Source organism: Narcine bancroftii, chromosome 9 (genome assembly GCF_036971445.1).
Source record: "Narcine bancroftii isolate sNarBan1 chromosome 9, sNarBan1.hap1, whole genome shotgun sequence".
Taxonomy (NCBI): Eukaryota; Metazoa; Chordata; class Chondrichthyes; order Torpediniformes; family Narcinidae; genus Narcine; species Narcine bancroftii.
In genome coordinates this window covers 120,157,148-120,264,254 of record NC_091477.1, presented here as the reverse complement: position 1 = coordinate 120,264,254, position 107,107 = coordinate 120,157,148, and the positions used below count along the sequence as shown (strand labels likewise).

General features: G+C 41.8%; 1 protein-coding gene across 3 annotated transcripts; it reads left to right on the top strand.

Moving 5' to 3' along the window:
• The first annotated feature begins 14,468 nt into the window (after positions 1–14,468).
• prkci (protein kinase C, iota) lies at positions 14,469–91,739 on the top strand. Of its 3 annotated transcripts, XM_069897521.1 has the most exons (19): positions 14,469–14,786; positions 33,188–33,309; positions 37,658–37,747; positions 37,952–38,002; positions 42,157–42,242; positions 44,034–44,165; positions 45,270–45,314; positions 45,417–45,462; positions 52,171–52,229; positions 55,630–55,806; positions 59,326–59,423; positions 62,151–62,237; positions 63,014–63,149; positions 65,140–65,227; positions 71,340–71,465; positions 76,109–76,188; positions 76,499–76,588; positions 79,832–79,947; positions 82,983–91,739. In XM_069897521.1, the coding sequence occupies exons 1-19, from the start codon at positions 14,707–14,709 to the stop codon at positions 83,068–83,070; spliced, it is 1,797 nt and encodes a 598-aa protein (XP_069753622.1). In that variant the 5' UTR covers positions 14,469–14,706; the 3' UTR covers positions 83,071–91,739. The 3 variants fall into 3 exon arrangements, with proteins under 3 accessions (XP_069753622.1, XP_069753623.1, XP_069753624.1); XM_069897522.1 differs by lacking the exon at positions 14,469–14,786 and having other exon boundaries at positions 33,216–33,309; positions 37,684–37,747; XM_069897523.1 differs by lacking the exons at positions 14,469–14,786; positions 33,188–33,309; positions 37,658–37,747; positions 37,952–38,002 and adding an exon at positions 38,532–38,711.
• Positions 91,740–107,107: the final 15,368 nt, after the last annotated feature.

Genomic DNA, 107,107 nt, shown 5'->3' with positions numbered 1-107,107 from the left:
TGTACCTTTTCTTTGGTGCACCTCTGTCATGGTGGCCAGTGGAGAGCTCGCCATATAACACGATCTTGGGAAGGCGATGGTCCTCCATTCTGGAGACGTGACCCATCCAGCGCAGCTGGATCTTCAGCAGCGTGGACTCGATGCTGTCGATCTCGAGTACTTCGACGTTAGGGATGAAAGCGCTCCAATGGATGTTGAGGATGGAGCGGAGACAACGCTGGTGGAAGCGTTCTAGGAGCCGTAGGTGATGCCAGTAGAGGACCCATGATTCGGAGCCGAACAGGAGTGTGGGTATGACAACGGCTCTGTATACGCTTATCTTTGTGAGGTACTCTGACAATAAATGTGTAATCTTTCCTATCACTTACATCTAACGTACAGTTTAAAAACTGTAATTGTGCCTGCCTCTGGCAGGTCCTTCCATATGCTCACCATCCTCTATGTGGAGAAAATTGCCACTCAGGCCTCCTTTAAATCCTTCCCCTCTGACATTAAATCTAGTATTAGAATCAGAATCCGATTTATTGTCATGGAATTCATTGCTTTGCAGCAGTTACACATTAAAATATTGCTATAAATTATACTTAAAAAAAATAAATTGGTGCAAAGGAAGAGAAAAAGTGAGGTAGAGTCTCACTCCTTAATTAATCTTGATTCTAAGATTTTGCCAATGGGGCTAATGAATAACCTTAATCTTCAGGGATGAAGGTCAAGGCACTATCTCAGAAGATCTTTCCTGGAACCAACACACCAATGGCATCATGAAGAAAGCCTCTACTTCCTCAGGAGTTTGCGGAGGAGCTAGTGGAGTTGTTCAAGGGAACCGATACGGACTTGAAGGGCTAACATGGCCTGTTTCCGTGCTGTAAACGGTTATATGGTTATATCACTCATGTTTGACATGTAGGTTGCTATCTTATAAATATTATGCAACTACTGAACTATTATTGTCAGAGTACCTCTAAAACCTCACATTCAACCCTGAGATTCGTTTTCCTGTAGGCCACTTATTGGCAGTGCAAAAAAAAACTGACTCAATGAATACATGTAAACAAATAAAGAAATTTAAAAAAATACTGTGCAACACAGACAAAAGATTTTAGATTTATTGTCAGAGTACATACATGACATCGCATACAACCCTGAGATTCTTTTTCCTGCTGGCCAGGTAGAATAGCCACATATTGGTAGTACAAAAAAACTGTACATACTGTATACATGTAAACAAATAAAGAACTGTTCTTTCTTTGGCTTGGCTTCGCGGACGAAGATTTATGGAGGGGTATGTCCACGTCTGCTGTAGGCTCGTTGGTGACTGACAAGTCCGATGCGGGACAGGCTCGCATGGTTGCAGCGGTTGCAAGGGAAAATTGGTGGGTTAGGGTTTGGTGTTGGGTTTTTCCTCCTTTGTCGTTTGTCAGTGAGGTGGGCTCTGCATCTTCTTCAAAGGAGGTTGCTGCCCGCCGAACTGTGAGGCGCCACGATGCACAGTTGGAGGCGACATCAGCCCACTGGCAGTGGTCAATGTGGCAGGCACCAAGAGATTTCTTTAAGCAGTCCTTGTACCTCTCCTTTGGTGCACCTCTGTCTCGGTGGCCAGTGGAGAGCTCGCCATAGAACACGATCTTGGGAAGGCGATGGTCCTCCATTCTGGTGACATGACACACCCAGTGCAGTTAGGTCTTCAGCAGCATGGATTCAATGCTTGCGGACTCTGCCAGCTCGAGAACTTCGATGTTGGTGATGAAGTCATTCCAATGAATGTTGAGGACGGAGCGGAAACAGCGCTGATGGAAGCGTTCTAGGAGCCGTAGGTGATGCCGATAGAAGACCCATGATTCGGAGCCGAACAGGAGCGTGGGTATGGCAACGGCTCTGTACACGCTGATCTTTGTGTGTTTCTTCAGGTGGTTGTTTTTCCAGACTCTTTTGTGTAATCTTCCAAAGGCACTATTTGCCTTGGCGAGTCTGTTGTCTATCTCTTTGTCGATCCTTGCATCAGATGAAATGGTGCAGAGATAATAAATGTAAACAGACGGACTATGCAATACAGTGAGAAGTTGTTAAAAAATCAATAAAGTGCACAAGAGGGAGTTACAAAAGGTACCCTAAACATTGCCTGCCACACAACAGCATCTGGCTAGCTAACTGCGGCTGGCAGATCACCTCTTTAGCGGTCTACGTGCAAGAAAAATAAATCAAAGAAAACTCATTTTTGGAGCCTGGAACGTCTGCACCTTGCTGGATAGAGACAAGGTGGCAAGGCCTGAAAGGCAAGCAGCATTCATAGAAGCTGGTTATTGCATTGACATCGCTGCACTCAGTGACACCAGGCTTTACATGACAGGAAGCAGTGAGTGTTTATAAGTTCTTTTGGAAAGGAAAACCACAGACTGACAACGCGATCCATGGAGTAGGTTTTGCGATCAAAACTGCTCTGCTGAAGAACGTCCCTCCCCGACCCACTGGGATCAATGAACGTATCATGAAGTTCCGCTTCCCTCTTATTAAGTCCAGGCATAAAGGAATTAAAGGATAGTGAGGAAGTAGGTTATTGTTTTTTTGTGGTGTAGTTACAGGAAAATTCTGATCAGATTCTATTTATTTTCAGGTAATAAAAGAGAAATATAATATTACATGAAATTTCCTTCCATCTGCCATAAGGTATTGCTGAAAAAGTTGCCACAAGCAACAAGTACAATAATGAGCAGATAATCTATTTGAACAATAAATATTGCTTTTGTTGCTCTACATCAGAACTTGTATGTACAGTTGCAAAATGTAGCATGTTATTTTTGTGCCAGGAGTGATTTTAAACTCTTGCCAATAAATGCTTCTATTTTTATGCTGCATGTAATTTAAAATGTTTGGGATGTTTTGCATGAAGTCAGATACTATATTTCATACACCCTGATTAAAGGAAGGTAATTTGCTCAAATCAAATTTAATATCTTTTAAAATTTAGATATTTGATTAATATTCTAGGTAATATAAATTGTTTCCTGTTGAGTTAAATGTGGCATCACACAAACCTAGGATGTAATCAGCATGAATATTTACGCACAAAGATTAAATGGCGAACTTTTACAAGGACTATACTGTTGGAGTGACATTTTTAGGAAATTAAGTATTAACTAAGATATTAGTTAATATTTAACTGTCTTAAAATGTCTTCTCAATTATTTTCTGATGTCAAAGTCTCTTCACTAAAAATATTAGTTTTAAGACATCTGATCAAATCAATGATGCACTTTTATTCTTTGTTAAGCGAAGTCAGTCCAAATTTAATCTTATTTAAGTGATTTGATGATACTTCACCAGATAGATTTTTTTTTGTGTTTGGTATACCAGACTGGAGCAGCCAGCAACTCCCAGATTAACTTTGAGAGGTCAGGATAGGGATTGGGGGATGGTAAATGGCAGATTAGACGGTGAGTTTTGAAAACTTCGCTCCCATGATGAGCTCCTTGCTCAAGTGTCTATATCTGCTTCATGTCTGAAGCTTTAGATTCACTCTCCTCAGTCCTTTTTCCATTGTAAATCTAATTTCAAAAACATGACAAATAAAATTAATTGTATTGCAGCAAGGGTTTTTAAGAGGAGCTGGCCAGATGCCTTCTTGGAACAGGAGTTAAGCAGGAGTCTGAAAAAAGTTTATCCTTTAAACAATTCCATACCTTCCCACTGAAAAGTAAATACCTTGCATTCTTGCCATCTTATGTATTAACATTTTTTTGTTTTGGGACATGTTACTGAGTCAAACTATGAGCAATCGCATATCTTCAATTAAATTGAAATCAATGGAAACAAAAGAATGTCTGGCTGATTGCCAGAGCTAAAATAACACAGAGCTAATGAAAGACTGGCCGAAAGATCGTACATCAAAATAAATGTGGACTGATTTTAGATTCGTAGTACTATTTAAAACTGTGGCAACTAACATACTAAATCTGCTCATTGGAAGTATCTCTCAATATAACATTTTTACAAGTTGTAATTGTCTTTTATCTAATGGATATTCAATCGTCTTTCTGGTCACCTCATTAAAAGAAGAATGTGGAAGCTATGGAGAGGGGGGTCAGAGAAGATTTACCAGGATGTTGCCTGGATTGGAAGCTAAATCTTATGAGGCAAGATTAGTAGAAATGGGAATTTTATTTTCATAGAGCAGAAGGATGAGAGGAGAGTTAATAGCAGTCCACAAGATTCTGAGAAGTATAGATAAGGTGGACAGCCTATGCCTTTTTCCCAGGGCAGGAATAGCAAACATCAGGGCACATCTCTACAAACTAATGGGAGGAAAGTTTAGGGGAGACATCAGGGGTCAGTTGTTTTACACAAAGAGAAGTGGGTACCTGCAAACCCTTGAGGCTGAAACATTAGGGGCATTTGACAGGCACATGGATGAATGAAAAATTGAGCTACTAGGTAGGAAGGGTTTAGCACTTGTTTTTGGTAGGAACATAAAGGTCATCACAACATCGAGAGCCAAAGGGCCTGTGCTGTGCTGTAATGTTCTATTTTCACTTGATTTTTGGACATGCATACTATCTTGCCAATTGTACAAATGGATCAATTCTGATATTTTATGTAATATACTCAAATAAATTTACAATGTATTGCTTTCTTTTACCTTTGCAAGAGTACCTGAACAATTTGATATTTATTTGGCAATAAATTTGTTGAATTTCTTCATTTATCCAATGGAAAAAAAACTTTGTGATAACAACAGTGTTGGACTTTGTTTGGCTTCATTGAGTATTGAAGCAGGGAAGTCATATTGGAGCCATATTACCAAGCCCCCATCTGGTATTGAGTACAATACTATTGAAATCTCCAGAAGGTTGTCAACTTGGCCTGCGACATCACAGGCACCAGACATCAATCCATCGTGGACAAGAGGCGGTGTCTTAAGAAAGCTGCCTCTGTCCTCAGGGACCCTCTTCACTCTGCTACCATTGGGAAAAAGGTATAGGACCTGAAAGATAAGCACTCAGTGGCACGTTCAGCTTTTCTCTTGCCCTATATCATTCCAAGATATTTGACATCCTTGAATTCTGCTCCTTTTTTTCTCCCACAAATGTAGCCCTCCCACCACTGAAGGCCAGGCCATGCCTTTTGCTGCCAAATCCCTAACCTCTGCAGTTCGCTGCCCACAACTCTATTTGCTTCTCTAAGGACCTGCCTAAAATCTACTTTTACCAACTAGTAATTTGCCCTTATATCTTGTAAGGCAGCTCAGTGTAATTTGAAGATTTTGCTAATAATTTGTGTAAACTGCTTTTTGCTCATTTCCATTTCCTCCCTCTGCTTCTCCTGCTTATCATTTTGGAGCCTATTTCTTCAGCTGAGGACAAAAATTGATACCAGATGCAAGCACACGCTTCCCATCAACTGGTTCATGACCTTTTGTGAAAAGCAATTTCGAAGCTACTGTGCTCCGGATGAAGATTAAATCACCTGTGCTACTGCTAAATTCTTTGACGATGGATTAACAAGCTCCAAACTTTTTCTTCAAAAGAGGGAAAAGTTTTTTTTTAAAAAAGGACATGACTTGTAGCACATACTTCAGTCTGGTGATATGCCAGGATTGTAGAGCTGATGGCACATTCTTGAAGGATAATTGTTGTTTTGCATAGATATAAGGAAACCAGTTTTGACTACAGCAAAAACACTCAATCAAAATAATGTGGCTGTTTGGATAATTTTATTTGGTTTTAGTAACACCAGGTTGAGGATAGAATTTGTAAAAACACAACGCTGGAGAAACTCAGCTGGTCAATCAGTGTTCTTTATACAGCAAAGATAAAGATACATAAGTAACGTTTCGGGCCTTCATCAGGCCTGAAATATTTGTTATATCCTTATCTTTGATACATAAAGTATACTGTTTGACAGCTGAGTTTCTCCAGAATTGTGTCTTTACTTCAACCACAGCATCTGCAGACTTTCGTGTTTTACTTGTGGAGAGATTTTGCCTAGGACAGTCACAAAGACATAACTATGGACGTACTTTTTTCCTACCTGCAGAGCTGCGCCAGCAGGATAAATTTCATTGCATTTGTATGTTGTACTCGTGGATATGACAATAAACTCTGGTATGGTATGGGGGCACGAATAGCTCTCAGCAGAAAGCCCTGCAGAAGATAGTGGACTCACCCCAGTAGGTAAAAGCCCTTCCCACCACTGAGAAAATATACATGGATTGCTGCTGCCAGAGAGCAGCAGTAATCATCAAGGATCCACACACCTCAGGACATGCTCTGTTTTCACTGTTGCCATCAGGAAAGAGGTATAGATGCCACAAGACACATGCCACCAGGTTCAGGAACAGTGGTGTCTCTCCACTATCAGACTCCTCAACAACAAACTCAATCAGAGACTCATTTAAGGACTTTTACTTTGCATATTATTTATTTTGGAGTATTTATTTTTCTATATGGCAGTTTATTTACATTTCTTTCTTTGTCTACATTTCTCTCTTTTGTACATCTTTTCTTCAGGATATTTTGTTTCGCACTACCAATAAGTAGAAATTCTGCCTGGCCCGCAGAAGAAAGGATCTCAGGGTTGTATGTGATGTCATGTATGTACTCTGACAATATATCTGAACTTTGATCCCATCATCTCTGCTGGTTAAAGGGCTGAGTGTCATAGACGCATAGTATAACATATAAAGAGCCCTTTAGTCCATTGTCCCTCTACTGGCTATCGTGCCTGCATCCCTCTTGCTCATTGATAAGTCTTGATGATCAGCATAGATGTGGTGGGCTAAAGGCCCATGTTCTGTGCTGTATGACTCCATCCAATGGGTGCCAATTGTATTTAACAGCACCTCCTGAATTTATGACTACTAAATGGGTAACCTATGCATGATAACCGGCAAATCCACTTCCAACTTGCTACATTGGAAATGGTATTGGATTAATATCCCTTTTTTGAAAATGTATTGCCAGTTGCGACATGACTTCCAGATGAGTTTAGTTTGCAGGATAGAATGAGGCAGGTCTGCCATAAAAGCATCAAAATAAACATGAGGCTAAAAAAGACATCCAGCATAATTTCATCTGCAGATGAGATGAGGCAGGAAAGAATAAGCAACCATGCAGAGTGAAGTAGCAGCCTCAGTGATAATACAGATGTTTGCTTGGAAATTTTTACATGATTAGCCGGACATAATTGCAACAGGGAGTGATTACTTTGTCTGAGAAGCACTTTGAAGACAGTGTGAGGCATTGAAAGATGAAATACAAATGCAACTCCTATTTTGTACGAATGATTCGTCACAAGTGCCCTCAATGTGCCTCCACTGAACTGTCACTATGACAAAGGAAATTACGAACCTGGGAAGGGGGTCCAGTTTATATCTTCATCATGTAGCTCTAGTACAGGCCTACCAATCAACAACAGCTCAAGATTATGATAATGAGAACCAAGCGTCTGTTGCCACACACTCCTGCACACACTCCTGCACACACAAAGGCTGAGTATTCTCAAACTGTTTTAATGCAGGAAGGTAATCACATTTTTTAAAAAAAACTATATGAGAAGTTAGGGAGAGCAGAGATATTATCAAAACAGTTAGTTTGTAGTTCCTTCACGGATTTTTCAAGTAAACTATAATATTGACATGAATATAGAAACTAGAAAGCTTCCCTGTGCTGCATCTGGTCCACAACCATAGGCATCGTTTCCTTGAATAGAATAGTAGTCAAAAAACCCTCCCCACCATCGAGAACATTGACAGAGAATCCTAGTGTTGGAGAGCAGCGACCAATCATCAAGGTTCCAAATCACCCAGCAGGAAAAAGATATAGTGCAGGCGCCACAAGACTCACACCAACCATGTTCAGGAACAGCTGCTCCCTCTCCACCATCAGACTCCTCAACGACAGACTCAATCAGAGACTCATTTAAGGACTCTTACTTGTGTACTTAACTGATTTTTTTCCTCTGTCTTGCTCAGTCAGTTTGTTTACATTTCTTTACTTGTTGACATGTATTCGTAGAGTACAGTTTTTTTGCACTACCAATTAATTCTGCCTCACCTGCAGGGGAAAAAAAATCTCAGGGTGTATGTGATGTGATCTATGTACTCTGACAATAAATCTGAAATCAAAGGAGAAAATCCATTCAAGATTTGACTGTGTGGAAGAATGAAACAGGAAGGTTTTCATTTCCCGGTTCCCTACACGATCTTGGGATGTCCCCAAATAGGCAGCCAATAAAATTCACTTGAAATACAGTGATGCAAGAAACCCAACTGCTAATTTCATCAATCAAGTTCTGGTCAAGGGTCACAGAGCCAAAAAGCTGAAAGTTTCTCCTTCCACAGATTCTGCCTGAACTGTTGAATTTTTCCGGCATTTTCTGTTTTCATTTCAGATATTCAGCATCTGCAGTTATTTTTAAACAGATTAATTGAAGTAACAAAGCAATCACCTCAACTCCAAAGTAAATAGGTCCATAATGCTCAATGTCTCTCCGTGGAGGATCTAGCCATCTCAGGACTCAATCTGTAAAACCTTTGTTGCATTTGCTTTAAAGCCAATTTTATTTTCTTAACTGAGATCCAAACTATTCACAGCACTTCAAGTGTATTCTTACCAAAGCCTACTACAGTTGTGTCAAGACCTTTATTCCTGTTTCAACCGTTTCTCTTTGGACCCAGATGTTGAACTACTCCCATTATAGAACAGCACAGCACTGTCCTTACCCTTCAGCTTACAATGTTGTGCCAACCCACATATTCTTACGCCACATCAATCTAACCCATTTTCTCCCTTGCAGACCATAACACTCAATGTTTCTTTTCCATGTGCCTGCAAAGCATCTTTTGAATGTTCCTGTTGTACCAGCCTCCACTGACATCCATGGCAATGCATTCCAGGTATGTGTAAAAAAACACATTACCACTGACATTTTCTTGAAACTTTCCGGCACCCACTTTAACCAGGTCCTCTTGGGTATTGCCATTGCTGGCCCGGGCAAAGGTGCTGGCTGTCTACCCTATCTTTGCCATTCATAATCTTATACATCCCTATTAAGTTTCCTCTCATTCTGACGCTCCAAAGAGAAAAGCCGTGTTTGAATCCGGCAGTGTCTGTAAGGTTTTTGTGCATTCTCCCCGTGACCGGTGTGGGTGTTCTCTGGGGACTCAGTTTCCATCCACCCTCTAAAACCTTAGGTTGTTAGGTTAATTGGGTTTAATTGAGCAGTGGGCTGGAAGGGCCTTAAACTGTGCTGTATCATTAAAAGTTTAAAGTTAAATCTTGCTCAGCCTTTCTTCATAACACATGATCTCAAACCCACATATGCATAAATCAACCTATACCAGTCAAGGCAGTAGCCAAATTAAAGTGATCAGAACAACAGAGCACGGTTTAGACACAGTGCTCCTGAAACATTTAAGGATAACAGTAGGTATTATTTTTACAGCAAACAGGAACAAGAACTAAGCATCTTATCTTGGCTTATACTGGAATAAGAAATCAATTTTACAAGAAATATTTAAACATTTCCATACTTTGATGATAGCCTGTCCTACAAGAACACAAAATAGATTACCTGTCCCACCATTTAATATGATCATGGTTGATCTACCCCAGGCCCCAGCTCTTTCTCCCCACCACCCAAAGCTCTCAAATTCTGATTTTTCACTTTAAATACTTCTCGTGATCTGGTCTCCACGACTCTCTGAGTTGCAGTATTCACTAGTCACCACAAGAAGTTTCAACCTTGGTTTTACATGCCCAACCCCTTAATCTGGATACTGCCCAATGAAAACTTCTCAACGTTATTCCCCCCTAAGGCTCTTATGTGTTTCATTAAGCCTATCACTTTAAGGCTCAGTATTATATAAGGCTATGGAGAAAATTATAGTATTATGATCCTGCTACCACCTGGACCCCACATAAATCAGAAAAAGCCCTGCTATCTGGCACCTATGGGGTCTGGTAGATGCTGGATGAGTCCATTTTCCGGTTGCTTAAGACTTACTTTTACAAAGCCTAATACACCTGCATTAAGAAATAACAGTTTAAAAGACAAAAATTACTATATTGTACGTACACTGAACAAACTTCACTTGCATGAATATATAAACCTTCAGTCACACTCTTTAAAAAATATTTAACCATTGCTGCATCTGCACGTTCGTCCCCTTCCACAAAGATAATGAACACTCCCCTCCCCCAAGTTTACAGATAAAGCCTCTGACAGGGCCAAAGGAGACACTTTAAGAGAGTAATCCCATCAGAGAGAGGCATCAACCACCTGGGCAACACCATTGATGCTTCTCACTTTACTATTTACTATGAGCAAAGCATGACCAAGGCCCCCTGCTGGCTGAATATTTGCTCCCAGCTTCACTAAAGGCTTATGTGTTACTTCAGAGAACATTTAATTTTACAATTTTAAATGTATGTATTCTTACCTATTATTTTATTTTTATTTATTTTAATTTTTAAAAGTTATTTTCCTCGATTTTTTTTTTTTAATCGGTTGCTTGAGGCTTGAATTCTGTATATCAGGGGTTTACTCTACCCTTTAAAATGGGGGCTTTGTTATCAGAGAAAACATTACCCAACTGAATGTTGAACGGGTTCGATAGAGTGGACATGAATATTTTTCCAGTCAGAGGAGAGTTCAGTCGAGAGGAAAAATACAGCAGCCATGATTTGAATGGACTTGATGGGCTGAATGGCTGCTCCTACCTCTAATGAGTAACACTGAGAATGTTTTGAATTGACAGTGTAATGAATAACTGCAATACACAAACATGCTGGAGAACCGAAGCAGGTCACACGGCATCCAAAGGGAGTAATGTGAACCCAATGTTTCTGGCCTGGGCCCTTCAACTGGATACTGATTGTGTTTACTGCGTAAAGAATGAATAAAGTATATTTTTGAAACAAATAAATGGAGCTTCTTCCACGACAATCATGTAAGCAAACTGATGTCAAAACTCAGAGCTTCAGTGTACAGTAAAGAAAGACTTGAATTACTGACCTCTCTCTGCGATGAAGGTGGCCACTTAATTCAGGGGAGCAAACAGCTGGTGAATTTCCAGGAAACCTGGTGAAGGTACTCATAGAAAGTTGAGGGCTGTTAAGTTAAACCAATCAAGGTTACTAGATAAAATGATGTGTGAGGCAGTTTGAGCAAACAGTATCTCAAGCAAAGGAGAGCCTTGAAAAAATGCTGATAAAAGGAACACTGGGGGCATGAAAGTTGTGAAAAATACTTTTATTCATTTTCTCCTTTCTCTTTATGCAAAATGGGGCTGAAGCACTATGTCTCTTTGCAATCTTTTGAATGGCACACTGAAGAAAATGTTTCACTGTATCGTGGTACACACAATAATAAATCTAAATCCAAATATATAAATCTAAATAGAGCTCTACGTTCAAGAAGTACCAGGGGTTGTAGGTCAATTGGGTGTAATTGGGCAGCTCAGGCTCGTGGGCTGAAAGGGCCTGTTACTGTGCTGTATGTCTAAATATAGAAATTAATATAGAATTAATATAGAAATTTAATATAGAAATCAGAACTTCTTCCTACACAAATCATCTGACACCACAAAAGGATGATTTGCATGATTGCAAGTCACTTTTTATTACAGCAAGATATTTATTTTCCAGCTATCTTTTTTTAATTTAATGTCTCTTTTGAATTGAATTAAATATACAATGTAGTTGATTTTCACAAAGTACCTATTTGGCTGCAGCAATAATTTGGCAAGCATGTACATTGTGCATGTGCATGACATAAACTCTTTGTGATATTATCATAATCCAGATGCTGTTGAGAAATTTGCCTTTAATTAAAACAGGTCCATAAAAGTGACGTGTTCTTGTTTCTTTATTCATCAACCACATCTTCTGGGATTGAAGATGACCCAGTAATACTCGAAAGTCTGCAGACACTGAGATTGCAGTAAAAACACACAGAAATGCTGAAGGTAATCAACCGTTCTCGCAGACGTTTTGGACCTGAGCACTTCTTCGAGGTACAAGCAAAAAGCAGGAAGGCATCTTAATTAAAGACTAGAGAGAGGTGGGGGGGGGGGGGGGGGAGGGGGAATGGGAGGGGAAGTAGTCCAGACCAACAGGCAAAAGGTATTAATTTTATATGATGAGGAAAGGTGAGAATTGATTTTGGCTCTGTGAAAGGAGAGAGAGAGAAAAAGGAAGAGAGACAGAACTAGAGGGAAGAAGACAGGGAATAAAGATGGGGGGGTGGGGTTTCCTCTGTGAAAGAAGACAAAGGGAAAAGGAAAGAGAAGAGAGAAAGAGAAGAGAGAAAGAGAGAGAGACAGATCTGGGAGCAAGGCAACAGAAGAAGGCAGGGGGGTGGTTTTAATAGAAACCAGATAAGTCACTCTGTTAATGCCACCCGGTGGGAGGGTACCCTCCAATTTTGCGGGTGGTCTCAGTATGGCAGTGCATGATACCATTGACAGACATGTAAGTAAGGAAATGGTGCGGGGAATTGAAATGGTGCGGGGAATTGAAATGGGTGGCCGCTGAGAGATTCATGCTATTGTGGAGGACAGATGACCCAGTTCTGTGCATTGTGAGGTTGTGGAGCCACAGATATTGCCACTCGTGGGGAAAGAAGGGCTTGCTGACACACTCCTTCTGTTGGGCTGTCAGGACCTGATGTGTGTAATTTTAATTTAATTTTGACATACAGCACAGTAACAGGCCCTTTCAGCCCATGAGCCCATGCAGCCTAATTACACCCAATTGACCTACAGTTCTCGGTACATTTTAAATGGTGGAAGGAAACCAGAACCTCCGGGGAAACCCCATGCAGACATGGGAAGAACAAACAAACTCCTTACAGACAGCGTGGGATTCAAACCCCAGTCCCGATCAGTGGTGATGCAATGGCATTGCGCGAACCACTACGTCAACTGAGCCACCCTTAACGGGAGCTCTCATACCATCCGAAATGTGCCTTCTGCATTTTGAGGATAGGATTCCCAGGAGGAAATGGAGATACTGCGATTTTTCAAGGACACTTTACAACCATCCTTAATCATTATCCTCAATACTACCGGTAATCTTTATGATCTTTAAGATGGAGGTGGAAACAAAGTATGTGTTTTGAAAGTAAAACACAAAAGTCTGCAGACACTGTCCTGGAGAAACACAGCAGGTCACTCTCTAGAGCAAAGATAAAGACACAAACATAACCACTATTTCAGGGTTGAGCCCGTCATCAGGGTAAGAGCAAAATGTAGGCAGGTGCCTTTATGTAGCAAGGATAAAAATACATAACCAACGTTATTGGCTTGAGTCCTTCAACAAGGTGGGAGCAAAATGTAGGCAGGTGCCTGAGTTGGTAATGCTTAAAAAAAACTGCATACAATGTACACATGTAAACAGATAATGAAATAGAAACAAACTGACTGTGCGAAACAGAGAGAATAAAAATAATCAATAAAGTGCAAAAGTATGAGTCGTTAAATGAGTCCCTGATGGAATTTGTCGTTGAGAGGTCTGATGGTGGAGGGGTAGCAGCTGTTCCTCAATCGAGAGCAGAGCATGTGCTGGGTGGTGTGGATCCTTGATGCTCCCTAACAGCAGTTAGATTCCCTGTAGACATTCTTGGGGATGGTTCTGCCTGTGATGTTCTGAGCTGTGTCTACTACCTTTTGGAGGGCTTTCTGCTCAGGCGCATTGGTGTCCATGATGCACTCTTTCCACCACATATCAAAAGGGGGGCATGGATCAAGTGAATGCTCACACTCTTAATTCCCAGGGTACAAACTTACAGAACGGAGGCTAGTGGGTGGGGAATGGGAGTTGGGTGGGGTATGGGAGTTGGGTGGGGTATGGGAGTTGGGTGGGGTATGGGAGTTGGGTGGGGAATGGGAGATGGGTGGGGTATGGGAGTTGCGTGAGATATAGATTTAAGGATAAAAAGTTAAGAGGCGTCGGGGAGCATCATTTTTTCACTCAGATCCCTAGATGGGATGAGCTACCAGAGCAAACTATTATAAATCAGTGCAGGTTTGATGTTCTGGAGGCATTTGGATAGAAAAGACAAATGAATATGTAGTCAATGGGGCACGCCCAGGAGGTCCATTTGGTTGGGCATGAATGAGATGGGCTGAAGGGCCTACTGGGTGCTGCATGGAGCCATGCAACAATGGAACCAATTCCCCAGTAATTCCATCCTGCTGAGTGTGCAGTTTGATCTTTGTTGTGGAGATAATGTGAGGGAAAGCTGTGGAAGGTAAACTCGCCGCGAATACAGAGGCCACATCAAGCCGATGGGCGAGGAGACACCATACCTGTCCACACACCTGGACGCGGCCGCCTCGGGAGCGGACACCATGTCCCAGAAGCCCCCTCGCTTCGCGCACGCGCTGTCGTTCGGCAGGCCTGTGACGTCAGGCCCGGAACGCGACGGGTCCAAATGGTGACGACGAGGGGTGTTCACTTTCCATTCGTCCACAATTTGAGCAGGGTCTGACAAACATGAATTCGGTCGCGGTTCAATACAACGGGTGTTTAGACGTTAATATCCCACGTGTTACCAGCAAGGCTGCGAGTGGGGAAATGGTTTGAGGACAGAGTGAGGGGCTGCTGATCCCCCCCCCTCCTCACTTTGAGGAGCCGGTGCGGAGGCGGGTGCGCGCGCAGCGTTTTGTCCGCGGGCCGGGTCGGGTCGGGTCGGGCAGCGGCCGGAGAGATGCCCACCAGTCGGGACCCCATGATGTCGTGCCCGGCCGACCACCAGCACCAGGTCCGCATGAAAGCCTACTACAAAGGGTAAGGACTCGGGACGCCGCGGGGGGGCATCGGGCCCCGGGGGGGGGGGTGGGGGGGGGGTGGGTTGTAGTCTGAGAACCCGGCGGATCCCGAGCCCCCCCCCCCCCACTGTTCCCCTGGGGTGGGGGGGGGGTTTCCCGGTCTATGAGGGGCGGGTTTCCCGGTCTATGAGGGGCGGGTTGGGGGGTGTTCCTGGTCTCTGGGGGAAGGTGGGGGGGCCCCGTCCCCCAGCAGGGTGGGGGGGAGGTCCCCGGTCCCCAGCAGGGTGGGGGTGGGAGGTCCCCGGTCCCCAGCAGGGTGGGGGTGGGGGGTCCCCGGTCCCCGGTCCCCAGCAGGGTGGGGGTGGGGGGTCCCCGGTCCCCAGCAGGGTGTGGGTGGGAGGTCCTCGGTCCCCAGCAGGGTGGGGGGTGGGAGGTCCCCGGTCCCCAGCAGGGTGGGGGTGGGAGGTCCCCGGCCCCCAGCAGAGTGGGGGTGGGAGGTCCCCGGTCCCCAGCAGGGTAGGGGGTGGGAGGTCCCCGGTCCCCAGCAGGGTGGGGGTGGGAGGTCCCCGGCCCCCAGCAGAGTGGGGGTGGGAGGTCCCCGGCCCCCAGCAGGGTGGGGGGTGGGAGGTCCCCGGTCCCCAGCAGGGTGGGGGTGGGAGGTCCCCGGCCCCCAGCAGAGTGGGGGTGGGAGGTCCCCGGCCCCCAGCAGGGTGGGGGTGGGAGGTCCCCGGCCCCCAGCAGAGTGGGGGTGGGAGGTCCCCGGCCCCCAGCAGAGTGGGGGTGGGAGGTCCCCGGCCCCCAGCAGGGTGGGGGGGGTCCCCGGTCCCCAGAGCGGGGGTGCTCTGGCCCCTGATGGTTGTCAGGGAGCGTTTTGATTGAATCCCTTTGCTGTGGTTGGTGGTGCCAGTTTGAACACCCCCCCCCCCCCCCCCCATCCCTTGGTTTTGGTGGCATGGGAAATCTGCTGTGCTGGAGATTCCAGCTGCTCTTTTTGATCCTGGAGTGGGTTCAACAAGCTCCAGGTGGGAGGAAAATGTATTGGCTTATGGTTAAACTATGTCAGGATGCCCCGAAACATTTTACTCTCAATGAAATACTTTCTTGTCAACGTTGACCTGTTGATAAGATGTTCCTACAAATGACAGTTAAATGAGCAGATCAGAGATGAGCGATTGCAGGTGCTGAAATCTATTCTCAGTCCTAATAATGCCACTGACTTTCCCTCCTTGGGAATGAGCACTACTAAATGTAGGCATTGCCTATCTGTCGACATGCAAGTCGTTCTGGATTGAGTGGGTGAGGTTGGATTTCTAGTCGTGATTGAATAATTTACTAAATTCTTTGAAGTTGTTATTAGGCGAATGGTTAAGGGGAAACCATGGTTGGGGTGTATCTGGATTCCCAGATGGCTTTTGAGAACGTCCTGCACAGAGATTAAGAAGACAAGATGAATGGACACAATCTTGTGGATTGAGAGACAGAAAGCAAAGAGGGGGAATGAACAGATGTTGTTTTCATTCATAATTTTTCAACAAAAGTCAACCTCTTTTCCTTCATTTATCCTCTGATTTGTGGCAACTTAAACCAACTACATAGTGGCCATTTTAAATAGTTGCTCTATGTCCACTTCAACCCTGGAAAACTGCTTGAATGTAGCCTTTTTTGGTCAGGAAAGCATGCTTGTGTGGGTGTAACAGTGAGTGTGCTGTGGGGAGCAAGTCGTGTACCATGTTTTTGGTATTCTACCAATAAAATACAAGGGATTCATGCATATTATTCTCCTCTGAACATTTTGGTGACCATTTCTCATTTATCTGAGCACTAAGGCCAGCCTTTTGTCTGTGCTTCAGCATTGTAATAAATTGTTATGACCTGCTATTTGTTGCAAATGGAAACAGAACCATGGAACACAACAGCACAAACAAGCCATTTGGCCCATCTCGTCTGTGGTAACCCATTTATTCTGCCCAGTCTCATTGACATGCAACCAGACCATACTCATCCTATCCATGTACCTCTTCTCTTAAGTGTTGAAATGGATCCTGCATCCACTAGCTCTGCTGGCAGCTTCATCTACACTCACCACTGTCTTAGTGATGATGTTCCCATTAAACATTGAATCTTTCACCAATAACCCATGTCCTCTTGTTCTTGACTCATCCAACCTCGGTAGAAAAAGCCTAGATTTCAGATTTATTGTCAGAATACATACATACAAGCTTGAGATTCCTTTTTTCTGCAGGTGTGGCAGAATAGCCACTAATTGGTAGTGCAAAAAACTGTACAGTATAAACAAAGAACTAAACAAACTGCAATATAGAAAGAACAAATATGAAGTGTCCTTAAATGAGTCTCTGATTGAGGAGTCTAATGGTGGAGTCGTGCAAGTCTTGTGGCACCAACACCTCTTTCCTGATGGCAGCAGTGAGAACAGAGCATGTGCTGGGTGGTGAGGCTCTTTTATGATTGCTGTTGCCCTCTTAACGGCTGCACTCCCCGTTGATGTACTCAATAGTGGGGAGGGATTTGCCTTTGATGACCTGGGCTGGGTCTACTACCTTTTGGAGGGCTTTATGCTCAAGGTATTGGTGTTCCCATACCAGACCTTGATGCAGCCAGTCAGCTCACTTTCCTCCACATATCTGTAGAAATTTCTAGGGTTCCTGGTGTCATACCAACCTCTGCAAACTCCTGAGGAAATCGAGGCACTGTGCTCTTTCTTCATGATGCCATTGGTGTGTTGGGTCCAGGAAAGATCCTCCGAGATAGTGACTCCCAATTTGTTCACCCTCTCCATCTCTGATCCCTCAATCATCACTGGATTGAATACCTACTTGCATTTACCATATCTATGCCCCTCATAATTTCCAGATGCTGTGATTGTAGTATAAACTCAGGAACGGTAGAGGAACTCCGCACGTCTTGCAGCATCCATAGCAGATAACGATATATAACTGATGTTTCATGCTTGAGAAAAGGGTTCAGGCCTAAAACATCAGTTATTTATCTCCCATGGACGCTGCTTGGCCTGCTGAGTTTCTCCAGCACTTCTGTGGTTTTTTTCCTGAATGAAGATGGGTAGCTCAAATGACCCAGTGGTTAACTGCATATTATTCCTATTCCAGTGGATTGAACTAAATCTTTGAGCTTTTGTAAATCTCTCTTGCCCAGGATATGGCGAGCAAACAGCATTCCTGGAGATTTGGTTGATATGTTTCCAAGAGTTCACAGGTCGACAGCTCTTGATCAACTCACGAGAATCCAGGAAAGGAAAAACAGAATGTAATTTTAAAGAATGTATGAGCTCAACCCAAAAATTTTCTGAATTCTTTAAGGGCCACTTAACTGTGGCAGCAGAAAACTCCAATAGAAACCTCTAAAGAGACAATGAATTTTTAAGGAACTATATCTTCAGTGGAATATTGCCAGTAAATATGATACAATCACTAAAACCTGGACCACAGGTACAAAGATTATTTAATAAAAGGCTAAATGAAAGCCACCTCAAGGAATGCTATTTAAACGTGAGAAAATGATACACTGGACACTTTCTGGAATGTTGTGTTCACTAAATATTAGACAAGATGGACCTACTGAAGTTGAAAGAATAATGCCACAAGCATTTTAATTAACCTTTGGTTAATTTGATTCCATTGCTTATTTGGAATAAAAGGATTGTCTTCTGACAATTGCCTTGTGTTCCCATCCAGCTAAACTATAAAAGATGATCCAATCAATATTTAAAATAAAGAGATTCATTTGAGAAGAAACCGATAAACTTCCTTTTGGTAAGTGAAAGAGTCAGTTTCAAAATTGTAATTAGGATGAAACCAAAAATCAGTTTCTCATCAGAGTAGTTGAAATCTGGAGCTTTGTGCGCAAACGTTTCCAATAAATTGAATGTTATAACGGGATTGTGGTTCAGATTAATTAAAATCCACCTAACAAGTGCAAAAGGCTTTAGGGGCTGAATACCTTTTCTTTATCTTTCAATAGTCAGATCAGTGGTCTTGTGGGGGGAAAAAATCAGTTGTCCTTACCTCTTCTGTTGTATACGTGACCTCAGACCAACAGTAGTGCTGTTGACAACAGCTTGTTTGACTAATTTACAGGGCAGTTGTGGAATAAACTTTTTGGTGACACCTTTTAGTCTAAAATAATAAATGAAAACATTTATTAATTAATATTTGACAATTTTGTTTTGGAATCTTGGTTATTGATTTAGTTGTCATTTATTAGAAATCCTCCTTTAAAAACTTGAAAATGTGAAGCAAGTGTTAGGAATATAGATCAAGTGTTTTGTGTCGAAGTAAGCTTTCAAAGAATTTCTTGTTCTCTACCACCAGAAACAATATTAGAAGTCATTCACAGACCTATAGTTTGAAATGAAAGTTGGCTAATTTTTGTTAAATATTATTACAGCTTATGTTTTTGTTTGATATTAAAATCTATATCAAAAAATAAAGCAGCTGATTGATGTGTGCACGATTGTCGACTTGAGAAAGGTCATAATGATTGCATTCAATGCAATGTTCTTGGTTATTGAGGTTCTGTGAAAACCTTGTATCAACAATACAACAATAAGCTGGAACATGCTTTACCACATCTAATTTAAGAGGATCTGTTGTCTAGTTGGCCAGTATCTTGCTGATTGTCTACCTTGCTTTAAATTACAGACTTTAGTTACAATTTTTAAAATGAAAAGTTGCCAAGAAGCTCAAAATGATGTGATGTTACTCTCCATCAACTTTTGAGTGTTAGACTCAAAATATCAAATGTTTTCCATTTATTAGTTTAAATTAATTTAAAATTGTATCTTCTAGTTTTACATGTCTGAAAAAGAATTTTTAAAAAACATCAACTTCTCCAATTTCTGTTTACCCCCTCCCATATTTCTCTATCCTTCTGCCTCATTCCCTCCAGCTCCTGACCCCCTTCCTTTTCTTCTTTCAGAGAGCTACCCTCTGCGCATGTGCGCTGACACCCCCCCACCCCCCAACCAACCACATGTGCTGTATGCGTAGCAATCTAAATAAATGTATTCAAAAATAATTTATGCATGTCTAGAATTATTCAAGAGTCTCATCGTCTGTACCTTAGATTTGGTGCTCCTGTACCCCTCTCTTAAAAGTAGTGTCTCAAAGATACTGTGGGCTGGTATGGTAAGGGTCCTCGATCATTCTCTGAGCCCTCTTTAAGCACCACTCCCGGTAGATGTTATTGATAGAGAGAAGGAAACCGCCGTGGGCTTTGTTTAGGAGCCTTATGGCTGCGGGAATAAAATTGTCTTCAAGTCTCTTGGTGCATTCTTTCACACTCCAGTCTTTTCCACAATGGGAGAAGAAAGAAGAGACTGTATCTGGGGTGTGATGGGTCATTCCCTATGTTGGCTGCCTTCCCTTGGCAATGGGAGATGTGAGTGGAGTGGGATGTTTGTGTGATGTTCTGATCCACATTCACTTGCCTTCTCAGGCCTTGAGCCACTGGTGGTGAGTGCTAACTGTGGTGAATGTTAACATTTTTCAGAAATAGATTTTCTTCTCTTTGGCTTGGCTTCGCGGACGAAGATTTATGGAGGGGGTAAAAAGTCCACGTCAGCTGCAGGCTCGTTTGTGGCTGACAAGTCCGATGCGGGACAGGCAGACACGATTGCAGCGGTTGCAAGGGAAAATTGGTTGGTTGGGGTTGGGTGTTGGGTTTTTCCTCCTTTGCCTTTTGTCAGTGAGGTGGGCTCTGCGGTCTTCTTCAAAGGAGGTTGCTGCCCGCCAAACTGTGAGGCGCCAAGATGCACGGTTTGAGGCGTTATCAGCCCACTGGCGGTGGTCAATGTGGCAGGCACCAAGAGATTTCTTTAGGCAGTCCTTGTACCTTTTCTTTGGTGCACCTCTGTCACGGTGGCCAGTGGAGAGCTCGCCATATAACACGATCTTGGGAAGGCGATGGTCCTCCATTCTGGAGACGTGACCCATCCAGCGCAGCTGGATCTTCAGCAGCGTGGACTCGATGCTGTCGACCTCTGCCATCTCGAGTACTTCGACGTTAGGGGTGTAAGCGCTCCAATGGATGTTGAGGATGGAGCGGAGACAACGCTGGTGGAAGCGTTCTAGGAGCCGTAGGTGGTGCCGGTAGAGGACCCATGATTCGGAGCCGAACAGGAGTGTGGGTATGACAACGGCTCTGTATACGCTTATCTTTGTGAGGTTTTTCAGTTGGTTGTTTTTCCAGACTCTTTTGTGTAGTCTTCCAAAGGCGCTATTTGCCTTGGCGAGTCTGTTGTCTATCTCATTGTCGATCCTTGCATCTGATGAAATGGTGCAGCCGAGATAGGTAAACTGGTTGACCGTTTTGAGTTTTGTGTGCCCGATGGAGATGTGGGGGGGCTGGTAGTCATGGTGGGGAGCTGGCTGATGGAGGACCTCAGTTTTCTTCAGGCTGACTTTTACAATAAAAAAACAAATAAAAATAGTGTCATATTGCCATATATTTCATTACTGTACATTGCAGTGTTGGCCATCAGTGATAACTATTTACTCAGAGGTTGGGTGACATTGGTCTCTGGTGACTAATACTTTTATCTCTCTTGATTTGTAGATATAGTTAATCTTAAACTTCATTGTTCATCTGAACAAAAGGCTGGTACCTTGCTTCTTCTGAAAGATTTTCGCTAAAATGCAAGAGTGGTGTTGCAGTAATAGTACATTACTGTCTTTGGCTTGGCTTCGCGGACGAAGATTTATGGAGGGGGTAAATGACCACGTCAGCTGCAGGCTCGTTTGTGGCTGACAAGTCCGATGCGGGACAGGCAGACACGGTTGCAGCCATAAAGATTTTCCTCATAATGGGAAAATTTAATTCAGTTTCAATTGCCTAAAGCAGGGATTAATTTTGAAAGGTATTGATCTGAAATATTATCTGTCTACCGATGCTGCCTGACCTGAATATTTTTATTAAAATACACAAAAGTGCTGGATGAACTCAGCAGGTCATGCAACATCCATAGGAAGTAAAGGGTCTGGGTCCTTTATCGAGAATCTAGTGCTTTCTATTGCTATTTCATATTTTAGCATTTACAGTATCTTGTTCTTTGGACTCAGCACCCTTTTCTCTCAAAGGATTATTTTTTCTTTAAACAGTTCAACAAAATCATTGTTGCATTTCCTTTGTTATAATAGCCATTGCACTTCAGAAGTAATTAAGCAGAAAGTTTCAGAATTGTAGTGTGATACATTTCCAGTCATCCGAAACGTTGGGGACTGGAGTGTATCAGTTAACTATATTTTCCAGATATCTGAGAAATTCCTTTAAGCAGCAGAATACTTGTATCGGCCATTGCCAAACCTACCCAGGTACGCAAGGTCCCCACTCTGATCCCTGACACCTCCCCACTGCTGACACAGAACCTGCCCAGGTGCCCAAGGTTCCAAATTGGATCCCGAAAGCACCCCACCGCTGTTGCGGAACCTGCCCAGATGCTTGAGGTCCATGCTCCGATCCCTAACACCTCCCCACCGCCATCGTGGAACCTGTCCTGGCGCCTGACGTCCCCGCTTGGATCCCCAACACCTCCCCACCGCCGTAGTGGAATCTGCCCTGGAGTCCGAGGTCCCCGCTTGGATCCCCATCACCTCCCTACCGCCATTGCAGAACCTGCCCAGGCACCTGAACTCCCCACTCGGATCCCTGACACTGCAGTCACCGTTTCTGCCTGGGAGCCCAAAGTCCCCACACTGATACCAGCCAGGTGGCATCCACATATACAACTACAAAGAACAAGGGAAGGCTTTTCACGCATGAAATAAAGTTTAATTTTTACCTTGAGTGCATGAGAGCTCTTGAATTAAAAATTGTGCTAACAGCATTTCAGAGTCCCACTTGAGCACGGCAGGTTTTAAAAAAAAAAAAATCCTACTTCTTTTCTACTTGTGACGTCACGTGGTTGATGAAAATTTTCACGGATAACTGAAGATTTCAGTTAACTAGGAAGGTGCTGTACCATAAATGCAGGTCTACAACTGTCTGTAACACTTGTCTGGTCATGTCATGGATTTTGCCCATTTTACACTGTTGATTGGACAATACAACAAGAGCAAGTTTGTACATGGCAGTTGTTTATATGCCATCACCTGCACTTTTTTTCTGGGATACTTTACCTTCGCTGCAGGAGGGAAAAAAAGTGCAGGTGATGGTATATAAACAACTGCCATGTACAGACTTGCTCTTGTGCAACTATGTGTTTGTTAACTTAATATGTTAAAAGTGATTTTAAAGAGGACACGTTCTTTTACTTGTTCTGCTTTGATGCCACGGAACTGAAACTCCAAGAATGTTTGATGTTCCTTGAACTTGAAATGCAGAGAGAACAATTTAAAAGGCCTCGCATCTATCCCATTGACTTTGAGAATTGTAAAGAGTAATATAAAATTTGTGAGTTGAGAGTTACCAGCTTCAACTGATCTTCACTAAATAAGTGTCACTGCAAAAGTAAAATGGTTTGCTTCTGGGCAGTTAATTAAGTTTTTTCAGTTTGTGAAAGTTGACTGGAATTTAGTGCTTCAAGTGTACTCTAACCTTTTCATAAAGCATGGTTACTTTGTTTGAAAGCTTCAGGGATTACATGGGGTTGAATCTTCCTGACACTGGCTAGAAGATACAGAGACAAGGGAATTGATCTAGCCCTACTGCAGACAGTGCGGCTTTCGCGCTAACAGAGGAACCACTGACATGGTCTTTGCCCTCAGACAGCTCCAAGAAAAGTGCAGAGAACAAAACAAAGGACTCTACATCACCTTTGTTGACCTCACCAAAGCCTTCGACACCGTGAGCAGGAAAGGGCTTTGGCAAATACTAGAGCGCATCGGATGTCCCCCAAAGTTCCTCAACATGATTATCCAACTGCACGAAAACCAACAAGGTCGGGTCAGATACAGCAATGAGCTCTCTGAACCCTTCTCCATTAACAATGGCGTGAAGCAAGGCTGTGTTCTCGCACCAACCCTCTTTTCAATCTTCTTCAGCATGATGCTGAACCAAGCCATGAAAGACCCCAACAATGAAGACGCTGTTTACATCCGGTACCGCACGGATGGCAGTCTCTTCAATCTGAGGCGCCTGCAAGCTCACACCAAGACACAAGAGAAACTTGTCCGTGAACTACTCTTTGCAGATGATGCCGCTTTAGTTGCCCATTCAGAGCCAGCTCTTCAGCGCTTGACGTCCTGCTTTGCGGAAACTGCCAAAATGTTTGGCCTGGAAGTCAGCCTGAAGAAAACTGAGGTCCTCCATCAGCCAGCTCCCCACCATGACTACCAGCCCCCCCACATCTCCATCGGGCACACAAAACTCAAAACGGTCAACCAGTTTACCTATCTCGGCTGCACCATTTCATCAGATGCAAGGATCGACAATGAGATAGACAACAGACTCGCCAAGGCAAATAGCGCCTTTGGAAGACTACACAAAAGAGTCTGGAAAAACAACCAACTGAAAAACCTCACAAAGATAAGCGTATACAGAGCCGTTGTCATACCCACACTCCTGTTCGGCTCCGAATCATGGGTCCTCTACCGGCACCACCTACGGCTCCTAGAACGCTTCCACCAGCGTTGTCTCCGCTCCATCCTCAACATCCATTGGAGCGCTCACACCCCTAACGTCGAGGTACTCGAGATGGCAGAGGTCGACAGCATCGAGTCCACGCTGCTGAAGATCCAGCTGCGCTGGATGGGTCACGTCTCCAGAATGGAGGACCATCGCCTTCCCAAGATCGTATTATATGGCGAGCTCTCCACTGGCCACCGTGACAGAGGTGCACCAAAGAAAAGGTACAAGGACTGCCTAAAGAAATCTCTTGGTGCCTGCCACATTGACCACCGCCAGTGGGCTGATAACGCCTCAAACCGTGCATCTTGGCGCCTCACAGTTTGGCGGGCAGCAGCCTCCTTTGAAGAAGACCGCAGAGCCCACCTCACTGACAAAAGGCAAAGGAGGAAAAACCCAACACCCAACCCCAACCAACCAATTTTCCCTTGCAACCGCTGCAATCGTGTCTGCCTGTCCCGCATCGGACTGGTCAGCCACAAACGAGCCTGCAGCTGACGTGGACTTTTTACCCCCTCCATAAATCTTCGTCCGCGAAGCCAAGCCAAAGAAAGACTGCAGACCTTGAGTTTGAAAGAAGGAATTTGTTGTGATTTAGGTAGCTTGTGTATACAGGACATTTCTGCGGTAATGAGAGCTCATTGCAGATTTCTCACTTGCTAAGGTTGATTATAAAAGATGGTTAACAAAGGCAACACCAGTGGAGGCTCTGATTTAACATTTCAACAGGTTATTTGCCAAAGAAATGGACTTGTAGAACTCCTCCCAATAGGAATGAGGTAAATGTTTAAATTGGTTGCTATCAATCCAAATTAAGCACCAGGGGAGTCCAACCTTTTACAGTAAATTTGGACTGCTCGGGTTTGGGTTGGTCTAGATTTTTGGGCAGTACTTTTAAAATTCAACTTTAAGGAGAATTTCTTTTCTTTGGCTTGGCTTCGCGGACGAAGATTTATGGAGGGGGTAAAAAGTCCACGTCAGCTGCAGGCTCGTTTGTGGCTGACCAGTCCGATGCGGGACAGGCAGACACGATTGCAGCGGTTGCAAGGGAAAATTGGTTGGTTGGGGTTGGGTGTTGGGTTTTTCCTCCTTTGCCTTTTGTCAGTGAGGTGGGCTCTGCGGTCTTCTTCAAAGGAGGCTGCTGCCCGCCAAACTGTGAGGCGCCAAGATGCACGGTTTGAGGCGTTATCAGCCCACTGGCGGTGGTCAATGTGGCAGGCACCAAGAGATTTCTTTAGGCAGTCCTTGTACCTTTGGTGCACCTCTGTCACGGTGGCCAGTGGAGAGCTCGCCATATAATACGATCTTGGGAAGGCGATGGTCCTCCATTCTGGAGACGTGACCCATCCAGCGCAGCTGGATCTTCAGCAGCGTGGACTCGATGCTGTCGACCTCTGCCATCTCGAGTACCTCGACGTTAGGGGTGTGAGCGCTCCAATGGATGTTGAGGATGGAGCGGAGACAACGCTGGTGGAAGCGTTCTAGGAGCCGTAGGTGGTGCCGGTAGAGGACCCATGATTCGGAGCCGAACAGGAGTGTGGGTATGACAACGGCTCTGTATACGCTTATCTTTGTGAGGTTTTTCAGTTGGTTGTTTTTCCAGACTCTTTTGTGTAGTCTTCCAAAGGCGCTATTTGCCTTGGCGAGTCTGTTGGAGAATAAAGAAGAGATGAATGGGTAAATTTTGATAGTTTATGAAACAATTTTTTTCATATAAAATACAAAAAACATTTGTTCATTTCCACAACTTCTGTGCATCTTTGGTGATTGTACGTGTACTCAAAAGCCTACTAAATTTTAAATTTGAGAGTTTTTGAGATGTTTGGATTCTTGGGGGGGGGGGGTCCATATTTCTGGCATCTGGATTTTTTGACTTTTACTGTACAAGTTTTATTTTGTATCTGTGAACTCTCCATACTTTTGGCAATTCGGAACAGTGTTTGGTAATCTATGACCTTCACTGTGGTTCCAAGAGCTTTAATGTGAACATCAGGCAAGCAGACCCATGTATACATATGCATGTCTATATTTTTTTTATGGCTGGGCCCTGCTTCAAAGCCGACTCCATCGGTAGAGAAAAATTAGAATTTATAGAGAAGGCCTAAAAGGCTGCTGCAGCTTTGCCTTTATGAAGAGCAGCACCTTGTTGTGTCCTCCAGAGCCGATGGAGGTGGGGCAACTGGTGCTATTACACCATCTATCAACATGACGGCATACAAATGCAGTGAGCAATGCAATCTTCGTTACCCATAATTCCCCATGAAGTTGGAACCGCTCTGGGAAACAAAGTGGTTCCAGCTGCATGTGGGATTATGGGTAATGAAGATGGCCTTTAATTCTTCTGCCCAGCACTGCACTTCTGGAACGCTGCGGTATTCTAACCTCCAGCCCTTACACGGTGTTACTGCTGCAAGATGCTGAGGAATGGCCACGGAGAAACAGAACTGGGGAGTCTGATGGATGAAGGAGGGGAGTGAAGAGCCAGGCTCTGCATGCTGGAGGGGCAGCGCCAGGCAGAAGAGCTAGAGGAGCCTCAGGTTTTATATCAGGAACCTCCTTTTTGTTTTAATGTGGGATTAATGACTGGGTCCAGGGTTGAGGACTGACTGCGTCATTGCGACATCATCAGTTCTTCCCCCCCCCAGTCAGCGGCAGCACATTTATGGACCAAGATGGAGTTCCACCTCTGTGACCAGCATGAAGAGAGATTAGAGTCGGCATCTTGGAATTGAGCATTTGTGGAGGTAGGTTCAGCAATGTGATGGCAGAGAATATCTGCCCTTACAGTTGAATTTTTATCCACCACAAAAGGGCCTTGTATATCTGCTCCTCTACTTTCAAACCTGTAACAGTAATGGTCTGCAATCAGTATGGTCACCCATGAATGTGTGCTGTTGAGTGTCCTGTAACTCCAGAGTTACAGAGTAAGTTTTACAAAGCTGCCTGGAGCTCCTCATGTAATTGAATTGACTATTGTATATTGTATGCAAATATTTACAATTCATATGAGAAAAGCTGTTGCATAATTGTGTGGTTCTGGCCGAAGATAAAAGTGTGAGTCATGAGGAAAGGTGGGTGACTATGAAGAGAACATTGACTTGGGGGGGGGGGGGGGGGCGCGGAGTGGAAATTTAAAGTGCAGTATTTACTGCCGTAGATTCCAGATTTCTGTCCTCTCTCCAGGAAGTGGTCCCAGTCTCTGAGGACTATATGCAAACAAGAAAAGTTCACCATCTCTACATGCATAAGTTGCTTCAAGAGTACCATCACTTTTTAAAATACCGTATTTTTAAAATGCTAGCTTACAATTTTAATGTCAACGAGAAAAAGATGCCCACTCATTTGATAGGTAATGCATTTCTTCTGGTTTCCCGAACTTTCTTTGGCGCCCCCCTCCCCTCCCTTTCCCACCCCCAATCAACTCCTCACCTCTGCTTGTTATCACTCCACTGATTTTTCAAAGAATTTTGTCTGCCTTCATTGATTTTCCAAGTTGTGTACGTCTCAGAATTTGGTTGTTTTGTTAATCACTGATGTTGAAATACTGCGTTGGTTTCAGATTGTGACAAAATTTAATCAGTTGATATACAGTGTAATCACAGAGAGCTCGCATTGCCAAAACAGTCCAGTTGGTCCAACATGTGAGCCTACATCCATTTCTCTTCCTATCCTGTCAACTTATCTTTCTTATTCCCTCATCCCCTTATCCAGCTTCCTTTTTAATGCATTATTAACTACCAAGGTGGCTGTGAGTTCCACATTCCAATCACTTTTGCAAAGAGAAACTTCACCTGAATTTCTTCATGTATTTATTAGGGATTATTTTACCATTTTGCCCACAGTAATAACTGCTGTCACAAGTATTACCCAATGTTCTTAAAGCCAATCTAAATTAATCTTTTAGACCTCCATAAAAATGTGTTCTCACTAGGTCCCTGAGGACTGGAGATTAGCTTCATTTGTACCTTTCTTCAAGCAGGAAGAAAGGATATTCCAGTAAATTATAGAAAAGTAGGCCCATCAGTGGCTGAGAAACTATTGAAAAGGATACAGTGATAGGATTTATGCTTATTTGGAAAGTCATGGTCAGAATAGGAACAGTCAACATGGCTTTGCGAGACGCAGGTCATATCTTGCCAATTTGATTGAATTTTTTAAGTGACAAGAATGGTTAAGAGGGTAGGGTAGTAAGGTTGATCAAGGTGTAGGTGCCAAGAAGTGAGTGGATTGTCTCTATGAATTGGCTGGCCAATAGACAGTATTGGTGGGAGGCTATTAATCAGGCTGGAGGGATTGGTGTTGGGACCTCTGTCATGTACATTAAATATAGATAAAAATCTAGGAGGATTGGCAGATGATAAGGCACTAGTGAGAGCTCACTTGGAGTACTGTGAGCAGTTTTAGGCTCCTCATTTAAGAAAGGATGTGCTGACATTGGAGAGGGATAAAGGAAGATGATTCCAGGATTGAAAGGGATATCATGAGGTGTGTTTGGCAGCTGTTGAATTTAGGAGAATGAGTGGGGATCTCATTGAAATGTTTTGTATGTTGAAAAGCATGGGCAAAGTAGATGTAGGAAGGTTGATTCCCATGCTGGGAGAGCCTAGAACAAGAGGGCACAACTTCAGGATTGAAGGGTGTCTGGTTCAGCCAAGAGAGTGGTAAATCTGTGAGATTTGTGCCACAGGCAGTTGTGGAGGCTAGGCCATTGGGAGTATTTAAGGGAGAGATTGATGGATGTAAATTAGCCAGGACATCAAAAGTTATGGGGAGAAAGCCAGGCAGTGGGAAAATGAATCAGCTCATGATTAAATGGCGGGGCAGGCTAGATGAGCTGAATCGCCTATATCTGCTCCTATATCTTATGGAACAAAGATTGGTGAAGTTGTGGATAATGTAGAGGATTATCAAAGAATATAGATTGGTTACTGATATTGGGAGAGAAATGTCAGACATCTATTAATGCAGACAGGTGTGAAGTGCACTTTGGGAAGTCAAATGGAAGAGGAAAGTGTACAGTTAATGACATAATACATTGAGGAATCTTGGGGGTTCAGGTCCATATTTCATTGAAAGTTGTATGCTTGGCTTTATTGAGTGGGTCATTGAGTCTAAAAGTAGAGGTCATGTTACAACTAGATGAAACTTTGGTAACCCCACACTTGGAATTCTATGTACAGTTCTAGTCATCTCAGGACAAGAAAAATATGCAGAAGAGATTTACCGGACGTTGCTTAGTTAGGAGCATACGAGTTATAGGGAGAAATTGGACAAACTTGGGTTGTTTATACTGGAGTGTAGGAGGTTAAGTGGAGACATAATAGAGTTTATAAAGTCATGAGAGGCATCCGATCCTGGGACACTGCATGGCTAATTAACTGGGATGCCTGTGGTAAAAGGGCTATAGATAGGATGGGCAGACAAAATCTTTTTGCCAGAAGAAAAACATCCCCCATTTGAGGACATGTGAGGGGGAAGGAGATTAAGGGGAAATACATGAAGCAAAAATATTTTGCTCACATCGTGATGAGTGCCTGGAATGGGCTGCCAAGGGTTGTGCTTGAAGCAGATATAATAGAGGCTTCTGCATAGATAGCTAGGAGCTTAGTATGTGATCTGTGAAATTGTTAGAAAACTAGTTCATATTACATGAAATAATCTAGATCAGTGGTTCTCAACTTTTTTCTTTCCACTCACATCCCACTTTCAGTCATCCCTATGGCATCGGTGCTCTGTGATTAGTAAGGGATTGCTTAAAGTGGTCTGTGAGTGGGAAGGGAAGATTGAGAATCACTGCTCTAGACCCAATTGTTACTGAAATATTTTGCTTGAGAAAAATTGTCATTGGCCCATTTCCTTTGGAATTATGAGACCGTGCACATAACGAGTCAACAAGGGACAATTAAAACAGTGGTTTTCAAACTTTTTCTTTCCACCCACATATCACCTTAAGCAATCCCTTACTAATCACAGAGCACCTATGGCATAGGGATTACTTAAAGTGGGATGTGAGTGGAAAGAATAAGGTTGAGAACCACTGAACTAGGCATTTATTGTGACTAAATCAGCCAAGTTTAATTTTTAAAAAGCATTTTTGGTATTCCAATTATGTTCATTTCAAGCTGGAAATTTATGAAAGAAGTAGTGTCAGTTGTTTAAAAAAAGTATATTTTCACGTAAATTATTGAAATTTATCAATTTATGTCTTCATGGTGATTCAGAAATTTTTTAATGTGACTAGTGTCTTTCTGCTGTTGATTTAATTGTTTTCTGTTTTCTTAATTGTCCATTTTTTCAGTTTCTTTTTGCTTTTTTGATGCATCGATATAATTTTCAGTTGGCGATAGTAGTTCCATCCCTTTTGTGGCGGAATTGTTATTAATCTTTAAGTATTTAAACTTTTTTATATATATTTTAGTCAAGTTATTTTGTGGGTTTGGACACAACGACAAACATTACTCTCAGAGAGAAGCTACTTTCAGAGTTGCAAAGTCTGGCAAGAACCTCAATAAAGCTAGAAGTGTTTGTTCATTGAAATATTTCGGACAGTAGGGTTTCTCAAGGAGGACATCTAATTAAACAAAAGACTCCGCTTGTTTACCTATATTGTTAGAATGGAGCCTCAGATGCCATCTGTTTAAACAAAAAACAGGCTTTTGCTGGTTGGTGAGCAGACGGAGTGGAGTCATTGGGTTATAAAACTTTTGTAAGAGATAAATTTGTATGCCTTTTAGCATGTAGATGTGAAGTAACTTTGAAGTAATTTCAAAGACAGCAGTGATGTTGTGTCACACGATTAAAGACACTTTCAGATAACCTATTTTTGAAAGCAGACATTTTGAATTGAGAAGAAGGTGCCGAACCATCCCGTAAGTCACAATAGATTGAAGTGTTTAAACATTCTGTGAGTAACACAGACTGACAGTGGCTCCAGAAGGGATGACCCACTTTGCTGCTTCTCTTGGTCAAGAGAGAGAGAGCAATGCTGCAGTGGCATTTTAAGTAGCCACTTATGACCCAATTCTGGGCAAAAGAAAGCAAGATCATTCTTGTTTCTCTATTATAACTATTGTAATAGTTACTTCATCAGACTCGTACCTGAGTTTGTGAAATCATCGTGGAAGAAAACATAATCTCCATGCAAGAGAGGGAAAAATCATTCAAATGAAGAAGCGATTCTCTGAAAACTACTCCACAAGAAATTCACGGGTTTTGAAAAGTGTGATGCCTCACACCTACTCCATAAAATTGCTTTTGAGCAACAATTTAAAGAATCAAGAGTTTCTAACAAAACTGACTGAACTTTAAAATCATCCATGCAGAATTGAGCCAAAACCATAATGGTTTTGATTCACGCACACGTGCTCACACATGCAGAGTGTTGTTTTTGAAAATATCATTCTCGGTGAATTTCTACTGCTGCTGGTCTAGTACGTAAAACTTTTTACTGTGAAACAATCCTAATGTCACATGACTGGCCATGCTTTTGAATATTTTGATTGTGAAATAGTTGCTTTGTTCAGTAGTCAATTAAAATTTCATGAGCTTAAATATTTTACTCCTTTCATAAAACTTTAATTAAAGTTTGAGAAATTTTCCTTTCATTAAAATCAAAACTGGAAAAGTTGGGAAAGTCCTGATGTCATAATTGAGGAATCACAATCGTAAAATCACTAATGATTTAATTGAGAGGCTTGATCTGAGTTTCAAAGGGACCTTGTGTTTTGTAACATTTCAAAATTGTTCATCAACCAGGACCATAAAACTACATTGCCATAAAAATCTGATAAATTTACTAATGATCTTTAGGGATGGAAATCTGTAATCTTAGAACAAAGTAGTTGGGTATAATCAAAGAATCCATGCAATTAACATTCACATCCAGTAAAAGAATGAATAAAAAGAATGAAAATTGACAGGTGCTGTCAGGATCTAGATGGGAGTCTGTGGGGAAAGATATAAAACACTGGCCTGTGTTGCTGTTCTCACCTTATTGAGTGATATCTGTGTCCACCTATCACCTCCAGCCTTTGCGACCACACCTTCCCCCCACCAACTCTTTTGTTCGGACGCCTGCTCCATACTTGATGAAGGGCTCAAGTCAGAAATGTTGGTTATGTATTTTGATCTTTGCTATATAAAGGACATTGCTTGACCTGCTGAGTTTCTCCAGCTTTGTGTTTTTTTTTTACATATTTTGATGTTCTTTGAGGGTACTCTTGGATTTGGTGTTGATTAGGGATAATTGTTGATTTTGCTTGAGCTTGAAAATGATATTATTTTGAAAATGTTGAGTGGCACAGTTAGTGTAGTTGTGAGCTCAATACTGTTACAGCACCAGTAATCCAGGTTTAAATCTGGCACTGTCTGGAAGGAATTCTTCCCGTGTCTGTGCGGCTTTCATACGGGCGTTCCGGTTTCCTTCTGCATTCTAAAGACATACGGGCTTAATAGATTAATTAGTCATATGGGTGTATTTGGGTGGCGTGGGTTTGTGGGCCTGAAGGATCTATTACTGCGTTGTATCTCTTTTTATATATATAGATATATATAGTTTATATATATATATATATATATAGTTTTATATATTTATATATATATATATATATAGTTTATAACTAATGCATTAGTTTATATATATATATATATATATATATATATATATATATTTATATTTACTGCTATTGAAATAGATCCCAGACAAGATCTTGTATCCTTGTTTTACTCAGGACTCAATTTGACGTCAATCAAGAAGTTACACAATGACTTCTAAGTATTTCTGTTGTTATTTCTCAATGGTCTTTTATTTGTATCTTCATATAGGGACATCATGATCACCCACTTTGATCCTGCCATCACATATGAAAATCTTTGCACTGAAGTTCGTGACATGTGCTGCTTTGACAATGAACAGCTCTTTACAATGAAGTGGATCGATGAAGAAGGTAGAGTGGATTTTGTAGCAAAATTTCTTGCAATCATTTATTTTGCAATTCAGGCAAAATTTTCAAAGGGAAGTTGGTAGGTAGAAATGCGCACTGTGTGGTGTGACTCTCAAAAGAGTAATGTTTAATATTTTTCAATTTTATAAATAAAGGAAAATAATTTAAGTAATGTTTTCTATATTAATTCCAGCTTTATGTAGTATCTTGCTCAGGAAAAATAAGTGTTTTAAAAACAAATAAGTTTGTGGCAGAATGAAACTTATTAACTTGTGGACTGAAGAAGATTGCAGAACCCCAACAAGTCCATGGATGCATCCTGTCTGACTGAGTCCTTCCAGCTTCTCATTGTTTGCTCCAGATTCCAGCATCTGCATTTATTTGTGTTTCTCTCAGGATCCTTATTAAAACCACTAATGGAATTCTGCAAACCTCAGAAAGGGCAAAAGTCTCCTTCCTCACATGATGACATCTTCCATGTGAGGTAGACTTTTACAGTTACTGCTTGAATCTTAACTTGATTATAATCACAATATATAATTCTATGTATTAATTATCTGGAAACATTTGGTACCTTTCTCTCACTGAAGCTAATTTTGTTATCCTTTGAACACAATTCTGCCTTCAGCTCGCACCAAAGAAAATCAAATAGGTGGTTGTTTATTTCTTTGGCAAAAATAATGCGCAGTTTGTGAAGCGCCGTGGTGTGGCTTGAAGTTATAATGAGCCATAAGCGCATTCATGTTTTCATCACTGCGTTGAGTAATGCGATTTGAAATTATCCCATTTGACTTTGCACAAGTGAGTCATTGATGAGGTATCTTCATTGCGATGGAACTTTGTTACACTGTAGTTTACATGTTGTTGGTGGGATGCAAATATTAAAAGCTGCTACAGTTAGTCCTTGACTTCTGACCTAGGTGAGTTATATCCACCTGCACATATGACTAAAATTTTAAAAGAATCTTAAGACTACTGTACAAATAAATATTTTTATTAAGAATACTGTATACAGTGGTCCCTGCTCCTCACGGCAGCCCAATGCCCCTGCTCCCAATGACTTTATTTACTAGAAATTCGTGTGTTGTGGATCTTTATTAAAGGTACTGTTCTGGAGATACATGGACATTCTTAATTATAGGTTCATTCGTGGAAAATTGTTTTTAAAAGTTGCTTTACTGTCTTGTTAAGCTATGCGTGGTGGGGGTAATCCAACTTGTGTCCAATCTGAGTTTCGACCAATCCTTCGTTCCCAATTACAGTCGTAAGTCAGGGACTATCTGTAATTGTAAATCGTGTGTTCAAAATACTCTTTGTCCTCTTGGATCTTGGTTGTAATTTTATCATTGAACACTGAATAGCAATTTGACTGATTAGGGTGCGATGATGACCTGCTAATGCATTAGTGATGGTGATTCTAAAACAGCACATGTAGGATGTATAGTTGTTTGCAAATGTTCCATTGAATATATTCTGTACCTTCAAATTTTGATTAACAAATGAGCTCCTGCAAGTGTGTACAACAGTGGGAATTGTTGGGCTGAAACTTCCTGGAACCAATAATGAAGTAAGTAATGCCATCAGAGAAACAAGTGATGAAGATGCTGGAGTAACTCAGTGGGTCGGGAATCATCTGTTTAAGGTGCTGCATAAAGGGGGAGAGCCAGTATAAAGAAGTGAGGGTGAGTATTGATGCAAGAACTGGCAAATGATAGGTGGATCCAGATGAGGAGAACTTGAAAGACAGATGGGGGGGGAGAAAGGGCAGCGGCTGAGAGGTGATAAGTAGAGACGTACGTCAAAGGGCTGCAGATTGTGGTGACTGATGAGGAAATTGAAGAGTGGAACAATATAAGGGATGGATGGTAGGTAAATGGGAACAATATATGGAGGGATAAAACTAGTTAACGGGAGCCAGAAGGGGAATTTGGGAAGGAATGACGTGCATGAGAGGACCTGAGCATAAAAAGGAGAAATTAAGATGGGTAACAATTTCTTGAAGTTGGAGAATTCAAAGTTCATGCTGTTGGATAGTCGACAATTCAGGTAGAATAGGAGGTGCTGTACCTCCAGTTTGCACATGGCCTCATTCAATGCCAGAGTGAGGCTAAGGGTAGATGGTTGGTTTGTGGTTAAAATGAATGGCATGCAAACAGGTGCTCAAGATGGCCATTGAGAGCAAGAGTTTGAAGTATCCCCTGTTCTGCACTTGGATTCACTGGTGTAAAGGAGGTCACATCAAGACCATAGTGCAATAGAAGAGGCGGTCCCTACTAAGAGATAAATTTTCCAATGCTCTATTTGTTTTTGGGCAGCATGGTACATATTGTGGATCATGCAACACTATTACTGCACCAGCAACCCAGGCTGGAATCTGGTGCTATCTGTAAGGAGTTTGTACATTCCACCTGTGATCTGTATGGATTTACTCCAGGTTCTCTGGTTTTCTCCTTCATTCCAAAGACCTGTGGAGTTCGTAGGTTAATTAATTACATGGGTGTATTTGGGCAACCTGGACTCGAAGACTTGAAGGGCCTGTAACTGTGCTGTATCTACAAAATTGTCAATGCAAGATTGAAATAGTTCAGCTCCTTCAACTGACCCTTTGCTATGTAAATGAATAGGAAAACTGATCTACATCTCATTAACCAATCAGGCTGGAGGATAGTGAAATGAATAGTGCAAGTTCTGAAGAATGTATAGTAAAATCCCCGGTATCCGAAACTCAAGCAACTGACAACCCAAGCAACCGGCAAAAAAAATGGAGGAAATATATAAATAATGTAAAAGATTAAATATGAATAAATTTAAAAATTAATAAGTTTACCAATGTAAATGTTTTCTGAGGCAATACACAACCCCTAGGTGAAGATGGAGCAAACATTCGATCAGAGTGTCATGCCTGGCCCATAGCAGCTGTTTAAATAAAGTTGTGTTTGAATAAAATGGTGGCACCAGGATGAAGAGCGGCCCAATGCCACTCATTGCCAAGGAAGAGTCTTTATTAGTACATGTATTAAGTATATTAGTAGGGCTTTATCTGTAAACTTGGGAAGGGGGCAGGGTTAATTATGTTAGTTCAGTGATTTGAAAGTTATGGAAATTATTTGATTAAAGTGAACTTCACATAATTAAGGACTACAATAATGATTTTTTTTTCAAATTACTTTGCATTTGCACTGCTTTTGTCTTTTAAACTTAATGCTGTATGAGTTAGTCATTAACCAAGAGTTAATGAAAGGGCAATTCATTTTGTTGGTTAAACCAGGCCGTAGCCACCTTGCAGTGTGTATCTAAATACTTGATTAGTTCAGTGTTCCACAATCTTTCTTAACCGCACCATTTGTTTATCAAGAGCTTGATATCGTGTGCCACTCTATATCAATCTTGTGATATGCAGCCTTTGGAAAAATAGAATTTCACTGATGTGGCCTCACAATTTGCCAAATAGTCATAAGGCACTGAAGAAAGTCCTTTGGTGCGTGCCCAATCAGCCAGTCCTTGGTCCTTGACCTTCTGTACCTCTGCTATCCAAGGACTCGTCCAGCTACTTAAATATTGTGAGCATTTCTGTCTCTGTTATTCACCACACAGTCCTTCATCTTGATCTTGCATGTCTCTTAGAAATTTTCAACAGGATAAAAGAACTACTGCAGTTTTGTTTGGGATGAGAACGCCATTTTGAATGCTGATTCTTTAAAACTTGAAATTACTCTCATAAAAAATGTCTTCACTTATTTTAGTCTTACAAAAAAATGATGCCAGTGACCATGTTTGCTCAAGAGGAACGTTTTCAAATGGGTCTAAAAGTGAACTAAGTGTTCAGGCTGCCCTATTTTTGAGGATTATTAGAAAGAGTGCCACAATATTTTAAGTTTTCTGCACTGTCCATTGTTCACTGACCTTGTGCCTTGTTGCTTCTGTTATGGGGGGGGGGGGGGGGGGGGGGGGGGGACCTGCTAAGGGAGCACACAGTTAATGAGGCCAGAAGGAAGTTACTGGTGGTTTGAGCAGCATCAGTGGGGAGGAAAGGAAATGTTGATCCAGGTTGACACTCTGCATCAGGACCTCCAAAAGTAAAGATGATGTAATGTTTTGGAAGTTTGTATGGTTCAGAAAACCTGTTGATATTTGCAGTCTGAAGCATTTTAAGAAAAATTTGCAATCTGGGAGTTCAGAGCCTAAGTTGTGTTTCCACTCCACCCCCTACACCCCCAACTTTTTTTTTAACCCTTATTATTTTATTTGAAGGAGCAATGACTGATTCCTGTCAGAGCACTAAATGTTGAGTGATTAAATATTAAAATATTTCAAATGTATAAATTGCATGTTGCTGTCATTTATATAACAGGTGATCCTTGTACTGTTTCATCCCAGCTAGAACTGGAGGAAGCATTTCGCCTCTATGAGCTGAATAAAGACTCTGAACTGATTATTCATGGTAAGATGAAAATACTAAACTTTTTTGAAATTATTTTCTGATTTCATGATTAATGCTACAAAGCAGCCTATATATTTGAAAGGACTATTGTAGGAGTTGAAATTTTGGTCTTATTTCTTGTAAAGAACCACTGCAATAGGTTGTATTGTTGAAAGTCAAATAAAAAATGTCTCCTTGATGGTTACTGGATTTTCCTCCCAACAGTGTTTCCCTGTATCCCGGAACGGCCAGGCATGCCTTGCCCCGGGGAAGACAGTAAGTGTTTCATTTTTCTTGTTTAATTCATAAGTGTTCAATTTTATTGAATTGTGAAATAAAACCTGGAAATGGTCTGTGGGTCAGGTCACAGCTGCGTAATGAGAAGCAGACCTCACTGAAATGTTGGCTCTATTTCTCTTCTCACAGCTGCAGCCCAATCTACTGAGTATTTCCAGCAGTTTCTGTTTTTATTCATTTTCTAGCAATCTGAATTTTTAAAAAATGTTTCCTTATTGAGCCCCAAGTTTTTTTTGGTATAGATTAACATGTTAAAAAGCATTTTAATACAAACATTTCACCAGAAATAATAAAAAAGCACTTTCTCCAGTCAGACTGATTTAATTTTGATACATTTTTAAGTCGAGCATTCTGCTGTTCAATTTTTCTAATTTGACATTACGAACACTAACTTCTAATTTAACTTCCTTGGCTGTTAATTTTCTTTAATTTCATGAATTATAACAAAACTTTGGAATTTCTACACAGTTAAAAATGTGTTTCTCAGGCTTTGCATGTGAGACAAATTATATGACATCAAGTTTCAAAAGAAAATATTGGGTTAGATGAAGAAAACCTTTTCAAGGAGCAGGCTGTGAATGGAGGATCGTGTGGGATATTGGGCAATCAAAGGATTGACTTTCATTTGGAGAACAACTTAAGGGAGATTGCGAGAGACCAAAGTTGGAGATGAAAATATCATTTAAAGGTATGGAAAAAAAATACAGCAGTGTGAGGCCATGGAAGGATTTGAAAACAAAAATCAGTATTTGAAAACTTTTTATTGGAGGCACATCACTGATCATCAACAGGGTGGTATGTTGGAACTTGGATAAAAGGAATTTGGTTGACTTTCGGCTTAATGCATTTGAGTGCATTGGAATAGTCAAGTCTGGAGATCGCAACAACACATGAGTTGAGGCTAATTAGTTTTGAGCATCGTTAAATTGGTGGAAACTGGTGGTCTTGGGCTTCTACACTATCACTACACCAAACTTGGAGGCACGGTTGTTTATTTTCTTTTGGTTATCAGGGAGACGGGTACTGAGGACAATATTTAAGTTTATTTGTCACAAAATTAGCAGTGTATAGTATTTTGAATAGGACTCACAAATGGGAAAAGGGTTGGACTTCGTCAGGTGTGTTCAGGAAAGTTTCTTGCAGAGGTTGCTTGCAACAAGAGTGCAGTACTGGGTTTCCTATTAGAGAATGAGACAGGGTAGGTGATTAAAGTGTTTGGAAGGGAACACTTAAGATCCAGTGATTATAATGAAATTAGTTTCAAGATAATTGTGGAAAAGATTAGGTTTGGTCTTTGGATTGAGTTTCTAAGTAGGCCAATTTTAAAGGTATCAGAAAGGATATGGCAAGTGTGAATTGGGACAGGTTGATTTCTGGCAAGTGGCAGGCCTTCAAACATAAAATTTTGAGAGTACAAAGTTTGTATGTTCCTGCCAGATTTTTTTTTTGGAGAGGGATATTGAGGCCTGGTTAAGAAGGAGGTGCATAACAAGTATAGGAAGCAAGGAACGCATGAGGAACTTAGTACAAGAAATGCAAAAAAAACTCAAGTAAATCAGGGGTGCTTAAAGAAGGCATGCTCTGGCGGATAAGGTGAAGGAAAATCCAAAGGACTTCTACAGTTTTACTAAAAGCAAAAGGACGGCAAGGGAAAAATTGGTTCTGTTGAGGACCAGAGTGGTCATTGATGCATGGGAGAGATCATAATTTTTTTTTTTTTGCATCTATTTATTTGGGAGAAGACTCAGCCTGTAGAAGTGAGACAAGACAGCAGCGATGTCATGGACCCCTGTGACAGATTGTTATATTTTGTATTGTATTTAGATATGTTTTAAAGGAGATAAATTGTGGCAGGTTTTTTTTTTTGAGTGTTTTTTTTTAAAACACTTCAAAACAGATCTCATTTAAAATGCCAGAGCTCTGCTCAAGCCAAACAGTCCAGGCTGCGGGTACCTTTGCAAAAACTTTGAAGGATGCCTATGAGGACTACACAAGTAGGTGTTAATTGGGCATGCTGTGGAGTAATGGATTATTGTTTTGGAAAGCAACAGATGAATGACTTGGAAGATTAGGTCTGGAGCCGCAGTCTGTCTGAGTGCAGTTGGCTGTTCTAAGAGGGTCATGTGGTTTGAGAGAGAACATTTAGTTCTACAGTTCAGCAACAGCAGGTGGGACTGGACAGGACAAGCTGGCAAACTTGTGGAGAAACCCCATTTTGAAGATGGGTTGTGAGTTCTTAGTTCAGCCTGGTCAAAGCCCTAGTGGTCCGTACAAGAGGAGAGGGCTGGCTGCATAATGTTTCAGTTTAAATAAGGGAACAAAAAGGCACTCTGTGGTGACCTGAAAGAAAGAGGTGATCATCTGGAAAACCCTGATGGGGCAAGTTTCTTTGGCAAGACAAGGAAGTGGCTGATCTAAAGGAATCAGTTGTGGGTGTCCAACGAGCAACAAATCTCTCTCTGAAAACCAAAAAGAACCTTCCTGAGCAGTAACCATTTGCCTTTCAGGCACTAAAGCTTGGTGAAATTCATAAATGTTAAATTCTGTGCACAGTCTAAGAATTGCCTGCAACCAGTGAACTTGAAGGAATGAGAAGTGAGATTGGACTGTGAATCAAAGAACTTTTCTGAATTTATACACACATTACATACACTTGCACTTAGAATTAGAAGGGGGTTAAGTTAGGTTAAGTTAAAGTTTGATCTGTTTTCATGTTTTAAGATAATTAAAAGCATACTTTTGTTTAAGTAACCATTTGTATTGGTGAATTTCTATTACTGTTCAGTTTTGGGGTCCTCTGGGCTCATAACACCCCATTCGTCTTGAGGCAAATAAAGGTGAATAAATCCCCAGGATCTGACAAGATATTCCTTTGGACCTTGAGGGAGGTGAGGGTTCTAAATTGCAGGACCTGCAGCAGAGGTGTTTAAAATCTCTCTAGGTGCTGGAGAATAGAAGGATAGCTAATGTTTTGTTGTTTGAGAAGTATTCAAGTATAATCTGCTGAGCCTGGCATCAGTAGTGGGCAAGTTATTGGAAGGTGTCCATAAGAAACTGGATACACAAGTACTTGAATAGACAGGGACTGATTATGGATAGTCATTGTGGCTTTGTGCCTTGTGTCATGATCATGACTAACCAATCTTGGAGTTTTTAGAGGTTACCAGGAAAGTTGAAGGAAAAGTAGTGGATGTTATCTACATGGATTTTTTTTCAGGCCTTTGACAAGATCCGACATGGGAGATTGGCCAAGATTTAGTTTCTCAATATCCAATGTGAGATGGTAAATTGGGTTAGATCTTAGCTTTGTGGGAGAAGCCATAGAGTGGTTGTAGGTGTTTGCCACTTACTGGAGGCCTGAGACTAGTGGTGTGCCTCGGGGGTCGGTGCTGGGTCTATTGTTGTTTGTCATCCACATCAATGATCTGGTTGATGTGGTAACTTAGATCAGAAAGTTTGAAGATAACACGAAGAATGAGGTGCAGTGAACTGCGAGGAAGACTTTCAAAACTTGTAGTGGGATCTGGACCAGCTGGACATGTATTAAGTTCAAGTTTATTGTCACTTAATCATTGTTCAATTTAACTTAACCATTTTGAAGCTGTTTTTGTCATCAGGTCCAGCAGGTTTTATCTTTTCTACAGCATGCCATCTTTTCAACAGTAACGCTAAAGTTGATTATCAAGTCTTGTCACAGATGCCATAATGTTTTGAGTGGGGTCAAAATGGGAGGAGGGGACTAAGAATGGAAATACTTTGTGACTGTAAAATAGAAAAATCATGACTGTATCATCCTAACATTTCAAATGAGAAGGAATGGATAGTGTGGTGGTTAGCACAATGCTATTGCAGTGCCAGAGATTGTGGTTCAAACACGGCTCTGTAAGGAGTTTGTTCATTCTCCCAACGTCTGCATGGGTTTCCTTCGGGCACTCTGCTTTCCTCTCACCCTTTAAAATGTATTGGGGTTGGAGGTTAAGTGGGGTATTTGGGTGGCACAGGCTCATGGGGTAGAAGAGCCTGTTACGGTGCTGAATGACTACATTTTAAAAATGAGAACACTTTCTGAGCAGACAGTTTAATTTGTTCTTGGGCTAGTAGAAAAGTTTGTTTAATTTTGTCATTATTTTCAGAATCCATATACAGACGAGGTGCTCGGCGCTGGCGAAAGCTGTACTGTGTAAATGGACATACTTTTCAAGCCAAGAGATTCAATCGAGTGAGAACAGCTGTTATCTCTTATTTTAAAAAAATATTTTCATCACAGTGAGATTTCGGGAATGTAACAGTTTCCTTGCACTTTGGAGCCCGTTTCATTTTCAAGACCCCTAGATTAAAACTGCTGTGGATTCTGAAAACTTTCATTTTTCCAAGCATTAAATTAAAGATCAGCCACTCTCGGAATCGGCATGAAGTATTAGAATGCACATTCGAGCTCCAGTGATCTGAGCGTTAATCAAGGATTACTCAAGAACATGATACACATGAGAAAAGTACTGTCCGATCTTAAACTTCTGCCAGCTAACACTTCATCCTTTGTTGAGTCTAACTCTGGCCTGATCCTCGTTTGTTTGTTATAGGATTGTATTTCATGTTATCAACACATTTTTCATAGATTTGGAACATGCACTTTAGGATAAATGCCTGCCGATACATTTTTCAGAAGAATTGGTTAGCATATCGATCATGAAGTGAGTTACTTGAGCGCCAAGGGAGCAGAAAATACTTGCTTGCATTACTTCTGCCATTGATCTGCCAAGATGCAAAACAAATCATTCAGTTCCAATGAAAATCAAAAATGTGGTTGCTGGCCATCTGAAATTCAGAAAATACGAGAAGCATCAGCAGGTCAGGCAACATCTGTCAAGAGAAATGGAAAAAAATTCCATTGAATTAAGAGTGTGGAGACAGTTGTATGCCCAGAATAAACAAGGGAGTGGATCTGGGTTGGGAGAAGGTATCCACTGGAAAATTAGTGTTTTGTAGGGAAATACAAATTCATCAACAGCACAATCCTGATGAACCAAAATGGTCCGGTCCAGACCTATTTTGGATTACTAAATTCTTTTGGATAACTGGTCATTTTTTAAAAACAGTCCAGCAGTAACAACAAATCACTTGTATCAATATTTAAACAACAACAAATAACAAGGGAAGGCTTTTTGGGCATTAAAATAATGTTCTCACCAAAAAAAATGCTGACTGCTGCCAATCCCCAACGCTCCCACTGATTATCGAGACCTCCCCATCGCCACTGCCGATTCCCCAACACGTCCCACCACTGCCATCAATCTGGTGAAGGTATCCTGGGCTGGTGGAACCCTGAGTCAGCAGGCTCCTGCCTCCCCATGGGCTCATTCCAGCATGGACTCTTCTGGCTTCACATCCTGGTTCTCGATGTTGGAGCCCGACACAGACCCAGTCTTAGCCTGCACATACTCCCCCCTTCTAATTGCCATCGCCCATCATGAACACCTCCTCACCGAGGTCCCCACTCCTGCCTGGGAGGCCGCTCTCCTTAATGATGCTGGGACAAGGGATTTTTCCAACCGTTTGTGGCTGGGAGAGGGAGAATTGGAGTGAAGAGTCGATAGGGGTAGGTAAAGAAGAAATGGAAAGAGAGAGGGGAGGGAGTTATCTGAAATGAGGACAGTCGTCGTTCTAATTTCATGTCGGGTGAATTCTTTCAACCTGTGAGGTCAGTTAGGCTCTGAAACATTTCCGGATAACTAAGGATTTGTGATTGTTTCGGATATCCTCAGTTACCTGAAATGTTTCAGAGGCGAACAGATGTCACTTCTGGGTTCAAAAACATTTCGGATAATATGATTTTGGATAAAGAGTTGTATTGTATTTTAACTCCCCAAAAAAGATCTAATTTTCAAGCCATTAAAGTGACAGTTTGGAAATTAATTTGGTTAATGATCTGTAACATTTTTTATATTACCAATGTGGTTTTCCTTTGCTAAGCATAAACACACTAAATTTTGATTCCCATCCTCTCCTTCAGCGTGCACATTGTGCATTTTGTACAGATCGGATATGGGGCCTAGGTCGTCAAGGCTATAAGTGCATCAACTGTAAGCTTCTGGTTCACAAGAAATGTCACAAACTGGTCACAATTGAATGCGGACGCCATGCTGTAAGTCTTGCTATTCTTTTCGATCTCTTTTGAATTTGTAACTCAAGTCCTGTTTGTTTAAAGAGCGGAAAGTGGTTCAATGAAAACGAAGTAAGAATATTAGACCTAATTCCCTTCAGTTGGGCTAAATAACTAGCGGTCAGTTTGTGGTTCCCATTTCCGTGACTTGGTTTTAATTGTAGATTTGTATAGGTAACTGAATTTAATTTTCCTCGTTTTCATCGTGGCATTTTAAATTTGTCTTTGGTTATTGTTCCCAGCTTCCGCATGGGTTGTTACCATTGCATAAAGTTACCTTGTTGCTATTTTCCAAGTAGAGAATAAAATAAATGGGTGACCTTGATCTGGCTGTCCAAGAATGACCCTTTTCAGGCTACCTTGCAGATATTGGGATAAGTCAGGATAGAATCCAATTTAGGGTTGATACCCATCACTCCATGGATCATGCATAATCCCATCTTGCAAGCAGGAAGAAAGGTTCTGCCAGGTTGTTATCACACATATGTCATTACTTCTCGGAAAGAAAGAACGTATTGGAAGAAAAAGCAAGTGCAGAAGACCTCCCAGCATTCTTTTAGCACATTGGGAGATGTATATTGCTTTAGTTTCAAGGAAATGCCAAATCTTTGTGTTTTCCTGAAATGATAATATTGATGCAACTAAAGATGAAGTATGATATTCATCTGATATTATGACTAGACTTCAGCTACACCTTTCCTGGCACATATTGGCAGATTGTATCTACTGCATATTGAATTTTCCAAAATTCTGCTCCAGAATTATGAAGCAGAAAATTCTCAGGGAAATCTTTAAAGCAAGCAGCATTTGGTACAGACACCATCACACAAAATTGTGATACTGACTTGAATTTTTTTCACCTCTCTATCTTTGAAAATGGCAGAACAATCCCTGCGGATATTCAGTTACAAAATCATTTAAGTGATCCCTCTGGAACAACTGTACTCAGGATGACTATTATTGATGATTACACTTATCTATACATTCCAAATCATTACATTTCACTGACAAAATTATCACCATCTCAAACATATTTTGTTTCTGTTTAAGATGTACAAAGTGCCTCAGCTATGCTTTGTTTTGTAGATCAGTTCACATCCTCATCATTATCCTTGGGGAAGCGGTGATCAGGTACAAATTAATCTTTCAGTTTAATAACAATTAGTAAAAGTTTTTATTGCCAGCAAGTTGAATTTGTCATCACAGATGATTATCTTAATATCTGTGCTTTAGGATCATATGATTCCAAGTGCAGAGAATGCAGAAAACATCGCACCAGGTAGGGATTTCAGGTTCCAATTGAATATTTCAAGTACGTTGTGCCTTTTGATATCACAAGTATGGTTAGGATGAATCTGAGATGCTTATTTTCTTCTTGTTTTTTTTAATGCTCTCACTTGAACACAAGTGGTAGCCGCTCTCTACTTGACCACTGGGATTATGAAAAGTGAGGGCCAGAAGGCTGCGTGGTGCAGGGAGTGTCACACGGGAGTGCAGTTCTGTTCTTTGACTCGTTTTTCCACTTTGCTACCTGGGCTGTTGGCAGAATAAAGCATTAAGCCTGCCTGAATCACCACTCTTTCACCCTGAGTGACAATTAAACAGAAAATACATGCATTTGCAAATCATTTCTTAAGGTCTTCTGGGATGTCCTGAGTATTTTACAGGAAGAACTTCTGGTGTGTTGTCATTGTAGAATGTATGAATGAAATTCATTGCCCAGTGAAGCACCAGAGGCTACCTCTGTAAATATATTTAAGATAAGGATAGATTTTTACATAGTAGGGGATTTAGATACGGGCATACAGCTGGGAGCAGGCCATTTTGGCCCATAAGTCTTTGCCATCAATTTATACCCAATTAACCCATACTCCCAGTCCATTTCGAATGATGGGAGAAAACTGGAGCCCACAGGGAAAACCCGCACAGATGTGGAGAGCGAAAAAACTCCTTACAGTCAGTGTGGGATTCGAAATAGCTGGCGCTGTAATGGTATTGTACTCACCGCTGCACCTACCGTGCCATCCCACACCAAGGGATATGGGGAAAAGGAATCTAGGTGAAGATGAGCCAATCATCAGATCAGCCATGATCTTATTGAATGGCAGAGCAGGCTCGAAGGGTCAGATGGCCGATGCTTGCTCCTATTTCTTATAATGACTCTTGAAAGTCAGTGGCTCTTCTGAGTGCGGGGAGAAGACAAACCTGTTTAAGTTGCAGAGAGTGGGGGAAATAATGAAAAGAACACAGGATATAATATGCTGGAGAAACTCAGAAGTCACGCAGCACCCATAGGAAATAAAGGGTAACCAACATTTTGGCCCATCGTCAGATATGATGCCTGCTAAGTTTCCCCAGCACATTTATGTATTGCATTCTGCAGACTTGTTTTACTAGAAGTGGAGATCATGCTCGTCCCGGTTGTAAGTACTACTCAGTGGCAGCAGTTAGTTCCAACGGGTTCCTTGGTTTCTTTTCTCTATCAGGGACAAAGAGTGGCTGTTGCTGGAAGTCAAGCAGAGAAGAATGCTAGAAATAGAAGATATCGGAGAGAGGAAAACAGAATGTCAGAGGTGGCTGGCTTGTTCTGACACCGATCCAAAAGGCTGGTCATCTGAAATAGTTGAATCTGTAGAATGCTGAGATGGATAATGGGATGTTTGAGGTTGACGGAGCGATGCAGAGGACAGAGTGAGATGGAGAATTAAAGTGGCAGGTGACTTGCGGACAGTAGCATGGTGTTCGTAAAAGTGGTAAAAGTGTTCTGTGTTTGAGACTACATTGTGAGCATCAATCAAGTGCAAGTCAAATTCTTCCTGGAAGGAGTATTGAGGTCCATAGAACACTACAGCACATAAACAGGCCTCTTCGGGCCTTTTAGTGTTTGGCGAACCATTTGGTTTTGCCTAGTCCTACTGACCTGCACCCAGTCCAGAGCTCGCCATACCTCTTTCATCCATGTACTTGTCCAAAATCTTCTTAAATGTTAAAATTGAGCCCATGTTCACCACCTCAGCTGGCAGCTCATTCCACACACCCACCACTCTCTGTGAAGAAGTGCCCCCTCATGTTCCCAATAAATTTCCCCCTTGCACTCTTAATCCATGTCCTCTAGTTTGTATCTCCCCTACCCTCAATGGAAAAACACTCTCTACATTTACCCTGTCTATCCCCCTCATCATTTTAAACAACTCTAGCAAATCTCCCCTCATTGTTCTATGCTCCAGGGAATAAAGTCTTAACTTCTTTAATCTTTCCTTATAACTCAGTTCATGAAGTCCAAGCAATATCTAAATAAATATTCTCTGCCCTCTTTGTCTTATTGATATTGTTCCTTTAGTTAAAACTGCACACAATACTCCAAATTTTGCCTCACCAATGTCTTGTACAACTTTACCATAACATCCCAACTCACATACTCAGTACTTTGATTTTTGAAGACCCATATGCCAAAAGCTTTCTTTACAACCCTATCAAATTGTAACACCACCTTCAGGGAATTCAGTATCTGTATCTCCAGATCCCTTTGTTCCACTGCACTCCTCACGCTAAGAGAGGAGTTTATGAGCTGTAGTGTTCTATGGACCTCAATACTCCTTCCAGGAAGAATTTGACTTGCACTTGATTGATGCTCACAATGTAGTCTCCTCTATGATGAGGAAATCAAACGCAGATCATTTTTACCACTTTTACGAACACCATGCTACTGTCCGCAAGTCACCTGCCACTTTAATTCTCCATCTCACTCTGTCCTCTACATCGCTCCATCAACCTCAAACATCCCATTATCCATCTCAGCATTCTGCAGATTCAACTATTTCAGATGACCAGCCTTTTGAATCGATGTCAGAACAAGCCAGCCACCTCTGACATTCTGTTTTCCTCTCTCCGATATCTACTATGTATGTCCTTTCTTGGTTTGTCCTTATAAAATGCAACACCTCATATTTGTCTGCATTAAATTCCATCTGCCATTTTAAGCCCAATTTTCCGGCTGATCCAGATCCCTTTGCAAGGTTTGAAAACCTTCGACGTCCACGCATCATCTGCAAACTTGTTGTTCCAATTCAGCACATTATCATCTAGATCATTGATATAGATAACAAACAATGGTCCCAGCCCCGATCTCTGTGGCATACCACTAGTCACAGACCTCAGTCTGCGAAGCAAACATCCACTGGTTTCTCCTCTCCTGCTATTGTCAAATCCAACTCATTACTTCACCATGAATATCTATCATCTGAACTTTCCTGACTAACCTCCCATGTGGGACCTTGTTAAAGGCCTTACTAAATTCCATGTAGACAACATTCACAGCCTCTCCTTGGTCAATGTTCCTGATAGCCTTCTCTAAAAACCCTACAAGATTGGTTGAACACAACTTTCCATGCACAAAGCCATGTTGAATATCCTTAACGGTTTCTGGCTATCCAAATAATTGTATATCTGATCTCTTAGAACACCTTCCAATAATTTATCTGCTACTTATGTAAGGATCACCATCCGATAATTCCAGGGTTTGGAGCCCTTCTTAAACAACAGAACAACGCGAGCTACCCTCCAACTCTCCGGTGCCACACCCATGGCTAAGGACATTTTAAATATTTCTGCCAGAACTATGCAATTTCTATACTAGTTCCTCAAGGTCCGAGGGGGTATCTTGTCAGGCTCTGGGGATTTATCACTCTTATTTGCTTTAAGACAGCAAGCACTTCCTCCTCTTTAATCTGTATAGGTTCTATGACCTCACTGCTTGTTTTCCTTACTTCCCACAACTTTATGCTTGTTTCCTGAGTGAATGCTGAGGGGGGGAAAAAAAATTAAAATCTTCCTCCATCTCTTTTGGCTCCATACAAATTGACCACTCTGATTTTCAAGCGGACCAATTTTCTCCCTTTCTATCCTTTTAATATACCTGTTGAAATCCTTAAGATTTTCCTTGACAGTGTCTGCCAAGGCCTTCCTGATTTCTTTCTTGAGATTTTTCATGCATTTTTTATGCTCCTCAAGTACTTCATTTGCTCCATGTTGCCTATACCTGCAATATACCTCTCTCTGCTTCCACAATATCCCTCAAAAAACCAAGGTTCCCTATGCTTCCTAACATTGCCTTTTATCCTGACAGGAACATAAAAACTACTCTCAAAATTTCACCTTTTGAAGGTCCTCTACTTGCCTCTCACATCCTTGCAGGAAAACAACCTATTGCCATCCATGTATTTTGGATCCTTTCTCCAATTTAGTATCTCAAACTGAGATGAATGAATAAGAGGAATGGTCACCACATGAGTGTTGTATCTCCCTGAGTTGCATGGGAAAGTGCAATGGGTGGTGGAAATGGAAGGGTGAACAAGAGAGTGGCTGACTCGATATAAAATTCTAATTTTCCTGCATTCTGTTCTCGCTTCTCAGCCAGAACACAGCTAGAATTCCCTTGTCCTCACTTTCCACCCCACCATCTGCATTCAAAGAATTATCCTTCAGAAATTCCACTGCCACCTCTCCCTTTCAGAATTCCCTCTGGCACTTCCTTGTTTGATCTTTCAGTTGAACTGACCATGTTGTAGTCCTGACGATTAAAATTAATTTTAGGTACCAGCTGTTTGTATCAGTTCTGACGTGGTAATTTACCACGTATCTCGGCTTTTTCCTCTCTCTGCAAATTGTTCCTGATCTACTATGTCTTTCCAACATTTTCTTTTAATATTTCGAGCAACAACTGTGTTTACATTTGATGGATATAATATCATTTTTTTCCCTCTTCTCTCAATGTTAGCACTGAAAATACTTGTTTGGGGAATTCCAAGGTGGCCAAGTTATGAGGGACATTCCTTCTGTTTTGTCTTGCCTTTCCCTCTCTGCAACTGAAAAGAAATTTGTTTTCTTATTCCGTTTCGCAGCAGTCGTTGCATCTGTCGAGAAAAATCGAGTTTTTGCTTCATGTAATTTGCAGAGCACTCCTGCTATTTCCTCTTTTTCTTTCAGTTCTCCTGCATCTAGTTTATATTTTGCTTCAAATCCATAAATTAGAAATTGGATTTTGAATTTGAAGAAATGAAAGCTCACGAAACTGAGTGAGATGATGATGTGACTGAAATGTAATGCGTTTTTTAAAAAAAATAAAATTAGACCAGCAGCCAAAGGATCTGCTGTTGTGCGACTTTAACTTTTGCTGAATTTTTAAATGCCACACCAAGAAAGTTTGTTTAATATTACAGTAATATTCCTGACTGTAAAAGGATAATTGACCAACATGAGGGCATTATTTTAATTGCATTTATTGAACAAAAGAGCCCAGATAGCCTGAGAAACAAGGCCTTTTATATTTGAACTTGTTTGTATGTATGTTATATATTAAATTTCTTGGAGGAGCCAAATTGTGCACCTAATAAAAGGTAATTAGCATGGTCAGTGCATGTTCAATCTTGACAGAGACAGATTATGTTCACAGTGGAATTAACGATCCTTTGTTTATACAAAGCAAGGAGAGTGGTAAAACCAGCAGAGCGGGAAGTTGGGCTGGATTAGTAAGTGGTTTGCAAATTTTCAAAACATAAAATTATGAAAGGGATAGATATTGTATATCATCATCTCACTCAGTTTCGTGAGCTTTCATTTCTTCAAATTCAAAATCCAATTTCTAATTTATGGATTTGAAGCAAAATATAAACTAGATGCAGGAGAACTGACAGAAAAAGAGGAAATAGCAGGAGTGCTCTGCAAATTACATGAAATATACAATATACTGGACCCTGGAGGTCCAGTCACTATATACCTCCATCCCCCATAAAGAAGGCCTTGAGGTTCTCAGTTTCTTTCTCAATAACAGATATAACCAAGCGCTTCCATCATCCCCCCTCCTCCACCTGGCAATAACTTTTCCTTTGACTTGGAGAAAGTGGGATGAGTCAAGTTGGTAGCCATGGGTACCTGCATTGGTTCCAGATATGCCTGCCTTTTTTGTTGGCTATGCTGCAAGCCTACACAGGCAAGGCTCCTTAACTCTTTCTCCACTACCTTGACATTTAAATCGATGCAGCCTCCTGCACCCATGATAAGATCACCAACTTTAACCACTTTGTTGCCAGTTTTCACCTTGACTTCGTCTTCGCTTGATCCACCTCTGACAATAGTCGAACCTAGGTCCCTGGCGCTATAACAGCATTGCACTAATCGCTACATTAACTGTGCTGCCCTAGTCATCAGCTCGGATTAAAATGATTGCATCTTTTGTTAAATCATTACCATTTCCCCTAGTTTGCTGAGATCCAGATAGGTCGACATCTGAAGCACGAGTCCAGTCGGGCGTCACGGCTAGCATAGCGATTAGTGCAATGCTGTTACAGCGCCAGCAATTGGGACCAGGGTTCAAATCCCACGCTGTCTGTAAGGAGTTTATATGTTCTCCCCATATCTGCGTGGGTTTCCTCCGGAGGCTCCGGTTTCCTTCCACTGTTCAAAATATACCAGGGGTTATAGGTCAATTTGGTATAATTGGTAACGCTCCAGTATGAGGAAAAATTATGTTCACATTCAAATTTATTGTCACATCTACCACACAGTGATAGAAGATATATGACTTTCCCTGAGAGGCTACTGTAATAAGGCATATTACTGGTAATTAAAAATGACTTTTGAAGCCCCTCCCCAATTCTCTTAGTATTTTATTTATTCAACTTTCTTCGTGCATCCACAGCTTCTTGATAAGGGAGGTTGTTATTTTGGTTGAAATTTTCTTCCCAGCATCTCAACTATTGTTTGTCTCCTGTAATTGGAAGAATTTTTAAATTTTAGCCAAGGTGAGCAGTCATTACATTGTTACAATTAGTTGTGGGGACAATATTTCAATCAATATTTCCAGACTAATTTGACCATGAAAAACCTCTGGAGTGATTTTGTTATTACTGATAATTTTCCAGTTGTTTACTGTAATTAACAAGCCTTTTTAAATCTTCATTAGTAATTTCTTCTTTTGCACAATGTACAGTTATTCCATACAAATCGTCCAGCCAAGAAAACTTGGATCATGTTGGCGAGGAGAAAGAGGTATGAACCAGTGATTTTGTGAACATTGACATCTCCTGTTCTAAAATCTGATATTGTGCTGAGAGCTGGCGCCTCACTGAGAGTCAACATTTTCAATTTCCTTTTGGAGAGCAATTGACAACAATCTGAAATCTAATTTCGGGGGAGATTTGAAAGTTCTGGTCAAATTTGAGGCATTTTGGTGGAAATTAGAAAGAGGGATCAGTTGGTTCGTCATGTCTGTACCTGCCCTTGATTGGAGCTATCTAGCTAGCTAGCTCTGCTCTTCAGTGCCCAAAGCTTTACAATTTCTTTTTAACCATTAATTTTTGAGTTCCCTTTCCAAAAATGTTGCACCTGCATCCATCACTTATCCTGGCAGTGCACAAGTTCTGTGTATAACATAACTTATTTCCTTGTGTTGTCTATGTCTTTTTGCCATTCAGTTCTGCAGCCTGACCTGCCTTTCACTGAGAGCAGTTTCTCCTTGCCCAATTCCATTAAAAACACTTCTGTCAAATTATGTCAAAATTCCTGAAGAGATAAATGCCAGAATTTAAAAATGCTCTTCAGGAGCTGAGGCAGCTCAATCCTCAGGTCTGTTTAAGGCTAAGATCAATTGATTTCTGTGCTCTTTAGGAATGAGGGAATGGATGAGGTGTTATTTGGTTGAATGGTGGATAGGTCTTTGGCTTACTCCTTTCTCTTAGCATTTAACATTCTTTCTTAATGGGCAAAAGGAGATTTGGAGTTCCTTTGGATGGAAACGAGCAGAGTGGGGGTATATTTGTCATTCCTATTTAGAATGTAGAGTTAGTGTATTGAGCCTGCCTCTGCACAGTGTACTTCTCTCAGGTGAGCTTGTTTATAGAATTGTGAATCAACTTGCCAGGTTTATATCTCTGACAAAATCAGTAACACTTGCCCAAATAATTTGGAGAAAAATAATTATTATAAATCTTTGTTTGAGTTTCACTCTTGTGATAAATGAACACAATTCCGTAAACCTCTGTGGTCTGGAATTCACGCAACCAGCAAAATAATTTTGAGGAAAATAATTAACTTAAAATAAATAAGAATAAATTAAAATTTAAATTAAAAAGTGTCAAAGTAAATGTTCTCTGAAGTAACATAAACATTTGGTGAAGATGGGAGCAAATATTCAGCCAGCAAAATGCCTTGGACGTGCTTACTTATAGCAGCTGGTTGAATAAAGTTGTGTTTGAATAAAATGGCATCACTCAGGATGAAGAGCTGGTTGATGCCGCTCACTGTTGGGGTGTCTCTCTTAAAGTGTCTCCTTATCCCTGCTTAATAAGGGTCTTTATTGGTATATTAAGTATAGTGGTAAGGCTTATCTGTAAACTTGGAGGAGGGTGTGTTAATTATCTTTAACGTTATTTATCTTTCGGGCAACTGTGGAGGGGGTGGAACCTGGAGATGCAGCAACAGTTAAATGTTTTCAAAGAATGACTGAAAATAAAGTAAAAACTCTTTAAGGCTTATATATTCATGCAAGTGAAGTTTATTCATTGTAAGTACAGTATAGTATTTTTGTCTTTTAAACCATTTATTCTTAATGCAGGTGTATTATTTAGGCATTGTTATAGTGGGTCACAAGCAACCGGAAAACTCACTTATCTGGCACCTAACAATTCCTGTAGGTGCTGGATTCCAGTCGTTTTACTATACATCTATGCAGCAACAGCTTTAATTTGTATTTTTCCATTGGCTGTGTACATCATTTGAACATTATCAAACAGTGTTTTATGACCTCTGCTCCAAGGCATACCATCGTCAAGGTATTTCATTTTGACGGTCAACAAAATTGATAAGATCATAAGATGCTCAAAAATACAGTCATGTATCACTTAACGTCCACGATACGTTCTGTGAAATAAGATATGATGCGAATTGGACACTGTGTGAACACCATATTTTATACTAATGACAGGTGATCAGAAGTGGCATGGGTGCCAGGGTAATTAAACCATTCCGTGACAACAGCATTTGGTGTTGTGGTATTCCTGCACTTGAATAATTGTTGCAGCACAATTTTCCTTGCTTGGCCACAACTTGGAACATCATTAATTTTGTACTGGAACGTGGTACCTGGAGAAATGGACTTGGGCTCATTTTCTGCAACATTTCTGGATGCCTGGAGTTCTTCAGTCTTGTGGCAACAGTTCTGTCAGAGCATGTGACAAGAAGCATTTTTGGAGTAACGACGAACACTGGTTGTGACTGAGAGGATCACTGCGTGAATTGAGCAAGTGCAATTCTGAGAGATACATTCGCTACGACCTTTTCTCCGATCGGGATTTCTGAACAGACATGTATGTGGTCGGACGTTATGAGGTGCATGACTGTATTGATTTTGTAAACTCTTCATGGATATTCTGCGTTTTTAAGAAGTTGAAATATTCAACAGGATTTATGTATGTAATGGAGTTTTTTTTAATGAATAGATGGATTTAAATTTTTTTATATTTTACAATTAAAAAAGAAAAATTGAACAAACCAATTATGGTGTGTGGTACAAGATCAGAGAAAAAAAATTACAATAAGTAATAGTTGCAAAGCACACTTAATTCACTGAAATAGTACATAAAAAAAGGAAAAGAAAAAAATTAAAAAAAAATTTCCCTAAGCATTAAAAAATCCAGATGCCACAATGCCAATATTCTAGTTTAACACTAAATCTTAATATTATGGTAATAGTCCAAGTCGAACCCCATATCATTTGAAGTTATTAATGGCATATCTAATTTTTTACAATTTAAACAAAACATGATATCCTTTAGCCATTGTTCATGCGTAGGTGGAATATTGTCTTCGCATTTAATTGAAATCGCACGTCTGACCATCAATTAAATAAAAGAATTGAATTGAAGTTATTGCACATCATCTTTTCAGAATGTTCCAAAAAGAGCAATTTAAAATTTAAAATCATTGATAATGTTTGAAAAACTTCCTTTCAAAATTTTTCTGCTGGAAATATTTCTACATAATGATAGTAGAAAATGGGCTAGAGTTTGGATTATAATGTTCACAGTACTTTTGTTTCTCTAGACTGCAATGCAGTAACATTAACATCTAGAACTTCAGAATTCTTAGATACTTTATCAAATGTGGATTCACCACAGCAGCTGTGCTAGATCAAGCTAGATTTAATTTTAAACATGGTTGAAATTAAAAACTTTTTTTGTGGGTTAGGGAGAAAGGTAAATATGCTGAGAACAGCATTGACCAAGGCTGCCAGTACTTAAAATACATGTTGCAAATCTCGATGAGATTTGCTGTAAGAGATGGAATTGTCTCATAACTCTTACATTTGGAGCTTTGCTAAAATCCATTCTTTTGTGATTTTTAACTCTAAATTAATATTAGATGTGTTTTTTCCCCCCCCCTCTCCTTACAGGCCATGAGCAGTAGAGAAAGTGGGAAAGCTCCCTCCAGTTTAGGTGTTCCTGATTTTGATCTAATCCGTGTGATTGGGAGAGGCAGCTATGCCAAGGTTCTTCTTGTCCGACTGAAAAAGACAGAGCGCATTTATGCAATGAAAGTTGTGAAAAAGGAACTGGTTAACGACGATGAGGTAGGAAACATGTTACAGTGATGAGATTCTCTAAATGTATGAAGTGCAGAATTGATAATATTTCCTAGGCTTGTGAAGAAGGCTGTTAGAAATATTCAGCTTTTGAAAATGCGTCAAAAAGTTTCTCTGGAACCAATCTTGTGAAGTTCAGTAGCTTGGCAATGTCACTGTTGTAAAGAAAAGAGGATTTGTGTATCTTGGGTTCAGCTTGCAACTTTGCCAAGGATCAAAGTTGGCCAAGGACATAGAGGCAATACGCCCAGTGTATCTGCGAAGCTGAAAGTATTTTTAATGACTTTTGGCCGTAAGAGAACACCCATTTAAATAAAGTGTCACCATCTGCAAAGATTCTTTTATTTACAGTTTGTAAATTATTCAATTTTCCTATCAGCCTCCAAACTGTTAAAATATTGGCATAATACTATGGTTTCCATAACATAGCATGCGTGTGAATATTAAGTGGGCTCAGCTGCACTGTAAAACACACTGGGAATGAAATCCAAAGCACAAGCTTCAAATTTTGCATTTGGAAACTAAAAAGTTATTTTCTGCATGTGGCTAAAATTGGTATTGGAAACTGAGAAGAGGGCACTCGTGGTAATACTTGGTTACTTGGGGCATGGGGAGAGAAAGAACAACCGGTCAATTCGCATCATCGTTTAACTTCTTGATTTAAGTTTCTTCCCAAATTCCCAGTGATTTTAGCCTTCATTTAATTGGTCTCAAATCTGGATGGAGCAGATTGAATGGAAAAATGAAGTTGGGGCTATAGCCATTGGTCATTGATTGAGTCAAAGTGCTACAAAAGAACATCCGAGTGGAACAGCATAGAAGCAGGCCCTTCAGCCCACCAATCCAGTTTAAACTGTTGTTTAAGTTCCTCTGTACCTACTCTTCTTGGTGGTAGAGACTGGTTTTGGGAGATGCTCCCACAATAACCTACATATGGATATGCACTGTATTCTGTAGTGCTGAGCTGATGAGGAATGGATTGCTCATCAAGCAGGCAACTTTACTCTGGTTAGTGTCATTTCTTGAATGTTGGCGTGAACCTGGATAGAACAACTGTCTTGCTGTCAATGTCACCAAGACCAAAGAGCTTGTAAGGAAGGAGAGGCTAAGGGGCCGGTCGCCTCTCCATGTTGATGGGACAGAGGTGCAGAGAGGCGACTGGGTCCATATTTCAGTTGTGCTCTCCTGGAGTCTTGTGTCAAAGCAACTGTAAAGAAGGCATACCGATGTCAACACTCAGAAGACTGGAGATTCGACATGTTGTCAAACACTATCAAATGTTTAGATGTGCCCTGAGGAAAGTGTACCAATAATTTCATTACAGTTCACTGCCCAGGTTCGCAGAAGGCTGCTGAAGTTAACAAACAACAGCCAGGTCCATCAAAGGCTCCAGCCTCTCATCTGCGGAAGCTGCGGTGAGCTGCGGCCTCAAGAAGGCAGTCAACATCATAAAAGACCCCTATCACTGAAGTGCCAGTGGATGAAGTAGACAAAGACGATGTGGTCTAACAATAATCATGGCTTTTATTAGCAGAAACTCATGGTACAATAATGAAAGACAATAGGTGCATATACAGTTAGACCCAAGGGGAGTGTCCTTAACAGTAGAGATAATGCACAGCCAATGTCAGTACAGCAAGGGTCGCTAGATGGGAGACAGGCAGCTTGGCAGACATACACCACAGTCTCCTCCCGGCAGAAGGGTTAAAATCAAAAGGACAGCTGCTAGGAAAGACTGAAGCAACCGATACATGGATGCCTTGAGAATACTTTAACAGCCAAAATATGCCAGCATCTAGCAAGCAATCGAAATATAATGAGATGTTTTATGAATGTGTCAGTAATTGACTCCAGTTACATCTGACAGAGGCTGCTGGAGACCTTAACCTATGACCGGGCAGTTACTCCAGCCAAAACACTGAGAGGTGCCATGCTGTCCAGTGAAATACTAGAAACCGAAAGATATCGATGGCTTGTAGTGAACTTACAAAAACTGTACGGGACAAGTGTAAAGTTACTTTAAATTTTCAGGGACATTGCCTGGCTGATGTGTGGCTCTTTATTATGCCGGAGCTCTGCGCCGCTGTGGTACTGGGGTTTGATACTCAATCTCAGATGAACAGTGTAGTGTTAAATTTCGTTGGGCCACTACCCACACTTACCATCCCCCGCGCTAGTTACTGCGGTCTGTCCGCATTAGAGATCAAAGCTCCTTTCCTTTTCAGTGATTTATCTATCCCCTGAGCGTCAGCTGATTGCCACTAAGAGCCGTTCTTACAGCAAAGAAGATCGTGAGTTTATCAAAGCTGAGGCCCAGAGACTGCTTAAAGAGGGGAGACAGGCAGCTTGGCAGACATTCACCACAGTCTCCCCCTGGCAGAAGAAGGGTTAAAATCAAAAGGACAGCTGCTAATAAAATTGAAGTTCCAGTTGCTGAAGTAGACAAAGACGATGTGGTCAAACAATAATCATGGCCTTTATTAGCAGAAACTCATGGTACAATAATGAAAGACAATAGGTGCATCTACAGTTAGACCCAAGGGGAATGTCCTTAACAGTGGAGATAATACACAGCCAATGTTAGGACAGCAAGGGTCGCCAGAGGGGGGGAGACAGGCAGCTTGGCAGACATTCCCACAATCACCCTGTTCCCAACCTCTTGTCACTGCTACCTGTGATGGAAAGTACAGAAGGCTGATGGTCAGCATCTCTTGGTTGCATCTTTTGGTTCAATAACCCATTTCTTTCCAATGAGCCAACCCTTGTAATATTAATCAGGAACTGTTCCAACACCAAAGGACTGTCTCTGCTATTGTACACAACTTTCTTTTCTTGCACTATGGTAACTGAATATTTAGTGTCTATCTTTTGTATTTATAATTTATTTTAATTTAATGTGTACTCTTTAGTTTTTTTTCTTTATGAATAACCTGTTTGGCTTCAGCTAATGAACATTTTGGTGCATAAGTACCTTGTATATGATAATAAGCTATTATCAATTTAATTTTCAAATGCAACCACTTTTTAATTAATGATGCTGAAGGAATGCCAGTTGTGGGAATATAGCTTCTGCTTTTTTTGTTGGCTGCTTTGCATTCCTTTTATCCATTATAATCTTTGTTTTTTGTCCTGGCCTTGGACTGAAAATATCCAATACTAAAACAAATGAAACCTTTTTAATATTTGACATTATTTCAGGGAAATCTCCACCCTGTTCTCTTTTGAGTATTTTCCTTTTGTATTAATGATTTTTGATTTGTATCTTTCCTTTGCCTTATTTTAGTTTTTTATACCTTTAATGCTTTGTGTGTGATTTCTAATTTGATGTGTTCTGAATTTTAATGATTTATATCACTTTTTGATTATGCTAAATTTTAAAATGCATTATTTAGAAACTATGAAGAGAAAATGTTGGGATTGAGCGTTGCTTGAAGATTGCTCTGCTTACAAGTTATTCTTGGTTTGAAGTGTTGGTTTAAAATGTTTGGTTTATTTTTATTTTAACAGGATATTGACTGGGTCCAGACAGAAAAGCATGTGTTTGAGCAGGCATCAAATCACCCCTTTCTTGTAGGACTGCACTCTTGCTTCCAGACAGAAAGCAGGTGGGATAAGATTCCAAGCTTTACGTATGAACCCATAAAAATAAGTTGCAACTTTTATTTGTCTGTTTCTGGAAACCTTCAGCATTTGGTGACTGATTTTGTTTCATAATCTAGCAATAGACATGGGTTTTGGGTTGGCTTACTCAGACTGATCCTTTTCCAAAATTTCTGTAATCACATGAATGAACTTTCACCTCTGATTTCAGTAACCTTGCATGGTCATTTATTCCAAGCCTTTATTCCACTTTAGATTCTGTTTAATTTTAATCTTCACAATGATTAATGTGTTCACCTTTATTTCAAACTTTTGTTAGGAATGCGCATAAGTGGTTGTAGGGACCTGCGCATGAAAATTAAATAGAATATATTTGAGGGAGCCAGTCAACTGTTAACAGGTATATAGAAATCAGATTGTGGTCCTTGATTTTGTGCATCTGAATTGTTGCTCTAAGCAGTACTGATTAAGGGAGATTCACACCACATCTAAATTCTTCCCTTGATTCTGTCATTGCAGAAACAATAGCACATTCAGATCACTCCAGGTGATCTCTCTGGAATGTCTGCTTTGTGTTGAGGACTGCCCTGGGGTAAAAGAGGAAAAATCAGACTTGCTCAGATTTCCTACCTCCAAGTTTACTCTCTCTTGCTTCAGTTACCTATTGTATTCTCTTGCCTTTTGGTCACTAGGCAATAGCTTCCAATGTTTAATTTGGTCTGATTAATTTTGGTAATGATACATAATTTTGAGTGAGACATCAAACAATGGTTTCTTGGATCTAAGCCTTAGTTTTTATTTTTATTTTAAGTGGATGTTCAGAATTGCTCTGATTGCTTTGAATACTTAAAGGAATAATAAGGTAGATTTCTGCCTCTTTTGAACAGTCTTATGGGGTAGGGAATGGTGAACTTCCCTGTTAGTTTTCCTGGCTATCAGATTGATTGATATAGTAAGTTTGTTTATTTATCATCCAATTGTACAAGTACAACCTGATGAAATTGCTCTCTCTGGTCCTTGTTTCAAAAACATGCAAGCACACAACTAGTCTTGACAAACAAACAAACGATACACATGCAATTCAGATATAAGAATAAATATTATTAATAAATAGTAGAGTCTTGGATGGTTGGTGCAAGCAGTTCATTCAGTTGTTCAGCAGTCTCAGCTTGGTGGTTCTAGTTCAACAACGAAGACGCTGTTTACATCCGGTACCGCACGGATGGCAGTCTCTTCAATCTGAGGCGCCTGCAAGCTCACACCAAGACACAAGAGAAACTTGTCCGTGAACTACTCTTTGCAGACGATGCCGCTTTAGTTGCCCATTCAGAGCCAGCTCTCCAGCGTATGACGTCCTGTTTTGCGGAAACTGCCAAAATGTTTGGCCTGGAAATCAGCCTGAAGAAAACTGAGGTCCTCCATCAGCCAGCTCCCCACCATGACTACCAGCCCCTCCACATCTCCATCGGGCACACAGAACTCAAAACGGTCAACTAGTTTACCTACCTCGGCTGCACCATTTCATCTGATGCAAGGATCGACAAAGAGATAGACAACAGACTTGCCAAGGCAAATAGTGCCTTTGGAAGACTATACAAAAGAGTCTGGAAAAACAACCACCTGAAGAAACACACAAAGATCAGCGTGTACAGAGCCATTGTCATACCCACGCTCCTGTTCAGCTCCAAATCATGGGTCCTCTGCCGGTATCGCCTACGGCTCCTCGAACACTTCCATCAGCGCTATCTCCGCTCCATCCTCAACATTCATTGGAATGACTTCATCACCAACATCAAAGAACTCGAGCTGGCAGAGTCCGCAAGCATGAAATCCATGCTGCTGAAGACCCAACTGCGCTGGGTGGGTCACGTCTCCAGACTGGAGGACCATCGCCTTCCCAAGATCGTGTTATATGGCGAGCTCTCCACTGGCCACTGAGACAGAGGTGCACCAAAGAAGAGGTACAAGGACTGCTTAAAGAAATCTCTTGGTGCCTGCCACATTGACCACCGCCAGTGGGCTGATATCGCCTCCAACTGTGCATCTTGGCGCCTCACAGTTCGGCGGGCAGTAACCTCCTTTGAAGAAGACCGCAGAGCCCACCTCACTGACAAAAGACAAAGGAGGAAAAACCCAACACCCAACCCCAACCCACCAATTTTCCCTTGCAACCGCTGCAACCGTGCCTGCCTGTCCCGCATCGGACTTGTCAGTCACCAACGAGCCTGCAGCAGACGTGGACATACCCCTCCATAAATCTTCATCCGCGAAGCCAAGCCAAAGAGAGAAAGAGAAGGTTCTAGTTCGGTTCTCTTGTATCTCTTCTCTGATGGGAGTAGCTGAAAGATGCACTGTGCAGGCTGGTAGGGTTCTCAATGATTTTGCAATCCTGGTAGATCATGTTGATGGGGAGATGGGTGGGGGAGGAGGGAAACCTCTGCAGACCTTGACACACATGGTGAAGTTGGTTGTCCAGAGAGTGCCATCATGATTAATGACCAAAATCTCTTTCAGAGGAGCAGAAGATGCCTGGCTTCTCTTGTAATGTCAGCTGCCAGCTTCTGCATGGTCTCAGAGAACTTGCCTCAAGGGCAGGACCCTCCCCCCCCCCCCCCCAAGATGACTGGAGGTCTTTCTATGAGTGGAAGAAGCCACATCTTTATATTTTTTTTAAAAAGTATATTAAAAAGTCGTTACTGGTTCAATATTTCATTTAACTTATTTGCTTTCAGGTTGTTTTTTGTCATAGAATATGTGAATGGTGGCGATCTGATGTTTCACATGCAGAGACAGCGGAAGCTTCCAGAAGAACATGCCAGGTAGGTAGATCAACTAGGTTCATTCCTTCACTCCTGAACAAGGGCTCAGGCCCAAAATGTCGACTACCTTTTGCTTTCATAAGCCTATTTTTGCTTTTACCTGTCAAATGACTTAGGCCCGAAACATTGGGCCTGTGGATCCTGCCTGGCCTTTTGAGATTCTCCAGCACTTTTTGTGCTGCAGATCAATTCGATTGATGATCTTTTTTAAGTTTTCAGTCAAAATATGGGTGCAGTGAAATCACCAGCATCGGACGTCTTGAGAGTTATTCAGTGTATAATTAAATGGTTGTGCACATATCAGGGCAACTCCTGAAGCGTCCTAGGGTTATGCTAACTTCTGTTCACTTGGTTTAATGTCTGTTCATCAGATGTCGTATTTCATTGAGAGAGGGATGTCTGGACTTGCTGTGTTAATGGCTTGTACAGATCATGGTAACTGATATAGGTTAAGTGTGGTTGTGCGTGAATTGGATTAGAAAATCTATAAACCTCTCATACAGAAATGTGGACCTTTCTGCCTCTGCCCCCTCTTCCCTTTTGGGTGTTTTCACTTCTCTCTTGACCTCCCCTTCCCTGTCTAAAGTTCTTTACTGTTTGGAGGCCTGTGGCAGAGTGTAGCTATTTCAACACGTTTCCAGGGAGAGGGGAACATTGGAACTGCTGCAAAATTGGATTCTGCTTGGTTTTGAAACTTTAAGATTGCATAAATGAAATTGACATCTGTTTGGATGTTTTAATTTCTCTTGTCTAAACTTCTTTTCTCATTGTGACAGATTTTACTCTTCGGAGATTAGTTTGGCATTAAACTACCTTCATGAACATGGGATAATTTACAGAGATTTAAAACTTGACAATGTCCTGCTGGATTCTGAAGGACACATTAAACTCACAGACTATGGGATGTGTAAGGTAAGATTGGACCATCCTGAGAGTATAAGCAGACGTCTCCATCAGCAACTCCACTAAGTTTGACCCTCAGTGTGAATTTTGCCAACAAAATTAGTAGGGACATTTCAAAGGCTCTTGGTCAGGCATATGGAGGCAAAAAAAAGGTTATGGATTGAAGCAGGGAAGGTTTAGATTGTTGAGTAGGTTTTTACCATTCGGCACTGAGGGACCTGTAATGTGCTGTCATGTTCTATAACGTGTATAAGCAGATGCTAAACAAATCAACTTGCAGTTCAAACCCAGAATAAAATTGATGATAATTCTTGAATTCCTCCTACAGAGATTTCAGCTTTTAACTCTGATATAAATCCCCTGGGCTATAATGATATTGTTCAAATTCTTTGCCAGGTTATTCAAAAACAATAAGGTGATTCTTTAGGAAATTTGGAGGACTTCAATCCAGTTGATTATGTAGCCTTTTCCTTCCCTTCTGTAATGGATGTTCAAAGTTCAGATTTATTGTCAGAGTAGATACATGACATCACATACAATCAGGAGATTCTTTTTCTTGTGGGCCAGGCAGAATTCCTACTTATCGGTAAATGTAATCTGTACTCGAAGAAAGATATGTATACAAAAGAGAGAAATGTAAACAAAGAAAGAATTAGAGGATTTGCTAGTTGAACCCTGTGCCTCACATAACTTGAAAGGGATGTGTAAGATTGACCTTTTTCCTGAGAGCAAATTAATAATTTAAGTGGTGATTGATGTGTTTACAATGTCTTCATTGATCAAAATTTCAGTCTTCAGTTTACCAAGAATTATCATAGCAGCAGGTCACAGTTTGAAGGTATATTGCTGTCTCCACATTTGTCAGGATCCATTGCTCCCAGTGCTTTAAGGTCAGAAATGGACAAATAAGTTTCTATTGCATAACATCTGGCTCAATGGCTCATTGCAGTGGACACACATAAACAATACCAGCTCCTTCTCGTTCACTGTTGGCCCTGAGCATTTCACTCTTCCGCCATTTTGATGAACCGATTTAGTTTTTCAGATTTTTCTTATTTTTTTAATAGGAGACTGTTCAATCTTTGCTGGCTCTCAGAACATTCCCAAGCATCTCATCACCCCGGCAAATATCCCTCTCTCACGTGCACATCAACTCCAATGCCACCCAGCCTAATTCTCCCACCACTCCCCTGCACAAGGGGCAGTTTTACCCCTGTGCATCAGAGCATTTGAGAGAAAATGGCACTGACTGCTGCACCACTGTAGTACATCATCCTGGGGCCTGGAAGTTGCACCATACAGTACATTAGCCTGGAAGCTGCTGTCGATTCACAGCAAATGTTGGTCTTCTGGGTAACTAGAGATGGCTCTTTTAATAATCAATGATCCATTGCAATTGATATGAATTGTTCCATCTCCTTGTCCTCTGTTTGATCCAGGTAAATTTACTGGCAATTTCACAAAGCATTCTTTATGGTGACTGTTCTTTTCAATTTTTGCCAGAGCTAAGTCTTTATCTTTCTTATTTTTCTTTTATTTTAACTCATTTCTTAGCACTTTACAATAATTATCTGCATTGACTTCTGTATTTATTGCAAGCAAATGTTCCTCCAAAACTAAATGTTTCATGCACTTCCACTATTTTAGTTAACATTCAATACAATGGATAGTAAGATGAGCAAAATGTGGTTAAATGTACAGGACCAGCAAGATTAAATCTCCTTGAGACTTTTAAGGTACTGAGTTTCCAGATACTGTATGCTGTGTTCTGATACCAATTATTACATCCAATGTCCACTCTCTTTTGCTTCTCTTTCTCTGACTGTAAGAGGCGCTTCAGGCAATTTCAGCCAATGGTGGATCTGCCTGCATTACAGCAGACTAAAGGCAGCTTTTTATTACATGACAATAAATTGAACCTTGAATAATAAAATATCTTTAATAGAAAAAGATGTTGGTGAAATACAGTATTCACTTCGGTTCCTGACTTTATTTGTAGGAAGGTTTACGGCCTGGAGATACAACCAGCACATTCTGTGGCACGCCCAATTATATCGCTCCTGAGATCCTGAGAGGCGAGGATTATGGTAATTTTGTTTGGATGCTTCCTTATTCTAATGAGCAATTTATTAAAAATCATTTTATTTGGAAAATCATAATTCCCAGAAGGAGTGGTAGTAGTTTGTGGGTGAAAGATTTGTGGGAGTATTTTTCTCTTCTCTTTGGCTTGGCTTCGCGGACGAAGATTTATGTCCACGTCTGCTGCAGGCTCGTTGGTGTTGGTTTTGTCAGTGAGGTATTTTTAATGTACATTGAAAGCCATAAGTGACCAGTCAGGAGTTTTGGTCAAGAAGTCAACCATGTGATCAAATTTCCAGTCATGGGAGAGACTGGACGAGAAGGCATACTCCAATTAAAAGGATATCCCTTTTGAAAGGATGAGGAAAGATTTCAATGAGTGAGTGGTAAATTTAGATTTTTTTATTACAGACAGCTCTGGGAGCAAAGCCATTGGGTAGATTTAAAGCAGACATAGGTTTTTTGATTAGTGAGGGTATCAAAGGTAATGGGAGAAGGCAGAAGAATGCAGTTAAGAGGAAAAAATGCATCAGCCATGATTTGAATAGTGAACAAGGATATTGGCCTAATTCAGTTTTTGTGGTCTAAGGAGCTGATGTGACTGTTGTTTTAATGTACTTGGTTTCTATTGCCACTAAGCCAATTATTAGGGTCTCGTGTGACATCTCAACACTATTTTGCAACAAAAATTAAAGCACAGCACCACTTAAGGGGACAATGTGCTAATTTTAAAAGAGAAAACTATTCTTCATTCAGTTCATTTGTTAGAGGGAATGCTCCTACACCAGTATTAATTGTATGCCATTTATCCTCTATTTCGTCAATCAGTACACCACAATTTCTTAGCAATTGGCTAATTAGGTTTCAGTATGACTCCTTCCAAACCCACGAAGGTAGCATTTACTCATTGATCCTTCTATTTTACTTTTTTTCTCATAGTCCAATGTGCTAATTTATATTTATTAAGACCATAAGACAAAGGAGCAGAAATAGGCAATTTAGTCCATTGAGTCTGCCCCGTCTTTCAACCATGAGGTGATCCATTTTCGCACTCAACCCCACTGCCCGGCCTTCTCCCCATAACCTTTGATACTCTGGCTAATCAGAGAGCTATCAATCTCTGTCTCAAATACACCTAACAAACTGGCCTCTACACCTGCCTGCTCGTGATAGTAAATTCCAGAGGTTCACTGCTCTTTGGCTAAAGAAATTCCTCCACACCTCTGTTCCAAGTGGGCACCCTTCAATCTTGAAGTTTTGTGCTCTTGTTCAAGACTCTCCCACTCTGGGGAAACAATTTACTCTGCCCATGCTTTTCAATATTTGAAATTTCAATGAGATTCTTCGCACCCTCCATTCCAATCCATCCAGACCAAGACCCATCAAAAGTTCCTCATATGTTGCCCTTTCACTCTGAATCATTCTTGTGAACATCTTCTGAACCCTATCTAACTCCAGCACATCCTCTCTTAAATGAGGGGCCAAAAACTGCTCACAAAACTCTGAGGTCTCAGTCGACCTTTTCATGGTGGGAAAAAAGGTGGATATTATCCACCTCTACCTCGCTCCACTTACCTCCATGAAGGCGGTGTGTCCGCATTCGATGCACCTCAAGTGATCCTCCCCAACCCTAGTGTCAGGGCTGAGGTGAAGGCCTACTAGGGATCTATGAATGGGGAACTATTTGGAGTGGCTTTAAAGGGGTGGGCTGATGACATCATCAGCCTGCGAGCCAGGAGCCACCACCTAACTGCTGCTGGGCACAGATAGCCTAGCGGTAGTGGTGTCCTAATCAGCCTTCCCCCACCGCCACTGCTCAGCACCCACCCCCCACCCCCCACCCACCCACCCCCACCCCCACCCCCCCCAAACTCTGGCCAAACACCAGCAGCCTGATCCAGACCAAACACCGGTTCATTTCATTCATGGCCTCTTGGCAGCCTGCTTCACTGAGCAGACACGTGTAAGTGTAATTTCTTGTTGCTGGTGGCGACCCATCTTGCGTGTTGAACAACCTTGGCATTTCAGGACTGTTTGACATTTTGCTGAGTAATGGCCAACTTCATTTCCCATAATCCCCCACGCAGTTGGAACCATTGCTTGACAGAGCGGTTCCAGCTGTGTGGGGGATCATGGGTAACAAAGTTGGCCATTGCTTGGTGTGTATGTATGGCAGCTGGCACCAGTAATCATGCTTCCTGAACACCGCATCAATGCCCCAGCCACCTCCAGGCTGAACGGGGACATTGGTCAGGCTTTTCTGCACCTATATGAAGAGCTACCTTTTCATTCGGCTTTTAGCATGCAGAGGCCAACTATGAAAAGACCGAGTGCCTCAACATTACATCCCTATTCCTCCTGAAATGTACGCCAGCCTGCAAGTTTACCTTTTTTTTTTTTTTTTTTTTTTTTTTTTTTTTTTTTTTTTTTTTAAATTTTTTATTTTTCACACCATAAATCACAATAGCCATGATATACACTTTTTCTTTTCCACACATTTACAGTGACTTTTTCTCCCTCCCCCCTCCCTCCTCCCAAGCCACCCCCCCATCCCTCCCCCCTCTCATCCATTTTAGTTATACAATCTAGGTTGCGTTAATTCAGTTAGACAATGTTGTCATTCAACAAAAATACACCAGAAATTCTACTGAGTCCATTTTTTTCTTCTCTTCTCCTTCCATCAACTTAGGTAATGTTTGTTCCCGGTAGGTTTTCGCTATTGTATTTAATGTAAGGCTCCCATACTTGTTCGAATATTTCGATATTATTTCTTAAACTATATGTTATTTTTTCTAATGGAATACATTTATTCATTTCTATATACCATTGTTGTATTTTCAAATTATCTTCCAATTTCCAGGTTGACATAATACATTTTTTTGCTACAGCTAGGGCTATCTTAACAAATCTTTTTTGTGCATCCTCCAAGTCAATTCCAAATTCTTTATTTTTTATGTTACTTAGGAGAAAGATCTCTGGATTCTTTGGTATATTGTTTTCTGTTATTTTATTTAATATCTGATTGAGATCATCCCAAAATTTTTCTACTCTCTCACATGTCCAGATTGCATGAATTGTTGTTCCCCTTTCTTTTTTACATCGAAAACATCTATCAGATACTGTTGGGTCCCATTTATTTAACTTTTGCGGTGTGATGTATAGTCTGTGTAACCAATTATATTGTATCATACGCAGCCTCGTATTTATTGTATTTCTCATCGTTCCAGAGCATAACTTCTCCCATGTTTCCTTTTTTATCTTTATATTTAAATCTTGTTCCCATTTTTGTTTAGTTTTACCATTTGTTTCCTCATTTTCCTTTTCTTGCAGTTTAATATACATATTTTTTATAAATCTTTTGATTAACATTGTATCTGTAATCACATATTCAAGGTTACTTCCCTCTGGTAAACTCAAGTTGCTTCCTAATTTATCTTTCAAGTAGGATCTCAGTTGGTAATATGCCAGCGCTGTATCTCCCGTTATATTGTACTTATCTCTCATTTGTTCAAAGGATAAGAATCTACTTCCTGAAAAACAATTTTCTATTCTTTTAATCCCTTTTTTTTCCCATTTTCTAAAGGCAAGGTTGTCTATTGTAAAAGGGAGTAGCTTATTTTGCGTCAATATTAGTTTTGGTATTTGGTAATTTATTTTATTTCTTTCTACATGTATCTTCTTCCATATATTGAGGAGATGGTGTAATACTGGAGAAGTTCTATGTTGTACCAATTTTTCGTCCCATTTATATAATATGTGTTCAGGTATCTTTTCCCCTATTTTATCTAATTCTAGTCTCGTCCAGTCTGGTTTTTCCCTTGTTTGATAAAAATCTGATAGGTACCTTAATTGTGCGGCTCTATAATAATTTTTGAAGTTTGGCAATTGTAAGCCTCCTTGTTTATACCATTCTGTTAATTTGTCTAGTGCTATCCTCGGTTTCCCCCCTCTCCATAAAAATCTCCTTATTATTTTCTTTAACTCTTTGAAGAATTTTTCTGTCAGTTGTATTGGCAATGCCTGAAATAAGTATAGTATCCTTGGAAAAATGTTCATTTTAATACAGTTTATCCTTCCTATCAGTGTTAGTGGTAGCTCTTTCCAATGCTCTAAATCGTCCTGTAGTTTTTTCATTAGTGGATTGTAATTGAGTTTATATAATTGGCCTAGATTTTTGTTTATTTGCACACCTAGGTATCTTATTGCCTGCGTTTGCCATCTGAATGGGGATTCCTCCTTAAATTTTGAGAAATCCGCGTTATTCATAGGCATTGCTTCACTTTTATTTACGTTTATCTTGTATCCCGACACTTCTCCATATTCCTTCAATTTCTTATATAGTTCTTTTATTGATAGTTCTGGTTCTGTTAAGTACACTATCACATCATCCGCAAACAGACTGATTTTATATTAGCCTGCAAGTTTACCTTCAGGCTATCCTGAAATGAGTATTTGCAGATGGTACAAGCAAGAATCTCATTACATCTGTAAATTTTACTTTGTATATCTGACAAGAAACTCTCATCAGTGAGTTTAAATTTGTAATCGGGAGGTGGAGTATCAAGCAGAATCCAAAAAAGTCAGCCCCAGCTAACCTCTGATGGCTGTTCTCCACAAAAAACTAACCGTTAATCTACCTGCCTCTCCTCTTTCGCAGATTGTTTATTTTTTTACGACGGCTTATCCTATTTTTAAAACATTTACCTGGTGTGCAAGGTTGAGAAGTAATCGGAAGATCAATGCCAGATTTTTTTTTTAAATTATTCAATAGGCATGAATCTGGGTGTGAATTATGATCTGGAGTGCACTGCCTGAAAAGATAGTGGAAGGAGATTCAAAGGTATCTCACAAAGTGAGACTTGCTAGGTACTTGAAACAGTTAGAAGGCTCTCTACCAGGCATTCTCACTCTTTTTTTTGGCTGGGGTCTCTTCAGGACTGCTCAAAGTTATAGGTGCAACTGAAAAGCAGTTATTTAGTTGTTTAAAAAAAAACATTAAAAGATTTCATGATTTCAGTCCATGTTTCTTTCTCCCCCCCCCCCCCCAACTTAAATATGCTGTAGCCCCTAAGGCGTGGGGTTGGGGTTGTACGGCCCCATTGTAAATGGCTGCTTGAGAGAAAGAACAAGAGGTGGACCCTTTTGGATGGATCATTCATCCAGGTTGAATGAGTTCAGTGTCTCCTTTGTGTAATTCCATTTTCCATGTTGTGGTGTTTGAACATGTTTATTAAATACACGAATTGACTCATTTCTGACTAGTTATTACTTTAAAGTTGCTTAACTTGGGGTACTGCGATTAAGAACTCGGGTAGTAATTTTGGGTCTTTAACTGAGTTAGATGCAATGTTGGTTAAATGTCCTCGCTAAATATTGCGGCATCGTTTATGGTTTTTTTTAATCTATATATGCTGTTGAATATTTTTCTTAAAATTAATAGGTGACACTGTTGCGTCCATTTAAAATCAAGTACCTGTATAAATTTAAATTGGCTTCTCGTAGTTTGATGTCGTCTTGTTCTTAATGCATGCTTACAATACTCGTTTAGTCATTGTAAAAATGAATCACCTAACCTGTTTGGCAATTAACTGCTGGGGTTTGTGAACATTGCTCAATTCATCATACACACTACCCTCCCCTCCATCCATTCTATTTGTAGCTCCTGTCAGCTTGATATAGCTGGTTCAAAGTTTGATCCCATGAGTCAAAAAAAATGGGAAATAGTTCTTATAAATTTTGGAATAAGTTGATTATTATTTGTGAAAATAAACTTGTTTTGTTGGAAGGAGAGATTGGAGGAAAAAAATTGCCTTGACACTTTCATCAAACATGTCCCTAATTAAATATCACCGAAATCTTGGATGAATTTGATCCAGTTCATTCAACTGTTATCAGTTCAGTGCTGGGTTTCTTGGGGAAATGACAAACAGCAGTCACTATTCATTATCCATCTCTTCATGGCCAGATGGAGCATAATATTGGCAGAGAGTTTTATTTGACAGACTATTCAGAAAAAGGGGCAGGAGGAGATGCCAGAATAAAATTTCACAGCACTAATTATTTTTCCAATATTGAGACCTTGTACTTTATTTAAATAACAATCGTCTGTTTGATTTCCAGGTTTCAGTGTGGATTGGTGGGCTCTGGGCGTGTTGATGTTTGAAATGATGGCAGGGCGATCGCCGTTTGATATTGTCGGGAGTTCAGATAATCCAGACCAGAACACTGAGGATTACCTTTTCCAAGGTGCAGCTCGACTCTTTTCTCCTTGTAATTTTTCACTTTAGCTTGAGCAACAAGAGAAACTTGGATCCAGTAGAGGGTGCTGTTTATAAACTGAATATTTGCATATTGGTTTGGCCTGTGTGAAATAACCTTTAAACTAGTTTCTCAGGCTGTGATAATGAGCACACAGAAGGGGGAGGAACAAAGGGGAATTCGCTTGGATGCAAATCAATGATGAGGGAAAGTACACTTCATTGTTCAAAAGCAAGAAACCATGTCATAGAATGTAAAACAGTACAGCACAGAAACACAGTAAGACTGCTGCTTGCACGTACCAATAATACATATCCATTTATTCCCTATGCATTCATGTGTCCGTTGAGAACTTTTGCATGTGCTTGACCCTACCTCAATCTTCCTCATCCCTTCAATTCTTGTCCTCTGGAGGTTGTTATTTTTACCCTGGAGAAAAAGATTGTGATTGTCTACCCGACCATGACTTTCATAATTTCATAAACTTCTCTCAGGTCTCCCTTCAGACCCTGCTGTGAGAAGAACCCCAAGTTTGTCCAACGCCACGTTCCCCCATTCCCCCCCCCAAGCACATACTTGTTGTGGATTCACGCCCCCGCGGTTTTTGCATAAAGCCTGTCCCCACTGATAATTCACCAGAGGCCACACTTGGGGGTCCAGACAAGCCTGTTCAAGTTGCATGCCTATGCAAGTTTGGGGGCATCTGATGGGCACCTTTCAATCAGCCAGCATTGATAAACTCCCGAAACAGGCCGACAATGTAATAGACACAAAACAAGAAAGTCTGAAGTAAAAACACAATGCTGGAGAAACTCAGCTGATCAGTGTACTTTTTAGTAAAGATAATGATACATAACCAAGGTTTCAGGCTTGCCCTTCAAGGTAGGAGCAAAATGTATGCAGGTGCCCTGAATAGAATGGTGGGGGTAGAGGGGCATGGGGAGGAGCAGAGTTCTAAAGGCAGGAGGTAATAGGTGGATCAAGGAGGGTGAATTACATTTCTCAGCACATTTGCTCTGTCCGTATCAGTAACAGGGATCTCCCAGTGGCCAACTACTCAATTCTGCACCCCAGTTCCATGTTCACATGACTGTCCATGGCCTTGTACTATCCCATCAAGTAAATTGAAGGAACACCCTTGGTTTTCTATCTGGACGTTCTCCAACCGGATGGTATCTCAGTTCTCCCTCTGTTCTCTTTCCCTTTGTCTTCTTTCCTCCAGCTCTCCGCCCCCTTCCCTCTCCATTCACAGAGCAAATCCCCCCCTCCCCCTGCTTAGTAGTGTGCCTTTCTTTCCTTATCCATCTGTCACCACCTGCCTTTGAGACTGTGGTCCTTCCCCCTGCACCCCCCCCCCCCGCCATCATTTTGTTCAGCACTTGTCTATATTTTGCTCATACATTGATGAAGGGATCAAGCCCGAAACGTTGGTTATGTCTCTTTATCTTTGCTGTATAAAATACACTGTTTCTCCAGCATTGTGTTTATATGACATTGTCAACAACTATAAAGCCAAAAAAGAGAGCTGGAAGAACACATTGTAGTGTTCAAAGCCAAGCGGAACTATCCCCGTTTCCCAGTCAACTCAAATCCTGTGGGTCGGCAGGGCAGAGGTGGCACCCAATGTATTTGCTGGAAACATTGGATATATGGTGCAGATGTCTGGTAGTGCCAACTCTTTGCTCCTTCCGGGAAATGACGAGGCCCAGCAGTGGGCAAACCAGCTGTCATCTTTTCCTCAACTACTGTCTCGCTGATAATATCTCATCAATGCAGGTACAAAGATACCTGGTTCCTCCCACTTCCCAAGAGTGCCACAGCCCTAACACTAGATATGTTCTTGCCGCCGCAAATAATTTGAGTATCTGGACATTTGGCCAGAGGTTAATCACGCTCAGTTTCAGCCTCCAGAAAGCTTTTCAGTGAATTTTCACCGTAACAAACGTTTCAAAACCCATCATCACCCACAACTGTGTGGCCAAACACAATTTCAGTACCATCTATAAGTATGCTGATGGCACCACAGTTGTCCGCAGAATTCCAAACTGCAGCGAGAAAGCATACAAGAGGGAAATGGATCAGCTTGTGAAATTGTGTAATGACAACAACCTTGCACTCAACGTCAGCAAAACCAAGGAGGCGATTGTGGACTTCAGGAGGAAGTTTGGGGAACACGACCCAGTCCTCATTGAGGGCTCAGTAGTGGAAAGGGTAAGAACTTAAAATTCCTGGATGTGAACATCTCTGAGGATCTGTCCTGGAGCCTCCGTGTTGATGCAATCACAAAGAAGATTCACCAGTGGCTACTTTGTGAGGTGTCTGAGGAGATTCCGTATGTCACTGAAGACTTGTAAACTTCTACAGCTGTACTGTGGAGAGCACTCAAGCTGGTTGCATCACTTCCTAGTATAGAGGCACCAGCTCTCAGGACAAGAATGAACTCCAGAGGGTTGTTAACTCGGCCTGAGATATCACAGGCACCAGACTTCACTCCATTGATGAGGCAGTATCTTAAAAAAAAAATAGCCTCTATCCTCAAAGAGCCTCTTCACTCTGTTACAGGAGACTAAAGACGAGCACTCAGTGGCACAGGGACAGTTTCTTACCCTCTGCCTTGAATAATCAATGAACCAAAGACACTGCCTTACTTTTCATGCACCATTATTTTTACTTTTTATAGTAATGTTGTAAGATGGTTATAATATGAATGTTTGCCCTGTGACGCTGCCACAAAACACAGAATTTCATTACATGTTAATGACAATAAATTCTGATTCTAAATCTGGAATGGAAAGAAGTGCCTCTCCATCCTGAGGGACTGTCTGAGAAGAAAGTCCTTTATCTTTTACTTTAAAAGATGGAAATGTCTTTAGTTTTGTAGATTGTTCCTACAGCAAAGCTAGTCCCTACTCTTTCATATCTGTGCGAATGTACCTTTCAACTTGACTGTTAGAAACTTCCATCCCTTATTCATGAATCCAGGTAACAGAATTGTCACAGTCATAGAATATAATTCCCTCTGAGAATTCATTTAGTCCCACTGATAATATCCCTTTCCTGTCAAGTCAGAGATCTGCAGTTCACTGACTGAAAGGTTGTTTGAAATTAAAATGATTCACTTTTCTCCCACTATCACAACCTTTGTTCCCCCATTGAGAAGAAACCGAGGAGACTACCTGATAGGACAATGACCAGGCAAGGGGCTCAGCGGCAGAGGGACCCACCCAGGTTCCAGGCAACTTGCAGTCAGGTGACCTGCGCAAGCCGCAGGCTGCTGGAGACTGACTCGTGGGAACCAGGTATTGGAGCCAGTATTCGAGAAGGTGCTGAGGGCATAAAGAGTCTCATTGCTGAAGGCTTCTTCATCATGTCAGAGGTTTGAATCTGGAGCTTGGGTTGCAGATGAATCGAGCCAGGATCTGTGTGGCCGCAGGAGAATTCACGGACACTTAATGACTCTGAAGGGATTCTCTTTTGTTTCTCTTTCACTCATGCCGTAAGGACCGCTGGGTGACACTGACGATGACTCTTCGCCTTCCTTACAGCAGGCAGAATGCAATTTTGTGTAATATTCTGTACTATTAGATGACAATAAGGAATTCTTGAATCATTTATACTTCTTGAGTTGAGAAGAACGGAACTCAGTTGTGCACCAGAGCTGGACTTGATAGCCTGAACTAAACAGTTCTTGAGTGTTGCTGGTACCCTCCGGCAGTTTTTCAACAAGGACAAGGTGGGGTTTTTTTGACCCTTAAATTGTAACCTAACTTTCACTTCAACCTGGATAAGAAATAATGTAAGAAAATGGAATTGGGCTGTAATGTGCTCAAATTGTGGTGAATAATGGTGCTAATTATGACATGCTCACTGGATTCTCATCTGTTTGTACGATTATTCTGCATTATTCCTGGAGCAAAACCTGGTCTAAATTCAGCGGTTCCCTTTTCTCCTAACCTAATTTTTTATTTCTTGGCTCAATCAGAAACAGAATTTTGATTGCATCATGCAAAGTTCTGATTCTTTTGTCTAACTGCTGTTTGGTAGCGCCCTGTCATGAAGACAAAATGTAAATATTTGCATTGGACAAAACTGATGTTTCAGTGAGACCACACCAGTGTTTTCAAGATCTTAAGAGGTCTGAAACTCTGTTGCATTACTTGCTCTGAGTTGAGATGCATATTCTGAGGATGGAATTCAGATTTATCTATCTTTCTTGAAGTTTAGTGAAATTATCTCATACTCCGGGGCCCTTAGGCGATGGATATTTTTCTTGATCTTAAGAAACCGAAATGATGTAACAAACCAAAATGATCTTGTAGCAAATCATTTATCAGAGTTGGCCTCATTTGTACCTCTTGGGATCCTGAGCATTCAGACCCAGAAAGAAACTAGAGTCTTTCTATTTCTGATCATTATTTTTTAATACTTAAATTTAGGACCATTGGGTGGTTCCATTCCTGATCCTTAATGCACACATCCATTGATTCTAGTTCTAATTTAGAGTCTATTTTCTTACTGGAAATGAACTGTTAAGGGGCATAAGATGATTTGTGTGGACCAACAGTGCGTTGCATCAGATATTGGATTAATGTTCATTCTTGACTCAAAAGTTTTATCTTTGCACATTTCAGTCATTTTGGAAAAACAGATACGTATTCCACGTTCCCTCTCTGTCAAAGCTGCAAGTGTTTTAAAGGGATTTCTCAATAAGGTACTGGTCCCAAACTACTTTTATTGTCTGTATTTTACTGTTGATTCTTCTAAAAATGCAAGATGATGGCAGGATACGAATATCGTTTTATTTAACTTGTAAGGAGTTGGTAATGTTCGTTCATGATGTTTCATCTATTGGTATTGCTCTGTCTGGCACGTTCAGTTTGTCTCACACAATCCTTGGAATTGCCAGTAACCGATCAGGTTGCATTTTAACTGCTGTATTCCTTCAATTGCAAATGCCATTTGCTTTCTTACGCCAACCTCTGTACCTGCACTATTGTCTTGTTCATCTTATTTCATTCCAGGATCCAGCTGAGCGACTTGGATGCCACCCACAGACAGGATTTGCTGATATTCAGGGAAATCCCTTCTTCCGCAATGTAGACTGGGACTTGGTGAGTTTGGAAGGAATAATCTTCAGAATAAAGTTATGGTGGTCAAACCAAATCATTTTTCCTTGTGGGACCTTTATATTCACTGTAGAATTGTTACAGCATCAACAGGAATTAAACTATTAGCATATGAGGAACAAATGTCGGCTCTTGAACTGTACTCATTGGAGTGCAGAAGGATGGGGGTGTGGGGAGACACCTCAGAGGCTTTTTCAAATGCTGAAAGACCTGGAGAGTAGATGTGGCAAGGATGTTTCCCATGGAAGGGGATTCTCAAACAAGAGGGCACAACTTCAGAATAAAGGGGTGTCGATTTAAAACAAAGATGCAGGAAAATTTCTTTAGTTGGTCGTGAGTCTGTGGAACTTGTTGCTATAGGCGGCTGTGGAAGCGAGGTTGTTGGGTGTATTTAAGGCAGAGATTGACAGGTATTTGATTAGAGCATCAAGGGTTATGGGAAGGGAGGCTGATTGCAAAGAGGGAAGCAGCTCATAATGGCAGATGGGCCAACTACTTTTTGTCTTGTGACAGAGGCCATTTGACCCATCATTTACAGGTTTGCTCTCCATTCTGACTCCTGTCTGGAGAAACCATTGATGGCTTTAGTGACTTTAACTTTTGTTCCAAATCAGATTCAGGACAATTTCTTTCCCGCTTCTGTCAGACTCCTGAATGAAGCTCACGCCAGTTATGTTGCCTTAGCTGTGCAGGGATCTCTCAATTTTGCACCTCTGTGTAACAGTTCATATGCTGTTCCATGCATGGAGTGTCTAATTGGATGGCTCACAAACCTCTCCACTGCACTTGATGATAAACTTAAACTTGGGGAAAAAAAGCAAAAGTATCGATCTCTTGTGATGACATTAAGATCTTTTTTGAGGCCCTGATAGTGAGAGTTTAAAAGCATTTTACAGAACAAATCTAAATTAATGCATGAGGAAGTGTGCACACAGGGCTTCATTGGAGAAGGGAAGTAGATTTTTCAGTAAATAAGAGAAACACTGACCAGCACTTGGTGTATAATTTGCAAGATACAAAAGTGCTTGATAAACTCAACAGGTTACATGACATGCTGAGTATCTTCAGTGACTTACACGCGACCCTTGCAAATTTTCTTGTATAAATCGTGTATAATTTCCCCTTTTTGCTTCAAGAAAATATGATTTCCCCTGTTGGAAGTGCCAGTCTGCAGATTCTCCCCACATCTCTGAAGGATGGTGGACAGATGGAGCTGGGTGGGGGGGGGGGGGTAGGATTTGGAGGTAAAGATGGACAGAAAGGCAGATGGAGAAAGTGGAGGTGGAGACTTCTGCTGGAGGGTGAGAAGCAGGAGCACAGAGACCGGCAATATTGGAATCTGACAAGGGGGATGATGTTTGGAACCTGGGGGAGAGAAGGAGGGTAGATAGAACCATACGAGGAAGGAGGGGAGACAAAAATTAGGTAAGATGATTGAAGATGGGTTAGAAGGGAGAAAAGGGGGAGCATGGGAGATGATTGCCTGAAATGGGGAAATTTGTTGTTCATGCCATTGTCTTGTAGACTCTCCAGGTGAAATAGGAGCTGTACCTCCTATTTGCATTGGGCCTTGCCGCCAATGAAGAGGGCAGAGAGGGTGGTGTGCAGGTGCCTTGCAAATGCTCTGCAAAGGCCATTTGTTAGAGCCGCGGTCTCTATCTCCAGCCTTCTCTCCCCCATCTGGCTCCATCTGCCCGTCAAACCCTCCTCACTTGGATCCACCTATTGCTTCCCAGTTCTTGCTTCACCCCCCTTTATACTGACTATATCCCCTTTACATGCAATCCTGAAAATGTTCTCTCCACAGATACAGCCTGACCTGAATTCCTCCAGTGGTTTGTTTCTTTGCTCCAGATTCCAGCGCCTGGGCCCTTTTTTGTCATTCTCACATTATCAGTGTTGTTTGTTACAATGTGAACCTTTCCCTTCAGAATCCACTTGCTAAAAGCAATAACATCACAGTTCAGGCCCTTCGGCCCACAATTTTGTGCTGACTTATATTTGTTACCTTTCTCAATGATTGAATCCTTCACAACTTTACACCCATCACTATCTATTTTTTCTTGTATCCATGTCTCTGTCTTTTAAAAGTCCTTATTGCACCACCTCCACCACAGGCAATGCATCCCAGGCATCCACTACTCTGTGTGTGATATACAAATATACTGTCGGCCAGAAAAAAGGTGATGGTTGTCCATCCTTGACCCTGGTACCAGAGAAGCAGAAACGCTATCCTGGTTTTTGCAGGTGCAAAGATGTCAATCTCAGGTACTCACTGTTGAGTCACAGTCCTTAACTTGCTCTTCCTGCTGACCCCCACCCATCCATGCATCTGGACGATTCACAGTGCTGAGAACATGTCTTGCATTATGTGCCCCAGAGGAACACTCAACCTCACTGTTTTCCAACAAGGTCATTTCACACCCAAATCCTACAGGACAACAAGCTGTAGCCCTTTATCAGCAAGACCCAAGAGCCAATAAAGGACTTCCAGAGGAAGGGTGGTGTGCATTCCCCAGTGCACACCCACAGTGCTGAGGTGGAGATAGTAGACAACTTTAAGTTTGACATCTCCATTGACCTGTCTTGGTGCACCCATGTCAATGCAGTGACCAGGAAAGTGCATCAGTGCCTCGACTTCCTCAGAAACCTTAACAAATTTAGCCTATTTGCATCTCTCAACCACCTCTACAGCTGCACCATTAAAAGCATCCTGTCAGGGTACATCACTGCGTGGGATGGGAACTGCTCCACCCAAGATCGCAAGAAACTGCAGAGGATTGTGAACGTGCCTTCAACTATCACACGCACATACATTCCTCTCTCCCCCCCCCCCCCCCCCACCCCCCTTCCATTTACTCACTTTATAATTCCCGCTGTCTTGGATAAGCAGCCAACATATTAAAAAACATCCCACTCTCTTCACCCCCCCCCCTCTCATTAAGAAGAAAATTCGCGAGTATGGAATCTCACCATCAGATTCAAGGATAGTTTCTTTCCCACTGTTATCAGACTCTTGAATGAACCTCAAAGCAGAACTCTTCCCTTTTGTCCTGTCTTACTTGTACCATGTATGAGATCTCTAACTGGACTGCTCACATCTTGGTAAACATGACAATAAACTTGCGCAGCTGACAGAATGAACGTGGCTGCATAATTAGTGAAAAAGCAATTTAATTCTGGTGAGATTGAAACAATTTGCTTTTTTTTTCTTGCTGCTGGATTTAGATGGAACAGAGACAGATCATCCCACCTTTCAAGCCACACATTTCTGGTGAATACGGTCTTGACAACTTTGACTCCCAGTTCACCAATGAACCCGTCCAGCTCACTCCAGATGATGAGTAAGTAGGCCTTCGGTCATTTATCTTCTCAGAAAATGGAAAGGATTGTCTGTTACCTTGGTTTGAAGAAGCAATCAATTGAAGTCTGACCCAAAGCAAAGTAATGAACTTTGTTACTAAAAATTGTTTTGCCCTTTCATGATTTATTTTTTAATAGTTTAATTTGCCTTGGATTTAATTGTAATTACTGATGTGTTGCAAAGGAAGTGAGGATGTTTACAAGTGGCATCTAAACCAAGAATGTTTATAGGTTTTGAACTAGATTTGTTCTACAAAAACAAATTAACATAACCTGTTAATTGCTTTGAGTAAATTTCAGAATTTAGGAAGTGTTTGAAATCTTTGTGTCGCAAGGAAGCCATTTGCGGCTCACTTGGTGTTGCTCTTTCCAATATTGGCTGGATAAAATGTTCCTTTTTATATGTCCACCCAATATAAAAGTTAATATTGAGCCCAGTCGCAATGCATTCTCTTTTCCACAATGTTTTCTTAGAGTTGTTCAGGTCCTTCGGCCTAACTAGTCCTTGCCAACCAAGGTGCCTTCCTTAGCTGGTCCCATATATGGTATAGTGGAACCCCATTACCACATGATGGTTGGGGTCCAAAATCTCTCATCACAAAAAAAGGAGTCGTGTTAAATTGGGGTTTCACTACTGCGTACAATATATACACACATTGATTGCAGTAGCAAGGCCCCCCACCAACCAGTTGTGGTGGCACACGCCCCCACCCCCCTCTATTCGCGATGGCATTCACCCGCCCCCCCCCACTCCCCTCTGTTAGCAGTGACACGCCCCCCCCCCCCCCCACTTCCCTCCATTGTTGCCAGCATTTGCCCCTTCCCACTCCCCTCTCTTCGTGGCGGCCACCACCACGTTCTCAGCAGCACGCCGCCTCAACCTCATTCTCGGCACCTTACCACCACCACCCTCCTTCCCCCAACCTGTTCTCGGCACCACATTATCCCCCCCTTCATCAATGCCCAAGATAAACATGACTATTTACCATAATAATTTAGATGCGCCACTTCTAAACATCTGCTGCACCACAAGGTGGCCATCCCTGGTACTGCATCTTTTAAAATGGGCTTGTTTAACGTCCTATTTCAAAGACTTGGACGTTAAGTGGTCCAGCGACTTGTCGCGTTATATCCGAATTTGCGTTAAATTGGGACATGTTAAATCTGGGTTCCACTGTACTCTCTAAACCAGCCATTTGCAACAGGGGCCCTACGACCCTCGGGCCACAGCATACTTAAGTAAATGCCTTGCTTTCTTTTGTTTTTTATGTAATCTAAAGGAGAAAAGTACAGAAGAAACCAAAACTTGACTGATTCACGGGGAAGGAGGGCTCACAAACTTTGAGCAGAGTTCTAGGAGGGCTGTAGCCAAACAAAAAAATTGAGAATGGCTGCTATCTATCTTTCCTATCCATAAGCAGACGTAATTGAACCCACCTCTTCCTCTGGCAGTTCAATCCAGATACCCAGCACACACTTACCTTTCAGATCCCTTTTGAACTTTTCTCTCCTCGCCTTTAACCCATGTCCTCTAGTTTTAGATTCTCCTACCCTGGGAAAAAAGACTATGACCTTATCTATGCTTCTCATGGCTTTATAAACCTGTAATGTTCCAACCGTGCCCCAGCATCCTTCTCTTCCGGGAAAACTCCTAACCCAACCAGTTCTCACCACTCCACCCCTATTGCTGAAGCCCATCAGTTCTGACTGTGTCCTTGTGAATCTATGCTGGAAACCTGGAACTCAATCACATCCTTCTGAGAACATGGTGGACTTGTATCAAACTACAACCCCTGTACCAATATAATTTTCATTGTGTTGGTATTTTTGTTCCAAGGAAGAGAATCCACTTTAATCTCTCCATACGAGTTCTTAATTTGCTAATGTGCATTTTAGACAGGAAGGTGAAAGGAAAGTCAAGCTCATATTTAAATTTTTTTTTAAAAATCCAGTCTTATTTTAAACCAGCCATTCGCGACTTTTTTTTGGCTCTGCCCCCTCCCTCTCTCCCCCCCAACCTGGGGACTCTGCTCAATTTATGGACCCCCTTCTCTGTAAAGCAGTCGTTTAATTGCTTTCTTCCGTACTTCTCTCTTATTGATTATATTAAAAAAATTTAAAATATTTTCTCTCTGTGACCACCAACCCCCACCTCCCCTCATTGAGAATGGCTGTTGGCTCCACTAATTTTTCTATACACATGCAAAGTTTAGTGGCTTGATGATGTGAACAATTTTCTTTGGTCATTTTGATCATTTTTTGGATATTATGATGTGGTTATTTGTTGTGACTCCGATCCACTGAGAATCTGGAGTGTCAGCACTGCAGCTTTTCATCTGCATCAGCAGGTCCCAGACTGTTGCCTTGGTTATATCCTCAACCTTTTTCTTCATTCATCCTGACATCCCTCTACACTGCACCCAATCTGCCTAATTTATAATCAAATAGCCTGCTGCCAGGTCATCTGCTAATTCTATATCAAATTGCCTTGCAGACTTGCATGTGGCAATTGCCTATAAAAAGGTTGCAGTGCAAATGGTTTCTCAAAAGATCTGAGAAGTAACTGTTCACTTGTAATAAACATGATCTTTATTTAACCCCTGGAGGTTACACAAATAAAGGAAACAACTACCAGACGTGGAGGAAGAAAAGATTTCTTATAACAATCTGGGCAGGGTTGTTAACGATTAGATCTTGAAATTGTAGACTAAAGATTTCTTATCCCACAGTTTTGTATTTTGCAGCATGGTAGAAGCTGATTCTGGCCATTTAAACCCATGCTGTCCAAATTAACCTATAACCTGTACAATTTGGAGGGTGGGAGAAAACTGGAACACCTGGGAAAAGCCCACACAGACATGGGGAAAACATGCAAACTTCTTACAGGCACCACTGGATTTGAACCTGGGTCACTACCATGTAATAAGGCCGCGTTAACCATGCCGCCCAATTAAGGGTTACTTCATCCACTGCATCATTCAGCCCTGGATTTTTGATCTTCCTTTTGTTTCCCCAGTGATGCTGTGAAGAAAATCGACCAGTCAGAATTCGAAGGCTTTGAGTACATCAATCCTCTTCTGATGTCAGCTGAAGAATGCGTCTGAGTGCCTGAAGACCGTTCACTCTGGCCGGTTCTGCTAACCTTGCATGTGGAGGAGCTGAAAACAATAAGCTTTTGCTTTACCAGCCAAAGCCTTTCCCTTTGTTGCTGATGGTATGAGAATGCCGGCCCCAACTCTTGTCCAACAGTAGGGGATGAGTGTCTGTAAATACCATTCCCATTGAAATTCTAAGATGCAGATTAATTGAATTGTCTGAAAATTTGTTCTCTGCAGCTGAGAGACAACCTTTCATTCCCCCAATTTTACCTATTGACACTAAATCGTTGGACAGGACAATTGTTATTGGGGAGCAAGTGATATCATAACTTGCTTAAGAATGGACTTGTTTAAAAATCTATTGGGGATTACTGGTTTGGGTGGAAAATTAATTTAGCCTCTTGGTGTGACAGTAAATCTGGGTGTGACCTAAAAGCTTCACTTGCTCCCCCACCCCCCCTCCCAAACCCTTCTGCCAGCCAGTGGTATTGCTCAGGGAGATGGCAGCTGTGGCTTTGACTAAAATGTTTCTGCTGGTACAGCATTGCTCTTCTTTACTGCAAAAATGTATTCTTCCACCTGCTGGCAGGATGCCAGTGACAAAATGTACAGAAATTGAGTTCTCGAATAACTGACACCTATATAATTGATTGTTAGATTTTAAGTTATCTTGTATTTTGAGGACTATAGAAATGAACATTACAAAAGAAAAGTGCACAAATATACTGTGACCATACATGTCTGCACTGCTGTGAAAGGTGTTTTTATATATAAATATACACAGGTAAAATTGTATTCTGTACCATAGTGCATCGGTTGAGCTGGTCAATCCTGCCATTTGGCCCACTGGATTATGAGCTGGCTAAGGAATGATGAAAGATTAGGGAAGGATATAGCGCATTTTACTGATACTCACACACACACACGGCTAAAATGATCCGCTTCCTATTTGTAGCACCCACGCCAATGTCTCGGGCTTGTTAACATTGCGCTTGATTATGCAAAAATTGAAGGTACGTTTTCTCCTTTGAGTGGAGGGTCAAATCTGCATTTTAAGCTGTATGTAAAACAAAGTATTGTTCACACTTGGCGGACGTGCTATATAATTGAGTTTTTGCATCCCCTTGCTCCATTCAAATACAACCGTTGATGCTATGGAGAAGTGATGAACACACGCATGGTCTTTGACCAAAGACCCTGATGGTGAGCAACTTTATTTGATTCTCATTTTCCATATTTATCTTTTTGTTTTACACGGTGAATGGAACTGCCGAAGAAAATTGTTAATTTTGAAAAATTCCATTTGTAATTGTATATTGATAATGCATCCTGTTAAATTTTCTGAACTTTATTTCATTGCCCCACCATTAATTGAACATATTTATGTTGCTGCAACAGATTATCATTCCTTTCTTCAACTATATATTAGCTTTTTCCCCTATCACGACCTTACTCCAATGCATTTGGTTTTTTTGTTATCGGTAGTGAGAAATTATATTTTTTTTAAATTTATGTCTGTTCATCACATTTGCAGCATTTGTCAAATTCTGTGGTGATGTTGCCTTGATGTCATTTGCAAATTTCCTCCAAGCATCTTGTGTTTTAAGTCTTTCTCCTTTGCAGCTGATGGTTTGAGAATGCTCACCCCAACTCTTGCCCATCAGTAGGGGATGAGTGTCTTCAATTAACTTTCCCAATGAAATTAAAAACTGCCGATTAATTGTCTGAGAACACTCATTCTCTGCACCTTTTCCATTTTCTCCCAATTTTACCTATGGACATAAATCGTTGGACAGGACAATTGTCATTGGGGGAAAAAGTACTATCACAACTTGCTTAAAAATGGACTATTTTTAATTTATTGGAGATTGCAGGTTTGGGTAGAAAATTGACTTTATCCTTTGGGTGTGACCTAAAAGCTTCACTTGCTCCCCCACCTCTGCCAGCCTGTTGCCAGTGGTATTGCTCAGGGAGATGGCAGCTGTGGCTTTGACTAAAATGCTTCTGTTGGTACAGCATTGCTCTTATTTACTGCAAAAATGTCTCAAGTTGGTAGGAGAGAAACATTTTGAGCTTTCTTTCACCTGCTGACAGGATGCCTGTGATGAAATGAGCTGTCCGCTTTTAGCCTGACTCGGACAGTGGTTCTCAACGTTTTTTCCCAACTCACATCCCACCTTGAGTAATCTCTTGCCAAAGAGCACCTATAGCATCTTATGCCCCAAGTGCTGTATGGTTAGTATGTGAGTGGGGAACAAAAGTTTGAGAACTCTGGATCAGAAAGAGACATTGGGTGAAGGCCATTCCTGATTTATGTGAGCGGGGAACAAAAGTTTGAGAACTCTGGATCAGAAAGAGACATTGGGTGAAGGCCATTCCTGATTTATAGTGACAAACTAAGTTAAAGTTCAATCTGCTGCTTGTGATTTGGGTAATATTAATAATATTGTGGACATTGCACACATTATTTTATCATTTGTTTTCTCAAAATAATAAAACTATGCCATTGCTCCATCTTTTCTAATTTTTTTTTAAGTAAACTGACATTATTAATATAGTTTCTATGACAATTTAAGTAACAAGTTGAAAGCTGCCTCTCGTATATCAATCTGGGACATTTCTATTAATTTAAATTACCCAATACCTTAGGGTAGCTGAGCTATCTTTCCAGATTGTTATTCTTCAACAAGCCCTTTTTTGTACTGGCTTGGTGATCTTCACCCTTTGTGGGCACTGCAGTAAGATCCACAGTGTTTTCTGTATACCACGGAGATCATCTGGTGTTGGGACTTGCCAAGTTATAGTGTTGTTGAGAATTTTGTGAATTCCTTCTCTTTTTCTCCACAATCAAATCCCCCCCCACATATTGCTGAAGACGCTCACTCCTTTGAGAGAAGGAAAACTTGTCTTTGGACTTCTGTGGCAGAATAGAATATGGTGAACATTGTCAAGATGGAAACAAGCCTGTTGAACAGAAAATGAATTTGTTAGGTGGTCTCTCTGATGGTTAAAGCTCAGCTTCTTGTCTGACGGTGAATGCAATTGACCTTTCACACACATTCATTGCCAAGGCAGTCATTTAATTTACAAACTGTTATTTCTTAAAAATACCAGCTGCCTGCAAAGAGGTTCGTCAGGGAAGACTATTATCAGAGTATCTGGATGCAGAAAGGGCAGACAAGATTCACAGGACTATTCCCTTACATGAGCCATGAGGTAACATGGCTGTGTACAGCCGTCAAAAGTGAATGTGAGTTTGGTTTGTTAAAAATTAAATACCAGTAATAGTTTGAAAATTTCAAAAATTCTTAGTGTTGGGTTTGAAACGGTACATGACCATTAAAATATTCAATTACTTTTCTTGCCTTTCCCCTCAAAGACTGCATGGAATTTATGTGAAAATTTAGTCCTCTTGGGATATTTGAATGAGGAAGTGAACTGGACTAGAGCTTTCATTTGTGCTACCACTATTTACACAGTACTAAAACAGGAGATCCTGGACACCTGTAGGGTTATTCCAAGTGTTTGACAACCACAAAGTGATCAAGAGGGCAAATATTCTCTTCTCAACTGGCTTTAGCAGTGACCCAAGCAGAATGTGGACCTGTGGCTGGGAAAACTCCCTTTATAAGTTCTCACTGTGGTGCTGTGCACTTTGTGGCTTTGCTGGGGTGACATTAGGAAGCATTTGCAAATAGGTTTTGAACAAGAAAGTCTGTAAATGCTGGGGTTGAGTGCAACTCACAAACGTGCCAGGGAAACACAGCAGATCAGGCAGCATCCGTAGGAAATGAAGGGTAACCAATGTTTTGCGTCCAAAACGTTGTTACCCTTCCTATGGATGTTGCATGACCTGCTGCGTTTCCCTGGCAGATTTGTTTGGTGCAAATTGGTTTTGTTGAAGGTCCAGCTAGACTGGAATTCAATGCCTGGCTTTTGTGTTCATCTTTCCCCCACCCCCCCACCCCCCCGGGTTCTGTTTTCATCTTTATTCATCGTTCCTTTAGTGCTTGAAAGTGTTGGAGCTGTTAAAAACAATTCTTGTGCACTCATCATGGAGCATCTCTGGTTCAGAAGGTTGTGCAAGTCTTGTTCCAGACACTTGTCAGGCTGTTTTGCTCAGTGGGTGCTATGCTGATGGAACTGATATGTTCGGCCGATGTTTGCAGCAGCCTGTGTGGTGAAAAGCTCCAAGGAATCAGAAAGCTTTCCTTTCATTTTCTGGTGTTTCTGGCATTTCTTCACATCTACAACTGCAGATGGTCCAGCTTGAATCCAAGCTCCCTCAGTTTCACCAAATTGCTGTATGTCCAATATCAGTCTGTAATAGCAGTCTCATTACAGACCCTTCAAACTGTACCAGCTGTACGCTTCAAACTGTAACAGCAGTCTCATTACAAGCTGTACGCTTCAAACTGTAACAGCAGTCTCATTACAAGCTGTACGCCTCAAATAGATGAGGTTAGGTTTAGGAGTTGCACCATTAAGTTTGGGTGTTTAAATTTGCAGGAAGACTTGCATTGCATATTTTTGGCCACTCGTAGTGAAACAGAATCAACAAATTGACAGTTTAACTCTGGGATTCCTGTTATGCATGGGTTAATTGTTTAAAGAAGTGGATTAACGAGGGTTGATTTTTAAATTAATGTCACAACAAGTCAAACACAAGGTGCTTCTGGTTCAGTTCTTCTATGCTCCAAAGTATATTTTAACCATTTCCTCAAAGCAGTGTATTTTTATGATGGGGTTAAACACTAGATTTTTCATTTCACATAAATTCTGCTACTTGTTTTGTGTTTTAACTGCATTGTGTCGTTGATACATCTTGCGTCCAAAATGTATACTAAGCTGAATTAATTCCCAGTTCTTTACATCTGTTCCAGTGACTGAAATACTACTGTGTACTGTCTTGGCTCATCTGCCACAGTTTCCTTTCAGTATGTTCTCTTTAGTCTGTGATTGACCACTTAATTGAATGAATGTGGCATAGATCCTAGGGCTCCTATGCAATCTCTCTAATATTGTGTAATACCATTAGAACCACAAGTTGAGAATCACAGTCTGTTTTCTCACAGAGTTACAGTTTAGCCTGTTGTTCCGTGGAGGGGAAGTGAGAAGTTGTGCCATTTGCTTCTGATCCAATGTCCACTTGATCACACAGGCACTGAAAATATTTGAAAGAGCATAAATTATTTGACATTTATTTACTTTGAGTATGCCTCATTTATTAATTTCCTTCAATCTTATAATTCCTGATTGGGGAAACTGAGAAAGCAGTGTAATAAATGTGGGAGAGGTTACAACGTGGAAGTGAAGGAATGGCACAGTCTTGGAATTTTAAGTGAATGCAATTGCTTTCTCAAACATAAATGTTCTGTGTGTGGGTCTGGGTGACAGGAAAGCATGTGGGTTGTGGACAGCATCATAAAAGCTGAATGCCCTTGTACACCTGAAAAATTATGATGCGGTGAAATACATTTTCAAATGGAACTTGCAGTCCCAGTGCCTTCTAAATTCCAGCTTTTAGGCACTGAAATCTCTGTTAGTTCTCATGTCTGTCTGATTAATTGGGTGGATGGGTGTTTGTGCTTGAGAACCGAGTCTGATAGACTTTTTCCTGCAGTGGATGGGGGCTGGGGAGGAATCCTGGGATCTAACCAAGACATTGTTATTACTTTTGAAATGAATTGTCAGTTGTGAACATTAATCCCTTCTAGCTTTGGACTGCTTGATCCAATTAAACTGGTGTGCAAATTTTTGGTTGGCATGGATAGCTCGGTGGTTAGAGCACTGGTCTTGTAAACCAGGGATCAAGAGTTTGTTTCTTGCTGGGGCCTCATTCCTGTAAGGAGTGCTTGATAAAGTGGTGATCTCTGTCTTCCTTACGATAGACAAAGTTAAAGAATTTCATGTATTTTACATTCTAAATGTAGTATTACATGACAATAATGGAACCTTTACCAGGAGTGAACACTCTGAAGTGCACTAGGAGTACTGAATTGTATCATTCAATAAGCATTTCATGTTGTCATTGCAACAAGGAGCGAGTTGCAGCAATATTTCCAACCCCACCCTCCCCAACAAGCCAAACTCAGTAGCTCTCTCAACATCTAATTTTACTTGGAACAGTTGATAAATACACCAAAATAATTCTTCATAGTGAAAGTGATTCCTGATGTTTGAATTCTTTTCGATAATTTGTTTAGCAGCAAAGCTTCCAGGTTAATTTGAAGTAATAGGGATTTAATTTAACCTCTTCATTTAATGTTTTATTCACTTTGATGAACTAAGTTTCTCCTTGCTCCTCAAAAGTAATGGAGGTGTGTTGGGGCTGAGATTTTGGTGATTCTTGATATATTCTGCATGTGTGTATGTGCCAGATGCAAGTAATGTGGATGTCTTTGTCTTAAAAGAAGTGTTTTTTTTAATTTCTTGTGTTTTCATTTAGTGGGATGATTGAATTATGCACATTTTGCAATCAAGAATTAAGTATCTTTAGTTGAGGTGGGGGGGGGGGACATCAGCTGGAAAGCTGTCTGGTAAATACACAAAAGTCATGGCCTGGTGGTTTCATTTTCTTAATATCGTGACGAGAGAGGATAAGACAGTTGGGATTGTAATCAGAATCTATCTGAAATTAACCCGAATTTGCGGCTGGGATATATTGCGGCTGAGGCACTGCCCATATTATGTGCATATTGCCACCACTGCTCATTCTATTAGTAACAAAGAATGGGGTGGAAAAAATAGAACACCTTCCTTGCAGCCCAGTGTAGTCCCTCTACGTGAGATCAAACAGTGCAGGCAGGCTCATTGTGGTGAATATCGCTGCCAGGTCGAATCCTATCATCGTGTGACTGGCGCACAGGGCTCAAGGAAGATGATGCTGAATGTTGCCTCTTACCTGTCTGGGTGTGAAGACCATCTTTGCACTGGATACCTGTCTGAAACAGCATGGAGTAGGCATTAGAGAATGTGTGTGGAATGATGCTGGCTGCTGTGGTTCTGCAATAGAACTGCACGATGCCCAGTGAGTGCCAAACTGGGACCCCCGTGCTTGAGTTGAACCTGCACTTTTTCATGTCCTAGTTCAGTAGGAAGATGATCTTGTACTCTAACGTGACCGTTTATCTTCATTGACACGCACCAGATGTAGTGATAATTGGGGATTTGTTGACATTAAGCAGAGTTGAAAAATTTCACGCTCATGAACATAATCTAATTATTATTTAAAGTGAAGGTTGATCCGAGTCTCTGTCATATATGGATTTGAACTGTGCATTATCAGAGCTTGCATCAGGGAGGATTTGTAACTTGTCGATGTTTCTGCTTGTTAAAGTGCACCTTTGCTGGGAATATCTCAGCCACCATCAAAGGTGGGCACTGTTATCCAAGAATGTCAATTTTGTACACACATCCACAAGGTGACTGTGACCCCATAATCTGCACAGTATTTTTTTCTAGCCATTCTCTACATGTATTTGATTCTACTTGTGCCAATCTTAGAGAATTTTGAGGCGTAAGGGAAGAACTTAAACATTTTGAATCCATAACGTTTTATTCATTGCTGAATCTTGTTTAAAAACAGTAGCGTCATCTGTTACATTTGGGCTGCAGTTATCTGTCTCCCACACAAGGCCAGTCCTCAAGACGTCTTCAGAAATGCAGCAGCCTGTTTCCATAGCTGCAAAAGAAGTTCCGTGAATCGGGTATTAGCTCTTGGAAATCCACATTTCACAATAGCTCAGTGGTGAAAATTTACCTGAAACTTGACCACTCAGTTTTGCATTCACTTCCTCACCTTGGAGGAAAAGTGAATATGGAGATGAGGAAAATTCCTCATTAGATTTAATGTAGAACATCGGTTTTTAGCTGTCATATTGATTTTTGTAGAAAGGGAAAATCTCAACATATCAAACTTGGGGGTGTGTGGACATTAGTGATTACATGGTCGCCCTGACCGAGATGCACAAGTTCAAAGAAGAACATTTTCTTCTCGAATCAGGATTGCATCACTTACAATTTCAGAACTAATAAAACGTAATCTGTCATATTGTAAATATACGTTTTTTTTTTAAAGAAGTCGGGTTCCTCATGTGTGGATTTATCCATGCGCTTCTCACTTACCAGCTGCCCTTATAGAGCAAAGATGAGCTTTGAGTATTGCAGAGAAAGCATTCAATCCTTGCCTTTCAGAAAATGTGTTTCTTTTTGTATGTTTAATGTGTGAAGAACAAAAGATGGGTGTCCCTGAGGAGATTGAAGGGGCAATACTACTGTTAATATTTTTCACAAAACACTTACCTGCGTGAAATATGTCCTTGCTTTTTATCTGAATGGTTTACGTATGTCCGTGCAACAGAGCTGGAAGTACACCTTGCACACATTTCATACTTTGGCTAAGGCTTTGTTTTCACTTTGGAACATTGTTTTTTTTATTTGAAATGTGTGAGGTGGGGAAAATCCCACAATGCATTTGTTCTTTGTGCTTTACTGTTCAATAGTTTAAAGATGTTTTTGAAACCACTGTTTAGAGGCTAAAATTGGTACAGACTGCCCTACATTGATATATATGTTACAAATTAACACTAAATGCCAAATGACTTTATTTGCTTTCCTCAAACTGGGAGAATGTTCAATGTTTTTTTTTAAATAAACATTTATGAAAGGTACAATGTTAAATAGTGTTGTGTTTTATTATCAAGTTAATATTCAATGCCTGATCCATGAAGGCTAGAAGAACTTAAGAAATTGGTGTAGACCATTGAGCCTGCTCTGCCATTCCATTTTGCCGGTGTCTTGGTTCCACTTTCCCACCTGTTTCCCATGAACCTAATTCTATTCTTCAAAAACCACTCCAGGCTGCTGGAGATTGACTCTTGAGAACCAGCTATCAGAATTAGAGAGGGTGCTGAGGGCAAGAAAGGCTCCCAAAAGGCAATGGGGGCTGAAGGCCTCCTCATCCTGCTGGAGGTTTGGATGTGGGATCAGGTTGTCATTCTGATTTGAACGGAACTGGAGAGGCTACCTGAGCATAGGAGGTGAATTCAGTGACTGAGGGAACTCTTGTTCTTCTCTTTTTGACTCGTGCCAAGTCAGACTAAAGGCGATTAAATAATAATGCCATTCTGTTACATGACTAAATAGTATCTGATATCAGCCTATCCATTTGTCTTCAATACATTCAATGAGACAGCCTCTACTGGATCCGAGGGTTGAGAATTCCACCGATTCACTTCTCTCTGCTATATACCTTTCATAAGACAGGAGCAAAATTAAGGCACAGCCCACCCACTGTCTGCTCCACCATTCAATTTAACTCCATTCTACCTGCTCCCCATAACCTTTGACAACAATACTAATCAAGAATTGTTTTAAATCTACCCAATTAGTTGGCCTTAACGGCAATCTGGCCAAAAAAAAAATCAACAGATTCACCACCCTTTGGCTGCAGAAATTTCTCATTCACTGTTCTATTGCCGAACCCACCTTAAGTGTCCATATTTCAGAGCGTTTGGTTCCGTCAGACCCATTGACTTTTTGTTTGGACCCCAGTGCCCAGAAATTTGTTTATAGAAACAAGTTACTGCAGATGCAGTAAGGAGTTAAGGATTTAGGGCTCAGCAATGAAGGATCCAACAGAATGGTAACCACGGCAGCAGACTGTGAGCTGCTTGGAGGCTGAGGGATTCACACAGGCTGTGTGCAGGGGCCCCGAACGGACTGCTGGAGACTGGAACCATGTATTGGAGCCAGGATTCGAGAGGGTGCAGAGGCAATTTCATGTCATATTAAATGTCCTGCTCTATTAAAAGACAAATGAATTCCCTAAACAACATGAAATGTTTTAAGACCAATGATCTAATTCTGTCTTTGACAGGAATACTGACATGTAAAATCTTAGATTGCAACCAAGTATTTGGTTAAGTTGGAGAGATTGAGATGAGTTTGTTATACCCAGATTAACCAGAATTCTTGCTGCAGCCACACCGGTACATAAGGTCTTTTTGGCTTGGCTTCGCGGACGAAGATTTATGGAGGGGGTAAAAAGTCCACGTCAGCTGCAGGCTCGTTTGTGGCTGACAAGTCCGATGCGGGACAGGCAGACACGATTGCAGCGGTTGCAGGGGGAAATTGGTTGGTTGGGGTTGGGTGTTGGGTTTTTCCTCCTTTGCCTTTTGTCAGTGAGGTGGGCTCTGCGCTCTTCTTCAAAGGAGGTTGCTGCCCGCCAAACTGTGAGGCGCCAAGATGCACGGTTTGAGGCGTTATCAGCCCACTGGCGGTGGTCAATGTGGCAGGCACCAAGAGATTTCTTTAGGCAGTCCTTGTACCTTTTCTTTGGTGCACCTCTGTCACGGTGGCCAGTGGAGAGCTCACCATATAAAACGACCTTGGGAAGGCGATGGTCCTCCATTCTGGAGACGTGACCTACCTAGAGCAGTTGGATCTTCAGCAGCGTGGATTCGATGCTGTTGGCCTCTACCATCTCGAGTACTTCAATGTTAGGGATGAAGTCGCTCCAATGAATGTTGAGGATGGAACGGAGACAACGCTGGTGGAAGCGTTCTAGGAGCCGTAGGTGATGCCGGTAGAGGACCCATGATTCGGAGCTGAACAGGAGTGTGGGTATGACAACGGCTCTGTATACGCTAATCTTTGTGAGGTTTTTCAGTTGGTTGTTTTTCCAGACTCTCTTGTGTAGACTTCCAAAGGCACTATTTGCCTTGGCGAGTCTGTTGTCTATCTCGTTGTTGATCCTTGCATCCGATGAAATGGTGCAGCCGAGATAGGTAAACTGGTTGACCGTTTTGTGTGCCCGATGGAGATGTGGGGGGGGGCTGGTAGTCATGGTGGTGAGCTGGCTGATGGAGGACCTCAGTTTTCTTCAGGCTGACTTCCAGGCCAAACATTTTGGCAGTTTCCGCAAAACAGGACGTCAAGCGCTGAAGAGCTGGCTCTGAATGGGCAACTAAAGCGGCATCGTCTGCAAAGAGTAGTTCACGGACAAGTTGCTCTTATGTCTTGGTGTGAGCTTGCAGGCGCCTCAGATTGAAGAGACTGCCATCTGTGCGGTACCCGATGTAAACAGCATCTTCATTGTTGAGGTCTTTCATGGCTTGGTTCAGCATCATGCTGAAGAAGATTGAAAAGAGGGTTGGTGCGAGAACACAGCCTTGCTTCACGCCATTGTTAATGGAGAAGGGTTCAGAGAGCTCATTGCTGTATCTGACCCGACCTTGTTGGTTTTCGTGCAGTTGGATAACCATGTTGAGGAACTTTGGGGGACATCCGATGCGCTCTAGTATTTGCCAAAGCCCTTTCCTCCTCACGTTGTCGAAGGCTTTGGTGAGGTCAACAAAGGTGATGTAGAGTCCTTTGTTTTGTTCTCTGCACTTTTCTTGGAGCTGTCTGAGGGCAAAGACCATGTCAGTAGTTCCTCTGTGCGAAAACCGCACTGAGTCTCTTAAATACCCCCACTGTTTCAGCCTCCACCATCACCCCCAGAAATGCATTCCAGGTTCCCGCTACTTTTTGTGTATAAATATAAATGTTGAGATCATTTGGTCACAATTGTCCAAGAGGGGAAAAAAAGGGGCATTTCAGCATGCAGTTTTTTTTGTGTGTGATCCTGGAATAGTTTAGGGGTGGGTGGAGCCTGATCGCTGTTGGATAAAAGCTGTTCTTGATCCCAGAACTTCTTGATCCCAGGTTCTGTACCTTCTGCCTGAAGGGAGCAGTGAGAGGAGGTTGGGGACCAGCATCGTGATGATTAAACTTAGATATTTATGGAAGCATCCTTCTAAACAAAACTCTCAGCACCTGTCTGGTTGAAGCCAAGTGACTCTGCCTTCAATTCCTGCCTCTTCTTTCTTTCTTCAGTAGTGGTTTTATAAAATAAGAGCAAACACAGAAATATTGAGCTGTGCAGCTAATGTCAATTAAGAAAATTGCTGCGCAAGTATGATTCATGTTGAAATTTGAGTTCTGTAATTTTCAGTACATTGTATATCTGAATTTACCATGTACTGAAACAAATGGGGCTGTTGCAACTAAACAATAATAACCAATCTAACCAGGAGCTAAAGACGCAAGAGTTACACCCAATGCACGAAACACCTATTGTCGGCCTTGTTAACGTTTGTTATGGGACCGAGTATAAGTAACTGGAGAGCATGGATTAAGGGTAAAAGGTAAAATGTTGAAAGGGAACATTAGGGGAAACTTGTTCACGGTGAGTGTGGAAAAAAGCTGCAAATTCAGATTTGAGATTTAAGAAAAACTTGGATAGGAGAACTAGGGTCTGGGTGCAGGTCAGTGGCATGAGGCAGAATAAGAGTTGGGCACAGAGTATTTTAAATTAATATTTTTAAAACTTAGACATACAGCACAGTAACATGAGTCCGTGCTGCTCAAATACTCCAATTAACCTACAACTCCAGAATGTTTTTGAAGGGTGGGAGGAAACCCATGCAGATATAGGGAGAACGTACAAACTTCTTTCAGACAGCACGGGATTCAAACCTAGGTCATTCGCTCTGTAATAGCGAGCTGAAGGCCCTGTTTCTGTGCTGTTGTGTTGTCTGATGATGGGCTCATCTCCACCTTCTTGCCTTTTCACCATATCCCTTAATTCCCTTTCTACGTCAAAATCTACCCAACCTTGCCTTAAATATATTTACTGCGTCAATGGGTAGTGAATTCCATAGATTCACACCCTTTGGGAAAAGCAGTTTCTCCTGTCTTAAATTTACAGCCTTGAATCTTGAGGCTATTTCCCCTAGTTCTCGTCTTCCCCATCAATGTTAAACAACTTACCCTCAATACCTCTATCATCTATGCCTTTCCTAATTTTATAGGTTCTACCTGTCCCGGATGTTGCAAAGGATGGGCTTAGCCCCATTGCTGCACAATGTCCCAGTTAGCTGGACTTTGCCGTGCTACTTATCCTCGTGGAAAAAATTTTCCAGGACAACACCTTCAACCACAGGCCATTAGATAGTGGTCAGCATGGAACATCCTGCAGAAATTGGCAGAGGAGGACTTGATGGATTCAATGGGATGGTTCCCTGAGCAGATTGCCCAGGTCATCTGGTGGAATGCCTCATTGCCAGGGCTCATCAGCAAGCACTGGAACTTGACCTGGCTAGCGCTGAGAGGAGCCCTCCCAATGAGATCCTCAGGATGGCTGTGGTGGGGTGGAGATGGTCACCCACCTGTTTGCTGAATGCAGATTCACAAGGAGGGTATGGAGAGAGATGTAAGGGGACTCTGTCACAGTTCATCCCCAGCAGCAGTGTGATAGAGGTCTCCCTGATTTACAGACTGTTCCCAGGGGCCCATTCTGAGTCCAACATTCAGAACTGCTGGAAGACCATCAATTCGGTGAAGGACGCCCTTTGGTCAGCCCGAAACCTGTTGTTCTTTCAGCAACACTGAGATGTCGGTGAGGGAATGCTACTCCCTGGCACATTCCAGGCTGCAGTAGGACATGTTGAGGGATGCGCTGAGGCTTGGTGCAGCCAAGGCGAGGGTGCTGTGGGGAAGGAATACGGTTTAGATCCCCTCCCTCGTTACTGGGCTCTGAGGGGCTAACACTCAGGGGAAGATCCTTAAACTAACAGAGTTAGTTTGTACAAACAACAAGGTGCAACAGGGGTGGTAACAAAATATTAAGGGAGAAGGTAAAATGTACTGTGATGAGATGATCATCACCATGTAAAATTTATTCGAACAGTTCCTTTTCCTTTATTGTAACTAATTTACGTGATATGATGGAAGCAATGAATGAAAATTCTTGAACAGTTTCTTTCTTGTATATAATTTATTCTGAATTATTTTGAATAAAGTATACTTTTGGAAAAAAATATTTCTATAAAATCCCCTCTCATTTTTCTAAATTCCAGTGAGTACATTCCCAGATGACTCGATCTGTCCTCATAGGCCAACCCCTTCATCCATGGAATCATCAGGTGAACGGTCTCCAAAGCCAGAATGTCCTTCCTCAGGTAAGGAGAGCAGAACTGCCCGCAGTTCTCCAGATGTGGCCTCACCAGGACCTTGTACAGAACCTCCCTGCCCTTAAATTCCATCCCTCCAACAATGAAGGCCAACATCCCATTTGCCTTCCTCACAGCCTCCTGCACCTGCAAACCAGCCTTTTGTGATTCATGCGCAAGCCCTCCCAGGTCCTGCATGACAGGATGCTGCATTCACTTGCAATTTAAATAATATTCTGATCTTCCGTTTCTCCTTTGATGCTAGAACAGTTGGCTTGTAAATGGTCATGTGACTAATTACCATATATTTTGGCATACATCAACTCCCATTTTCAGCCCAATTTTAAGGATTTTATGGTATATCTAGTGCATAAGTCGACCCCCATTTTTTGGGATGTCCGGGCCTCCCAGGAACACACCATAATTTTTTTAACCCCCCCCCCCCACCCCGATCGCAAGTAACAATACTATAAATTAAGTTTAAAAAAAAAACCTTGGCCTACCAGACTCAAAAGTGATGACCCACGGAGCTGGAGTAATGACGTCTTGCTTCCGGCAGGAGCAGGAACCTCGGACTAACAGGCAAGAGCAGTGATGGCAACCTCAGGCTCCCAGGTAGGAGCAGCGCCCAGCAGTCAGGAAGCATCAGGGAGCAGCGGTGCCAGCAGTGGGGAGGTGCTTCTAGTATTGACTTATACGCTGAATTGATGTCAATCTGGTTTTATCGGTGGATTTAAGGTCTCAAAATGTCAGTCCCTCCCCCACCCTTTTTGAGAAATTTTTTAAGGTTTCACAATTCGACTTGTACACCAAAATATACAGTAAAAATAATTTTCGTTTCTCTGCATCACAGGTATCTCCTCTCCATTTCTCTGATCTTTTTGTTAATTATCTTCAATCTTTTTACTTTTCATCTTTCTGTCAAAGGAAATGGAATGCTTCCTGTTAACACCATCTGAGCTTGTCACAACTTTGTGCATCTCCCGATAATTTGCCCTCAGCCATCTCAGGAGAAAAATCACACATGCCACGTTAACTGGAAATGCTCACATCACGATAGACTACAGACGCTGGAATCTGGAGCAAAAACACCATCAGTTGGAGGAGCTCAGGGGGTCGCGCAGCATCAGTGGGAAAGAAAGTCGATGCTTTGGGTTGGAACTTGTTATAAAAAGATGCATTGATAATATTTGAACTCTTTCAGTCTATTCACTTCGTGGTTGTCAAGTCGCCTTGGTAAAGACAATAGATGAATTGCAACTCCTCTTTGGCTGTTTACTATTTTCTCCCTCAGATGATGGGATGGATAGGTTGTTAAGCGTCATAGTCTTCTCTAGCTCAGAAACAGTCCCTGCAGCCCAACTAATCCACTCTGTCCAAATTAGTCCAATTTCACAGCACATGGCCCATATCCTTTTCAGCCTTTCCTGTCCATGTACGTGTGTAAACGAGTGTTATAATTGTCCCCAGATCCACCACATCCTCTGGCAGCTCGTTCCATTTACCCACTACCCTCTGTGTGAAGAAATTGCCCCTTAGGTCTCTTTTACATATTTCCCCTCTCACCTTAAATCAGTGCCCTCTAGCTTTAGATTTCCCAAACTTGGGGTAAAAGCTTTTAGATTTCCCAAACTTGGGGTAAAAGCTGTGCTTATTTATCTTATCTGTGCCCCTCTTAATTTTATAAATCTCTATCAGGGCACCTGTCAGCCTCCCGCACTCTTCCAGAGCAGGCATTCTTAACAGGGGTCCTACGTTCCATCCCCACCCCCTCCACCAGAGGCCACAGCACATTTAAGTAAAAGCCTTGTTTTCTTTTCACCTCGCATATTATAAATTTTTTAATGTAGGAGAGAAGTTTAAGAAACCAAAACTTGACTGCTTCACAGGGACAGTAGTCGATAAATTGAGCAGAGCCCTAAGGTGGGGGGTGGGGGAGTGTGCACAGAGCCAAAATAAGGTCAAGACTGGCTGTTCTAGGGCAATATTAGGAAAGATAGGGTGTTGGGAGTCTTGACAACCACGAAGTGAATAGGTGGCCTGGATCTGATGGGACGGATTGTAAGATACTGAGGGAAGCAAGGAGGAGATTGCTGGCGTTGAGGCAGATCTTTGGATTCACTTTAGCCATGTGAAGTCTCTAAAGACAAAATAGCCAATGGAGTTCTTCAGTGTAAGAAGATCAACATTAAGAAGGTAATCCAAAAATAAAAAAATTAAAAAAAAAAAAGGTAATCCAGCAAGTTAAAGGTGGGTGAACCTTATTTCTATGGTAGGGAAATAATTGAAAAAACTATGGGATATAATTTACTTGCATTTGGAAAAGCATATGTTAGTGATTCTCAATCTTTTCTTTCCACTCATGTACCACCTTAAGTAATCTCTTATTAACCCAGAGCACCTATGGCAGTAGATTTCAAACTGCCCCCCTAAATTCACATTGCACCTTAAGTAATCCCTTTGCCATCGGTGCTCTGAGATTAGTAAAGGATTGCTTATGAGTGGGATATGAGTGGGAAGGGAAGGTTGAGAATCACTGCTCTAGACCCCATGTTACTGAAATATTTTGCTTGAGAAAAATGGTCATTGGCCCATTTCATTTGGAGCTATGAAACCGTGCACATAACGAGTCAATTAGGTACGATTAAAACCTTTTTTTTCCACTCACATACCACTTTAATTTATCCCTTACTAATTGCAGAGCACCTATGGTGTAGGGATTGCTTAAGGTGGAATGTGAGTTTAGTGGGGCAGTTTGAAAACCACTGGCCTATTGCATATGCCAAGCTGACTAGATAAGGGAGATGCAATGGATGTTATATGTTTGGATTTTCAGAAGGCCTTTAATGTTACTGCACATGAGGCTATTTAACAAGATCCCATAGTATAATAAGAAACATATAGTGAGTGTGGAGCATTGGCTGATTGACAGGAAGCAGAGGGTTGGAATGCAGGGATCATATTCTGGTTGACTGACAGTTGCTAGTGGTGTTCCACAGGGGTCGGTGTTGGGGGCCACTTTTTCTCAATCCATCTAATCTGGGAGACTTACCCACACTCAGCCATTCATCAGCCATTGCTTTAGATGGTATGTGCTTGGAACATGACGCCAGGTGAAGTGTTTGAGGCACAGACTGACACATGAATGGACGGATCATGGTGCATGGGGATGCAAACAGGACAAGTTTAATATGGCATCACACATGATGAGCCAAAGGGCCTGCTTTTCCGCTGCACCAAACCATGCCCATATTCAGGAGGTTGATCTCTTTTGCTGCAGCTCGTGCCTGTGTGGTTGGGTTAGACAGAAAGTGTAGTTAATCGGTCAGAATGGTAGTCGTGTATCGAAAAAGATATTGCCTTGGGTAGGAAATGTGTGAAAGGCTGTTAGACCTCCGCCTGACACAATTAATGACCACATCAAACAGCCACATCCGGTGATACACAAGGCACTCTGGTGACATCAGAATGGAAATGGCAGATGGATGGAGCATCTTGCATTAGTTCTCACCTTTGAGAGCACAGATAATGGCAGCACGGTTAGCATACGAGTTAGTACATTGCTGTTCCAGCGCCAGCAATCGGGACTGGAGTTTGAATCCTGTGCTGTCCGTGAGGAGTTTGTATGTTTTCCCTGTGTCTGCATGGGTTTCCTCTGGGTGTTCCAGTTTCCTCTCACCATTCAAGACATACTGGCGGGTTGTTGATTTATTGGGTGTAATTGGGCGACACGGGCTCACGGGCCAAAAGGATCTGTTACTGTGCTGTTAGTCTAAATTTAAAATGTAAATTTATATTTAAAAATAACACTTGCAGAACAAACTGTGTCAGGAATTTGAAGGAAGGGGAACCTGCAGAAAAGCATTGGCAAGACCATACTTAAGAGTACTGAGTGCCGTTCAGGTTACGCAGGGGCGCAGAGGTGATTCCCCAGGATGTGGTGTGACTGGAGGGCTTGAGTTTTGGGCAGTGTTTGGATCAGCATGGTCTTTATTCCCTAGAAAATAAGAGGCTGAAGGATGACCTTACAGAGGTTTATAAAATCGTGAGGGGTGTGGTGTTGGAATATAGGGGTTAATTAATCATAGAAAATATATAGAATAGTCTTATGTACTATTCATTTCGTATACATGAATCCAGTACTATGTAACAATTTAATATTTATCTCATGGTGAAGGGAAAGAGTAATGTAAGTAAGGGGCAGCCACAGTATGTAGCAAAGTTGGCTGATTACAGTAGGTTTAGAATTGTCTTCTCCCCAAATACAAAAGAAAGAATATGTATGAAACAATTTAGTAGGAAGGTTAAGGCAAAAGGAGGTGTTGATGAGCACAGGAGACGATGGCCAGACAAGAACAAAGAGAATCCTGACAGAGACTGTCAGAAACAAAGAGAATGGAATAACTCAGTAAGAATGCAGAAGGAGGTGTTGAGTAGAACAGAAGAACATGGCCAAATGAGAACAAAGAAATAATTAGAAATATCTGGGGTATGAATTGATTTCTGATCAAAATAACAGGATATTCTGGCCTCGAGGATTAAGATGGGAGCTCTATACCCCAGATATCTGCAGAGCAGGGAGGAAGTACGGCTTTCAGAAAGGTATAGACAGATGCCGCTAATTTATAAGGGTCCGCAAATTGGGGAAAGGTATCAACCCTTCTCGTTCACCGACGTGAATTGTATTTTGGACAAAATGCCACCTCTGACTGAGGGAGGTGGGGCGTGGATGGGAAAGTTCTGCCAATATACGATGGGACATAAGATAGCCATAGGGGATTGGAGAGCATTATTAGGGAAACAGCTTGGGCTGTGGGAGATACAGCAGGTAGAAATGGTCGCAGGAATCACTAGGTGCCCCGATGCCAAGCCATTTGCCAAACATGCTACAGCAGTAGGAGGGGCAATGCGGGATAAGTTTCCCGTTCCCCCCGGGGTCATGCAGTCCCTGAACTTTTCCATTAAGGAGGATGAGGAGATCTCGACCTTTTTGAGTCAGTATAGGGAGAGTTGGACGGATAAAGCAGGAGTACACCCAGCCACAGATCCCTTGCAGACTACACTCTTGAGGTCTGCAGTAATGAGTGGACTGCCAGCTGTAGTTAGGGAGGCGTTAGAGAATAACCCTGATATTCCTGGTTGCTCGAGTGAGCAATGGGAAAAACATTTGACCCATCATATGAAGCGTTACAGGGCTAAGCAAAAGGAGGACAAACAAAGTACGGAGTCAGCACAAGTGCAACTCCTTAAGCTTCAATTGGAAGAAGCTAGGAAAAAGGTAAACGAGGCAAAAAAGAATTCCTCAAAGGGTGCGAACCAGATGGTTCAGCAGCCACCGCAGCCACCACAAGGGAATAATACGAATTGGCCCCCGGCCCCAAATTGGGCACCGGGTCCCACCTATGGGGGCAGAACTGGAGGTCCAATGGGGGGATTCCGAGAAAGAGGGAGAGGTCGGGGTGTTCCACGAATGCCACCAGCCGTATGTTTCAGATGTGGTCAACCAGGACACTGGAAGAGAGATTGCCCCCTAGTATGGGGTCCTCAGGACACTGGGGGAAGGGGATATGGACCACCACAATATGAGCCTTGGGTCCTGCCCCAGAGATCGTCAGTGCCACCCCTGAGACATCAGGCACCCCATGCGGCTCTCGCTCCAAAGGGACAATTCCCATCGCTGACGGAGGAGGAGCCATATTACCAGCAGTAACGGGGCCCGAGCACCCAAGAGCAGGTTAGGTTGGCAGACCCCTATCTGCAGATTAAAGTAATGGACATGGAAGTATCCTTTTTAGTGGATACGGGAGCCAGATTTTCAACACTCATTGGCGCTGAGTTTCAAGCTAAAACATCATCCTCTAGCGTCCAGCTGATAGGGTTCTCGGGTACACCAGAAAATTTGCTGTTTTCTACACCACTAGTCACTTCTGTGGCACATCAATATATTCTGTCGGCAATGTGCCCTACTAATCTTTTGGGCAGAGATCTGCTGGTCAGGTGTGGAGCATCGATCCTTTGCGGACCTAGCGGATTAGAGGTCACCTTTCCAAATGGATATTCAATGAACTGTTCATTAACTATGCTTTGTTGAGAGGGGGGGGTGGGGGGGTGCTTTGGGAGGAAAGGGGGGGGGGGGAGAAAAAGTCACTGTATATGTGTGAAAAAGAAATAGTGTATATCATGGCTAATGTGATTTATGGTGTGAAAAATAAAAAATTTAAAAAAAAACTATGCTTTGTTCCAGTTCTCAGATGTTGGTGTCAGTCGCTGGAGGATCCACGTCTGAGGGACTATGGGCCGACATTTACTGGGGGCTGCTGGAACCAGAGGACCCACAGAAGGGAGGGCTGCTAAAGCTTTATTATCAATGGAAGCCGTGGATCCAGAAGTTACAACCATATACCCCTCCCTCGGACCCCCCCATATGACCCTCTTTTACGATAGGGATGGGGATGAAATGTATCAGCATGCCTTTTATGAAGAGGTAGAGGGCAGGCAATGGGAGATTAATTCGGACTACATAGTGGTAGGAAAGGAGGGAGTGGCCGTTACAGTGGCACTGACATCTGAGCAGCTGGAGTGGTATGTGATGGCGGGTGAGGCCATTCCTCATGTCACTCTTGCAATTGGCACTAATCACCAGGCAAAAGATTTGGGACCGATGTCTCAGAACTTGATGTCCTTGAGGGACTGATCAGACACTCAATTACCGACAGTGCAGTTCTCTCTATCTGGGCAGGCATACAGGATTTTGTACCCTTCAAATGATCGGGTCCTCCTTGAGCATAGACAGATTGAACGCTTTCATGGTAGAGAAAGGATGGATCATCCCGACTCTGCCCCTATGTTAGATTCTATCCCTGAGGACCTTTGGTCAGTGGGACCAGCAGACGTGGGTTTTTGCCAGCAGGTTGATCCCATAACATTTGAACTTTCAGATTATACTCCCATTTGGCAGACACAGTATCCCCATAAACCCGAGGCTGAGGTGGGTCTGGCAGATACCATTGATGGCCTTATGTATTCAGGGGTGTTGGAACATTCGTGTTCAAGTTGGAATACACCCATCTTACTTGTTCTGAAACAGGACACGGGCAAATATCGGATGGCCCATGATTTAAGACGCATCAATGGTATTGTGCGAACACCCACAGTTCCAGTACCGAACCCATATACCACCATGACTGCTTTAACTCCAGACCACAAGTGGTTCTCTTGTATAGATTTAGCGAATGCTTTATTTTGTTTGCCGCTGGCAGAACAGTTTAAAGATGTGTTTTCCTTTACGTATAGAGGCAAAGGAGGAAAAACCCAACACCCAACCCCAACCAACCAATTTTCCCCTGCAACCGTGTCTGCCTGTCCCGCATCGGACTTGTCAGCCACAAACGAAAAGAGGTATAAAGTTACGTTATACTCGACTCCCGCAGGGCTTTATCTTATCCCCAGGGATTTTCAATCAGGTTTTGAAAGAACAGCTGGGGGGGCTAGTACTGCCATGTGGGGTAGTTCTGATCCAGTACGTAGATGAGATCTTATTGGGAGCACCTGAGTCTGTCTCCTGTTTGGAGGCCACAAAACTCCTGCTAGTGCAGCTGTTCAAGGCAGGTTTTAAAGTCTCTCGTTTAAAGTTGCAATGTTGTAGACAAGTGGTCTCCTTTTTAGGAAGAATGGTCTCAGCGAAAGATACAGGGATATCCCCTGTGCATCGTTCAGCGATACTACATCATCCAAAACCTAAGATAGTTAAGGAAATGCTTTCGTTTTTGGGTTTGACAGGTTATAGTAGACAGTTTATCCCATCGTATGGTGAGTTGACACATCCACTGCGAACTTTGGTGAATGAACAGGGGATGAGGAATCTGGGAGCTACACTTGATTGGACTGCACAGGCTGAGATGAGTTTTATTCTACTTAAGCAAGCTCTTACAGCCGCTATAAATTTGGCGACTCCAAATTATAGACACCCTTTCTTTTTGGATGTTTCTGAAAAAGCACACACGATTGTTGGTCCTTTTTCAGAAAAAAGGGGGTGGAAGATGTGTGCTCATGTATGTGAGTATAACACTAGATCCGACTGAAGACAGACACCCACCATGCACGAGACATGCAGCGGGGGTAGCAAAGATTTTACAAAAGGTGGCACACATAGTGATGGGACATGCCCTGACAGTATTAACAAATTACATTTACCCATGAAGGCATTAATATGGCAGACAATATGGGAGAGGGAGAACCACACTGTTGTGAAAAGAGGGTTCTAAGAGATATTAAAATAAGACCTGATTTACAGGTTTCACCCTTGAGAGAACCAGATGAAACCTTATTTACAGATGGTTGTTGTTAGGCACCCCACAGATGGATTGAAAGCTGCCTATGCGGTGGTACGAAAAACTACAGGAGGATTTGAAGAAATCATTACAGGGACAGTGAGAGGAAAGGAGTCAGCACAACTCGCAGAACTACAGGGAATGATAGCAGCATTAGAATGGGCAGAAGGGAAGGAGGTCAATATATATACAGACTCGGCATATGTGGTAGGGACAATACAGGTTGAACTTAGTCAATGGATTAGAAGTGGGTTTTTAACAGCAGCAATGACCCCAATTAAACATGAGAAGGACGTTAGGAAACTAGCTGAGGCCCTCCTGAAACCAAGGGCATTAGCAGTTCTTAAATGTAAAGGACATGATAGAACAGATACGATGGTGGCTCGGGGAAATCAGGAAGCGGACATGGCCGCTAAAAGGGCAGCAGGATACGGCCCTCAGTATATTATGATACAGGCAGACAGAACGGCACATGACTTATTGCCACCGTGTGAGGTAGAAGTAATAATTCAGGGACAAGCGAAGGCATCACCTCAGGAAAGGATGGTATGGGAGGAAAGGGGGGCATCCGAGGATCAAGGACTGTGGAGATCGATAGACGGTAGGCCAGTTTTACCATCTGGACTCATGAAACCCCTCCTAGAGGAGGCGCATGGGTTAACACACTGTGGAAAGAAGCAGATGATAAGGTATTTGATACATTGGTGGCACCCCTTCCTGCCGGCGATGGTGGAGAACCATATCAGAGAGTGTGCGGTATGTATAACTTTCAATGTCAAGGCGACTGTGAAGCCGCATGAAGGACAGTTTCCGTTGCCTAAGTTACCAGGGCAGGAAATTGTAATTGATTACATGGTCATGATTGAGAGGGCAAGGGGATATTGATACCTCTTAGAAGCAGTTGATGTGTTCACAGGTTGGCCGGAGGCAATCCCTGCCAAAAGAGAAGATGCAAAGACGGTATTAAGTTCCTAATCAACCAATACATTCCTATACACGGGATTCCTAGGAAGATCAGGTCAGATAATGGAAGTCATTTTAAGAATGAAGATTTACAGGAGGTAGAAGCGATGTTGGGGTTAAAACATGCCTTTGGAACGGTGTATCATCCACAATCCCAAGGAAAAGTGGAGAGAATGAACCAAACAATAAAAGGTAAGATCGGGAAAGTACAGACATGGACCAAATTAAATTGGCTGTCCCTGGCATTGATGTCAATAAGGAGTTCGGTAAGTTATGTGACAGGATTTACTCCGTATGAACTACAAACGGGGTACCAGGTTCTGGGACCTGGAGCAGGAATTCAGACCACGAAGAATGAGTTAAGCTCAATGAGATGCAAGCTTTATTATGATAAACTAATGGCTCTGGTGTCAGATTTTTCACAACAGGTCACCAGTACCGACAGAAAAGAGGAAACACCGATACCATCAGTCGCGGAGTGGGTTCTGCTAAAGGTGATCAAGAGAAAGTGGTCGGAGCCCAGGTGGACAGGGCACTACAGAGTGGTGGAAAGAACGTCCCATGCGGTTCGACTCCTGGGAAAAGGAGAGATGTGGTTTCATTGGAGTCAGTGAACAGCAACGGACCCACCTACACAGACACTGGTTCAGATTTGAACGGAGGTGACTGAGAACCTGTGAAGCAACTACGGACTAAGAACTTTTTGAATGGGTCCCTTTAAAGAGACTATTGGATTACGGTGACTGTATTTCA

What these genes read in the sequence shown, in the direction of transcription:
- prkci (XM_069897521.1), top strand. Translation starts at nt 14,707, where the DNA reads ATGCCCACCAGTCGGGACCCCATGATGTCGTGCCCGGCCGACCACCAG. An exon ending in GCCTTGCCCCGGGGAAGACA is followed by an intron (nt 38,003 to 42,156) that starts GTAAGTGTTTCA and finishes CATTATTTTCAG; the next exon opens with AATCCATATACAGACGAGGT. An exon ending in GCAATGTAGACTGGGACTTG is followed by an intron (nt 76,589 to 79,831) that starts GTGAGTTTGGAA and finishes TGCTGGATTTAG; the next exon opens with ATGGAACAGAGACAGATCAT.